Below are 144179 nucleotides of genomic sequence, written 5' to 3' on the forward strand. Positions count from 1 at the left end.
TCTTCGGTCAGTCTTCCCATTTCTTCAGTGAGGATCACAACGCCCATCATACAAGGCTACAAGAATGAAAGAGAGAACTTGTGCAATGGAAAGGACCCTGCCTGGCACATCTTAAGCCCTAAATGAATACTGAATGTGGCAGTAGGACGGACCGCAACTGAATCACTGGTCCCATCTTCATGTATAGTCTTGATATTTTGTTCTTCATGGATGTTTTGCATCAATTTTGATTTTTTAAAAAATATTGCATTGAAATATTATTTATCATGACTACTGAGTTTTTTGGTGAACCATTAAATTTTGTGCCCCAGGCACCCCACTAAGTGTTATCTGAGATGCAGCACTATTGGCTTTGTCTCTTACAATCAAATATCTTAATTTTTCATGCCTCAGGCTTCTCACCTGCAAAATGGGAATAATAATAGCATCTACCCTACAGGCTTGTGCTGAGAGTGAAATGTGTTAATACACGTGCCACATCTTCATCTTCAGCTGCACCTAGTGCTCCTAGGCGCTCAGTAAACATCAGCCATTACTCTTGGCATGCTGCTGCTGTTCGTGTTAGCAGTCATTCTGTCAGCCTGGAGAGAGGCTTTCCCTCCCCCACGGAGGGAGAGAGGGGGATGAGCTGCACCCTGGAAACAGAAATGGGTCAGGTGAGAGAGCCCGTGCTTCTCAGGGCTCCGAAGCCAGGGCAGGGAAGCATGAGAGCTGCTGCAAGGCCCCGGGCTGAGCGTGCAGGGGAGAGGCAGACTTGCCAAGCCCTTGCAGAAAATGCTTGCAGGGCAACTCCTCTCTGGAGACGCCACGCGTTGCCCCAACAGCTTTTCCTTTCGGGGCTTGTTTAACATTTCAAACAAAATAAAATAAATAAATGCAGTGTTTATGGAAACCTAAGACAGAAATGAAGATGACTTAGGAGAAAGTTAAGTGGAAGCCGGCCAGAGGGAGTTTAGAGGATGCCCCTTTCCTCGGCGTTAGCAGTTTTGTGCTTTCATTTGTCAGCTCTTCCTACAGCAGCCCTTCTGCTGATGTGCACAAATGTACGTGTGTACACGTGTGCACACGCAGGCATGCACACACACACGTGTGCACACACACCCATCCCAAGGAAAGGCACACACTTCAGACACCGTCTCCCACATCTTGCTCTCTTCCTGGAAATGTATCCACCTACTTTTTCCTTTATTTTCTTGGCTATTTTTTTTTTTAGACGAAGAATCTCATTAACTCATTCTGGTCAGACATGTATACATCCCTTTAGCTCCTTGCTGTCTGTAAAATTTTTTGTCTTGACGTTCACTCTGGATAGACCAAGCCAGATTGTTTTTATGTAGAGAATCCATTTCCAAGGCAAAGTTCCCAGGAGGTGAGAAGGTGGGCAGAGGAAGCAGGTTCCCACAGGGGAAGACTTTCCTATAATGTTTTGCTTAGATTTGCCTCTCCATATTTGTAGACCACTTTTTTCTTCTATCTTTTTTGGGGGGGGGATCTTTTCCTTTGTCACCCAGTCTCACCTTACTAGACCCCACATGGGAGAGAGGCTTTGCCAGGAGCAGAGACGCTGTGGGGGAGAGTGGCAAGCATGTAAGGATGCCTCATTAGGCCCATCCCGGCAAGCAGAGCTCCTAAAAGCCCAGTGCTCTGCCCCTGAAGCAGGTCAGGGCATTTCCAGGAGTCCTAGTGTTCAGAAGCTTAGGACAGCTCAGTGCTGAAGGGACCCTGCTGCTGGTGACAGCGCAGATCGTGGAAATCATAGGTGGCCTCCGTGTGTTCTCCTGGCCTCCGCAGGGCTGGCTGTCCCCGACAGCCCTTCCAGTCCTGGGAGGAAGCTCTGATCTGTAGGAGCAGAGAGGGCTCACATGGCTTAAGCCAGGGCCTGGCCTAGTGACTGTCAGAACGTGCAGAAGATCCACACGGCAGGTGTGGGGAACAGAGGCCTCATCTCCAGAAAGGTTGAAGTTGATCTCCAGAATGTACCATGCGCATGTGGGTGTCAGAGTCAGCGTTCATTTTGGCTTAGCTGGAGAACAGGTGAGAAGTTACCTCTCTTGAGTCTTAGGAGAGCTGGGAACACTACTTCACAGGATTGTGAGGATTAGATTTATATAAGATATTTTTTCTAGAATGTACTATATGGCCAGGACTGTGCAAAGTGCTTTAACCTGCATTTATCTCTTCCCCTTTCCTTGCCCTGTCCCTCTTTGAACAGCTGCTGCAATGGCTGTGTAAAAGAAGAACATAGTAGACTAAGACCTTAGTGATTTCTAAACTATAATCTATGATGAATACCTGAGTATTTTCACCTACTCCACCAAGTGAAAAAATTATGTTGGTCAATGCACAGAGCGTGTTTTTCCAGGTCTGCAGGAACTTAGATCAACTTCTGTATTCCCAACTTCCATATTCAATCCATCCCTCAAGCCACCGGGCAGAGGATGGGAGATAGTTCTCATTAAACTCAGCCACAAATCTGTCATGGGTCCATCTTTGTGCTGGTTCATTATCTACATCCCCATCCATTAACTGCCCAGATAGGCAGTCTAAGGGGCCTCAAGGGTAGCGGATGGCTTCAACCTTTCCACCCAGCCAGCTCTGACCCACGTTTCTCATGCACACTGGAGAAAGATCTGCTCTGTGCAAGACATGGGAACTTTAGGACATGGTCCTTTGCTTCAACTAGCGCATGGAGATGACTGGCAGCCTTAGGGAAATGCAAATGATGCTTGCAATCCAGGGCCAACTTGGAGAACGTTGTGAGGAGACCTTGGCATTTATTGTAGAGTTTGGGAAGTGAGTAACATGTTGATAAGGGCATGGATAGATACATCTGAGGAAGCACCTGGAGGAGGAAACAGCTGGTTGCACGAACGGTGACTCATGTTTGCCTGAATCTTCAGGTTCCTTCAGCGAGCCTTAGGAGATTAGGTTGGAGAGTGGCTTTGCAGCAGAGTGTCCATTTGCTCTGCCCCTAACCTGCTCTGTGTCCCGGAGGCTGCCTCTGGGCTGCCCCTGGTCTGCCCTGGTGGGCTCCCTTGCCTGCTGGCTCCTGTTCAGGGTTGAAGGAGGAGAAGGAAGGCAGGGTCTATCTTCCCCATGCTGGGCTACAGGTATAGTGGCTGCTTCTTTGCTGAAGGCTCCTGCCAGCTACCCTCTCTTACAGCCCATAGGAGGGTACTCATAGCTGCTCCCTCCTCCTGTGCCTTGGAACCAAGAGTGGTGACAGCCCTTTATGTTGGATATTGTCAGGGCAGAGGACTTCATCATCTCTTAATCCTATACTACCTTGTAATAACCTCCTCTTTAAGCTCCTTGTCCCAGCTTATGTACCTGTTGTTCCTACTGGAACTGTGGTTGATGTAGATGCTTTAGGGCCACACCATGGAGGCTCCTAAATGACAAAGTGACAAGACTGGAGGCAGCATGTAGTGAGTCACTTCTCACAGTGCTACGCCAAGTTCTGGGTACAGGAATAGGGGCTCAGGACAACCTACTGACCAAGCGTTTGGAGAGCTGACACCTCCTGGCATTGACTTTTAAGAACACCCACTGTCTTAATTCTGTCTTAATTAGGAGGTCTTTGAAGCCATCTTCCCAGGGGAAGTAATTTAGGTCAGAGAGACTGCCGTGGAAAGGGTGCGGGCCGGAGAGTACGAGAGCTGACAAAGCAGACAGTGCTCATCCTGAGCAACCGGCTAGCCCAAATATTCCAAGCCCTTGGAATTCTGTCCTCTAAAGTGGCTGGTTTGACTCAGCACCACTGAGTCAAACAGAGCCACAGAGCCACAGAGCATTCCTCATTAGCATTTATGAGCTCATTATAAGCTTCTGAGAAAAACACCAACAAAGGGTGCTAAGTCCCTCTTCAGCTACCTTTTTCATTTTTCTCTTATTTGCTTCCCCCAAAACTCTAACTTATAGAATTCAGACATAGTCAGGCAACCCCCATTTTGCTATTCCAACTCCCTTTGGAATAATTTTGGGAATAAGCAAAGAGTCACAGGAGGAGAAAACTCCAGCCCATGCCACACCTTTTCCAATACAGTCCCCATATTCACAGGTTGGGCTGGAGGACCTCAGGGAAAGGAGCCAAAGTCATGGCATCAGAAGTTATGGGCTCGGATCCCAGCCCTTATGCTCACTAGGTTTGACGTTTTGGGTTCATTCTCAATCTCTCGGAGGTTTGGTTCTTGCATCTACAAAGAAAGAATGAGAAGCATATCTAATTCACCATTTTGCTGCAGTGGGTGGATATAAAAATGGTAGCTGAACCAGAACAGAAAGAAGTGGAGACCAGAGATACCAAGGACTTCCCTGTTGAATCTAATCTTCCTTCACCACATGAGGAAAGCTCCCTGTGGGAGGTATACAGAAAGTGCTCCGAGTCTTTCTAATCAATAGCAGAACACACCATATTTAGCAGGGGTTATAGTAGGCATTTCGTGCTAGAAAGGCCTGGTTATTTTATGCAACTTTGCCAGTGAGTGCAAAACTATGCCTAGCATACAACCTCTCTCTCCCTGCCAGACCACCTCCTGTGCATAGAACTAAAACAGTGGGTGTTTTTACTGCTCACAGGTATGCCAACCTGGACATCGTCCTAGCATTCCACTGCTCCCAATTATTGCCCTTCTTCTCAATAAAACCAATTCAACAAACATGTGTGTACCAACCATGTACCAAATGTGGCTCTCTCATCATTCCCCAATAGCTCCTAAAAGCAGATATTATGACACTCTTTTCACAGAAGAATCTTAATATCATGTCAAGTAACTAGTTCATAGCATCAAGTGACGTGGCCTCAAATCCCCAGTGTGGTCAGTGTCAAGCTTTTCTCACTGGATCACCATTGTTTTCCTAACCAACCATAAGACACAGGTAGCTGCTCCACTCTAATCCATTCAACCCATAATTCACCCCCGTTGGGGAAAAACAAATTAGATGAAACAGACCACACTGTCCTTATGTAAAAAACAGCTCTATTTTTTTAAGCTTGCCCTGGCTAAAAGTTGGACCATGTCTAATAGATAGCTAACCTTTATTCAGTGCTCTCTATGTACCAGGCATTTTGCAGGGATTATCTCATTTAATCCTCACACTAACCCTATGAAGTAGATACTGTTATTCTCTCCATTTTGAAATTGAGGCACAGTAAGATTAAGGAGTTTGCCCAGCTTCTACTGTAAGTAGCATGGCTGACATTGTAATCCAGGCATTTGGCCCAAAGCCATGCTTTAGCCACTCCACTGTGTGCTATGTGGTGGAGCTTATTTCATGGGGACTCGCTTAACTAGTAGAATGTGCTCATGTTAACAGTTCTGTGAACTCCATGGTCCCTTTGTTGGTGAGACAGTGATCTATCAGCTCATCCAAATCATAGCAACAATAGTGCCAGCCCCCACTCATGCCTACTCAGTAGCACGTACCTACGCCAGAAGGTTTTCACCGTCATTACACTCCTGTAAAAACTGTCTTATTAGCCTTACTTTTCAGACGAAGAATTGGATTCTTTGTTCCAAAGCTGTATGGTAGGGACGTGGTGAAACAGGAATTCCAATCTAAATTTGTTTTGCTTTTTTCTGAAACTCCGTAGACTGGAGTAGAATCTCAAATTATATATTTGTCCATGCTTATTCTTTAGTTTCCAAGGTAATGGATTGTTTTAAAACAAAACAAAGAGAATTTGATGGTAAAACAAGCTCAATTCAATTTACTTATAAACAATGGGCACTCTTTCATGCATTGAAGCCATGAGACACTCCAATATTAATTCGACCAACAGTTTTCTTTCTGAGACCTGTCCCTTCCAAATATTATTTGCTATCTGCATGTCTGCCTTAGATACACATGGACCTAGCCTTGTCCTGTGTGTCACTCAAAATTGTGCCTCTGCTCTGAGCCACATGCCAGGAAGCCCTTGGTGAGAGCCTTTGAATAGTGTTGATACGAAGAGATAACCACAGAAGGAAGCCCTTGTAGTCTTAAAGGTGGGGCCTGCAGGCCAGGGTACTTTTGAATAAGTCAGCCATCGCTTCCCAAAGTTATACCTTTTTGTCCCTCAAAACAGTAATTCTAGGCACAGTCCTCAAAGCAGACAATTCTGTGATAGCAGAGGCACTTGTAGACATTTGTTTTCCTCTCTGTTTGTCAAGCACATTTTAAAGCATTGATTGTCCATGGAGGCCTTCCAGGAAATGAGTCTCTGTCCGGGGCTTCTGGGCTCATTCTTCTATTTATCCATCCCCAAGACTCCCCTACCGACCACCAGATGTGGGCAATTGGAGGGCTGAGCTCCAGGGGTCGCACGTTTCAGGGTGGCAAACACATGTTCTTCCAATCCTTTTTTCAGTGTGCCTAAGTATTCCACAGAAATCAAGTAAAATGATTAGATGCCAGAATCTCTTGGTATCAGGTGTTGAATCATTTTACTTAAGAGTCAAACGCTCCTAGTTTCCAAGATCCCAAAGTTCTCAGAGCACAAAGGGCTAAGAAGTGTCTAGATTCTTTGTAGGGCTGGCTCAGTATGGATGTTCAGGTCTCTCTTAGACTTGAGATAGAACTGGAGAGAAATGAATGGACAATTATGAAAGTAGAGAAAATGACAGCCCCTGGGAAGAATTGGTAAGGAAGCCAGAAATGTTATCTCTACCTGCTCACTTGACTGGGAATCAGCCAACCTACCTACCTTACTTCCTTCTGTTTTTAATTCATGACTAGGGTGAAATAAAAAATATTTAGTGACTAAAATAAAATGTGAACCCAGTTCAGATTTCTAAGCTCATAGTTGTCATGGAACATCATGCAGCCTCTTCATCATTCTCTACCCTCTTTCATCTTATCTCCTTTTCTCTCCCTTCTTTGTTATCTTCCTATTTCTCTTTCATCTTGTTTCCCTCCCTTATTCTTTCTCCTCATAAGTAAATAATCCAGACCCTCACTCACACTTAGCAAAGCTGCCACTTGTCCTTCTATGAGCTCCGAGGATGGTGTGAGGTTTAGGTGGTGGGAAAGGGCTGGATGACATCAACCTCTTTCAAAGGAATGTATTCGTGGTGGGCACACTATGGCTCATTGCCTGGCCAGCTCAACGAGCCTGGTTGTATCTGGTCTTTGGAGAACATGGTGGCATATTCACAGGTATCATATTCCCTTTCTTATTTCTCTAATGGGAGACCAGTGCTTGCTCCAAGTTTGATTAAAGTTTGAGCTTTGTAACTTGAGTATCACCCTCTGTCTGACCAGTGGAAAGAAGGCTACGGACTTGCCTGGGAGTCATGGGGACTGGATTTAATGTGAGAACTTGTGTCTTCAGAAACACCGAGGAGACTTCAGAATGCCTGAAACACTGGTCTTGGAAGACCTGAATATACCTCGTCCACTCCAGCGAGTCCTCTACCAATCTCACTGGCGTGGAATCAAGCTTGGGTAGAGGGTTCCCTTGCAACTTTGTCAGAGAGCATTAACCCACTCCTTGAACTTCTGATAATGAACAGATATGTGGGTGGCCAACCCAATTCAACCTGACCTACTGAACCCAACCAGAGTTCTGCTGGTTTAAAGGAAAGGTGTGTGCGGGGGAGAAATTCTCAAGAATTTCAAATGGGTCCTCTGTGTGCTTCTTTGCCTTCCTTTTCTGCCAGTAATTATTACTAAATTGACTTTCAGGTGCAGTCCCTATTTGGCCCAATATTCTATGCCCAGCACTAAACTGGAATGTTGTGGAGCTATTATTGTCCTTAAAAGGTGGAGCCACAGTGATTCTGTCTATAACTTCTAGTTGGTCTTTTCAGTTCTAGCACTTAGGGAGGATTCACTTTCAGAGGCCTCTTCCTTTCTTTCTGCTCCAAAATTTAGTGATCCTAAAATAATGATGAATGTCTGAAATGAACATACTGATCTCTGCTGTGGGAAGAATCTGATTTGCAGCACCTGAAAGTCTTGGTAGTCCTAGCACTGAACTGAGTCTCTTGTGAAGCCATGTCCTGCGTCAGCTGTCACGTTGCAGTTTGAACGTCTGTAGCAAAGTGAGAAAAGTGTCTTTCCCCTTCTCCCCCCTGTGGTGTGTGCCTGTTCCCATCAGATTGTTGGCAGAGTCATCAACTCTTTTCTAAGCAACTTGGATTCACAACAGAATGATCTCCTTTCAATGCCAATCTAAACAAATGCCATCAACTCTCATCCAGGGAGCATTACAAACAGAAGAGTCCCCCTGTGACTCTGATTGGCTTTGTGACGACTTCCTTGGGGCAAGTGTTGGTCTCAGGCTTGCTTCTCCTAGTCATCCAAAATGTGGGTGGCCGCGTCCCACCACCACTGTGGTTGTGAGCTCAGAGGACTCACTCAACTTTCATCATGCAGCAATAATCAAATGCAGTTTTACGGTTCACAAAAGGCCACCACAGTCACCATTTCATTTGATCCTCCTAACAACCCTGTGAGCTCAGAGAGACTGAGGAACTTGTCTAATAACACATACCCAGAAATTGAATGCCTGGCATCTGATACCGACTTCTGTACACATGGACTCCTGATGATATTAGAGTAAATAAAACATAACTATGCAAGTAAATATTTTGCACAAAGTCATCTGTTAAAAATGTGGTCAGGCATTTCGGGTTATCTGATGGTTTGGGTTGTCATGCGCTATGCCTCTTTGTATTTCGAAGATAACTGAAGGCTAAGAGCGTTGTCTGTCTTTATAAGCAGATGCCGAGTAGGGGAAGAACAAGGATTCACAGCTGAGAGGAGTTGCTCATCCTTTTACCACCCTTTACCACCCTTGCTGCTCTACCTTGAGCAGAAATGCTTTATGGATACCTTGTTTATAATTTCAAAGTAATAGCTTACATTGATTACGTGCTTACTATGTGCTGGAAACTGTGCTAATATTTTGTAGCATTCTCATAAAACATGCTTCTGAAGCCGCAGGTGTCTGAACTTGCCGATCCCTCTGCTGGAACAATACGCACCTCTCTTACCTTCGCTTTTCCCACCTCTGTTCAAATGCCATCTCTTTAGCGAGTTCCTTCCTGACCCTCTGTATACAACAGCTCACAGCCTTCTTCCGTCACTGGCCTCCTTACCTGGCTCTGTCTCGTGCATTACCTTTCCCTCCCACCAGGCCGGGAACTCCTTGAGAGCAAGGACACCACTTTCTCTATTGTATTCCCAGCACCTAGGAGAGTGCCTGACACGTGTAGATGCTCAACCAACGATTGCTGTATGAATTATCTCATTTTCCAGATGAGGATTCTGAGGTTCTAAGGGAGTAAATCATTTGCTTCCTGTGACAAAACAAGCAAGAGGCAGGACAGACGCATGAGCCAGGGCAGGCTTAGATCCTGCTTGACTGTTCTCTCTGCCTCATCGAGTGAATCATAGATGTGTGGGCCGTGTGGGCAGCGCCCTTAGCCCTCCCCTGCCCAGGCAGGGCCTCCCGGACCCAGGTGGCAAGACCTGGTCCTCCCTGCCATTCTCCTAGTGGCGCTTTTGGCCTCCCCCAGGGACAGGAATCTCTGCCTCTGCCTAAATCCCCCCTATCCAGTGCATCCAAATCATCTCTTCCTACCACGCTGTTTACGGGCGTGGGGCCGTGCCCACTCGCTTCACAGCCCCTTCGTCATTGTTTAGCCTTTACGCCCTGCAGGGATAATTCTCCATCCCTCTGGATTATAGTTTTGCTTCCCCTTCATGTGACCCCTCCCGTTTTTAAGAGCAGAGAAAGACATGTTCAGTAATACAAGCAATGATAGTTATAATTAAGATGGAAACATTTTGCCAAAAGGAGGATTTAGCTGCGATTTGTTGAATTCCATCCTGAGTGGATTATTCAAGTGCAAATTCATGGCTCTTGCATGAGCTTTCCCGAACAGAGCAGTCCTCGGAGGCCTCTGGCCGCACCGGCTTTGTGCCAGCCTTGCGGGGTCAGGGCTGGGCACCAGGGGCACGTGTTTAGCAAGATCTGGCTGCCGAAAAAGCTTAAAAGGAGCCTTCGGGGGCCATCCAGGAGGATCCCCCCATGTCTCTTCTCTGATCCTGTACCCTCTCACGTGGCTCGTCACTGCTCTGGGTAGGGCGTGGGTCTTAGTCCCCTGTGCCGCCAGGTGCGAACACACTCCTAGCCCAGCTTCAGCTTTAATGCTCTCGATGTGGGTCTCGAGCAACATCCCACGCTCTGCCCGGGACTCACTGCATTTCCCATGTCCCAGCACTGGACGTGCAAACCGGACAGGGTGGCAGCCCTAGCGACTGGGGAAAAGGTGTCCAGGGTCAGGGCGTGGTGAAGCTGAATTTGGGTGTGAGCTTGAGCTGTACTGCCCGGCACCTTTCCTTGCAGCACCAGCCTCAAGCCCCTCCGGAATTTACGTCCCACTTGTTCCGCAGTTGGGCAGGGATGTGGGCAGTGGGGCAGGCAGAGGGGGGAGGTGAGAGGAGCATGTGGGTCTTGAGCCCATCTTCGGCAGCATCTTTTAAGTTCCCCAGCGCTGCACCTCAGGGGCTGACCACCTTCCCTTCCGGTTGCGTTTCCCAGGTCCCCGGATGCACTGGCCTGCAGCGGTATTCAGCCAGGGGGAGGCACTGGGTGGAGATGGGAAGGAGGGCGGGAGAGGGGAAAAGGGACACCGTGCTATTTCTCCTCTGCCTTCCCAGGAGAAAGGGCAGTTTCTCCAGCAGCCGCCTCTCTCCCCGGATTGCAGATCCCACTAGATTGGTGTGCTGTGGCTCCAGCTTCTGTCTGGTGACCGTGGCCCCTGGTTTTTTGATAACTGCCTCTCCTCCTTCCTCCCTCAGCCTGATGCTGCTGTTGCTCCCCTCGGTTTGCCCCCTGTCTCCCGTCTGGCTTCTCGGCTCTTCCATCGCCTGGGTAACTAATTCGCTGTGCTAAAATCTTTCCGTTTTAGACACTCAAGTGTGGTGTTCATTCTTCTTGGTTGGACATTGACTGATGCAGAGGGATTTGTCTTTAGAAAGAAAGCAGGGTGAGCATTTTCTCTGGGTAAGTTCTTGCTTTTCCTTGATCATTAGGAGACATCCATGATAAAACATGAACTCATTAGCATGGGCCACATGGTTGTATAAATGTGTATGCCTTCTTTTTTTTTTTTCATACCAGATTGGGTGAAGCAAAGTACCGAAAGGTCTTTTAAAAGTAAAGGGCTTTTATGAGTCAAGAAATTTAAAAAGCATGAAAGAAAAGAAGTAAAGATGGCAAGATCTCTTGTTTTCATTTCTTCCCTTTGAAAGCAGTCTGTTTCACTGTGATTTGAATATGCTTCAGGCTTTTCCTTTCACCTCCAGCCCTTGGCCTGTAGGGTTTGTTGTGGGGAGAGACCAGCTCTGCAGGCAGCAAACCCAATGTGTAAACATTGTGTGTGAACATTGTGTGCTTGGGGGAACTGGGGGTTACTAAGCTAAGAAGACATGAAATCTCCTCCCCTTATCTGGGCTTTGGAATCTGACCTCCCTGGAAGCTGAAATTCAGTGGAGAGAAAGAACGGAGGAAGAAGTGGGACAAAAAAGAGGGAAGTGGGAGACCAGACTGGGCAGCGTCCCTCTCCTAGCAGGAAATCACCCCTTAATCAGGAAAGCAGTCCAGTTGTAAGACCTGGACGTCTTGCTCATGCTCAGGTGTGAAGTTGGCTTAGGAAGTGAATTTAGCTTGCTGTGTGCTTTTACAAATGTGTTGGCTGCTCTGCAAATTTAGTATGGAGACATTTTAGGTATGCACAAGAGAAAATTATATAAAAATAGTTGACTTAACAGAAAATAAAAGTATAGAATCAAGAATGGAAAAAAAATTCTATGTTCTGTGCTTTAAAAAACAAGACTCGTGTGTGTGTGTGTGTGTGTGTGTGTGTGTGTGTGTGTGCGTATGTGTGTGACACACTAATTTAGCCCAGCTGGGGTGATCTCACAGGGACCCCTTGGGCCAGAGCTGCTGTTCCTCCATGGAGAGCACATTTCCCCTGGACATGTGTACTCAGGTGCAGCTGAAGGGTCTGAGGTCATGGCTGTGGCCCTGGCCAAGATCCTCCCAGGCTGCAGCCTCTGCTTCCTCTAGAGTCCGTTGGTCAACAGCCATCCTTCAGAGGCCAGCGGCAGACCATGAGTGAGTCAAACGTGCACGAGGACAGCAGGAATTATCCTTGGAGACCAATGGGCCCTGCTCATCCAGACATTGTCTTTCTTCTTACAGAAGTGAGGTACCTTTCTGCCCTTTTCCTTCTATTATGGCCTCTGGGAGCCTGGGCAGTAAATCTCTCTGGGACAAGTTGTGAGGAAGACCTTCAGAGAAGCAGAGACAAGACAAACTGTTTCTCAGGCCACCTTCTACCTCCTTCTGCTCTGCCAGCACTCCGGTGGGATTCATCCAGAATGCAGGATGCTGTGCGTCCTACCAAGGTCAAGACCTTTTATGTGGGACCATACAACAAAGGGCAAGGACAGGAAGGGAGAAGGACTATCTTGAGGGGGAAACCTGCAAACTCTTACACCTGAAAGGGACTAGAAAGGTCATATCAACTTGTTCACTGCATGTGCTCAAACAGTGTTCATCTCCTTGGGCTTGGCAGGGCACCACAAGCCCTGCAAGAGCCAGGTTTGGTTTCTTGTTTACTGTTGTATCTGGCTGAGCCCAATGCCTGGGACACAGGAGGGGAGGTCTTTTCAGGATCTCCCCTTCTCAGGACTCCAACAAATTAACAAGCAAGTGTAGAAAAGTTCTTGGTTCATAAAGCCTGGAAAAATGTGTTATCTCTGCCCAGGGAATGGTGGAAAATAGGGGACTATTTACTGAACACTGCACACCTACTCTGCATGGACTCTTGGGATTTTACCAGCAGGGCTTTCCCAGAGGCAGAGAATCATGGCTACTGGGGCCACAGTAACCACGGAAGATGTGAAGTCTGCAGTTCAAAAAGAATCAGAAGGGGACTGAAAGCATGTTTTGCAAACTGAAGTGCCAGGTTAAATTAGCAAAATGGGCTGGATGGGGGCTCTAGCAGAATGACTAGCACATGTCTGAGCAGGAGGAAGGGGCTACCTCGTGGCAGGCAATGTTTGCAGTGTAGGAATATGGACTTATTGTAGCTAGAGCTTATGATATTTTAAGACAAGCCAGCAAATTGATATTTATGTGAAATATCCTAATTTTATAAGTTAGTGACCAATTAAAAAGCTAATACAGTTGACAAAATAAAACATGCCGTGGAAAAGACCCTTCTTGCCAATTTATGGCCTCTGTCTTAATGGAAGTCAGCTGCCCTATAACAGTCCACCCCAAAGAGAACTTCTCTGCCTTTCTCATCTATTATTTTTGATAGAATGTAGAGGGATTTTTGTGAGTTTTGGGGACAGGGAAACTGGTGACACAAGGGTGATGCTGAGATTCCTTTTTACTTCTTGTGTTTACGGTTGTTCATCAGTTCCCCGGGGACCCTCATTTCTTCTGAATCTTTCATAGCATCTGCCACATTGCTGGGCACAGAGAAAGCCCACACTGCAGATATGATGATATAATAAATACGGTTTTTCTCTAAGTCTAGCCGAATGAGGAATTGAAAGATTTGGATGGGTGGCAAATTATCTAAATTGTTTGTAGCCAGACTTTTCTGTCTTCTTTGTCTCCAGTTCTCTGAGGCTTGTGTTAGATATCTATTGCTGTATAACAAATTATCCCAACACTTTTCTCCTTAAGACAACATTTATTATCTCACACTCCTGTGGGTCAGGAATCCAGGCGTCTCTTAGCTAGTCCCTCTGGCAAGGTCTCTGAGAAGGCTGTAAAGGAGATGTCAGCTAGGCTGCAGACTCACCTAACATAACTGCTCCCGGTTCACCCACATGGGTGTTGGCAGGATTCAGATCCTCACTCCCTGTTGGACTTAGGGCCTCAGGTTTTCACTGACAGTTGACCAGACATCTCCTTTAGTTTTTTGCCTTGGACATAGGACAGGTCCTAACATGGCTAGCTTCCATGGGAGCAAACAAGCAAGGGAAAAGGCAAAGAAGTGCAAGAGAGAAGCCACAGTCTTTTTGTAACCTAACCTCAGAAGTGATGTCCCATCACTATTTCCATAGTCTAGTCATTAAAGGAGATGCTCATATTCAGGGAAGTGAAATACAAAAGCCATAGGGACAGAACCACTGGGGATGATGCCTTGAGCCTTCCTTCTGCAGGTTTCTCAGTTTCTTTCTCACCTAGAAGAGCCATGAGACCCTGGGAGATCCTATCACACCCATTCCCAGAAAAATGCCAGAAATTTCAGGTATTTTTTTTTTCATTCAATTCATTTCAATATTTCCCCCTCTCCACACAAAAAATTGATCAGAGAGGTAAATGGATTTTAGAGCTGACGTTCTGGTAGGTTTTTGGTGACACATGAGAAGGATCATGTTCATGAGTAGGAATGGTAGATTCTGAGTCAATCAGGCATGAAAGTTTTTCTCCCGGTGTCCAGAGCAGATGAGGTTGGTCCTGTGGTGACTGAGACATGTGGTGACAGTGGTTTCTCTGTTGTAACTCAGGCATCAGCAAGACCTAGTGAAGCTTTGAACCCCAGATAGGTTCTTTGTTGGATAAACCCCATAGATCTGGATAAGGAATAAAGCCAGAAAGCAGCATCCAGTGGTATGAATTTGGGATTCTGAGGTTATTCCAAAAGAGGGCAGGAGCACCACTGGCTAAGGTGGACCCCAATACCAAGGTCCAGAGAGTTGTTTCAGGCAGAAATGATACCTTAATTACCACAGTTCCAAGGGACAAGCCATCATCAGTAAGTCCAAACAGGCAGAAAGCTGACCTCTGGGAAAATCTGGCAGAGACTGAACGGGAGGTCAGGAGCAGGGCACCGCAGCTGCTGATGAGACTGGGCTCTGAGGAAGCCTCCCTGGAGAGGCCGGAATGCAAGCCTGGATCTTAATCACTGAGGACCGAGACACAACACAGGAGAAAACTGGGGCTTAAGACAGGCTTGGTCGAGAAATGGGCAAGAACTTGATTATTGGGGAGCAAGAGAGCCACAGGCAGACTGGACCAGTAGGAAGGCAGCGAGAGTAGACAAAAAGGTGGCCACTGCCAGGAACCGAGATTGGTCTCTGAGTTGGGCCTGGGGCCGAGACTACTGGTTGAGATCAGGCAGCGTCCCTTGCCAGGCGTAGAGTAACGCAGGAACCCAGAGCCAGCGCAGACACTGAACCCTGGCTACCCTGTGGCCAGTTGCACTCAATACCCTCCGATACCTCATGGGAAAATGAGACGAATGCTGTTCGGAGAGGCAATTAGTTTTCATGATTTCCTCCCCTGTCCGGACATCAGCATGAAATTGGGGGCTTGGCGTCCAAGCCTGTGTTCTCCTTCCCCCTGGGAAGGGCAGGGTGAGACAAAGGACACAAGGGGACAGAGCAGCCCTCCTCGGGGAGGAGGAGCGAGGAAGTGAGTGGGCTGGGCCTGGGGTGGCCCCCTCGGCTTCCCTCCCCCTTGGCCTGCTCCTCTCCCAGCCTGGGGACATTCTCCCCGCTTTCTGCCAAGCCACATTCTCCACAGCACTCGAACATGTAGCTCCGCTTTCAGCTTTTCCAGGAATCTTCCCAGATCCTCGCCTTCCCTCACCCCCCCCCGACCCCCTCTAAGCCACCCCAACTCCTTTCCCACCCCTCCAACATCCTGCTTTCACTCTCTCTACTTCTAACTATGCATGCTAATTTATTTCCTCCCCAATTTTCCCAACCTGCCTTTATTTTCCTACCTGTCCCTCAGTACCAGGGGATGGAATACTCCCCTTGGACAGGGTCATGGTTTTCCTTCATGGGGAAACTCTCGGTGCTTAGAGCTGAACTTGGCCCACAGCGATGTCTCCAACGACACAGCGTAAGGCACTCCCTGGTTGAAGGGGAAAAAAGAAAATGAAGTTGCCTTTCAGGGTCTCTTTGCTGTGCCTGATTTGTGCTAAACGCCAGACACAGGAGCTTCTGCAAATCCACAGCATGCCTACTTCTCCTGCCCCTGCTGACACAGGTGCTTTATCGAACAAAGAAATTCGGAGCAGCTCGAGGGTTGGGGGCAGAGCACGAACATGTTCTGCATTGCTCGGAAACTAGCATGGCACAGGCAGCCCCTAAGTGTGAAAGAAGTCCTTGCTGACCCAAATGGAATTTTCCTGAAGTGAAGGCTTCATGTCTATCTTTAGAACTGGACTTTCCTGATAAAACAATCGGGAAATTTGGCTGAATTTCCCACTATTTAACTGGCTATGCTGGGGTCATGTAGAAACAACCCTTCAGGAGAACATAACAACCTTTGAAATGCCCATCTCTGAAGTCAGATTTGGCCACTTGTCCGTGGGCAGACTGCTGCTGATGTTATGCATGTTGCTCCCTTCTTCCCAGGGGGAGGGAAGATGTGGGGGACAGGCTGACTCTGATTATCTACAACGTTGAGTTACAACACGGGCCCTTTTGAATTGTACTTCTTGCAAATTGATTTTTCCTATAATGAATAGAGAAATTTTCCCACAAAGGCAAGAACACCATCACGTAGGTCCTCAGACCCTTTCCGGAGACCCAGCAAGGGCTGTGGCTGCCGCTCTGACCACGGGGGTGACCCTGGTGGTGGTGGGGGGGGGGTCCCGCTATCTCAGAACCCACAGAGCTCCAGCTCAAGCTCCCCGCCAGCCATGTCTGCTGGACAGATTGCGCTGGGGAAGCCGAGGCTGCCGAGCTAGAGCCAAGAGTCCCTGCAATGCCGTCACTCCTGGCTTCTGTCGCTCCCAAGCACCTATTCTTCCGTGTGAGCGAGACACGAGGCCCTGCTGTTTGGGTTGGCTTTGCCCTGCCCCGTGATTTCAGTTCCTCACCTCCACTTTCCAATGTGTGGGCTCATTTCCGTCCTCTGAGCACTATTGTTTTTCTGACTGGAACAGGCATCCAGAAAACCGTGGTAATAAGGCCTTTGTACCATTATTTACTTTTCTAATTATACGTGTCTCTCCCACCCTCAACGCTTGAAGACATCGGATTGCAATTGAAGTAACTACATGGGTAAAAGCAAGCGCAACAACAACAAACCACTTCACTCCTCTGGGTGGAAACATGCAATTGTACCGAGAGGGATAAGGAAAAAACTGCTCATATTTGGAGAAAGACATCGGAATAAGGGAGTGATCACAGACGGGCTACTTTAGCATCTGACGCGAGGTATGTGAGAGAGAAGCCCAGTGCGTTAGTTGCAAAAGCAAGGCTGCAGGGCCAGAACCAGAAGACGTCTTTAGTATGGAGTCCCAAATGCCCGGACAGATTGGGTTCCTCTCTCCGGACTCCGGATCCTTGAGATGGTGGTAGCTGCTCCTGGCACTTCCCTGCCATCCCAGAGGCAGGCCAGGAAGTTGACTTTGTTAATGCACCTGGGTTCCAGTTCTTCTTAGCGTGAACTCAGGACTAAGGGTTGATATGTATTCCTAGTCACAATGACATGAAGCAGGATGATGTAGACAGAAGCCAAGGGGGGTGATTCAGTGGGAGCTTTACCCATAACAGTGATGGAAACCCCACTGTCGGCTGCTCAGAGCTCCAGGTCTTGCCATGACTGAAATGCTCTGTCACACTCCACATTCCACAATGGACATCTGATGTTCTTGCCTCTCAGCAAGCATCTCCCTACTTTCACCAGAACTGCACCTTTATTTCCCTTTGAGAAACTATGACCCTCCCATTCCCAGGGCTTGTGAGAGCCAGGTGAGGTTACCCAATCCAGATCTTGCCAATGAGCTCATCCCATGCTGCTGGCTATACTAATTGGTTCAGGGATAGGCAAAGTACCCAAATTTGTCCATTAAAAAGTTAGCCCTGAAGCTCAGATGATGAAGGGAAAAGGACTTCTGATAATACCATCTGTGTACTCGGGTCCAACCATGCCTGAACTTTCCAACCACATGACCCAGTGAATTCCTTATTCACTTAAAGCAGTTTGAGTTTTTATCCCTTGTAATTGAAAGAATGGCATGTGTTTATATTAAATGCAAGTCACTGCTATAGTTTATTTGCTCCTCCAGGTAGGTTCTCCTTCTCTCACATAGGACTGAGCAGGTAGTAAAAGCATAACTATCGGATACATAAAAGAGCAAATGAATAAGAAATAGAAGATATGGTAGTTAATGGTTGGACTATAATTTTCTTGGTTCTATTGACTTTATTTTGGCTGTGGTCTAGGACATGAAATCCAGGTCCTTCTGAACCCCAAATAAATTGTGGCTGCTGAAGGAGAGCTCCAGATCTTCAGTGACCCCAGTGAGTTTAAGGGAGGGTGGGTGGTCCCTGCAAGCTCTCTGTGGGAATTCTCTTTGAGTATTGGTTTCAGAATGTTCAGCCAAACAGGCAATTGGATTAGGGAGGGCCAACAGTTTTCCTCTGAATGCTACTGAAGACAACAGATGAAAGCAATCCATGCCAAGACATTTTTAACTATCATCTTTCAGAGGCTAAGTTGACACTATAGCCAGTGACCCCTGAGCTGGGAGGAATGGGTGGCCTTGGCTGAGATTTTTGCATGTGCTACACATTTCAAGATTACAGCATTGTTTTAAATTAACCTGTTGGAATGCACCTAAAGGACATTACCTTGAATTCTGAGAAACAGCAGTGTAAGAGGTTCCCCAACTTAAGGGGCTGATCATGTTCCAAAGGTCATTTCTAAGTCTGAGTGTTTCCACAAGATAATGAATTCCAAGATATTCTAAGGGCTAAGATTGTAAGTGGCTCTTAGCTCACTAAGATAATGCAGTGCGTCTCAGTGAAGCCTTCTCTGGTTACTCTAATCAAGAGTAATTTTATTTCCTTTTATAGGTCATACAAATGTTGTAGGAGTTGCTTTTTAAAACAACTTTAAAATCTTATACTTAAGTATTAATAATTGTACTGTCTTGGAGTGTTTGGCTTATTCTTCTCATTAGATGTTAACAAATTGTAGCAGAGGCCACAAATTGCACATTATTCTCTCTCTCTGCATTGTGTAGTACCTCTCATATATTAGGTGCTTAGTAAATACATGTTCAGTGAATATTCAATATTCTACAAGGCATATTCCTTTTTCCTCTGTGGAAAACATGACTCCTGGGTTCCAACTTCTAGTTGAAAATGAACAACACGTTTTCAATCTAAGTGGGTCATCCTCATCATTCATTCAGTGAATGATTACTGGGTGTCTTCCTAAGTGTTCACGTACCGTTCTGGGATCTGGAGTTCCTAAAGCAATCCAGAGAGATATGGTCCTTGCCTTCAAGGAGGCTGCAGTTTCAAATCACAGGACAGTGGGCGACAGGCCAGTGGAAGGCAAAGTTCTGTATGGTTTCAATTAAACTGATCCCGAGAGGGAAAGGCACTTGCCCAGGGCCTTGCAGTGTGTGCGAGGAACCCTCTCCTGGTGCTCCCAGTTCTTCTCCCATCATGTCGTCATCAATTCTCAGCTAAGCTTCTCCCTCCCCTGAAAGATTCTCCAGCATGCCTCAGAGACTCCACTAGGCCTTAGCCAAGACTAACCTCTTAAAATCTGTTTTCCTTATTTACTTATTTTCCCATTTGTTTGGAGATACTCCTTGTCTTTCTGAACAGAAAGTCATTGTCAATCTTACCCCATGAGAAGCTGACATGGTGAGCATCCTCCAGGGCAATCAGGATGTGGTAGTTGGGATTTCAGCAGCTCTGTGTCCTGAATAGACACAAGCTGTGTCTTTAAAGGAGTGGGTACTAGGACTGCCTCCCTCAGCCAAGCAAGAAGCTGGCCTCTTGTCCTAGACTGGGACCACCATCACAGTCAAGTGGGCCTGGGTTCCGTTTGCATTTACCCCAATGTTCCCCTCATCTCAACAGGCTCAGAGAATAGCCAGTTGTGTCCTCAGTTTACTCATCAACTATTCTGGGTTGAATAATGTTTTTCCTAAATTCACATCCACTTTGAACCTGCGAATGTGAACTTATTTGGAAACAGGGCTGTGGCAGATAGAATCAAGGTAAGATGAGGTCATGCTGGATTAGGTTGGGCTGTAATCCAGTGACTGCTGTCCTCATAAGAAGAGAGCAATTTGGATCCAGAGGCTCACAGAGGTAAGAAAGCCAACATGAACACATGGGCAGAGATTAGAGTTATGCTGCCATGTGCCAAGGAATACCACGAATGGCCGACAACTACCAGAAGCTTTGAAGAACAAAGAAGGATCTTCCCCTAGAGCCCTTGGAGAGAGCATGGCCCTGCCCATACATTGATTCTGGACTTCCAGCCTACAGAATTGTGATAGAATGAATTTGTATTGTTTTAAGCCACCTAGTTTGTGGCAATTTGTTATAGCAGTCCTAGGAAACAGATATAACAGCCAATCACAGATCCCCACAGAAATCCAGCACAGGAGGAATGGACAGTGAAAAGTGGAAAACAGGGCGTTTAGCTTCTTTCTAGCTGATTTTCTTCATCTACTCCCCAATTTCTGCAATGCATGGGACTGAGGGAAGAGAATTAGTAGAGCATTATAGCACTGTTCACCTTTTGAAGAGATCATGGGATTCATTAGGTTCATTAGGACCCTTTAGATATAGCCTGAGTATAATTAATTTTAGCACAGATCATTTGAATTTGGAGCTGTGTGTGCATGGCGATATGTACAGACAAGATCAGATCCATGTTGACTCTGGGGGACCATTCTCAAGAACATGTAACTATCTCAGTCAGGAATGTATTGTCAAAAACGTTGATTTTCTTTTTTTTTTTTAGTGCCTTAGCCTGGGTTCCTGGGAAGCAAGTGTGAAACAAAGACTTGAGTACAGGTAGTGTCTTTGGGAGTGTGATCCCAGGGAACAGGAGAGCAGGACAGGGTGGGTGAAATGTGGATAGATGGGAAGCCATTCAAGGATGTATGTGGTGACCACCATGAGAGGTGACTGGGGCACTCTGAAGAACCTTATGCAATGTGTCTTGAAAGTATGTGCCTAGGCAACAAAATCGGGAAGAATGTATCCATCACTCCCCATTCCTGGATGGTCCAAAATGGCCTTGCATGCATCATCTTTCTCATATTTCCAGTGTGCACATGCTCCAGGGCAGTGCGGCTCTTGCCACGGTCCCACCCCAGTGCCAGGGCAGGACGCGAGAGGAATGGAGAGCAGGGCTAAGGTGGGGCCAGTCCAACTTACCCCACACTCCAGTCAAAGCCTTTTTGTCCCTGACTGGCAGAGTAGTGACTGCAGAAAGAGGTGGGGCCAAGCAAGGATTTTGGAAGGGTACACTTGGGACCACCACAGTGGACATGTGCGATTTATGTTGCCTCCTTTCCACGTTTGTTAAGAATGACATCTTTTAAGGCAAAGCCTGCCTGCCACTGTAACAACTGGAAGTGCCAACAGCCTAAAAGCTAGGCATGCCAGGCAAGCAAGTGAGAACCCACCTAGACGGGAAGCCAGAGAAGTGAAAAGAAAGAAACACCCACATATAATTTTAGTATCAGAAATGCAGCCAGGGCTCAGGTAACAGGGAGAAAGAAAGTCATTCCTTTCCTCTGTCTGCTCAGCTTCATTTCTGTTGTCTCCTGACAGGCCTCTTTGCCAACACATCTTGCGTGAGGGCCTTGCCCCATGTCTCACCAGTCTTCTTGGCTTAGGTCGGGAGCCCAGTGCCTGGGGCAGAGATTCTGACTGGGTCCACCTGTTACTTTGAGTCAGGCCGCAGGCCTCTCTGCAGCTCAGGGATGTTCCGCCTTGGCTCAGGGATCCATTCTGGTCCCTTAGCTGTATTTGGGGTTGGGGTCAGAAGGCATAAATCAGGCACTTAGAGAACAGGGGCTGAGAGTAGAGATTCTCCAGAAGAGAGGGCAGAGAGACAAAATGGAATATTCCAGTGAAGTATTTGCGGCTGGATGTGGTGGTCTGAACTGGGAATCAAGAGACCCAAGTTCAAGGTTGGCATTTGTCACATATAACCTCTCTGATCCCAGGGAAATCAGGGAACTTCCCCAATCTTCAAATCCTTCACATGAAAAAATAAAGGACATTGATTAGCAGATCTCTGAACCCCTTTCCAGCTCTAAGACCTGGGGGACTCAGGCAGAGCCAAACTTGTCCCCACTTGGTGGAGGCAGGGTGTCATGGTGATAGTCTCTTTCAGTGCAGAGGCGTCATTAGAATCCTGGGGCAGGGCCAGAGACTTGTTCTTTCCCCAGGAGAGCTCCCTGATAAAACGCCACCTGCAGCTCCTCCTTCACTCCCCCGTAACTCATAAGACCTCAGGCTTCCCTCCGTCTTCCTCTGTAGAGGCGTAAACAAGATACAAACAGTTCTGCTACTCATAGTAAAGGAAGACTTCAGGATATTCAGCCTAAATTCAGGTTTCCCCAGCTTTTAGGCTCACTCTGAATAAAATATACTTGTCTGCTCTTTTTACACAGTTGCTGCCATTGTTGCCATTAATGAGGGTCAGATTCTAGAAGGTCGGCCTCCCGAAAGGGTTGGAGTTTGGAATCCTGGCATTGACGGGAAAACTGGACACCTGGGAAGGCAAGTCAGTTCTTCCCATGCAGTGGCTTTGGTGGCTGTAGTTTAACAAGGTTCCTTTCTTACCTTTAACTTCCGTTGCACTTTTCTCTTCAACTGAAAATTAGTTAAATTGAAGCAATCATTATCGCTGTCTTAAGCTTCTAGTTTAATATACCTTTCATTTGTTTCAACTTGGAATGAGCCCTTCTCCCATTCTGCTGTTGCTGAGAAAGTCTTGGGGAAAATAAATCAACAAAAAATTTCTCATTAGAAATTTTCTGCTTTTAGAGTCATCACATAGAAGTCATCACGTCACACTGTCTGACCCCAATAAGAAAAGCAAATCTCTTAACTTATAAACGGAGGAGTTGGCCCTTCTCCTGGGAAAAATGTGCCCTTGGCCATGTGAGTCTTAGCATCAATAGAGCAGAAGATCATAACCTTGTTTTGCTTTTGATTCAGGTCATATCTTTGTTTTCTGATCTTTCCTGAGACGGAGGGACCATTAATTATGCTCCTTACAAAAATACTGAGGGCTGGAACCGCAGTTTACTCTGATTTCTAAGCCAGGGTTCATACTCACACATCCAGGTAGGGGTGTCAGTGTGCTCCCCAAGCATCCCTGCACTTTCTGACACTGTTCATTAGGTTTCTTAGGCACTTCTTGACTAGGAATAGAGTCATGCATGAGAATTTCTCTTCTAGACAATTCTAACCTACAGGGTGACAACTTAGTTTACTGCAGCTGTGTGCTGCAGGTGGCACAACTCCCTCTTGTTAATATCCACCTGGCCTGCCATGGTCTGCATGGACAGCAGCCACTTCCTTCCAGTGTCCCTTGCCTGGTCAATTTCTGCCTCCGGGAACTTTCTAGAAAAGGCACAGGGGTCTCTATGAAGGGCACCGCCCACAGAAGGGCTCACACCAGTCCTGACATTTCTACCGTAAGTGTTAAAATCAGGGAAAAGGCTGCCAGGAAGGAGGACTGATGGGCTGTCTGACTCAGCAGAGGGCCGGGGTTTGCCGGCGAAGCGATAGAGGGCAGTCAGCACTATCTCTGTTTCCCCTCCACCCTGCAGTTGTAGGCTGAATAGGCAATATTGTCCCTGCACAGCAGAGTGTAAGACGTGGGAGAATTCTGAAGATCAGATCCACCTTCTCATCGCACTGCCATGGCTCTGAGGTCCAGAGAGGGGAAGCGATATTCCCAGGAAGTGCATGTCGCAGAGGCTGGCTCACAGTTCGGGTCCAGCCCGGGTGTGCAGTTCCACTAGGCTGCGCCGCCCTCTGCTTCTCAGGCTCGCTCCCGAAGGAGAGGAGCTTGAGGCACAAAGCAGCTCTGGGAAGACCCTTTCCAGCTGTTGACTCTTGGATGACAGTGATCAACCCGGGGCTTTTCTCCCAGCGTGCACTGCTTAGACACCTGCAGATCCACAGTGCTAGGACCAGGGTTGGGAGCATTTGCTCAGCTCTCTCTATGGTTCTCCTGTCCCCACCCTGGCCATCCTTCCCCAGGGACAGGTCTGCCCTAGCATGGAGGAAGATGAATCTTGGTGATACAGGCTTTGGAGTCATGTGGGCAGGGCTCTAGGTCAGTTTTGCCTGTTTTACATTCCATTAAACAGATCTCAATTTTCACCCTAATTTCCATTTTCCTTCTCCTCGGTCTCCCACCTGTGCTAGTCCCTATGGAGTTGATGACACCTCATGTCTTTTTGTTTTCTCCCGAGTAACATGGACCTGATCCTCAAGGAAACCCTTAACTAGCCCTCCCTTTTCTAGCCCTTGCCACAGCAATAACAGAGAGATTAACCAGTGTGAGAGGGAACCTTTAAAGAAAACATGACCTAATATCAGAGGTCCTCTTAAATCATGCCTCATCCAAGTCTCTATCGATGAGGAAGCTGAGATCCTGAGATACCATTCAAAATCTGGCGTAATCAGCAGAATTCAGTAAGTCACTTTGAGCACAGCATGAAGTATTTTAGTAAAAGAGGCTATCTGTTTCGGCCACGGGCTGAGATGAGAAGGTACTTGCCGCATGAGAAGGTTGGATTTTAAGTGGCCATAGTCATATTTTGATAAATTTTCTAATATCTCTCTCATTTTCTCTGACATCATACTGTATAGTCATATTTTTTTATACCATAAACATGTTGCAGGGAAAACCAGGTGTAAGTCAATGGATGACAGAAAGAAAAAATAGGTTATAATTCTTAATACTGTTTAGTTTGAAAACTTTACTTATTTATTTGTGGTGGAGGAGTGGTATGGGCCAACCTAAAAGTGGTCAGATGAACCCGTTGCTGCCAGCACATGAGTCAGCTGAGACAGGGATATTAGTTTCTTTGATGTGTCATCATAGCTCTGATCGCACGGTATTACTCCTGGGGCTGGTATTACTATCCCAAAGAAGGTCCTGGCTGCACCTGATGAGCTTAGCCACGGTTTTCCCAGTTGGTGTCTGGGCATCTTCCTCGCTGTGGGTCACTCACCCAGCAGTGATTGGGCCTCCCGTCTGAGATGAATGAATATGCCTGATTTAAAGCATAAAGTCAATTTATTATTGTACTCGAAAAAACATAACTACAAAGCAGGCCAGTATTTCTGTCTTGGCATGACCAGGACTCTCTGCCAGCCTTATTTTAGGCACTGTGGATTAAGCAAAGACATACACGGCATGGCGTCTTGCAGAAAGAGCTAGACATTCTTTGAGAATGAAGAGATTAAAAGCACAAGGGTTGAATGGTAATTATGGTGGCATATTCATTTGAAGAATGTCACAAGAAAATAGAAAATAAAGGAGATGCTGCCGGGAACCACAGGGGGCTAGCTGGCTCATGGAAAAAGTGAGGCTTATGGCTGGGTCTTTAAGAGTAAGTAAAGTGACTAGAGTTGTAGGAGGTTAGGACAGGGAGAGGTAGGGGGACAGGCAGCCGTCTGCCAAGTGAGACCGGGCCAGGCAATGGCCTGATCCTTGCTGAGGGGGCTGACAGTTTTGTCCTGCAGCCCTGCACAGCTGGAGCCTTATCGAGGACTCCAGCGGGGCCACACCAGCCTGCAGGCCTGGGCACCAGCCAGGACGGGGTTAAAACAACAGGCCCTTCCCCAGTGATGACACAAACAGCCATCGTTGGGGCTCCCATCTTTCCAGTCTCTTCCTCAGCTTCCCAGCTCTTTCGGAGCCTCGCTGGGAAATGAGAGGCCTGAGCCCGCATGCTGGCCGGTCGCAGGTGGGTGAGGAACGGTCCTGCCTGGAGAGGACAGTCCTGCCTGACTAGGGTGGGCTGGTCAGTCGGGATGTGGGTGCTTCTCAACAGACTGGAAATGAAAGAAACTCCCAAAAGCCCCTGGTGGGGACGGACGAGGCTAAGGAGTTTGGGTCACTGAGTGTCACTAATCCTTCATCTTTCCCTCCTGGGCCAGGGTGAGCAGCCCAGATAAACATGGTGCCCCACAGAGACGGCCCTGCAGGCAAATGACTCTGAGCGGCTTGACTCAAAGTCACCTGTACAGGCCCGACGGAAATGCAGGATGGCCCAGCCCTTCCCTAATAGGTTTTCCAGAATCAATCTATCATCATTCTGCCCAGAAAATGGGAGAAGGAAAAATAGATCAGGAATGCCGTGACTGTGGCTTGTGCTTCCCTGGGAATGCAGACAGGTGAAGGAGAGAATGACACAGCTGGGGTGGCAGGGACACTGGCAGGCGACACATTTCCGGGTTCAAGAGAGAAGGCTGAGATGCTGGCATGGAGGGAACTGGCACCGACCGGCTCCAGGCAGGGCTTTCTGGACACTGGGCAAGGCCCGTGGCTTTGGGAGCGGCCCCAAGCCGGCCGTGGTGCCAGTGCTTCATTCACCCTGTGAAATGTATTAATTAGTGAGCGGTTTTGGCCCAGAGAGGGTTGCTGTGGCTTCAGATGGATATAGCAGAACAGAGGCGAGTCCATCTACAGGCGCCTCTGAGAAATCTCAGCTCCTGTGGGCCTGGGAAAGGCTTCCGCTAGAGAGAGAGAGTGAGGCTTCAGCAAAGAGGGATGAAGACAACTCAGACAGCCACACCAATTAGCACAAGTCTACCAGCCCAGCATGGCCAAAACACAAGTCTAAGCCTAATAGAATCTATGCTGCAGATAAGTGAGGTTATTGGAAGCCGAACAAAAATCTCTGCAAATGATGCTTCTCTAAGCTTCTACTGTTCTCTGCCCTTACTCCCTTTTTGAAAATGGCTGCAGAAAACTTTTTGGGTTGGTTTAGCCATGGCATGTCAGAGCTGGAAGATGCCTTGAAGACCTCTTGTCTCCCTGTCATGGTCGGAGGGCAAGCTGTGGTCCAGGGAGGGGAGCAGACTTTTCCTAAGCCCATTGGCTGTTCCCGGCAGGGCGGAGGAAGGTGGAACAAGTCTCTTCATCCCCAATTCAGGTTTCTTTTTTCCATTCCATACCTGACGCAATCAATATTTCCAAATCTGCCTGCCCAGCTGGGCTAACCAAAGAGTGGTCTCCAGAATCAGCAGGATAGGATCTCAGGGACTGCTGGTCTGAACATGCACCCCAAACATGCAACCCGCCACGGAGAGGGGAGACGCCTACCAAGCCCCGTGCACCGGGCTTTTCCCGAGTCCTGCTGTCTCCACTTCCCACGTCGCTCTGCCTTAACTTTCTCTTCCTCTAGAAAGAGATAACTTGCCTTGCATTCATGCCTACCTAACTCATTAAAACTCAAATACATAAATCCTGCTGGCAACTCTGGCAGAAGCTTTAGGAGTGGGAAGTAAAGATGGAGAGAAAGGCAGGAGATTAATTATACGGAAGGAAAAAGAGAGGAGAGAAACAAAGAGAAGAATGCAAAGCAATTAATGCTAATTGAATGCTTAATATATGCCAGCCCCAGGCATACTAGTTACTTTGTTTAATCCTCAAAATAATCCTGTTGTCATCCACACTGTTTATAGTTGCAGTTGCACGGTCTAAGAAACACACGGAGCCAGGAAGCTGCAGAGAAGGACTTGTATCCAGGGGCGATGGCTTCAAGGGCCCAGTGCTTTCCCCTCTAGCGAAGAGGAAAAGGATCCCTTGGGGTTAGGAATAAGTGGGGGAGGCTGTGGAAGAGAGGAACAGGGACTTGGGGGTTCCTAGATTCTGATCTGCCTTCTGTGTCATTCCTTTATCCACTGTATGCACATCTCTCAAAGGTCTACTAGGATTCAGGGTTACAGTAGAGATGGAGAGAGGCGGTGTTGGGAAGAGCTCATCAGTGCAAGAGCCCGTGTTACGGAAATCAGAACTTCAAGTCCGGATGAGTGCTGTGAAGACAATGCAACAGGATGACAGGCCACAGGGAGCCTGGGAAAGGGAGTGAATGGGGCCACCTTAGGGAAGGCCATTGGGTGGGACCTCCCCGGAGAAGTGATGTTGATTTGAGACCTGAGTCATTGGACGTGCGATGTTGCACACGGAGGCTTTTCTCGGAAATGGCACAGCCACGCGCCTGACCCTATTGTTGGGCTGATTAACGTGGGTGGGCCGGGTGACGTGGGCAGTGGCTCACCAAGCTGGGGGATGATGACAGATGCTCCCTGCTGTGGGCACTGGCGGGGCGGGGGTGCCTGTAAAGGATCTGAAAACAATAATCAAGTCTCACGGTGGATGCCAGGGATAAAATCCTCCTCCCTGTGAGGTGGACCATTCCCATGACCTACAAGGCAGAGGAGCGGAGAAGGTGCCACCTGCCTCCATGGCCCGGAACTGGTACCCAGGGCTGCTCTGAAACCTTTGAAAGGGCAAATCACATGGTAATCTCTGGCCTCTTTCTGTTCTGGCGCAGAAGATTCACTCAAGGTCAGTGAGCCCAGTGGAGCCCCTGAGTCACCCCAAATCTCCCACGAGCCCCTCAAGGAAGAAGATCCTCGGGGCCGACCTCCCCCTCCAGCGCATCTGCCCGCTGCCTTCACAGAGCAATTGCTGGGAGGAGAGTTTCCCCTTCACAGCAGGAAGTCTCTATTTTCTCTCTTCGGATGTCATGTAACCAAGCCGAGTTAAAGGTCAGTTGCATCAGTTCTCTTAAATGGCAATTAAGCTATTGTCTGAGCAAACCAGAGGCTTCCGGAGCAACCTTGGGACCTGGGAGGGGCTGGGAAAAGAAGAGCAAGCGGGGCCCTCCGGGGAGGGCGGAGCCTCGGAAACGGAGCAAGCGGAACACCCTCAGCTGTGAAGCTGATGCGTCAGCAGACAAAGGGGGTCATTTCACGAAAGCCACAGCACGTGGGAGCGGGAGACATCCTGGCCTTGCCCATCGCCTACAGGCAGGCCACCTCCACCCCAACCCTTCCTCCCCTGTCCTCCTCTTCCTCATTCTCTCTGCGCTTTCATTCGTTCTCTCCCTCTCTCCTTCCATTTCTCTCCCTCTCTCTCCTTCACTTCTTTTCTTCACTCTCTCTCCCTCTCCATCCCTCCCCATTCTCCTGATGATGACATTGTCTCCTACATTATCCTTTTCTGCTGGGGGGGCTGACAAACTTTGTTGAAATGTCAGCTCCACCAGGGTCCTTAGCTCTTGGTCTCAGAAAAGCTCCCTGGGCTTCGGTTTTCCTAACCTGGGAATGAAAAAAATAATACCTAGCTCAAGGTATTGAGCTTGCTGGGAGGAATCAAATAGGTAACATTTATAAAGCTGGAAACACAGCGTGTGGTCTGTAAGTAGATGCTGGACTGGTGAGAGCTTCCTCTCCCAGTGAGGTTCAGGGAAGTCTTAACACAGCGCGTGGCACAGTGAGCGAGCACACAGCCTCGCACTCCCACAAGGGAGCTGGGAGCATGCTCTCCATTCTGCAGATGAGAAAACGGTGGCTCAATGAAATTAAGTACATTGGTTGGACAGGTAATTTTTTTAAAGTCTATTTTTAAAATAAATAAATTCCACCTGCAGTATCATCACCAGGTAAGGGGCTGTTGTGATTTTGATGTGTTAGTCTCTGCTCTGTCCCTCCAATTTCTTCCCCCAAGCACTGTTTTCCAAATGCCCAACATTGTATGGTTTAAATGATAACCTATTCTCACGACTGCTGTATAGTCCTTGAAGAGGCTGAAATCCAACTTTTTATTGGTGCTCAGTTGCTTTGGTTTTTTTTTTTGTTGTTGTTGTTATTGAGACAGAGTCTCACTCCATTGCCCTGGGTAGAATGCAGTGATGTCATTGTAGCTCACTGCAAGTTCCAGCTCCTGAGCTGTAAGTGCTGCTTCTGCCTCAGCCTCCCAGGTAGCTGGGACTACAGGGTGTACTCCGCAACACCAGGCTGGGTTTCGTTGCTTTATGTATTTTTTTTCCTTTTTCTTTTCCTTTTCAGTAGAGATGGGGGTCTCACTCTTGCTCAGGCTGGTCTTGAACTCCTAAGCTCAAGCTATCCTCCCACCTTGGCCTCCCAGAATGCTAGGATTACAGGAGTGAGCCACAGCACCAGGCATGAAGCCTAGCTTTCTCACTCAGTGGAAGAAAACTCAGGATGTGTTTGGATTTCCCATCCCCTCTTTCCTGCCACCCTCCTCTTCTCTGGGCTGGACCAGCTGCCTCCTGCATCTTTCTCAGAGACTCTTCTGCATCCTCTTATGGTTTCTGCCCCAGTTCGTCACGCTTCTCTGATATTTAAGCTCAAAATGCCCTCCCTTGCGTTGGGGACGAGACCTTCTCCAGCACCACGGGTCTAAAATGCAAAGGGCAATCAGAGATAGTGCTTGGTATTTTATTTCTATTTGTTTAATCTTGATTATATTTTGCAATGTTGCACAACAAGTGGAAGCATGAGTCACAATTTATGTAGCTGATTTCATGTCACTGAATTCTACTGTGTTTACAGCCCTGAGTACCTTCTCCCAGACATTGAAGAGATGCACCCTTTGCTGTGACACACACAGCCTCCACCCTGTTTTCTTCTGCCTTTGTAGCCCAAACCACAATGTGTAATTGCGTGTTTATTTTGTGTTTAATGTTTATCTTTTTGCCCAGGCTCTAAGGCTTTATGAGGACAGGGATCACATCTGTTTAGTTCACCCAGCTTTCATTACATTTCCAGCATCCTACGCTCTGCGACTGCTTAGTCTCAATTCTGGCTGCACATTAAGTCATCAAGGGAGTTAACAAACAAACAAACAAACAAACAAAAATTTACAGATGCTCATGCAGACGTTCTAATCCAGTTAGTCCGTGTGGCACCTGGGCAACTGTAACCACAAAAGCCCTGCAAGTCACAATTGATGGAGCAGAGCCACCGATCCCAGCAGGAGACTCGCTGCTCTACGCGTGCTGCCTACCTGTGTCCTCCCGTCCGCTCCGGGTTCTGCGCCTGCACTGCCGGCTGTGCCCGTCCCGTCACGTGCCTGCTCTGGCCGCCGCGTTCCTGGGCCCACCCTAACACATTCCTCCTTTGCCTTAAGCGACTGTTTATGACTTGTTACCTCCAGGACGTGGTTCCTGATGAAAACCGTCCAGACTCTCTGCCTCCTGTGTAATTCACAACCCAGCTCTCCCCCTCGACATTCTTTTAGACTGTTTTCCACAACCCTGTGCTCCTGCTGGCAGTGCCATCGTGTGACTGATCTTGACCTGACCGTAAGCTCCTTGAACTTTGCTGCGGCCCAAGTGCGAAGGTGGCAGGAATCCTCCATTGCACAATTTGCACTATGCAACCCCGAGAGTGGGACAAGAGCGGGTTCTGGTCAAACATAACCGTGGGAGATGGGCAGTGGAGGGGAGGCGGCAGAGCGAGCATTTGGATCCGGGTGTGCTGAGATTGCCAGAATTGCTAGAAAGGTTGAGTGGGGAAAAGAGAGGCCTCTCGTGGCTCTTTCCTGGCTTCCCGGGGAAGAACCACCCTCTGGAAGGTGAGCCCTGCGCCCTGCCCGCCTCCCAGGAAGCCCACCAGTCTGAAGGGTGGAAGCTCTCTGAGGACAAATTCAGCCCAATATGGGGAGAGGTGTTCTCATTGTCAGAGCTGTCCTGGTGGGCCAGGGAGGGTTTTCCAGCATCCATCATTGTCATGTCAATCTCCTGGTTCTTGCCATACTCCTGAACCACCTGTGCTATTATTTGCCTAATATTTTTTATTTACCTAATATTTTTTCTTTAAAACAACTGAGTTTGTTTTACTTATTCTTGTTTTTAAAAAGTACCTGTGAAATTATAGACTAGATATGTAAGTGATTGATGCACACATGTGTATATAGTGACATACCAACATATGTATGTTGTTCTAAGTGCAGAGAACATGACACTCCAGTGTGGATCATGGCCAGCTCTGCTCCCACCATGAGCTTGGGGCAGTATAATGGGGTCAGATGAATCCAGATCCACCCACCTCTAGCTTGGGGAGGTTCCTCAGCCTCTCTGGGCTGGTTTTCTCAACTATAGAGTATACTCGTTTCACCAGCTCTTGAGAGGACGAGAGGCGTCCCGCAGGTGCGGCACGTATCTGTTTTCACCCAGCGCCACTCAGGGATCTAATGCTGCCTAAGCCCTGGCTCTTCCTCTTATTCCACCGCAGTCAGGAGGAGGAGGAGGCTCCCTGTTGGAGACTAAGACCCTCCACATCCCAACGACTTGTCCTATGCAGGGGCCTCGCCCCGGGAAAATAGCTTAAGACGAAAATAGCACCCAGCGCTCCAGCTATAGTTCTGAGAAGAATGCATTCCATGACGTGCTTGCTCCAGGGCATGCTACCTGCAATTGTTCCCGACCCCCTGCCAGGTTGAGGTTGAGTGATCAATCACAAACAGCTTCCGATGCCAATAAGACGCAGATTGGGGCTGATTGGCCCACACCCAAGCCTCATCATCCCCCCACTCTATTTTTCTGTTTCTACTTCCTTGTTTCTGTATATAAAACCTACTAAGAATCCAAGTAAACTGCAGGGAGCGGCGTTTCTGGAGCTGGGCTGGAGGGCACAGGGGTCTCAGTGGAGAACAGACCAGCCTCTGTCTCCCGCCCTCAGCAAGACTTTGCTTCAGCCGTGTACTCGGGAGGCGAAACTGGAGTCTGGGCTGTGCGCCTGCCCCGTCACGATCCTCGCCGCTTTCTGCTGCCTTGGCTGGGCCTCCGCTGCTTCCTTCCTGCAAGCCCTGCCCTCTCCACCTGTGACTTTGCTTGTGTTGAGTGTGTGCGCCTGTCCTGTGTGTGTGTGGTATATGTGTGGTGTGATATGTGTGTGGTACACATGTGTGTATGTGGGGTGGGCGTGTAGTGTATGTGTTTCGGGGTGTGTGAGTGGTGGGTATGTGTGGTGTGTGTGTGTGTGTGCACTGGTGTGTGTGTGTGAGTGTGTGGTGTGTAAACTGGTGTGTACAGTATGTGGTATGTGTGTAGTGTGTTGTGTTGTATGTACATGTGTGTGTGGTGTGTGTGGCATGTGGTGTGATGTGTATGTGGTACATACGTATGGGTGTGTTAGTATGTGTGGTGTTTTTGTGGGGTGGGTGGGTATGTAGTGTCCGTATGTGTGGTGTAGTCTGTGTGCACACTGGTGTGCGTGGGGGTGTGTGTGTGCTGTGTAACCTGTATGTGCAGTACGTGGTGTGTGTGCATGTACGTGTGTGCAGTGTGTGCACTGTGTGTGGTGTGTGAACTGGAGTGTGTATGTGTAGTGTGTGTGGTGTCTAAACTGGTGTGTGCAGTACGTGGTGTGTGTGCAGTGTGCACCGTGTGTGGTGTGTGAACTGGAGTGTGTGTGTAGTGTGTGTGGTGTCTAAACTGGTGTGTGCAGTACGTGGTGTGTGTGCAGTGTGCACCGTGTGTGGTGTGTGAACTGGAGTGTGTGTGTAGTGTGTGTGGTGTCTAAACTGGTGTGTGCAGTACGTGGTGTGTGTGCAGTGTGCACCGTGTGTGGTGTGTGAACTGGAGTGTGTGTGTATAGTGTGTGTGGTGTCTAAACCAGTGTGTGCAGCATGTGGTATGTGTGTGCATGTACGTGTGTGGTGTTTGCAGCGTACACCGTGTGTGCTGGGTGAACTGGAGTGTGTGTGTAGTGTGTGTGGTATCTAAACCAGTGTGTGCAGCATGTGGTATGTGTGTGCATGTACGTGTGTGATGTTTGCAGTGTGCACCGTGTGTGGTGTGTGAACTGGAGTGTGTGTGTGTAGTGTGTGTGGTGTCTAAACCAGTGTGTGCAGCATGTGGTATGTGTGTGCATGTACGTGTATGGTGTTTGCAGCGTACACCGTGTGTGCTGGGTGAACTGGAGTGTGTGTGTAGTGTGTGTGGTATCTAAACCAGTGTGTGCAGCATGTGGTATGTGTGTGCATGTACGTGTGTGGTGTTTGCAGCGTGCACCGTGTGTGCTGGGTGAACTGGAGTGTGTGTGTAGTGTGTGTGGTGTCTAAACTGGTGTGCGCAGTATGTAGTAAGTGTGTGCCTGTACGTGCATGGCGTACGCAGTGTGCGCTGTGTGTGGTGTGTGAATTGGAGCGTGTGTGTTTTGGGAGCGAGGGCGCTAACCACAAGCAGGGGCTGCGGAAACAGCCTGCAGGGAGGATTTATAAAACCGGGCGCTGGGAGACCATCGTGGTGGACGCCTTCTCTTGCAGATGCAGGTGCGGGCCCACGGGCCTAAAGCTAACTAGAGGCGAATTTCCAACCAGAATCTTTTTCTGACTTGTGATGCAATGCCCCTCTTTGGTCATTTCACCGCTGTGATCCGGCCTGGAGAATACAGAGTCTCCTGCTCATCTTCAGCCTGAGGTCATGGATGCACCCAGGAGGAATCAGCGCCCAGTGCGGGGAGGCCAGAGTCCTGACCTGGGGTGGAGATTCTTGGGGCCGGGTCCCCAGGGACGTGGGCTCAGCCACGGCGGGGCTGCGGGCACTGGCAGCCCTGAGGTGGATCCTCCTCCTGTCCGGCTGGCTCCAGGAGTCCCCAGCTTCTTGCTTTCAGCCCCAAGCCCAGGTTCTCTTTCCCAGGCTGCAGTGTCAATGGCAGCCAGCCCCTTTGACTCTTGTCCCCTTGGCCTTCCTCCTTTCCTGAAGGCGCTCAGCTGGGCAGTGTGTCAGGACTTCGCTTTGATCTGTCCTTCCCAGGGAACCAGAATCGCTTAATTCCTTCGAGAGGAGAATGAGAAGGGTGCTGTTATCTAGCAGCAATTAACTCCTGGTAGTTGTTTACCCCCAGTACAAGGCCAGAAGCTACCGCAAGCAGGAAACACACCTTAGGACATCCGCATAGGTGGATGGGAGCAATGCACTCCGGTTTTTACTTGGGGTTAAGGATCACCAGACCACCACGACCAGGGATGCTAGCCAACCTCAGGATTCTTTCCAGACTTTCTCCAAACAAGGCCTCCTGTTATTGTTTCTTTCTCTCTGTGCTCTATGATTTCATAGTATTGTACTCATGTTTTTGAAAAAAGCCCTCCATGTGTTCACTAACTGCATGCACTGTCCCCGTGTAACACACATGGGACTGAGTCCCGGTGTTGCACCCTTCTCTGATTTGGGTCCTGAGTTGCCATCCAGGTTCACTTGGAAGTCAATCACTGGAGAGCGATTAAGTGTGCCTGTTTAAAATACTCACCTTAGCCAGAATGATCAATTGACAAAACTCTTAAACTTCATGAGTTTCTTGAGAAAAGTTAAAGCCAAGAAATGCTTAGTACACAAATGCCAACGAGTTCCCTGATGGCTATAGTTTAAAGACCCTCCTTACAGCCTTGTGACCGTCAAGTTGGGAGATCTGGCCTAGGACTGTGGAAGGACACTCAGAGATGCCCCCTGGGGGGCCATCCCTGTATCTGTCAGCAACCAGAGACTCATTTGCTCATGTATTCATTTAAAAGCGCTTTGGGGAAGAATTACGCATCAGGCTCCGTGCTGAGCCTGGGCACGAAGGCAGGGAGCTCACAGTCTGGAGGACAGGTGGGGAAGGAGAGGCTGCCTGGCCTCCTTCAGCCCAAAACCTCAGTATGGAGATTTCACAAAAAATCTGGATCTCTGGCTGCTTCTAAAAAAGTCCCAAGATCTAGCCCCACTGGGACCACCACTCCACTCACATCCTGAGCAGGGACCCCCTTCCACCTGGGCAGGGCCCCTTTGGCCTGTCTCTGTCCCTACCCTCCTGACAGTGCCAGCTCTGGCCACCTTCTCTCCTGTGGGTGACCTGCATGGCCCCTCTTGGAGCCCCAGGTCCTTGGCCTTCTGGATGAGGCCGATGGAGACATTCTCCCAGAATGAGAGAGCAAGGGGAAATTGTGAAAATCAGAGGCAGATTAGAGATCTAGCCTTGTTGGTGTAAGAGGAATTAGACATTAAGAAGCCATTTCCTGCAGCCAGAATTGTGAAAGCATATGACGTAGGACCAAAGGAAAATTACTGAGGCCTCCTGGCCCGAAGAATCTTCAGGAAGCGGAGGCTGGCTGTCTGACGTCATCACAGTGAAGTCTTGCCCTGAGGCTCCGGTTCCTTTCAGCTGTAGGATTCTTACGCTATGAGAAATCTTGAGCCATGTGGGTGAGTGTTTGCATGGATTTCTTTTAAAACCACATGGCTAAGTCACCCTTGCTCCCTACGTATTCTTCTCCTTTGTGCCCTGCTGAGAAAATGCCAGAAGGATTTTTTTTTTTTTCCTATCAAGGGCAGTCAGTGTTGTGCGGTGCAGGGAAAGGGAGCACTAGGAGACCAAGATGCACCAGGGGACAAGGCTGGGACCAGATGCCCTCGCAGATAGACACTGAGCAGCAACAGAATCAAGCATCTTCATAAAGAAATCTCTGTCTCTCTCTTTCTCAAAGTAGGGTGTGCTTTCATGACAGTATTCTGCATATTTGTTGAAAACAATAGTGCTTCATTAATTGAGGGAAGCAATATGGGCTGTCCTGGCAGCCGAGTCCTTCCAGCTAGGGCCGTACGGTGTGTCACATGGGAGCCGGGCTGGTGTCAGGATGGAAGAGGGAGGGTCAGAGGGACCAGGGTGGCTTTGAGGGGCTGGGGGAGTTTGAGGGCTGGGTAGTGGGGTGAGCTGCATGACCTGTGGAATGAAATAAGGGGTATCAGAATGGAGGATCCATGTCAGCACTGGGTCTTCAATCTCTTTCGGGATAAGTCTGGGGTCTGACTACATAAGACAACAACTGACTACATAAAAACAACAACTAGAAAAAAACAAAGGAAGCGGAGAATAAGAATGTCTGCATGGGTGGGGCAGGACAGGAATAGGGCACAGTTGTCCTAGGCCAACTGCCTCCGTGCTCTTGCATCGCTAAGATGTTTATAATGAGCTTGAGCAGCTACAGCCAGATGCTTTGGTCTATGTATGCTTTTCTTGTGATTCTTTTTTTTTTTTCTTGGCTTAAACAAATGCACTGAGTGAAGTAGAGAAACCAATAAGCAGAGTAAGCACTTGCCAAGGGGACTGGGGACAAAGCTGGGCCACTTAGTACAAAGAGAGCAGTTAGGGGAGCCTAGGAAGTAGTGAGTTAGATTTCAACACATGCCATTTGCTTTCCAGGGTTTAGGACCTTTCTAGGTATTGCTCTGGGGCTGGTGCCTCCTGGGTTGGCAGGTGATGAGACTCCACTATCATAGTAGGTGGGCAGGTGAGGCCCTGGGCACTTTCTGGAGCCTGGGGAAGGTAGTATTCATTTTTAAAGTCCATTTGTTATATAGTCACTGAAAGAGGGCCCATAAATCTATACTGGTGTGCCTGAGCCACTTGGCTACTAATTGGGCAGGGCATATGCAGCGATTTTGTTTGGGGGGAATGTCTTTGCTGAGCCTAACACAAGACAATGAATCTTCAGTCTTGTGAAACGCACTGAAAACCATCCTTGTGATTTTGGGGGTCTTGGTAGGTCATGAGCTGGAATGCCCATAAGACTTGAGGTGCTGCAGCCTCTTTCAGGATTTGAAGGTCAGAACTTGAAAACTGTTCTGGACTCCGGACAGGAACACGTGGGACTCGAGTGCTCAAGGCTAGGAGCATTTGATTTTTGACTTCCTGTAGGCCGAAAGATGGATAAAAGGGGAGGATGAAGCCCTCTCAGTTCACCGAGCTAACATTTCTAGACTTCTCCCGATTTCCAACCCAGCAGCCCTGCATGTGCTGGGATTCATAACAGATGTCTCAGAACGCAGGAATCATCTTGGCAGAACAAGAAAAGAAGAGTCCTGCCTTTTCCAGCATGATGTTAGTAAGCAGATTCAGGAAACGTGGGTCCCTTCAGAGCTGGCGCCATGAGCTGAGTGTCCCCATGCAGGGCACTGGACTGCTTCAAGTCCAACTCCCTCAGTAGCCTGCAGAGGCTGGGACGGATGGTCTCTAAGCAACCTTCTGACCACAGTGTTTTATAATTCTGTGTTCCATGACCCCTGTCTTCCTTGGAGGGCTCTTCAATAGTTATCTTCATTACTATTGCCTTTGTCCGTGTTAATAATAGCGTTTTATTATTAATCCTCATAGCAGTGTGGTTGGAGCACACAATTATGACAAGGACAGCAGCCAGGCGTGTTATAAGCAGTCATTGTTGAAACAGAAATTGTATGGGGGCTGGGGCAGCAGTCACGAAATGCTCCCACTCCCAGTCCCCAGCAAGCCCAGCCTCAGGGCACAGACAGGTGACTTTTTCTCCTGGGTCCTTAGAAGTGTGGAGTGAGCTCAGGCTATAGGAGGAAGGAGGCATGATTTCATCATTTTAGGAAAAAGAGTCATGTGTTCCACTTGTTCTCAAGCTCAAATGACAGCTCTTTTACACTTGCATGCTGATTTGGGAGGACTTTGAAGAGGAAGCACAGAGTAGTGATTAAGTGAAACACAAGTACTACAGCCAGCCTGTAGGATCTATGTCCCAGCTCCTCTGCAAGTGGAGGAACTGTGCATCCTTGGAGAAGTCACTTAACTCTCTGTGCCTCAGTTTTCTCATCTGTAAAATGGGGATACTCCCAGATCCTACTTCATGGGGTTGTTTTAAGGCTGGAATGAGTTAATGCATGTTAGAGCAAGGCCTGGCTCACCGTGAGAACTTAAGGCATATTAACTATTTTGATGATCTTCTTAACATCTTTCTTATACAAAGAATAGAACTGAGGTGCAAAAAGAGAGAGAAAAAATGGCTTGACCCCCAGCACTTGGCCGGGGGTGAGGGGTGGGGGCAAAGTTGGAAACGCTTAGTTTCCTGATTCAGTGCTGGACTTGAGGGGGTGCTACCTCCTTGGGGTTCCCAGGACTTATTCCAAAGGCGCTTTCTAAGTGCATGTCTTCTACTTTCAGTACTAACGACTGTCAGCAGGACAGAGCCTCCCAGTCTTTCCAATACACCAAGCATTCTGGCTCCCCACCCCACTTACCCTGGGACTGCCCTCCTCCTGCTTTTCTCTGTCACATTCAGGGGATGCGTCCAAGGCAGGCTTCCTCTGTGCACACGTCCCAGACCTCTCTGTGGGCACTTCCCAGACCCTTCGAACTACAGCCCTCTCTAAACCCCTGTGGTCCTTATTGTGTGTGCTTTGGAAATTGTCATATTTGACCTTGTAGCGTGAGTCATGTTTGCATGGTAGATGTCACCTAGTCCCTGCTGTCAAGGGCTTTGTGGGGCACAGCCTCACTTTGGGCTCCCCACCCACTGACCTGTGCCCTCCCTTGCTGGCAGCCCCTCTACTGGACTCCCAATGGCTCTGACACCTGTCCTAATTCTCCCTTCCTCTGCTGCAAATCGAGCTGAAGGGTGGTGGAGCCCACTCCCCTGCTGTCTTTCTCACACCGAGCACCGCCACAGCTCACTGCCCTGGGTGTGTGCAGACAGAGACCACACTTCCTGATGACAATCCAGCCAAGCAGCTGGACGCAGTGCCCAGATGGGAACTCAACCCCAGTTAAGGACAAGCGAGGGATCTCTGTGATTACCAGACAGCAAGCACAGTTCTCACGAGCCCTTCTAAGAAAAACCATTTCAGATAGGGTTGGAATTAAAATAATTTCCCTGGAACACAATTATGTGTTGACTCTTCTCGAAGAAGGAGGTTAGGGAGAAAAGAACTGAATTTCCATTTTAATTGCTATTTTTTGATTGCACAAGACAGTTTTCAAACTCTTCTCCTTCTTATAATTATGTTTCTGTCACGGCCTCTCTGACAGCGGTTTGCAGCATATAGTTTGTTTTTTTCACTCACATACATATTGCACACACATTTTAATTATGTGAGAAATTATAGCAGTAAGGAAAGGCAGGTTGTATGAATATATTTATTTTAGTATATCAAAAATACTAATTTTTCAAAAGCAGTGAATTGGTGGGTGGACCTCAGAGCGGAGGCTGGAGGCCCCCGATGGCCAGTTGCACATTCTACTCCCCGACATCCCCGGCTGCTTGGTGCCTTTGGGAAGTCCCTTAATCACTCTAGCACCTTATTCCCTCATCAGTAATGAGGCCGATGACACCTGCCCTTGCGATTTCCCAAGGCAACTATAAAAATAAAATGCAAGAGGCTGTAAAGCATAAAGCACCAGACAGAATGTAAATCACAATTGCAATTTTAAATTGGTTTGCCAAGAATGTCACGATTTCACCTTGCAGGACCGCTCTGCAGAGGAATCTGAGACACTGTTTCTATTTCCCTGCTTCTCTTCAGTCCTTGGACCTGCCTGCCTGCACAGCTTCCATCTGATCTGTGACACAGAAGGACACTGCTGACACAGGTTTGTGACCTGCCACCACTGGGAGAAATTACTTATTTCTCCCCACAGTCTTTGTCATATGTTTGCAAGTATTTCCCTTTGATCTGGGGACTGGAGCCTCACGATGTTGCCTCCTCATTCCTTGCCCTCCTCCACCTTTCAGAAAGGTTTCGCCCATGAACCTGAACTCTGCTACCCTCCCCAGCGTTTTCATTTCTGGGCTAGCTGGTTTCATTTCCTCTGACAAGCCTCTTCTCAATAGGTTCTTGTTATCTCAGCTGCCTGAGATATCTCTGTTACTTCCCTGTCCCAGTCCCGGCTCCACCTGCCTCCTTTCCTCTCCCATGCTGATGACAGCCCACATCTCAGGTCCCAGCCAAGTCTCAGCAGGCCACTCTGAAGCAGGGGTCCTGCCCCTTCATCCCTGGGCCTCAATCCTGAGGATGCTACCAGGAAGGAAAGGGCCGGTCTGTGGTTCCCTCCATCTTCTTTCCAGTTCAGCCTTTCAGTGTGCTGGGAGAGAAACCAGGCCTTTGCCAGCAGAACAAATAAAATAAAACACCAGGCTGTGCCTTTCTCTGTGGAAGATCAGAAGGGGATTTGGGGGGCACCTATCAGTCCCCTCATTCCCCAGCTGAGGAAGCAAAGACAGGAGGTGAGAGGACCTGACTGAGGTCACTGTGACCTTGATCGAGGCTTCTCATGGCGCCAGGCCAGTGCTAGGTACCGGCTACCAAAGGTGATTAAGATATGGCTCCTGTCCTGAGCTGTTCACATTCAGGGGACAAGGAAACATTTATTGTATCAGCATATTGGCTTGACAGGCATTGCTACCTGTTAATTGATCAGGCCCTTCCCATGGTTTCCTTTTAATTAAATCCCCTCCCTTCTAAAAGCAATCCACCCTCTCCCTGGGGCCTAACTCCCAACCAGTCCATGGGCAGATCTCAAGTGCTAGGAGGGGCATCTACAAAACGAGTCGTTCCTGCCTCCAGACTTCTCCTCCCCCTTCCCGGCCTCTCTCTGAGGTTTGTGAGAACCTCTGGGTGGGTGCAGTGTAGCCAGAAAAGACACCCTCTTCCTTGCTCTCTTCGAAGACTGGAGGCCCTTTCACCACGTTTGGTCAGCTCAGGGCTTCTGGAAGTGAAAAGGGGTCTTTTCTTTCACAAAAGACTTGGCTCTTTTTGTAACATGTACCCTGTCATCAAGGATTGCTTGGCATAGCCATGGGTCCCACGAGTTGCAGGGGAAGCCTCTCTTCATTCTGCTTTTCATTGTGTGAGCCCTGGTTCCCCAGGAGGGAGCAGCACAGCTGGGATGCGGAGAGGCCGGAGCACAGATGTATTTGGAGAGGGCGAGGAATTAGTGGGAAAAACCTAATGATCAACGGTTTGACATGTGTCTGTGGAAGAGCATGTATCAGTTATCCATTACTGCATAACAAACCATTCCAACATTAAAACAATGACGTTACTGCTCGATGTTCTGTGGGTCAGGAGTTTGGGCAGGGCTCACAGGGACGGCTTATCCCTGTCCTACATGGTGTCCCTGGGACAGCCCATCAGGGCTAGGGAACCCAAAATGGGTCAATTCCATGTTTGGAGCCTTGGTGCCGGCCGTTGGCTGAGGTGCCTCAGTTCTCCATGTGGCCTCTTTTCCAGCACGACATCCTGGGCTTCTTTACATGTTGGCTGAGTGCAGAAGGGAAAGCACACATGCTTACTATGCCTCCACTTGCGCCATGTGTGATGATGTCTCTTGATCAAAGCAGGCGGCATGTGGCCAAGGCCAGAGTCGGGGTGAGAGGGACTGCACAGGGGTGCGTGATTCACTGGGGCGCGTATGGCAGACTCAGGATACACAGATGATTAGCAAATACTGCCCTTGGGCAGAGCCTGTAGCTGTGTAGATCACGTCCCTCCCATCCCAGCTAGCAAGACTCCTTTAATCTCATCCTGGGACCACACCCCCTTGCACCTCATCTGCTCACATTCCAGATGACTTCTCTCTGCTCTGAGCAGAGCAGCTTGCTTAGTTCTTACCATATGTCAGAAGGCATGAGTAAAGAGGAGCTCTGGCCCTTCAGGGTGAATGTAATAAACTCTTTCTCAAAATAAAATAATTTCTAGATGTTCCATTGGTGGCTGTGGTGTCCATGAGCTAAGGGTGAGGCAGAGGTAGGGGCACCTTCCCTGGATTCAAGGGGCAGGGACCTTGGGGAAAGAATATCGAAGCCCCTTTGCCAAATGGAGTGGGGAGTGGGCCTTGAGTCACCATGGCAGTGTGGCTCAGAGGTGGACCCTAGAGCAGGCTCTCCTGGGACATGTGATCAAACCATGTTTACCAACTTTGGGAAATGATTTACCCTCTCTAAGCCTTCTCATAAGGAAAATGGAAATGGCTCTGCATCAATCGAACAATCAATCAAGATTGTTTTGAAGATCAAAGGGTAACGCAGGCCGAGTGCCCGGCATGTGGCAAAGGCTCACAGGCTCACCTGTTTTCATTGGCGCTGACACATGTTTACCTCTCCCCTCCACCCCTCCCCTTAGAAAAATGAAATTCGAAAATATGTATATTCCTAATCTCTAAATTCATCAGTGCGGAAGAGTAGAAAAAGAGAAAAAAAAGTAAAGAAGGGAGATGAGAGAAAGGGATGAAAGAGACTGAGATAAAGGAGAGAAGATAAAAGGGGGAGAAGGAGGGAAGGGGAGACAGGGACGGAGACCACAGAGAGACAGCAAGGCCGAGGCACACATACTTTAAGCCCAGAGATCATTTTCCAAGGAGGAGTCACATCTCCGGGGTTACCCAAAGCTCACTTGGCTCCTGGCAGACCCGGAGTGTTCGCCAGTGGAGAGGCCGAGGGGTGTGTGTCAGAGAGCAAATGGATTTTGCCACCCAAGGTGTCTGTACCAACTTGGACGAGATCACATGGAAAAAGGAAAGGAGTGGAGTCCGGGGAGGGAAGCATTTCTCAGAGTGAGGCTGCGTGGATGGCAGAGGACTTAACCACGAGACCTGGCCCCCTAGCAAGTCTGCAAATAATCCACACAGCTCCCTTTCTGTGCCCCTCTCCTCCTGAAGGAAACAGAGCAACTCAGCCACACACGCTCTTCCAGACTGAGTCTCTCTTTCGGGTAACACTCCCACTCCATAGCTCTTTGGCTCCTTTCCTCTACCCCGGGCCCCAGGACCGGTTGCTGGTACGGGTTGGGGAGGAAACCTCTTGCCAAAGATGGGTAGGAGCAGCGTGGCCAGAGGATCTCACATCCTTGATCTAAGCTTCACTCTCCATTGTGGAGGTGATTCCAAGACTTGGGTTGCAGACTTCTGTCAGTGCATAAGTAGAAGAATTAGGTAGTAGCAACGTGACTCAAAACTGGGATGTGTGCAGCGTAAAGACCCCCTTTCCTAATTTATGGGCCCAAGAAATTGGGATGATAGAAAGGGCTCTCTTTGGCAGTGGAGGTCGTGAAGAATCTCTCTAGACATCACCAGCTCCAGTCTTCCTATTCCAATTGGTGTCACTGGGCATGATGCAGAATCAACCATCTGAGGATGACTGCCCTCCTTCCCTAAAACTGTTGGGCATAACGCATTTCTTTCTTAGGATCAAGAATAGAAAATTTAGATAACAAATTTGTATTATTAATATTTTTAATTTAGAAATATGTGCATTTTTTGGCATTTTATGTTCTTATGTGTAAGAGAATTTGGTCTATGAGAATTGCCGATCAACCTTGTAACTCCAGTTTTCAGCGAGTAGTTGAATGATTAATTTAGACATGAATTTTGGTTGAAATTTTAGCTTCTATTGTGTTCAAATGATTGTGAAAGCTTAAGAACCACTATTTTTAAGAGGTTAATTTATTAGATTTGTAGAAATCATTTAAGTACTTGAGAAAACTTATCAGATCAAAGTTCTTTTTCCATGAAATTAAATATATTAAATTTATTAAACAAGTTCAGGAAGTTTTCTTTAATAAGTTTGTACTGGGGACCTAACACTAATCAAATTTCCCTCAACAGTGATAGTTAAATGCACTAGGTTCATAATCAGAATTATAAGATTTATGGATTGAAAGAAATAGATTAAAGGAGAACTATATTTTTGAATGTGGAACCTTCATTAATAGAATATTTATTTAAAATTAAAATCTTAAAATGACCTCCGATAGTGTTTTTTGCTCTACCTGGAAAACATAAAAGACAACACATTGAAAATTCTTTTGATCATAATGATTGTTAAAGTATTGGCTTTCTATTGCTGTGTAAACAATTACCTTAAATTTAGGAGTTTAAATGAATACCAATTATTTATTATCTCACAGTTTCATGGGGCAGGAGTCCAGGTACAGATTAGAAGGGTTTTTGGTTTGGTTTTCACAGAGCCACAATCAAGATTTCAGCAAGGGCTGAGCTCTCATCCGAGGTCTCATCCGAGGATCCTCTTCCTAGTTCACATGGCTGTTGGCAGAATGCATTTTCTTGCAGCTGTACAACTCATAGGGGCTTGCTCCTTCAAGACAAGCAGGAGAAAATATTTCTGACTCTTAGACCCTCTTTTATAGAGTTCATCTGATTAGGTCAAGCTCACCCAGGATAATCTCCCTCTGGATTCACTCAGGGTCAATTCATTAAGGGCCCTAATTGCATTTGTAAAGCTCCTCTGACCTTTGTCATATAAGGTAACCTAATCACAGGAGTGACATTCTGTGATGTCACTGGCCTCATACAGGCTCAAGTAGAGGAGACTGCACAGAGTGTGTTCACCAGGGGACTGCCTCAGAACTCTGCCTACCCCAGTGAATAACAGCATCTTCCTTCTTTCTCTAGAGTAGACTCCACAGGTCATCACTCCCACCACTCCTGGTTCTTTCTTGCCCTCACCTCCTCTGCTCATCGCCCATCACCCACACAGTACGTTCGGTGCTGTCTCCCACATCCCTTCTTCTCTGGTGCCACCACTCCACTTTGGCTCAATCAGGGCTTTATCTCTCACTGTCTTGTCATAGCTGTCGCCTACCTGGTTTTTCTGTCTCCAGGCTTATGCCTTCAATTGCTTATTTATCCTGCAGCCAGAGGAATCTTTCTTAAGAGCAAATCTGATCATATTCTTTCTTGAATTAGAACTTGGAGCCCAATACATATCTGACTTCTTCCTTGCATGTTCTTCCCAATCTGGCCCCTGCCTTGTCTCTAACTTTTCCTCTTCCATCCCTCCCGTATGTCCCACTTTTCATACCATTATTTGTTGTTTGTCATGTTCTAATCATCACAAACCCTTGCTATTCCCCAAACTGGTCCGTAATTGCACCTCAGTGCTTGTTTCCATGATTTTCTCTGCTTGGTATTTCTGAAGCACAATGTCATCTGGTATACCACCAAAGAGTCAGCAAAGCCTTCAAGGAATTCTCTCTAAGGACTTCCCTACCTTCCACTGACAGGCTTGACTGTTCCCTTTCTTGTCCCAGTCCCTTATAACCTGTATAGACATTACAATCTTAGGACAAGTTACTGCACATATACAAATCAGTCTTTCCATGTTTTCCATCTTTCTCCTAGATGGAAAAAACAATTCTCCTAGAGGAAGAAACAATTTCTTATTTATTCTGGTAGCCACAGTAACTAGTACAGTGTCGTGGATATAATAGATAATTCATGCTTTTTAATAAAGGAAGGAAACAAAAAAATGAATGAAAGTTTCAATTCTCAGAACATCACTTTTCTTAATGAAGGTGATATCATCTATTATTCAGAGCTAACATAAGGACCATGGCTGTCATAAACGCTAGCTTTTGTTGTTACTTTAGCTCAAGGGAAATCAGGATGGTAGGAAAACTGACTTTGACGTGTGTGCTGAATCTTTTAGAATTCTATGGCATGGTTTAGCACAACAAAGTGGCGGGCCTATAACAGTGTGACAATAGCCTTCTTCATGATAACAGAAAGCAGCTGTGGTGGCCATGAGAATGTGCCTTGCGGATGTCTTGCTACGGGAACCTTACATTACTGGGAGCCCCAGAGGCTGCTCCCCAAAATCCATTGCTGTGTGTGCTCCAAGGCTGTGCCTCCCATGGGCTGTTCCCCATGAATAATTAAGTGCATGAGGGCTACCAAGCCAGATACATTTCCAGGAGTCATGGGGTTGATCTGTCAGCTCACTGTGGCTCCTTCACTCTCAGGTGGCTTCTCTAAACCCTCCTTAGACTGCAGGGTGATCTAGGACACTTGACCTCGACACTCTCTCCTTCTCTTCACTCCGGGTTAGATTTGCTTTACGGGCTGAAGTTTCTTTCAGTCTTTTGCAGCTCCTTACTGATTTCTTCTCACAGAGGCAGTTCTCCTCATGAAACCCCTGCATGTTTAATCCCATCGTGACATCTGATCCTTGAGGACCCAGACCAAGAAAGCAGCATGCTGTGAGGATATTTTTGTTTTCTGTGAGTTAACATATAGCAATGACAGAGCATATTATTCTGGCTTAACCATGGTAAGAAGAAACAAGGAAAGGAGCTTTTGTTCTTACCTGGAGCAGAACCTTTCCAAAGGGAGAGAACTAGAGAATAGTTTGATAGAGCAGTGCAGATCACCCACGAGGTTCTTAGGTAGAGAGCATGCAGGAGGACAGCGTTGGCACTGGCTGCTTCCATCACACAAAGGATTTACTTAGAGGGCTAATTTCTGTGCCAATCTAAGCAAGCCTGTGCTCTCCAACCATCACACACACACACACACGCACACACACACAAACACACTCACCTTGTACCATTCAAGGTCCAAGCAGGAGAGTATAATAAAGGGAGAGCTTAAGAAAGAAGCTATTTACAAAGATATTGGCACAAATGAAGAAAGGTAACAAGGGATGGTGCAGTGTCCTCCAAGCTAGTCCTACCCATGCGTCATGAGGGAGCAAAGGAGGGGGGTGATGACTGGAAAGCAGAGGAAAAGCAGTCTTACAAGAGTTGTGGTCTTTAACGGAGAAACGTGGCCGTCCACAGCATTAAATACTCCAGCATCACTCTTCCTTCCCCTTGCCACCTCCTGTTGGTGCTCCCCATTGTTTAAATTCAACCAGAAGTCAGCAAGGATGAGGTGGTTGATGCAGTCCTACGTTTGAGACTGTCTACAGCAGGGTAACAAAGGACGAGCAGGGCATATGGAGGGCAAACGGCAGCTGTATCTGGCACACACCTGCTGTAGACACGTACAATGTCAGAGAGCATGCTCGGGGGCACAAGGAGAGGCAAAGCACAGGAATTTGTCCTAGGTTGCTGTTATCTCCACTTTACTTTTTCAAATGTTTAACCGCAATTGTTTGGTCACCTCTGTCCAAAGACATTAACAAGAAACTCTTGCAGTGAGGTGAAAATGCACGGATTCGGCTCCACTCGCTGGGCTGCCCCTCTACTCTTTGGGTTGACCCCTCTTCTCTGGTTGGCCCCATTTTTGCATTGACCTCCACTCTCTCTGGGTTGACCCTCTCTTTGCATTGACCTTACCGTCTGGACTGACGCTCCCCTCCCCCAGCCAGTGACAGCTGGTTGGCACCAGACTCACTTCCAGTCCCAGAGCAGAGCTAGCTGCTCTTACCCTTGGCTGAGAAAGGGCACGGCTCTGCGTGTTTGAAAGGAGAGGCCCTGATTAACACCTCTCCCTAGAACATTTCTACAGCCAGACATCCAGTTTCTCCAGCACCGCTCGGCTGTTCACTGGGGAAGGCGTAGGAGGGGAAAGTCGCCCAGCCTGATAGACATCTCAGCCTTTTCACCCACATGGGATGGCAGCAAAGCTAAAAATAAATAGGCTTTCAAGGTGAGCTGGGAGGACACGACTTGCTGAGGCATGAGCCCACATCAGGGTTGACGTCAGCCTTGATGACACTGCAGGTGGAACCTCCAGCTCCACTCAGGCCTGGGCACAGTGGAGCCGGAGAGACCAGGTATTCTCAGGTTAGTAACCATAGGAGAGCCAGTCCTCTCACGCAGAGGCTGCTCTCAGTAGATCCAGTGGAGTTGGCCCTAGGAGGTGGGCATCCTAGGAAAACATTCACCATTTTATGGAAGCGTTGCAGGCCTTACAGTGTTTTCCTGCATGAATTATCTCCTCTTGTCCATCTCCCTCAACTCTGATGTAGACAGCATCTCCCTTTGATAAAAGTCATGTCATTTCCCCTGTATGCCTGCTCTTTGCTTAGGGCTGTGTTCTTAAACTCTGTAGCACGTTAAAATCATCCAGGAAGCTATAAAAACTCCAAGGATTAGGTCATACTCCAGGCTAAATCAGAATCTCTGGGAGTGGGGCCCCAACTTCAGTGTTTATAAAGTTCCCCAGGTGATTCTAACGTGTCCCCATGGGTTGAGGCACTGGTTCAGGACCTCCAACTTTTAAGTCTCCCAGGTCTTCTCTTCCTACCCCAGACCCCCCACAGCTAAGTCCCCATTTTCTAATATTCTCTCTGAGCAATGTGCCCCCCTGCCTGATTAATCTCCCCATCCCACTCGGAGTCCAGAGTCCAGGTCTCTGTGCTCCTTTTCTTTCTTCAGGATTTCATTGACATTGACAGGCTCTCTGACATTGTACGTGTCTACTTCGGGTGTGCGAGATACAGCTGTCATTTGCCTTCCATATGCACCGCTCACTCTTTTCTACCCTGCTGTAGACAGTCTCAAACGTAGGACTGCATCAACCCTCTCATCCTTGCTGACTTCTGATTCAATTTAAGCCAAAGGGACCTCAGAGTACATGAGCCGAAGTCTTGATTGTACAGATAGAAACTTGGAGGGGTAGGAGCGAAGATCAGGTTGTTAGGTATGGGGACAGGGGCCTGGGCCACTTCCTGCTCTCACTGGTTTGCAGAGCCTGAAAATGCCCCCAGTGGTCACTGGCCCACTCTGGCAACTATCAGAGCAGTTCACTTTCTAGAAAGGCGAGCTGTGCTCAGACGGTGGAGATCCTTGCAATCTGTCCTAAGGATTCATTGAGCAGTTAGATGGTGGGTCGTGGGGAGCCACTGAAGATTTCCCAGCAGCAGAGTGCCACGTCTGGAGCTGCGCTTTGGGACGTCTCCTCTGACGGCGGTGGTGAGGGTGGGGAAAAGAAGAGCCGATGGCACCAACAAGTCAGGATGGAAGCTGAGGAAGAAGGGGAGATGTGCGGTTCTGAGGGAAGCGAGAAGCAGGGAAAGACAGACGCGAGGAGCGCTGGGGAGCGCCTCTGACCTCTCCTCCAAGGCACCAACTGCCTCGTGACCAAGAGTGGACTTTTCAAGGCCTGGCATCTCAAAGGACAAAACTGGTCCCAACACTGCCTCGACCTCAACAGCAGCGTGGCGCACAGGCAAGGGGAGGGAAGGTGATGCACTTGGGCACAGGTGTGGGCCTTCGGCTCTCCTGGTGCTTCATCCTGAAGGAGGTCCGTGTACAGTGAAGCTGTTGGATGTCGGCCCACAGGCAGATGGAGCAGGAGCCAATGAGCCATCGGACTCTGGAGTTTTCTAGAAACTCCCAGCTTAACCTTGATGCCCCAAGTGTGGATCTGGATAAGTCTAAAGGGCGGTGGGCAGGAGTTAGGCAAACCACTCAGGCTGCTTCGTAGGCATGCCCTTCCTCAGACTGGCGTGGCACCTGACCCCTTCCGCTCCATGGTGAGGGGAGGGGATAGAGAAGGGAAGGAAATAGAGGAGAGGAAAATATATATTTTTAACCTTTCAAATTCATGGTTTTTCAGCTATTGGTAAAACTGAGACCAAAGTACCTTCTAAACTGGCTCATTGTCAGTTTTATCAGGAGACAAAACTAACTTTACAAGGATATAAAAAACAAGTGATTTCATGGTACAAAATCTGACTTCAGCCTGTGAAATGTTTAGGACTCTGCCACTGAAGCTCACGGCTGCTGGACTGGGGGCACTTACAGACATGCCATGCATCGCAGTGGCTCAGGCTTCTTGGGTTTAAAATCTGACCTGGCATTTTTCTAGCCCTGTGTCCTTAACATCTCTGTGCCTAAGTTTTCTCACCTGTAAAATGGAAATAAAAATGATACTCACATCATAGGGTTGTTGTGACAGATGAAATGCATTGAAACATAAAAATACCTAGAAGCATACATGATGCACAGTAAGCATTTGATAAATATTAGCTGTCACTATTATCTGTAAATTTAGGGGTAGTTCCTTCATTGTCCCTGAGGTAGTATGTCATAGTAAAACTTCACTGAGAGTCTGGAAACCTTTGCTGTCGTCTCTGATCTGCCAATGATTAGTTTGCTAAACTAATCAAGTTATGTTTAACTTCTGCAAGCCTCAGTGTCTTCAGCTATAAAATGGGGGTAATCTGAGTCTACTTTGCCATGTGAACATGAAGATCATGAGTGAAAATGGATGGGGACACTTTGTTAACCAGAGAATCCTACACAGATGCAGGGAGGCCATTCCTGTTGACTTGCCACTGGGGCCTTGGTGGGGCTGTCTTGTCACCTCAAGCCATCCCTCTGCTATCAGCTTCATTCAGAGCTGCCAGACCAGGGGAGACCCACCCGGACTGTGTTTGACCCCAATGTTACCCTGGACAGCAGCACCCTGAGGCTGACTCTTCAAAACTCCCATCTCCTATTTATCCGTCCCTCCTCCTGTTGCCCATCTTGGTCTTTTATTGAGGCTTTTTGCTCTGTTTTTTTTTTTTTTTTTTTTTTTTTTTTTGAATAGCTGACATTTAACCAGAGCAATAATTAGAATCCAACTTAAAGTCGTGTATTCCACACATTGGAATTTTAAGTCTCAAAAGAATACAATTTTTATGGTGGAATTTGTTCCAGGGAGGAAGAGGAACTGCTGATGTGGTGATTTAGTCACCTGGAGCTGGCCAGAAACTTGGACTCATGTCCCGTCCTCCTGCCATGTCACTGACTTGTCCCTGTGATGCGAGTCAGGAACTGCTGGCATGGGGCTTCCTGGAAAACAAGGGGGCCAAATTAGACTCCCTCCAAGTTCTGTTCCAGGTTGTCTACATGTGCCATGTTTCTAAAACTCCAGGCAACTATTACAAAGTACAAATATGTGGTGTCAATTACAAGGAAGAACATTCAGACAGAGTTGACCAAAGATGCAGTGAGAAATTGTCAGTTCCCTATATGTAGAAGTTTTCAAAAAGAAGCCGAATGGCTTTGTGCAGGCATAATCCTGCAAAAAGAAAGGGTGGTTAGATTTTAAGATACCTGCCAACTTGGAGCTTAAGGTACTCTGTGAATTTTGGAAAATAAGAGGGACCTGAAAAACATAATGAGACACCTTTGGGGATGGAGCACCTGCCTCCTCAGACCTTGCTCCACTGGGACCGCACAGTGTGTCTCTTTGAGAAGCCAGCCTTGGCAAGGAGACCCCCAGGGGGTGAGGCTGATTTCACTGCCCTGAATGACCCTTGTGGGAATGGGGGTGGAACACTGGGCTTGGCTTGAGTCAAAGTGGAGGCTCCAGTGCGAAGAGGAGGCGTTCTTCCCCTTCATAACCTGGGACAGGGAGCCCGGGGAAATGGCATGGGCTGATCAGGGGAATGAAAGAACCACTCTTTGATGTTATTTTCCTGGTTTGTGGACTTCTGAGAGGAAGGCTTTTTACTCATTAGCCTGTCTAGACATAGGAACTCACCATCTGGGCTGGCCTCTTCCTCTTCTAATTTTCCTTGCTTTGTCACTCTTGCTGAGGGCGGGGACGAGGTTGACAGCTGACAGTAGCCGCTATGCCAGGACAGCATCAAGGCTGTTCTGTAGGTCCCTCATTTGTGGCTGAGATGGATCCAGCACCCCAATTTTGCAGATTTCTGGCTCTAAGAGGAAGGAGCAGTCAAGCTGAGTGAAAGTTGGGAAATTTGTGAAGATGTGTCATTTTGCTTTGAGGACTCTCAGACACATGCCCCATTTAACCACTAAAATGAGTAATCTGTGCTATAAGGAGGACTGTCTGAATGTGCTGCGGGACAGCACTGTGGGTGGCCCAGGGCAGGTGTCACCTGTGAAGAGAACTGACTGGCAGAAGGGCCTTGGCCATCAGATTTCCCGAGTCCTTCTGGCCAATGGATCGCCCATTACATGAACTCATCCAGTGCTGATGCAACGAGCAAGCCCTCCTTACTGCTTATTTACAGGTTTCTGCACATCCTGGAGCCATCAGGGCCCTAGAGAGGTAGAAGAAGCAAACCAGAACCAGTAATTCTGGCCACTTTGTGGCTGTGCAGAGTCATCACCTCCAAGAGAAGACAGTGCAATGTATAAAAGCCGGGCGCCCCATCTCACAAGGCCAGTGATTCAGAGGGGAAGATCTGAGCTCGTTAACAGAGCCGTGTACGACATGAATCGTTACTGACCCTTCTCCGTCCACACCAATTTGGATCAGGAGAAGCACTAAAGCTGCCAAGGAGCAGCAGCAAAGCACAGTTTGGGCTTTCTGGACACGTCAGCTGCCAAGAGCCAAATTGGGGAAAGAGTAATAAGTATTCATTTAATACCCACATAGATGATAGGCATTTTGGGGCTAAAAAAATCACTGAACCTACCCTCAACTCTAATTTGGGAATGGAAGAAAAGATTGTCTTGCCCTGCACTTAGTAGACATTCAGTAATTACTGAATTGAAGAATATAACCAAATGGTGATTCAGTTAAGGGAAGGTCTACATGGAGAGAAGGGGATCTTAAATCCCTCCCAAACTCGGAATTGGTTGGCAAGTCAGGATATTACGTGCTAGCCTGGAGACAGCTTTCTGGAACAGTTCAAATGCTACACGGCTAAGCACAAGGGAGAGAACAGCCTCTTTGAATCCCAAATTGTTTCTCTCCTTAAGAGAGTAAATTTAGCTAGCAGCATGGAGCTCCAAATGGGGAGTTCACTCCTTCATTCATTCATCACAATTATAAGGCATATACCATATACTAGGTGCTAGGTGTCACACGGAAGATAGGACAATAAATAAGATGAACACACTTTCTTGTCCTCAAGAAGTCATTAGTCCAGCAAGGCAGCCAGATCTTAAAAATGGATGTTTCAAATGTGATGAAAGTAATAATAGGGGAAATGTGAGGTGCTATAGGGTAAATTTTTAATGTAATGCATTTTTTATTAGCCAGAAATAGATTCAGAGATTAAATATTTTCATATGCATATTGACTATGACTTTGCAAATTAACTTTAAACAAACATACATGACTGACAAATAAATGAGTGTTGTCTTCAACAAAGACTCACCCTGCAAGCCCATGTTCACATTTCGATGAGGCCTTTCTCATCACTGGTGTGTATTCCTTCTCATTTGTGTGAAAAGTTGAGCATGTTCTCCTAACTAGCCTTTTGCTGTCTGACCCATTGTCTTTACTCTGTTATATGAGCTTGGCAAGTTATTAACATGTGACCTCTCTGAGCCTTGGTTTCTTGAACAGCAGAATGTTCTCTGTGATTTTATTTTTCTTCAACTGTGGTCAATCTGGTACCCTATTTTGGGGCCCCCTGCATGTGAATCTGCAGGCTGCTGTCCGGGAAGGGACATCTCAGTGGACAGTAGATGCCGTCGACCCCTTCCAGGTTGGAGGTCATGCCTCCCTCCTGGGCACCTGCACCTGTGTTAGCTAATAGAGGGAGTGGCTCTTTTTATCATTAGCTTTGCAGATAATTACAGGTGTACACTTTGTCATGCTTGGGGTTTGGCCAGTATTCTGCAAGCGATGCTTAGAGTGATTTCTCCCTATCAGTCCTGGGATCCTTTCCAGACATACAAAACAGATGAGGCAACTGCCATATGTGATGATCTTGGCCACAGAAGGCCTCAGAGACTCCAAGCTGGAGGCAGGAGGAGCCTCAGAGCTCATCTGCTTCCATCTCCTCAAGTGCAGATAAGGAAACTGAGATTAAGAGACATGTTTGAGTTCATGCAGCTCATCAGCTGCTGGCAGTATCAGACTTGAGTTCTCCTTAATCAATGTCGTTGGTGGTTTTTTTTTTTTCCATCATTATTCCTCAGGCCCTCAGGTTAGATGGGTGAAATTATTCCCAAATGTTGCGTGCATTCAATGCAGCAGCCTAAAGCATAGATATTTATTGTGTACTTCTGAGATAGATGGTCTCCTAGTTAATTTCTTGGCTCAACTATACCACAAAGATCCCAGACTCATTGATTTAAATTCTCCAACTTGCCACCTTGAATTTGCAGGATATATGTTGCATAATAGAACATCATGTCCTCAAAGGGCAGAAATGACAGAAACAGGTGCAGAGCAGGAAATTTTCCTTCTTCTACCTCTCTTTTCTTTCATCAGGGAAGAAAAGTTTTCCCAAAGGTCCTCAATAGACTACCCTACTGGCCAGAACTGGGTTCCATGGATATCTCAACTTTGAAGGAAGCTGGGAAACTGTGACCTGTGTATTTTAGTTTCTATCATATGATGTAGGCAAGGGAGAAGGTGATATTAAATAGCTAAAACTTGGCCAGACAACCTGGTCTGCCACAGTGCTGCGTTCTCCCTGGGTTAGTCTATGGGTAAACTAGCATCTGGGTCAGGCATCAGCAACGGCCACTGCTTCATCAGCCATCTGGATGCTTCATCCATTCTCCTTGGACTTTGCTCCATCAGGAATCACTGAGTTAAAATACCTGCTTACATTCTCACCTCACCCACCAGACTGTGAGCTCCTTGCGGAAAGGGCTATGATTTATTTAATACCCAGAGCCTGACTCATAGAAGACATTTTTTAAAAAGGTGAGAGGGAATCACTAATTTATTGACAAATATTTAATAGTTGGATGAATTGATTAATTAATTAATGTAACATGCAATTTACAAAGATACAATATTACCAAAAAAAAAACCAACTTGGTTTTTAGGAGTGCCAAATCTGGAAAAAGTAAGATAAGGACATATTAAAAATAATAGGGAAATACGCTTGGTTTCTGAGAACCATGTATTTCCATCCTCTATAATGTCTTCAGAGAGGCATGAATAATAAATGGAATCCATCTTTATCAATTTTAGTGCTGGAACATTGCTGCTCAAGTCTGACACTGCTCTGAGACAGAATCACGTGGGTCTCTGTGTTTATTAGGGTTACACAGATTCTGAAACAAAGGCTCAAAGAGGTTCAGAGACTAACCTCCAATCAACAATCTAGTTAGTAGAACCTGACTATGCCTAAATCCCTATTCTATGTTTTATCCTTCCACTTCTTCCTACAAAATGAAAGTGTATATATTTGTTCTTGTTCTTGTTGTTTGCTTGTCTGTATTTCTGCGTCTTTTGGTTTTGTTGGGGGGGCGAGGGAGGTAGATGAGCTTTTGTGCTCTGCCCAATTCATGGAGACTTGTCAAGTTTTCAGTTTGCATCTACCAAGCATGCTTTGCAGGATCAGGAGTTATTTTAATTTCTTTATTTTTTTTCCCCTTATTTTTGGCACCTTACTCAAGACCTGTGAGTCCCTCTGGGCTGTGTGTCTCAGAAGTGATAATTAAATTTCTCAGGTGCAAGTCACTGGGAAGCTGAGTTTGTGGTGTGCTGGCTTGTATCTCCTCTCTGGGTGCTCCCACCCTTGCCGAGACCAAGTCACATCTGAAGCCTTCACATCAAATGCAAGAAAACAAGGATCCACAGGGCAAAGCACTAATCAAAGCTTTAGGATTAGGACTCTCGCTAGTTAATCTCCTGCCTAGTTTGCCCCGAGGTTCTGAGTGAGGTTAGCCTGTTTGCTCACACCTCGTTAATCCAGGTTGATCTAAGGAAGAGCTGTAGAAATGTCCTCACCTGTGCTTGTGTTTCAGGTAAATCAAATCTGTATCTCCCTGTCTGTCTCAGAGAGTGAACAACTGGATCTGGCTATAGTCAGGCACAAGCTGTGGTGCTAAGACTTAGAAACTTGGGCTTCTATTTGACAAAAAGCAAAGACCGGGAGCTGGGACCCCAAATAGGTAATTCTTTGTGGGAGGTATCTGGGTGTCACAGTAGCTGGTTGAGATCTTGGGGGGCTTACTATGGGCAAGGGCATAGGAGAGACTGTTGCCTGCATAACTCTTTCTGCAGTGTCTACAGTGGTTTTTGTTTGTTTGTTTTTTAATTTGGGTGATGGAGAGGGGGTTAGTGGGAAAGTTATAAAAGAAACAGGAGTTTCCAAAGAGAGAGAGAGAGAGAGAAAGAAGAAAAGTGCTGCTTAGGAGGGGAGGCCAGTCAGAGCATTCTAGGAAGACCTGTTGGTCCAGCTGAGATGTGGGGAGGGCCTGGGGTGTGGCAGTGGTGGGGAGAAGCAACAAGATGAGACAGAAGGAAGGAAACACGCGGGTTTGAGCCTCCTCCACAGACGTAGAAAATTTAGACCAGGTACACTGATGTCACTTTTTATGATTTTTTGTCATTGTGTGGGTGTTCACACAGGGGTGTGCACACTGTCCATTCTCCCAGGTCCACATAATCTGGACTGTAATATGATTGATGGTCTGACAACAGTGACAACAGCTACAAGAAAGGAGAAGGAACCCCAGAAGCTCACGGGAAGGAGATTGAAAATCATCAAAAAGAAAAACAATTATCTTTAGATTCACAAACTGTCCAAGCTAAATGTAGCCATGATCCATTCCTAGGGATGAAGTATCAGACATTATTATGTTTTGTTTTCTTTCTAACTGAAAGACTAGAATATAAAATGGAAAGGAGTGTGAGACCTTGGCATATGCAGAAAGCTGTAAATAGATCTTTACAGATAAGCTGAAAATCCAGGGAGAGATGTGGCTTGGGTGGAGAGAGGCCAAGCCGGTCATGATGAGGATGGTGCATTTTACCTGGTAAGTCACAGGGACCCATTGATGACTTCAGAGTAGGAGGGGTGCATGATCAGATTTGCATTCTAGAAAAATCACTCTGGTTGCAGTTTGGCAAGTGCAATAGGGGATAATAAGTGGGGGTGGACAAAGGGAGACTCAACTCTACCATAACATTGAACACTGAACTGTCCTAGAGTTCTAGGATTGGGAATTGGGTCTTTCCTGGGCTGAAATTTAACCTTAGTCTGCCTTAGATGGGTCCTTAAGGTATAGGAGCAATGCTTCATCTAAGTTCTCTGTGCACCCATATTAAGCATGAAATCCAGGCAGGAATAATGATTAAAAAAACAAGGGCTTCCAGGAAATCATGTCTGGGCTTTTGTGGAAGAGCTCTGGATTCTAGAAGAAACTGGAAAAGAGGGAAGCAATCTGTCACTGGGAAAATCTCAACACTCCTGGCTCCACCTTCTTGGATGCAAGATTTTATCTTGTGATAAAGGCCAAGTGACTTGGATAATGAGGATTTCCCCTCATGTGCAGAGCTTCCCAGGTTTTAGAATTTATTTTCACAAGTGTATTTTAGTCTATCCTTATAACTTCCTTGTGAACTTGGTCAGCTAGATAAACTCTCAAAGCCTCAGTTTCCCTGTTTGTTCAAAAGTAGGATTAATATGTAGTCTGCTCAAGGTCAGATGGCTGAGCAGCTCAGAGCCAGAAGCCACTGTTGGGCTCTCAGCATCACCTCTGCTGTAGGCCAGGCGTGGCCCTGCGTGGCTGCTGTGGGCTTGGTTGCACATGAGTCTGCACATGACACAAAGGAAGCAGGGTGACTGGTAGGGGTTGAATTTGTTCTCCCCTCAAAATATTTACAAGCCCTGATCCCCCGTACCTGCAAATGTGACATTATATACAAATAGGGTCTTTTCAAATAAAATCAAGTGACGATGAAGTCGTTAGGGTAAGCCCTAATCCAATGACTGGTGTCCTTTTAGGAAGTCAGAAACCATATACAGTCACCTTCAATATCCATGGTGGATTTGTTCCAGGACCCCTGTGAATACCAGAATCCACAGATGCTTAAGTACCTTATATAAAATGGCATAGTTTTTGTATATAACCCTTCCACACCCTCCCATATACTTTAAATCATCTCTAGATTATTAACAATACCTAATGCAATGTAAATGCTATGTAAATAGTTGTTATGCTGTATTGTTTAGCAAATAATGATAAGAGAAAAAGTCTGTACATGTTCAGTACAGATGCAACCATTCTTTATTTATTTTCAAATATTTTTATCAGAGGTTGGTTGAGTCAGTGGATCCAGGACCTGGGGACATACAAGGCCGATTGTATCTGATAATGAATTCATACTAAAATATATAAGAAACTTATACAACTCAATAACACACATACAAAAATAAATAACCCAATTAAAATACAGGCAAAGAACTTAGGCAATTTTCCAAAGAAGACATACAGATGGCCAACAGGTATGTGAAAAGATGCTCAATGTCACTAATCAACAGGAAATGCAAATCAAAAACACAATGAGATATCACCTCACACCTGTTAGGATGTTTTTTATAAGAAAGACAAAAGATAACAAGTATTGGTGAGGATGTGGAGAAAACAGAATCCTTATAAACTGCTGATGGGAATGTAAATTGGTAAACCCATTATTGAAAACAGTATGAAGTTTTTTCAAAAAATTAAAAATAGAACTACCATATGATCCAGAAATTTCTTTTCTGGGCATATAATAAATGAAGGAACATTGGACTTAAGTGGGACTCTAGAACAAAAGGGCCTAACAGACTTTTATAGAACATTTTACCCCCAAACTACTGAATATATATTCTTATCAGCATGGAACATTTTTCAAGACTAATCATACCTTAGGCCACAAAATCTGGCTCAAGAAATTTAAAAAAATAGAAATCATACCATATATCTTCTCAGAGTACAGTGGAATAACACAAGAAATCAACTCCAAGAGAAACACTCAATTCTACACAAAGTCATGGAAATTAAACAAGCTGCTGCTGAACAATTATGGATCAATAGTGAAATTAAAATGGAAATAAAAAGATTCCTCGAACTGAATGACAAAGGGGACGCAAGCTATCAAGATCTATGGCATACAGCAAAAGCAGTCCTGAGGGGAAAATTCATAGCCTTAAATGCCTACATCAAAAAGACAGAAAGATGAACAAATGAACAATCTAATGATGTACAAATGAACAATCTAATGACACATCTCAAGGAACTAGAAAAGGAAGAGCAAACCAAACCCAAAGCTAGGAAAAGAAAAGAAATAACTAAGGTCAGAGAAGAGCTAAACAAAATTTTTAAAAAAGAGAAAATTATACAGATCAATGAAACAAAAAATTATATCTTTGAAAAGATAAATAAAATCGATATACTTCTTGCTCAATTAAGCAGGAATAGAAAAGAAAGGACTCAAATATCCAATGGAAATGAAATCAATATTTTAAAGAGATAGCTGCGCTCCCAAATTCATTGTAGCTTTATTCATGATAGCCAAAATATGAAAACAACCTGTGTCTGTTGACAAACAAATAAAGAAATTATGGTATATATAAAAATGTGTAAATATATACCACATTTATATATATATATACACACATACTAAAATTTCTTTATTCATATTTATATATGAATATTATTCAGCTTTAAAAAAGAAGGAAATCCTACCATTCATGACAATGGAGGGACATTATGCCAAGTGAAATAAGCTAGAGACAGAAAGAAAAATGCTGCATGATCTCACTTGCATGTGGAATATAAGAAAGTTGAATTTATGGAAGCAGAGAGTGGCTACCAGGTTTGGGAGAGTTGGGGAAATGGGGAGAAATTGATGAAAGGGTACAAAACTTCATTATGCAAGATAAGTAAGTTTTGGAGATCTAATGTATAGCATGCTGGCTAGGGTAGATTATACTGTATTGTATACTCGAAATTTGCTATGAGAGTAGGTCCTTCATTCCCTCCACACGCATACACAAAAGGCCCCTGTGTGAAGAGATGAATATGTTAATTAGCATGTCTGTAGTATTTGGTGTACACCTTAAATAGGTACAATTCTGATTTTAAAAAGAAAAGCAGAGACACACAGGGAGAATGCCATGTGATGACAGCAGCAGAGATTGGAGTGACACAGCCACAGGCCAAGGGACCCCCAGGCTTCCCAGCCAGCACAAAAGCTAAGAAGAGGCAAGAAAGGAGTCTCAGAGGAAGCAGGGCCCTGCTGACACCTTGGTTTCAGACTTCAAGCCTCCAGAACTGTGAGAGAATAAACATTCACTGTTTTAAGCCACCCAGTGAATAAACATTCACTGTTACTTTGTCACAGCAGCCACAGGAAACTAACACAGTCCCGCGTACATCACTGCTGTGTCCTCCAGCAATCAGATCATGAAGGCAGGACCTATGGCAATCAGATCATGAAGGCAGGACCTATGATGAAACTGCTCTGCCCAGCAAAGCATGGGTCGGAGGGGCAGTGGGTCCCGGGGAGAAGAGTTAGCATGCCAAACCCTGTCTGCTGAGCTGGGCAAAATGAGAAAAGCTGATTTTATTCCATGCACCTCCTTTCAGGTTGGGTGTGGAGTCTTTCAACACTGATATGCTAAGAGGTTCTAATGAGCGGGAGGCGTGCGTGTGGGAAGTTCAATGACTAAACCATTAGGAATGTGTCCACACTCCTCTAAAGATTGGGGGAGGACACAATATATGAGTGCTTTACTTTCTGTAGACATCGTTCTAGTCAGAAGAATACTAATTTATTGATTTCTAGCTGTATGTTATAAAAAGAATTTAAGTTAGAGTCTAAATTGTCAGACATCAGATGCTCTACTAATATGCTAATGACAAAAGAATGCTTTTTGTCTACAAGGATATAGACGTTGTGAGCAAAGTGAGATAGTGTGTTAGGGCCACTATGTGAAGATCTGGAAGCAAGGGGGAGTCCTGCCCTCTGATAGGAAAGGAAAGGGGGGCTCTGGCTGCTCAGAAAATACACGGTTTGGAAAGCTACAGATTCTATTCTGTCCTTCGAAGTCCCCTCCTCAATGAGAGATTTGTAGAGGTCCTCCCTGGAGACCTGGAGATGGGGTGGGGGGGTCTTGCTGAGCACCCGTAAGGTCTGGAAAGGATGCCATAACTCAGGGTGAGGCTATTTGGGGATAGGTCCTCACTTCAGACCATGCCTGTGCCTCTCCAGATAGCCCTTCAGCTAGATCACGGGGTGCTTGACTTCGTGTTGATGGATTTAGTGGAGAATAGAAATGTTATCTGTTCTCATTCCTCTCACAGAAGTGATGTGATCTAGGGTTTCTCTAACTTGCTGGGGTGAAGCGAGGAAAGGGAAGAGGGAGGTCAAGAAAAGGACAAGAGGAGGGTTGTTGAAGGAGAGAAGCACAGAAGGAAGAGAGAAGGAGTACGCCCAGTCACGTGCTCTCTACCCAGGGGGAACGTGCATCTATGAGCATATGTGTGTGACACACGCACGCACATAGTCTAATGCAAACCTAACAGGGAGAGGATTCTCAATGTCAGCGCAGACATTCATCTGCAGTTGACCTTCCAGTGCCCCAAATTACACAAGACCTTAGGGACAAGGGGGGCTTTGCTCCCTTAGGAAAAAAGCCATTATCTCATTCTGTGTCAAGACCCTGGAGGCTCTTTGACGTCAGAACTGCTTGCCCCCCTCCCGCTGGCCTTTGGCAGATGCCTGCTCCCAGCCCCTTCACAGAGACATTTTCACTGCTCTTACCTCCCGCAGCCTACCCCTCTCCCAGACCCAGGAAATCCCAGTGCTAGGAGTGACATGGTGCCACTGTGGGGACCTGAAGACAGCTGTGTCCCTCCAGGCTCAGAAGCCTATGGTGGTTGAGAAAGTGTGGGTTGTGACAAAGACGTCGGGACAAAGAGAGGGTCCAGGGCACCCCACGCCACACGGGGGAGGACAAAGACCCTCATCCCAGGTTTCTTTCTCACCCTCCATTCACTGCTGGGTCGGTGTCGCGGGGCCCATTTTCTCCACGAGGGAGGGAGGGAGTCTGTGTCCCAGATTATAGGAATGTTGCGGGCAATGAGATCCTATTTAAAAAGTGTGCTGGGAGCTCCAAATGAAAGAATTTGAAAATGTGAAGGAAATGGAAAGTTCATACACAGAGACTCACTGCTTTCCCCCATAACAAAATGAACTCCTGTAAAACTTCTCTCTTTTTTTAATCACTGACACCCATATTCCCCCCTTATGCAGGCTCCTAAACCATCCTGTTTCCTCCCTTAACCCTGCCTGCTCACCCTTGTATTAATCGCAGAAATGCCTTTCTCCCACTTGTGCTTTTACTTAGCAGCTATAAGCCTCAGTTTCCAAACTTGAAAATAAGAATAATAATAGACCTATTTCATAGGGTTAAATGTTTAATCATGTTTAACCACATGATTAAATATGATAATGAAACTAAGACACTTAGCACAATGGGTAACACATAGAAAAGAAGAGCTTGGAATACCAGTGAAGTTAGATATGAGCTGTATCATTGTTTTTATTGTTATTGCTATTGCCTCCAAGCTGTTAGCACCCCAGGTCAGGATCCTTGCAATATCCTCCTACCGCTGTCTCTACCTGGTCTCTCTTCTCTCCTGTAAGTGAGTCCTGTATACTCCGACATATTAGTATTTCTCAAATACAACTTTTGCCTTATTATCCCTTTGCTCAAGAGCTTTCAATGATTCCAAGTTGCCTGTTATATTGAGTTACTATTCCTCAGACTAGTATTCCAAGCTCTTCTTTTCTAACACTGTAATCCAACATGGAACTTCACCTTCAGCATGGTTAGTATGTCTCTCTTATCTTTTCCTCTACCCAACCTTTCCCACTACCAAGATACATCTGCCTCTTCCTTTTTTCCATCTGGAATTCATGTGACTCAGCCCACCTGCAGTCCCCAAATCTCAACCCTTTTTGCCTTCCAGGCACAATCAGTAGGGATATTACAGTACCGACAGAATAGGACACTACCCTGACCAGGACAATGGGATTTTACCAATGTAACAGGTGGGACCCTGAGAAGGAGAGTGTGTGTCCCTGTGCTTTATTCTTGGATACTGACTGGTTCCTCCTGATTCTATTTGACATTGTCTCTCTTATCATATCTGCTTTAGGGGAATTCCAGACCTTGCGTTTAAGTGAGTTCAACATGAGAACAATCCACTGGATCTCAAATGGGAGATGTGAAATGGAAAATTTTTTTTTTCCTATGAAGATTTTCTGGTTTGATCAGGGTGGTGGAGGAACAAATATAGAAGAGGACTACAAATCCATGAGAAATGTCCTCAACTTTTAGGAAATATCTCAGTAGGTTCTGCAATGTGGGGTCCTTTATGTGGAGGGGAAATGTTGAAGCTCAGAAAAAGCATTACAGTCTTCTTTCCTTGTCATGTGTGACTTTGGTTACACATGTATAAAGACCCTAGGGATAAAGAAAGTGGATTCTGTTTATTAACTCCATGATGAAGACATGCTTATTGAATAGTGACCACACTATAATTACCACTGATAGTTTGAATGTCTCCCTTTTCTCCCTTATCTGTTTATCCACCTGAAAACACTGGAATAAATAATCTCTAGAGTGGCACCTTGATTACACATACATAAAATGAACAGGCATTTTCTATGTGTAGGGAAGTGAGTGAGACGGGACTTGTGCGTACAAGGAATGATGGATCTCTAGCAAAGCAATAGACATGTGTCATAAACCATCACCTGGGGATATAGACACAAGAAGTCATTTCCTGTCCTTATCACTGTCTCTGCAGAGCTTGAAACACATAATAGCTTTGCAACTACCTGAGATGATATGGGCTTCAGCAGTAGAGGCAGGAGAATGAATGCAATGGCCCCTCTAGGTCGCTTTTGGCATCAGTATTTAATAACTTTGTGACTGCAGAGGACTGATCTGTCTGTGGCAGAACATATTTACAGCCTTCTTCCTCTTTCCTCCCCCTCTCTCCATCCCCACCCAATTTTTATCCCCAAGGGATAGAGGCTTTGATAGAGGATAACAACCCAAGATGATGCAATGCATTTGTTTTGGCCTCCACTTGAGTCTGTGTCTGTTATTAGAGGGTGATGCTAAGTCTGGTCTTCCCACTGGCTGAGTCCCAGGATGAGGACCCATCCCACCAGCACCATGACTCATCTCTGAGTTACAGGTCCTCTTGAAATCTTGGGCTGTGGTTGAGTACCCCGCCATGAGGGCCCCGGTGGTTCTCCAGGGTGCCCACCCAGGGGCTCTGCCTCCGCTCTCCTTCATGTCTGCGTGTGACACATCCAAATCCCTTTGTGTCTCTCCATCTTCCTGCCACTGTGCAAGTTTGTGTATATTTCTAGTCATGGAAAAAAACCAATTATACGATAGCGTTTCAATTAAATGTAATAAATACTTTTTGCAAACACTGTGCTTAAGGATAGGGTGAAGTTTGTGGCCAAATATGGAAATTATCCTTTTAAAAATTTTATAGCAAATTGTCTACTTTATTTTAGAGAAAATAGAAAATATAGAGAAGAAACCAAAAAGAAAAAAACCCAGCAAAATCAAAACAAGACTATAATTCCATTCCAGAGGTACATATTACTAATAAATAAAGTAATCTATTTATAAAGTAATCTATTTATAAATTTATTTATAAAAGTAATTTATTTATAAAGTAATTTATTTATTTATAAATAAAGTAATTTATTATTACTACTAATAAAGTAATAAATGCTTTTTGCAAACACTGTGCATAAGGATAGAGTGAAGTTTGTGGCCAAATATGGAAATGATTCTTTTAAAAATTTTATAGCAAACTGTCTATTTTATTTTAGAGAAAATAGAAAATATAGAGAAGAAACCAAAAAGAAAAAAACCCAGCAAAACCAAAACAAGACTATAATTCCTTCCAGAGGTACATATTACTAATATTTTGAATATATTTTTAGATGTATTCTAATAACACACACAATTTAAAATAACATAAAAATATGATCAAACAGTATTTGCTAACTTGCTTTTAATTATTTTTTTCCCTCCTTAACATCTGAAATGAGAAAACTTCTATAGTTCTAAACTTATATATACTTGTACCTTATTCTAGAACTGCACTATTCAATACAGTAGCCAATAGCCATACGTGGCTATTTAAATTACCTAAAACTAAATAAAATTTTAAAATTTACTTCTTCAGGCTAAATTTTAGACTTCAGACTAGATAGTAGGCATGTGACTAGTGTCTACAGTACAGATACAGAATATTTTCATCATCACAGAAAGTGTTAGGGACAATGCTGTTCTAGAAAGATACATTTTCGCAAGACCATCTTGAAGATAAAGACCTCAGTAGCACTTGAATGCCATATTTATATTTAATGTATTGATACAATCACTGATGGAGAAGAAGCTGCCTGATCTAACTTTTAAATATCCACAACATTCACTTATTTTTTTTAACAAATGTTCACAAAACCTGATGGCATTAGAACACCAAGATAAAAATGTGTATTGCCTGCCCTCAAGGCCCCTAAGCCTAGATGCATTTTAAAATTTTTTTAATTGACACATTGTCATTAAACATATTTATGGGGTACAATTTGTGCTTGGTACTAGGTGCTTTTGAAGCAATATTGACTCATTTATTACTTGGAAGTCACCTTTCTTTACCATGTGTCAACAGGTGACCCTTGTCGCTCTGTTCCTGTGCTCTCATTGCCTTTTAACAGATGGCTGCAAACTCCAGAGACTACAGGTGCATGTAGACCAAGAACGGAATGAAGCCAGCTGCATGCAATCCAGAACGGGGGCTGTGCTGAGCTGGGGGCTCACAGAGAGAGACCAGAGTGCTGCCTGCTCCGGGGGAGGAAAAGTTCTGCTCTGCCTTATCTTCTGATTTCTCAAAAGAAGGCAGAACTCCAGAATTTGTTGTAAATGCTTTCAATTACTAACTGCTAAAAGCAAACTTGGGTTAATTTTTTTTAAAAGGAGGATAACCCTAGCAACAGGTTCTGCTCAGTCCATGGGCCACCAGTTGGCCATGTCCAGTGTGACTCACCACGTCCTTCCAACTCATGCTTAGCAAGATCCAGACCTGTAGGTTTTTGCCTCGCCAGTGTCTCCAACCTAATCCTTTATGCACATATATTTTTGCATCTAAAGCTTCAATTCCTTTCTCCTTTCTTATATCACTCCACTCTTGCCAACCCAGTCACCCCAGTCTTTGAGAACAATGATGACTTGGTTTGTCTTAACAGGTGAAGATTTCAGGGTAGGTTTTCCTCTACCTTTTCCACTACCCCTTTGGTGTTCTTTTGGGTTTTGTTTTCTCATATTCAATGGCCAAGATCACATACCTAGGATGGAAAAAAAAAAAAAAAACTCAAATGAATCTACTCACATAATGGATCATATATCCATATATGATAATGGATCATATATCTCTGATGACATCTAAACTCTCAGTGTTTTAAGTTAATAAAAATCAGTTTAAGTTTAATTTTCATAGCTTGATAATGATTAATCTTGCTGATGGGAAAATCCGGGCTCTTGATTTTTCTCAAGGTTTTTAGGAAAGGTTTGGGAAAATGGGCTTGGCTGTGGGGAAGGTTCTCAGGTACTCATTTTAAACAGGTTCCTGCCTCCAAACTCCTATTCTCACCTCTTCAGCACAAAAAATTCCCTGTGCAAGGGCTCTATAGGGTAGTTTTATCATTACCATTATGATTATTAAAGGCTAATATTTATTGAATACATCTCTGTAGCAGATATTATACTAAGCATTTTATACACATTATTTTCATTTATTCCTCACAAAAATGATGGATTGTGTACGCCAATATTAGTCCCATTTATAACAGCCATACCCCTTGTCTTAGTCCATTTGGGCTTCTAGGACAAAATACTACAGACTGGGTGGTTTATAAACGACAGACATGAGTCTCTCCCTGTTCTGGAGGCTGCAATCCCAAGGTCAGGGTGCCAGCATGGTGGGGTTCTGGTGAGAGCTCTCTTCCTGGCTGGCAGACAGCCTCATTCCAGCTGTGTCCTCATGTGACAGTGCAAAGCAGGAGGGGTGGGAGAGCCCTCCAGGTCTTTTTTATAGAGGAGCCAGTCCCACTCATAAGGGCCCCCTCGACAGCATGTAATTACTTCCTGAATTCCCTGCCTCTTAATACCATCACCTTCGGGGGAGGAGGTAAGATTTCAACATATGAATTCTGAGGGGACACAGTCATTCCATCCATAACACCCTGTTCTCCATTTTGATGCTTACAGTAACATAGGAAAACTAAATTCAAGTTCAAGAGACCTTGGAAGTTTACACCATCCAGTCTCCAGCCTCCGAGCAGGATGGAATCCTACTCATTACTGAACTGTGAGGGGGGAGGAGGTGGGGGACCCTGTTTAAAAATCATTAAAATGATTCTTCATAAAGAAACCCCAGCCTCTTTCAGTTACTCATTTTGGGGTCTAATAATCATCATAATCAGAGATTATTTTATTTGATGTGCAGCCCACAAAGCATGGGAATTTGTTTGGAATTTTATCTGGAATTTCATCTGGAATTTTATTTTTTTTCCAACTGAGATTTTAAAATAGGTTATTTACTTATCCTGGGGCCTTCCTTTTGTAGTACATGTACTTTTCTTGAACTCCCCGGAGTACTGTCCGAAATGGGAAGTCATGTGTGTGTGTGTGTGTGTGTGTGTGTGTGTGTGTGTGTGTGTGTGTGTGTTTGTATATGTGTATGTGGTGTTCTGAGATGAAACAAAAGCAAAATAAAGAATCTGCCTATGGTGTCCCTAAGCCAGTATTGTTATTCGAGGTGGTGTGGTCATGATCTTGCTAATGGTTTACAATTGTCATTTCTTGTCCATCAACCATGGACCTACATAGTTGGGGTAAGGAATGCCAGGGGCCCTGTTCCTGTGGATGGGGGGAAGCCTTGGTGTGTCCAGCCTGGAAGCTTCCTGCCTCACACAGCTCTTTACTAAATCGCCTGCCACCCCATCCTTGTTTTTGTGACTGGCCACTTACTTAATAGTTGCTGGGCATGAACAGCAGGCATAAAACAGAAAGTACTATGCAAGTATTGATTAGTAATTAATTTCTCATTTTATCCATAAAAACTATTTAGGTCAGAAACTATTTTTTCCCCACTTATCTAAGGTTACACACCAAAGAAATGAAAGAAGTGTGTGTGTGTGTGTGTGTGTGTGTAGTGTGAGCACCTGGGTGTATCTATGCAAGTGGGGGTTAGATATGAGGCCTCTGACTTTTTCTCTCCTCCGTCCACTCGCCTGATGGCCATCTGTCTCTACGAGTCATGCAACTGACTTTTGGGTAGTGATGTCAAAGACCCCTGAAAGTAGCTATTCCAGAACATTGTTTATGGAGAACTAATGAGTCTACAAACTTGCAACTGTCTCACTGGTTCCTCCAGTAAAGACCAAAAGATAGTGGGTCCCAAACAGCAGTAGTTCAAAGGGAGATCCAAGAATCCTGAAGCAAAGAGAAGATAGTTCGAGAAAGAGAAGAGAGAGGGAGTTAGTAGGGATGGAGGCCAGGCCAGACATACCATTCCAGTAGCCAGGAAGCCTGAAAAAAGAATTCATACTTTCAGGCCCGAGGTCTGGACCAGATGTCAGGGAGCTCAGCTGGTGAAGTTGGTCTTGCCTAAGAAGAACAGCAGAGCAGAACATGAAGGGGAGTGTGGACTTAGCCCTCTCCCAGTAGCTAGCATGGACGGCTACACCAGAGTGATACTGAGTTAGGTTAGGTCAAGCTTAAGAGAGAGCCTTAACTTCTAAAGGGTCGATGCAGGGGCAGCCCTATTCCCTGTGTGGATAGAGTTGTTTGCTTGTGTGGGGTTGCATGAGGTTGCGGAGTTATTTTTATTACACTCTTTCTTCTCCTAACACTGGGTCTCTTAATTTTTTCCCTTCAAGTGTACTTTGAAAAATCTCATTCCCTAACTGCTAATCTAAACAGATTAATCTCAGCCTGAGATCTAAGGGTTTAAAAGAAAAATCTCTTTCCTTTGCTTTTAGTTTCTTTGTTGAGATTCTTTAGTATGAGAACATGACAGAGAGACATCACCAAGTCCCAGCTGCTGGGCCACCATTAACATTCACCCAGGAGCACAAGGGCTCTCTGTCACCAGGCCTTCTTCACCCAGAACTAAAAAGATGTCATGGGACTCCTCAGCCCCTTCTCTAGGTATCCCTATGTAACCTATCGGAAAGGGAAAGATTATTTTATTTATTTTTATTTAACAAGCACTCCTATAACATTTGTTATGAGCCTGGAATGGTTTTGAAGTACTTTCCAAGTATTATCTCATTTAATTCTTTCAGCAACTCAACCAAGTCAGGAGTATCACTATTCCCATTTTACAGATGAGGAAACGGAGGCAAGGAGAGGCAACATGACTTGCCCTGGTTGTGCAGCTCATCAGTGGTGAATTTGGTGTCCTAGGAAGAACAGCATAGGGATTCCAACCCAGACTTTGGAGTCCCCACTCTTAACTGTCACTTTAAGCTGAAGCTCAGTCTTGCTGATAATCACCTCCTGGTCTTGTCCTTTCATTACTCAGGTACTAAATTTTCTTACTTGTATGGGAGAATTACATAATGAGAGCCTCTTAATTTATTCAAGTGAAGCCTCTGGTGTTTTGCTCCCTCTTGGTTTTATTTGCCTTCTATTGTGAACATGTCAACCATGCATTTAGCTCACACATTTATGCCTGGAGTCACAGGGCTGCAGGGAGCAGAGGGCCCTGTGCTCTATTTGACAGAGTTTCAGGACAAATATGACCAAACCTGGAACCCTCTTGTGGGCCAAAGCCACACAAGGAAAGAAGAGAACAGCTTAGTAGTCAAGGGTTCTCAGTCAAGCCACATAGTTTAGATTCTTAGAATCTGGTATCATCTGTGCCACCCTTGATGAGTCACTTCCAGGCAGTCCCTGCCTTCTTATGGGCTGGAGCTTGGTCTTAACCATGAGGAATTTTGGTATGGATGGGTGTCACCAGCTCCTTATACAGTCACAAAGCCACCTCTGTTGGGTTCAGAGCCGGGAGCACCCCCACAGCCTGCCCTCTCGCCTCCTCCGTGGCTTCCCTGACACCCAAAGGAGGAGGGGAGGGGAGGTCGGGAGAAGGAAGGAGAGGGGAGAAAGAAGACAGAGGGGAAGAAAAGGAGAGGAGGGAGAGGAAGGAAGGGAAAAAGGAAGGAAAGAAGGAAGTAAGGAAGGCAGGCAGTCTTCTCCATTAAGCTTCAAATCAGCCAACCTCTGGACTGTTCTCTCTGATTCCCTCCAACAAGTGTCGCACATATTGTACTCCAAAACCCACTCTCAACCTCATAGTTCTGCTCCTTAAGACCTTCTGTGACCTCCAATTGTCCCAAGTTCAAGTCCAAATTCCTAAGTATGGGAGATAAAGTTCTTAATAACCTGGTCTCCACTTTTCTTCCTATTTTGCCTCTCAACCCTTTCCATAGTCCCATTTTCTCCCTCCCCTCCTGTCTTCTCTCTTTCTGTCCCTCCCTCCCTGCCCTCTCTTCCCTCCCTTCTTCTGCCCCTTACCTCTGCCCTCAGTCATATTAGCCTGTTTATCATTCCCTAAAATAAACACCTTCCCTCTTGCCTCCTGATCTTTGTTCACAATTTTCCCTTTGCTTGGAATCCCGTCCCCCATTCCCTCAATCTGCTGACTACCTCCTTAACCTTTCAGCCCCAGTCTAGCTTTCCTCTGACCCTCCCGCAGCGCCCTGACCACCCTGCACTGCAACATTAGACTTCCTGCAGCTCCATGTTCTCTCCCACAGGACCATAATGTTCATGCAGGAAGGGATGGTGTCCTTGTCATGTTATCTCTGCAAAGCAGAGTCCCTGGGACATGGGAGATGATGGCAAATATTTGCTGATGGGCTACATCAAGAGTGCATGACAGTGTAGATTGTGGCCATTGCTAGCAAGAGTCTTAGTCTAATCTCCCAATATGTATCATATTGGAATTCTGAGCCAGAAAGAGGTCAAGTCATTTGAAGTCGTTTGTACAGAACTTGCAGGCACTCAGATCACAGCTGGGACTAGGACCCAGACCATCAGGCTGTGAGCTTCTCCCAGACAAGGAGCACATCTCATTAATCCCGTGACTCCAGCATCCAGCCTCATGTCTGGAAAGGAGTAGGTGCCTAATGAATGAATGCATGAGTACACTGGCACCTAGCTCTTTCCACTGCCAAGGACAATGTGGAAAAGCAACTCTGTTGTATAACATTTGGTTTGATTACTCTAGACAACTAAACTGCATAATTAGAGCCCTATAATTCAGATCAGGGTGTGTGTCCCCTGCTGTCAAAATTTACCAGTTAGGCTGACAATTCACAAATCACTTCGACTTTGTGCAGTATCGATGTAAACTGCATTTACTTCCTGAATTGATGGGTTGCAATAGCTGGATTGCATACAGAGGTGGCCCAGATATACTGTTACCACTATGCCCACAGAAAGAGGCTGCTGCTATTTTTAAACTTCCCCTGGAAAGTAGATGATATGATTCCCCTTGCTTATTCATTCTGATGTCACTCAAACCTCCAGGGAGGAAAGTTCCTCTTTACATCCTGCTAAATTGCTTCTACCTGGTATTTGGAATGTTTCTCCTGCAGGTCAGATCACAGCGGATAGGAAGGCTTCTGATGTCGCCACCACCCCCATGTCTGCCCCGTGTTCTTGGCTCCGTAGACAGCCCAGATAAGAGAGAACGAATGTCTGTGTGATGTCAACCCAGACTCCAGCTGGTAAGGCTGGCCTGGTTAGCACCGGCACTGAGGCAGCACATGCTGGGGTTGCAGAGGAACTGCATGATGGCCGAGTACAAACTTTAAAAAATGACTCCAAAGTCGTCGGGCAGCCTGGGTTTTCAATTTCAGCTTTCTGCTCAAGTAACTTGCTCTAAGATCTTACCTATTACCTTCTGTGAACCTTTTGTTCCCTATCTGTAAAATAGGCCTGACGATACTGTAACTACCTTAGATATTTGTTTATATCATTCATGTGACATGCTTTATATAGAGCCTAGCACATGGTGCACCGCTAATGTGCACACACACCCACACACGCGCAGGCCTCCAGGGCTGCGAGAAGAGGCTCTAATGTGTAAATCAGCATCTGTGCTGTGTCTTTTATTTGTTGACTCACGTTTTAAAACACTGTTTTCTCTGTTCCTATCCTCTTAATCCCTGTATTGATTCTCAGCCCTTTGAACCCTTTCTGAACATGACCACCCAGTGTCTCCCCGTTCCCCCAGGGCCTCCCAAAGCAAGCTGTTTACTGACACAGCTTGTATTGAGCAGACTATCCCAACCATGCACCCCAAATTTGGTGAAAATCAGTCCAGTTGTTTCCTTTTGATATGGTGCATGTGTGTGTGAAAGAGAGACACATTTTTCGGGATGGAGGATAGAAAGAAAAAAGAAGGCAGAGGATAATCCACCTGCCTCGTGCTGGTTTTTATGCAGAGAGCACGGATGCAGCTCAGAGATCTAAGGATCAGGGCAGGGAGGCCCGGGCAACAGACAAAGCCATTCCCAAGTTATCCCGGTGAGCATTTTAGCAAGAGTATCAGGTGAGGAAAACCTTACCTGGAAGTTGACTGGAACATTTCTTGGCACTCTGGCAAGCTTTGAGCATCCCATTAGCAAAAACTGAGTAGATGAGGGCCCAGAGGGAAGAAAGCCAACTTCTAGAGCACACAGAAGGGACAGGAGTGTGAGTGTGACACAGAGGACCCACGGCAGCAGGGTCTGGAAGCAGAGAAGCCCCTCCTGGCTATGCCAGTGACTTCTCTTGGCCACCCTTGTCAAGGGCTTTCACCAGATCCTGAGTAAGGAGGGGCAGGAGATTGGCTCCCAGGTCTCCAGTGACTGGACATCACATCATTGCATACCCTTTGTGCTTACGTAATTGCCAGTCATTTCCATTCCATGCTTGTGATGCATACTTCGTATTTTTTGTCAACTTTAATAAGGTTTGAGTAGGATAACCTCGCCAGCTGTGTTCAATCTGAGAATCCATTTGGATCATGATTTTCTACCCAGAATGAGAGAAATCAAGGTAAGAGCATATTTTACTTTAAGTTAAATACTCTTAACTTAAAGGCTCTTAGGATGATTTAAAAAGTAATTCTTCACCAGACAAATATGTCTAAATTTGAATTGCGAGGAACAGCCAAGAGTGAAGGTGTACTCTACCATTCTGCATTATTATTTCATAGTAAATATAACTTTGTCACAAAAATCTGTAGTTGAATTTTTCTGTTCATTAAAAATATATATTAAAATGTCTTATTAAAATATTTCTGAAATTATTTTGCTATAGATACTATGTTTAATAATAATTTTAGATTTGAAGAAAAATTATAAAGTAATGTGGAGGGGTATTTCCATATGCCCCTCACCTAGTTCTCCCCATTCTTAATGTCTTACTTAACCATGTTGTGGTCATCACGACTAAGAAACTAGCATTACTATTAACTGAACTCTACACTTTATTCACATTTTACTATTTGTTCTCCTACCACACATGTCCTTCCTTTGTTCCAGGAGACCACATTACATTTAGTTTTCATGTCTCCTTAGTCTCCTGTGCACTATGACAATTTCTCAGTCTTTCCTTATTTTTCATGACCCTGACAGTTTTGGACAATACCGGTCAAGTATGTTGTAGAATGTCCCTCAATTCGAGCTTGTCTGATATATTTCTCATGGTTGGACCAGGGTGATGGGTTTGAGGGCCGAAAATCACAGAGCTGGAGTGCCTTTCATCACATCATACCAGACACATATACTGGCAACATGACTTATCACTGGTGATGTTAACCTCAATCACTTGATTAATTTAGTGTCTGCCGGGGTTCTCTTCTGTGAAGTTACCATTTTTCTTCTTTCCAGACTCTGTTCTTCAGAGGCCAGACACTAACTGCAGCCCACACTTAAGGTCAGGAGGAGGGAGCAGTAAGCTTCTCCCAGAGGAGGGAATAGCTAAATAAATTATTTGGAATTCTATAAAGAATATTTGTCTCTTTCCTTCCACTTATTTAGTTATATAATGATTTATCTGTATCAGTATAGACTCGTGGATATTTATTTTATACTTTGGGTTATAAAACAATACTCTGTTGTTTATTTTGTTGGTCAAATTGTTTCACCTTTGGACATTGGGAGCTCTTTCTGTGGGTCCCGTCTCCCCTTGGTTTATCCCCATCATTGTGTTTTTAGCACTTCCTTGCTTTCTGGCACAATAAGATGTTCTAGGCAACAGCTATTATATTAAACGTTGCAGCATTGAAGTTTGTTTGAACAAAAGTATAAATTATCTGTGCATCACAACAAATTTCAAATATATTTCTACTCTACTGACTTCTTCATTTAGTAATAACATTGTTGTTATTCTCCATATATAATTTCTCCATAATATAATTTACATTCATATAATCACTATAAAATTAATTTTATCTCCAATATTGTACTTTTCAACTGAATTTGCAGCAGCATTTACAATTGTGTCAGATGTTACACTTTAGACAGAATGAACTCTAAAAAAACTTTAGTTTGATTCCATGAATTGGGTGCAAATAAATAAATAAATAGGACAATGGTTGGATTAATTTACAACTGACTTTCTGGAAGCATTTATAACATTTACGTAAAATTGGCCTCTTTAATTATTTGCAAGTTCTCCCTCTGCTAATACAGCCAACACATAAGAGCTTACCTTCTTTTTTCATACATTGACAAGAAAAACCAGAATCAAAAGTGAGCAAAAGGAATTTAGAAGAGTCATTAAATATAGATGAAAAGTCATACTGCACCAAATGATATATATATATACATTATAGCTGTATTATCATAGTTGTATAGTTAAATTATCATCTTAGGGCACATTCTTCCTAAAAATAGCCACTAACTTTTGTGAGAGATGCCCGTGATTTTCCAGCAGATCCGTGCTATCCGTTTTTCGTGGGAGTGGTGCTGTCACTCCGGCCGCCATGATGGATGGCTAATGTTGACAGACACTTTGTGCAAGTTGCGTGTTCACTGTTGACTTCCTTGAGAAATGGAAATTCAGTACCTAATTTTTCATTAAACTTACACTCTTATTTTTAACTTTATTGCTACCAAACCAAAGAGTTTCTCATAAAAATAAAAAAATTATAAAACAATAAAATTAAAAACTTAGAGGTATAAATTATATGATAAATAAATAGAACATACTACTGTAGTAAGAGTGTTTGGCCTACTCTTTTTATGCTTTCCAGAAGGACTGCTCAGGTTCCACTTCTTCTGAATGTCTCATAGCCTAAAAATTCCCACATTGCTTATTGACCTCCACCAACAGTTTGCTTGGCAGCTTCCTATGGTACATGACACAGATCACAGACGACTGATCGGTATCCCAGGCAACCAGAATGGACACTGCCAGTGAGTCTGTCTCCCACTATTACCTGAGACCTGAGGAAGGTACCTGCTCCAGCCTGCTCACATCCAAGCATGTTATTTTAGCAGAGGGCACCCTGCATATTCCCATTGAAAGCGAGATATTTGTGTTCCACGGGGAAAGTCAGGAGACGAACAAACGTAGTCAAGTATTAAAAAGTGCCTCGAGCACTAACTACTCCATGACCATGAAGCAAGCAGATATACACAAGAAGACTCAACCCCTCTGGCTTAATATAGTGTCATAATTAAGGACGGTACTTTGTTAAAGAATGAGAGTGCTAAGCAAGATAAGCCACCAAGACGGCAAGCGTAAGCTGGAATGGTCCCAGGTAGCCAGGGACATATGATCATCTTATTTTAAAAGTCTCCTGTGTGTCAGTCTCTGTGGCTTCCAAGGTTTGGGTGAGACTCAAGCATTGCTCTCCTTTGGAACGCTGGGAACCCCCGTGTTAGGCTCACACTCTGCCACGTGCTCTACTAGACTCTCTCTCAACTGTCCTGCACCTGGTACCTTGTGCAGGTGCCCCCACCCTGCTGGACTCTTGCAAGGAGACACCCAGGGGATTGTGCAGAAAAATGCCACCCACCCCTCAATGACCATAATTTTGTCCCGAACGATGTCAAGTGGGCTGGACAACACTCAGATCTTGAAGGTTTTTCACTTCTTTGTGACCCCTTTCCTTTAGGGCAGGTTCTGCCATAGGTCCTAAGCTGCTATACCTTTGTCCCTTTCTCCTGGGCCTCAGTTAACCTTTTAGGACAGAGGATGACTCCCAAGGAAAATATTCCCAGAGCCCAAGTCTTACCAAGGAGAAAGACAAAGAGGGAAATGAGATGGTTTGAGAAAGTCCTTTCTCCTTTCCCCAAAGGATGAAGCTCCCCCTCCCGGGTGGGCGGACAGAGCACGATACCACAGTAGCCTCCTTGTGTGGGTGGACAGGCCTGACGCTGGCGTTCTGTCCTTTGCCTTGAACACACATCAGAGCCAGGCCCCAGCTGCCCCAGGGGGCAACATGTGTGGGGAGCAGGCAACATACATAACCAGCGATACGTATTTATGAGTTATGCTGCACCTCTCCAGTGGCAGCCACTGGGCTACTTCTTGAAGATAAAAAAATAACTAAACATGCACCCCCTGACCTCATGGAGTTCATGGTCTAAATCAGAATCATTCTCACTACAAGAGAAAACAGAAAATGAAGCTTGTTCAGTCCAATCACAACAGTGTTCATGTTTTGGGGAGGAGTCCGTGGCTTTGAATCTGAACAAGAGCCTAACAAACCCACCAGCTGCATGTTCACCACGCTCACATTTTGGTCCAAACCCAAATACAGCCCCAGGAGTAGCTGCCCACTGCGAAGAGCAGTAATGCTGAACAAGGCTGTCTGGGTTTACAGCTGGCGCTTGGTGGTTGAGAGAAATCATGGATTTGGGCTCCTGTGGTCTTTGTCCTGCGGAGCACATATGATAAGTCATGACAATCAGCTGAATCTTTGTGACAAGAATAAACAGCAGTAAAAGGTATATATTTGTGTTCGCATAATTCCCCTCATTTTGATTGTTAGGCATCATCTGGTCTGGGCCTCAGGATGGCTTGCTAGTGGGCTCAGATCATGTTACATTAAGGGTTTGCTTTGAGAATTCAGGATTGTTTCTTCATCCCACTAGGAAAATTAGATCCTTCTCATAGGAAAAATGGGAGTAGAAAAATCTATTCTGCAAATGTGACTGACCATGTCCTATGGGAAAGGTGTTGTTCTCAGTGTGTCAATGTGGACTGTGGCCTGGCTGTGGTCCCTTCCTTGGGTGCTCTTCTATCCCTGGGTCTGGGTAGGACTCTGGGAAAGGTGTGGGACCCTTAAGCCAAGAGGCCAGCTTTGGTCACAGCAAGAGTGGAGCTGTGTGTGCAAATGTGCAATCCTAGAATATCAGCAGTGGACAGGAACACAGGGGTCACCTGAGTTCTCACTTTGCCAATGCAGAGATTAGCTTGGTGGCAGAGAAGACTCCAGAATATGGGCTTTTTGCTTCTTAGCCCTGGCATTCCTTTCACTCAGCCACAGACCATAGGGTGGTGTCCTGCTTTGTTCTCATTCGGACCCAGATCACTGTTGACCTTCAAAGCATTAAAGGAAAACAATATACCTAAAGGGGAGGAGAATTTGAAATTCTGAGAATGAAGAAGGGCTTGAGAATTTTGATGGATAATTTAATAAGGCTCTTGCCTATATAATCATTTCCTGGTGACAAACGAATTTATGCTGGTGATTAGTTCCTGGAGACCAGCCATGAGCTACCCTATCCTAAATCACCCATCAACTTCCTAATCACTTTCCATGAAGGAAGTTGGGGATGGACTTGAATTATTCTTTTTAATTTCCTGCAGGGACCAGTAAAAAAATTTTCTAGAAAAAGTAGAGCAAGTCAAATACTCAAAAGATCCCCCACGAAGGCTGCCTTCTCTGCATCCCTTGATTAATTTGGGATTTCTATATAGGAGTTTCATCACTGTCACCCTTCCTTTCATAAAAATAAGCCCCGCATTTAATTTCTCTATATACTGAGAATGGTGTGAGTCCATGTTTTCAGGGGAGTGGATGAGTTTACAGACCAATAAAGTTAGATGTTGCCAGATAGTGAGTACTCAAAATTCTCTGTTCCCTTTCCTGGAGGATAGCAGAGACTCTATTTCTCTTCATTTTGCTATAAAACAAAGGATAAAGAAAGGTTAGCAGATGAATCTGTGACTCCTTAAAGTTCATTTCACACCTGGATACTCTGTAAAGTTGGTGTTCATGAAATGTGTCAACACACACCAATCAGAGGCACAGAACTCATTCTACATTCTACCTCTCTGGAACACCTTTCCTAATCCTCCTTGCAGGGGCTTTCCTCACTCTGATCAGCAGTTCCCAAAGGAGGCAAGATAAAGTCCTTTTGCTGACCCCATGTTGCAAAACATGGACTTGGGGAAGATTTCCCTGGGCTCAACCCAAGGGTAGAAGATCAGGCAGTGCCCATGGTTTTGGGGTCCACATGCAGGTGAGAGGCCACAGGTGAGCTGGCCCATTGTAGGCAGTTTACGGGGGCACAAGGACGGTGCTGTATAATCTCTGTGGTGTCTGGCACTCTCTCTCCATGGTGTAGTATGGTCTTTCTGTGACAGCCAAGAAAAGCTATGCTCCTCATGGCCAAGCATGGTCCCAGATGAAAGAATCTCACTGGCTGCAAATCTGGCTTCACTATTCTCTAATGTGAGTTTCTACCTGAATCTGCAGGTTCAAGTGTGAAAGAAATATTGCATTTGTATTTTACATAAATTAAGTTAACTTCAATTCATATCCTGTGGTGTCAGGATATTCAACCTTATTCTTCCCTCCCGATCTCTACTTTAGGACTGGGCTGTTTTGAAAGTCTCCCATAGAGCCAATTTCTTAAAGAAATTGGTGGGCTGGCCACTCTCTCATGGCAGAAGTGCCTTCAGCCCCTCCTCTATGCTCCTGGGACCCCCAGAATTCACTCCTGAGCCATCCCCCTGCCTAGAGAATCCCACTGCTGGCAAGATAATCCCTTTCCCTCTCTCCACATTTCTCCTTATTCCCTCCTTCCTTTGTCCTCAAACCTTGGTCTCTTTAATAAGTCTAGCTTCTGGAAACAATAGCATGGAAATGCTGCCAAATAATTCTCCTAAAATAGCCACACATAATACTTACTATATACCTGAATGTTTGGAGAATAAACAAGATATCATGGGAGAAAAAAAAAAAAAAAAAAAACTAGAACTGTCCCAAGCCAAAATGATCAGGAACTGCCACTTGGTGTGATCTTTTCCATCCCTCTTCCTTCAGTTCCCTCCTCCTCTCTGTCTGTCTGTTTTCCTGAGTCCTCTCTGGCCATGGGAGCCTCCACTTGATGTGTTCTGGGTTTCAGGAGCACAGTCTGTGGTGCAGGGCTTTCCTGGATCCCACGAGGGCTCCTGCTTTGGTCAGACAGAATCTGCATGGAGCCCAGATCTTTGTCTCCTGCGGTGTTCGTTTCTTTGTTTGTTCCATTGTGAACACCTCCAGATGGCCTGTTCTCTCTGGGACACAACTGTCCTGCCTGCCTCCTTCGCTGACATCCTTGGTCTGACTGCTGAGGCATTTGCATGGAGACCTAAGTCAGACCCTACCAGGGAGGGAAGGACTGTGGGGGGCAGGGCAGTGAGCTCCCCGCTAAGGGAATCCCCATCCACCCGGGTCTTAATGGAGGTTCCTCCTATCCCTAACTGGACTCTGAACTGGATTGGGAAGCCTCTAAATCCAGTCTCTGAATACGTAATAGTCATTCAGGGACTGCCTAGGGTCAAACAAGTCACGTAACTCCTTTGAGACTATTTCTTCATCTGTAAAGAAGGGATATGAATCATGCCCACCTTGGAGATTTACTGAGGGGATTAGGTGAGCTATCCCACCTGAAGCATGTAGACTGGTGCCTGGCATATGATGAGCTCTCAGTAAGTATCAGCTGTATCTACCCTTGCCTTCTCCTTCCGAGTTTGCCGGGCAGAGACTGGCCCATCAGCAGGACAGATTTTATGGTGTGATTTCAGGGTTCATAAAACACAGAATGGCCTGAATGTCTTGCTGAGCGTGGGCATTCCAGAAGATCTTTCCTCCCGGCCCATGCCTGGTGTCCTCTTAGTCTCATTCACCTGCAGGCTTCTTGGTGCTTCTCCAGGGAGGAGGTACTGCCCTCAGCCCCTTTTCTGAGAGAAGATTTCCACAGGGAGCAGGGAAAGAGGGGTTTCCTAGGGCTGCCATAACAAATCACCACAGATTTAAACTGGGTGGTTAAAAACAACAGAAGTGTATTGTCTCACAGTTCTGAAGGCTAGAAATTCAAAATCAAAGTGTTGGCAGGGCCATGTTCTCTCTGAACACTCTAGGGGAGGACCTTCCTTGCCTCTTTCCAGTATCTGACTGTTGTTGGCAATCCTTGGTGTCCCTTGGCTGAAAGGTGTTAGTTATTATTTTTCTTCTATGCCCATCCCTTTGTGGACACCAGTGAAAATTGGGATCTTGAAAGTTTGTTTAGATTGGAATAATGTTGTGTGTTATCCCAATGCCAATTGTGCATTTGCCCAATAGAAAGGGGGCAAAAAATGTGGGGCGTCTTTCCTATAGAACCGATGGTGGAGTTGGAAGGCAGTGGCTGCAACACTGAACTCCTGCTTGGGGAATAGCTGCCTCGTTACCAGGCATGATGGGTTCTCCCAACTTACTTTTTGGTCTGCCCCATTCCTTTGCTCACTGCCCAGCATCACCTGACCACAGTGATTTGACCTATGACTTCCTCTCTTTGTATTTGCACGATTTTTCTCCCTTTCCTTTTCCAGGTGAGTATTCATCTTATCCTAATGTCTCATTGTAGTCACCCTGGGCTGGGCCATGGCAGGCTCTCATTAATCTACCAGGGTGTGGATGTTCACAGAGTGCAGTATTGGCCAGGTGTTCAAAATCTGTTGAGAAAAGTAACTGTTATAGCATCATCCAGCTGGCAAAGGGAGAATGGCTTCCAATCCCTGCAGAGCTTTCCATTCATGAGTTCTGACAGACAGCTCCCCACAAAAGGATGCAGGAAGGCTGGTCAATAAATGGCTGTCAGCCCTAGGGCTTGAGAGTGGTGTGGGAGACAATGCATTGATTCCAGCAAAGTCACTGTTTCTCCCCAGCCCAGGCTTCTGTTTCCTATCCCTTTATCCCCTGGACAGTAAGCAGGACATTTGGAGCTCCAATCCACCAGATTCCTCTGCCTCTCTTTCCTCTGCTTTTTTCCCCTTAACTTTGTTCTTCTTTTCATAATGTCTATTTTTGCAACAGTAAGAATTTGCAAGATGGCTTCACTCACATACATAAGTGGTGTATAAGTGTGCCATCTCTTTCCTCATTCACGCTGCCTGTTGGGGATGCTTTCCCTTTTGACAGCCTCTTAAAATTGGGTGGCTTGTCCTTAGCCTTAACCTTGTGGTACTGGCTGAATATGGTCCTCAAATAACCCCTTCTGAATGTTTTTGGCCTAACCAGTTAGATTAGGTAAGGCGCTATCATCCCTCATCCCCATGGCCAATCTTCCACTGGGATGGGGAAGCCTCTGGCATGAGTTTTCCAGTTCCCAAGGAGGGGTTTCCTCCCTCTCCACCATCTGCTTGGCAGGGCTGAGAAGGCCCTGTGGGCTGCTACGTGGCCCAGGAAGCGTCTGTGCTGCAAATTGGATTCGGACAGAAGGGAGTTTCTCCCCCTTCATGTTGACCAGCTCTCATAGCATATCTCTTCCATAGTGGTGGCTGTTGCCACTGCTGTCACTACCAGAAACCCTCCTGGTATCCCCACAGCGTACAAGGATGCTGCACATCAGCCTGTGGCATCTTCACTGGGCTGGCTCAAAATGATGAGCAAGCTACCACGTGATGACATTTTCTTCTTTGTGCTACCCTGTTTCCACACTGCTGTTTCCTCTATTCTTTGCCATGAACTGTTTAAGCTTAATTAAGGTCTCATTTTATTCTTCTCATTTTTACTCTGACAAGCTCTGTTGTACCTGGGTTGAGTATGCAGCCCATCACTGGCAAGAACAGATGGGGCTGCATATATTTTACTGTCAACTGCCCTCTGGGGAACCATCTAAAACATGTCTTTGTCCTCCCCCTGGGAGATCAGGAGTTAGGATGCAGTGCACACCAAAAGATGGTGCGAGATGCCACCCAGGATGTAGGCAGTTGACAGGGACCATGGGTGGGGGCACCAAGGCACAGGGAGGAGAAACTGGTAGAATTTATGAAACCTGTGAGGCCTCTAAGTCAGGGGTCCTCAAACTATGGCCCACATATGCGGTCCACGGGGGTTTTTTTGCCACCACTGTCTGTCCTGCTTAGCAGCCGACTCCTCTCAGTCCCGCAGTGTGCATGTGTGGAATCTGCGCAGCACTCTCCAATGGCCCTCCAACTTTCTGAGGGACAGTGAATTAGCCCCCTGTTTAAAAAGTTTCAAGACCCCTGCCTAAGTTCTCTGTGATAATTCTTACAGCTCTTTAACACCTCAGTCCTTGAGCAAGGTCATTCTAATCTTGTAGGTTCCTGGCCCCTTGGTGTTCCTGACAGTTTGAACTCATCTGGAGCGGGCATCCATAGCCACACGCTGACTGACTCTGGGAAGCCATGTGACAACCCTACCCGTGGTGCTTCCTCGTTTTCTTTTAGTACCATTTGGGCATGCGGAGGTTGGGAAGCCAGGTACGTCTGCCACAACGCCACACCCCTCCCCACACCTGGCCTGCCTCTTACGCTATCCAGGTGGGGTCAATATACTGCCTGGACCTGTTCTTCAGTAGAAAACCTGCCCTCACCAGAGTCCAAATGTGTGCGCCTGCGCATATCTGGGCAGGCAGGCACGCAACCCGCCATGCTCGTCTGTGGACGGGATCAACCCGCGGGGCTTGCCCTCCATTTTGAATGAACGGAATTACAATTCCATGTCTTTATTTCAGCTTCTCTGGCTGGAAATCAACTGTGCTTGAAACCAATCTGTGGATTTCCTGTGCCTGTGGAGAGAGAAGAGAAGCCACCCACCCTGGGTGGTATCTTGCACCGTCTTTTGGGGTGCACCGTATCATAACCCCTAGTTTCAAACATCCTCAGCCCAACACTATGAAAATTCCCAATTGACCTAACCCTCCCACTGCAGGTTGCTTGCCTTCCTCTGATTACCTAAAGCATTGTGTTGATATCTATTTTTTCAATTGTCTTATATTCAATTTTGAGATCTACCAGAGAAAATTAGGGAATAATGGCGCTTGGTGCAGCCTGGATGTGAAAAAATTTGAAATCCGAAAGCTATAATGTGGGGAGGGGGTTGTAGGCAGAATTTGGATTCTAGAGTGGACAAAGCAATTTGGTTGTGGTCCACAGTGCCCTCCCTCATTCGCTTTAGCAGGAACACATTTTGCCTTAATTTGTCAGACACTAGGCCAGGACCTACCTCCTAAGCCAGTGAAGTGTCACAAAGCTCATGCTTCCAAGTGACGTTAAAAAATTCTATTCTGTATTATAACTTGGATATATTGTTAAATAATGGCTTTCTCCAAATATTCATTTTTCTAATGTCCAATATTCAAAAAGTTGCTGTTCATTTTTGGGGGACTGTAGATCTTTCTGTCAAGCAGTTTCTCACAGGAGGCTAAACTGCTGCAGTGGGGATGGGAATGTCTTCTCTCTTCACCACATGTCGGTGAAAACGCCCCGAGACAAAGGTGGCAAGGGAGGTCTCCTCCTGACCCAGGCTGGTGTTATTTGAGACAGAATAAGGCAGGGCTTAACAAATGTACCGTGGGCCCTTGTTACTGTGCTCAGATCCAAGTCCCGGGGAGGGCAGCTGTGGGGAGCCATGGAGTTTATTTTTGAAGGAAGTGGACATTCCTGCAGAATGACTTATCATTTGGGCTTTTCTTGTGCTATTGGTTCCTTGGGAGAAGACTTCCTGTGGCCCATATCGTGAGACTTGGGTTCCTCAAGGGAAGCTAGGGATTTGGAAGTCTGGCCAGACCATAATCATTTGGCAAGTTATTTCATGAGCTGGAGTTCATTTCTGCCATAACCTCACCCCATATTGCTCACTATATATACATATATACACATGTATAATATGTGTATGTAAATTCTACATTGAAACACAAGTGGGCTCTTCTGGCTAAGATTTTCTTAACACAAAAGTTTCAAGCATGTGTCAGAAAACAAACCAAAGCTTATTCCCGGCAAGCTGTCCATGTGCACAGCAGGACTCCAAACAGCGAAAAGCTGTGAGACAATATCTATTGCAGTACCTTTCTTTTGTTCAAAAGCATCTCTATCCTCATGAATGGAGAAATACTTCTCCATATTTCTCACGCAGTAAATACCCAGTAGTGGGATTGCTGGGTCAAATGGTAGTTCTACTTTTAGTTCTTTGAGGTATCTTCATACTACTTTCCATAGAGCTTGTACTAGTTTACAGTCCCACTAACAGTAAGTATTCCTATCCCTCCACATCCAGGCCAGCAGTTGTTTTGAGACTTTTTGATGAAAGCCATTCTCACTGGAGTTAAGTGATATCTCATTATGGTTTTGATTTACATTTTCCTGATGATTAGAGACGTTGAGCAAGTTTTCAACAAACAATGTTTGTTGGCATTAGTCTATCTTCTTTTGAAAAGTTTCTGTTCATGTCATTTGTCCATTTTTTAATGAAGTTGTTTGATTTTTTCATGTTGATTTGCTTGAGTTCTTTATAGATTCTGGTTATCAGTAATCAGAATTATAGTTATCTGTAACTGATAACCAGTTATCAATATAGCATGCAAATATTTTCTCCCATTCTAAAGGGCCCTTTCTTCTCAACCCAGCCACAAACTCTCTGGAGGCCGGGAGTAAAATCCACAACACCTAGCATCACCCCAGGCCCTTGACAGATAAGCAATAAATCCACCTTAAATAGGTTGGCTATTTTCTTGTTCAGAGGACAGCCCAACAGGCTCATGGAAGTTAATGTCAATTTGGATGAACTTAGAGAAATCTAGCCTTTGTCTAGGTATGGCTTTCTGAGATAGACTGTCAGAGGGTCACTCCTGAGCACCACCAAACCCGGGTGTCCAGACCGCTGCCAGTCACTCTGACAGCCACAGGAGTGGGGAGTTGTAGCCAGTGGCCCCTGCCAGCTTAGAATGTAGGGAAAAAAAAACCCAGCATGAAACAGCAGACAGGGTGTGGGGATTGGGCACGTTTTTAACAGAAGAGGAAGCATTAAAAATTGGCATAGACATTTGGAGGGACATTTGGCACTACTGATGAAAGTTTAAAATGTGGATAGCCTCCCATGCCCTCTTTCATGTTTCATTGTCTTTCTTGAGATAAACACATGTGAATACTCAGGAGGTGCGTATCAGCAAGTTTGCAAAAGCCAAAAGTAGAAACAACCTAAATGCCACCCATAGGGTCAATGCTAAATAAATAATGGAACATCAATAGGATAGAGTGCAATGCAGCTTTTTCTTTTTAATGAGGCAGAGTTTAACAAAGACATGGAGAAATTCTGAAGACAAATTAAGTGAAAAAAAAACCTTAGAGAGCAATATATGCAATATGGTATACTTTATTTAAAAATACAAAACCAGCCCCCTCCCATATTGTCTGTATACATTTCCATAAATATAATGCACAGAAATATTTCTAGAAGATTCACATAAGACAATAACAGCAGTTACATCGGGGGAGAGTTATGGAGGGAGATGGACCATGGAGAACTTCAGCTTTTTCTGTAGGGTCTTCATTCCTTAGAAAGAAAGTATCTTGACCTATTGCCCCTGTTAATTAGAAGCAAATCAAGTTACAAGAAGAAATCACCTTAGATAACACGTGAGACTGGAAAGCCGGGGCTGATGAAGGGATTTATGCCTGTAGTTTCTGAATCTTAGTCACTCCTCTTGGTGGAGTCCACAGCCCCAGTGCAGAGACTGGGAGGGTGAGTTACTCAAAAGTGGTGGGTGTATTATAATTTGTAACCGTTTCTCTGGGCATAGAAACTTGAGTCAGTTTTTTTTCTAGATTCAGGCTCAACATCTGGAGCAGAAGTGGGATATTAGCAAGAGAGGAGACGTGTTGGAATAGAGGAGGCCCCATCACCCAGCCAGTTCAAACACACATCAGCAGCAGAGGCCAAGTTCACAACTCCAGGCCAGGGGCTCTTAAGTGCGAGTGTGCGCAGAATCCCTTGGAGGTTTGGTTTAACCTGGAAAACCTGCCCCCACTTCCAGAGCTGGTTCTGGCTCACAAAGACTGGAGTGTGCGGCCTGGGAGTCTGCATTTCTAAAAGTGCCCGGGACGTTGTGAAGTGGATGGTGGGTCTCTCGCTCGCAGAGGGCACAGGGGAGCAGAGAGAGGGCAGCCACCTGTCCTCTCTGCTGCCCACCACCCTTTGCATTCACTGCAGGACCAATCCCATTCTGTGTTCCCTTCCTGCCAGCTGCTCCCTTTCCCACCCCCGTCTCCCCATTTCTAAGTGTCCAAACAGCCCTAAGAACGGGATACAGAATCCTTGGTAGGGACTGAAGGTAAGGAGAGGCTGTTGTGGAGTGGGGAAAAGAGCCAGGGCCAAAAGGGGGAAGAAAATGCATGTTAGTTGGATCACAGGGTTGAAATGAAAAATTTTAGATAAAAGGTGGCTGCATTGGCCTCAGGCACTTACAAGACAGAGTTTGAAGTTCCAAAATTATAAAGCCAGAATCAAAGCTGTTGGCTGAAACTCGTGGAGTTAAATTGAAAGAAAAAGAGTTACCCATTCCAAGGTTCTAGGCAGAAATGTGTGTGGGCAGATTAAATGTCCCAGGCCCTGTCTTCAAGGAGAGCTGGCCTGGTCACGAGGAGCAAGATGTGGGGACAGTGATAGTGGACAACATTTATTGGGTACTTAGTGTACACCAGGCAGTGTTCTAGCCCTGATTCATTTAATTCTCACAATATCCTTGGAGGTGAATATGGTTTTTTCATCGTTATTTTATAGATACATAAAGTAAGGAACGGAGAATTAGGTAACTTTCCCAAAATCACACAGCTGAGGCAGGATTCAAACCCAGGCAGTCTGGCTTCAGAGCTTATGACTTAAATAATAAGCTATTGTGCCATAATTCCATGTCAAATTTAGTGAGAGAGTCATTAAAAGGAACAGAAAAAAGCAGAGAAGTGAAAAAGATCAAATGTGGTGAAAGAAAGAGCTATAGAACAGACAGTATCTCAAGTGGGTTTTGAAGAATGAATAGGAGTTTTATGGGAGGAAACAAGAAGGAGGTGCATGGCATATCCTGGCAATGGCAAGTGAGTAAATGCCCAGAGACTGTGTGTTGGAGGAATCACAGGAGATCTGTACAAGGGGTGGGAGCGAGCACACAGCATATGAGAGAGAACTGGAGGGGAGAGCTGAGAAGGGGTGGGGGTGGGGGCAGGAATGGCGGGGTAGGGGGTCAAGGGTCTGTGGTCTGAATAAGAGTTTGGAATTTGGGCTTTGACAATGTGCACCTGGAAAAGATTTTAATCGGGGGAGTGAATGATCAAAATTGCCATTAAAACATGTTAATATTTGCTTAATAAAGTGGAGAAATTATTAGCTCAGGACAAGACTATTTGGTAATGGGTATTCTGAGTCTATATCTATGCAGGTCAGGTCAAGCAGAACTCTGGTGAATTAGGGGAACCAAATAACAGGCCTTTCTAATTTTCCAGTTCTTCCTGAATTATACGGTTTTATGCCTTACATGTTCCCTTCATGTAGACACAGCCTGTGGGCTGACCTGCAGAAATTCCAAAAGTATATGAACTCACTCATCACAGAGGACTCATGTGAAAGCTTGCTGCTGTCGTTTTTAGTGACACTTAATGCCTCTATGGGAGCAGGTGGCAAACACTTCACATTTCGCATCAGGGAGTGATCAATTCATAGTCATGCCTGGGGTCTTTGTATTCTGAGCTCCTGCACTCAATTCACTGCAACAGAGCCCGATCTGGGAAATGGGAATGTTGTCAGTGAAGGAAGGAGACAGACCATCCTAGGGGGAGGAGAAGTGATCCTCTCCCTGTGGCATGCCTGCTGTGCACAGTGGGCACTGAGCTTCAAAGCTGTAGAGCAGTCACCTCTTGCATTTGTCTAATCACGGTTTTATGATTTGCAAAGAGCATTCGCGTGCATGATCTCATCTGAGTTGGGTGGAAGCTGCCATTCGCACCTCTGTCATTGGGACCAAAATACCTTGTGACTTCACTGAGCAGCTGGCAGAGGGGTGTGAGGAGCTCAGTTGCACAAGTGGCAGGAGGAGTGGGGAGGGGACCCTGGAACTATCTCTGTGCTCTGGGGGGAGGGGCAGCTATTGCCGGTGAGTGGGAAAGAAGATGAGCCAAGCATGAAAAACTGTCAAAAGGAAAACTCCAGGGGCCTCTTACACCACTGGTTTGGTGCATCTCCTCAAGCCATATCCAGTTGAGATGGAAAGTGGGGAGTGCTCTGAATCTTAGGCTCTCTTGGAGAAACAGTTGACTCCGCTTCTATAAGGGATCTCTATTCTTAACAAACTCACAGTGTTTTGTTCCGTTTTGTTTTTCAGCCATATCTGATTCTCCCTGCTGTCATCTTTCTAGTTTTATCTCCTCTTCAAGATAATACTGTTTGGGAAACAAAAGCTGAATTATTAGGTTCTCCCAAATACCTTTTCTAGGTAAACTCATATCTGATTCCTCATGACATATGTGGTCCAACTAGGAACAGGAGATGAAAGTTAAAGTCAAAAACAGAGACTAGAACTTGGTTTCCTAGAAGGTAGGGGAGGTCCATACTCAATGTTAGCATGTTTTTGCACTACCCAATACCTTTTTGCTTAATGAATTCATGCTATATGGAAGATAAATAAGTGAAGAGAGAGATAAAAAAGTGAGTCAGGGATTAGAGAATACAGATATGATATATTTAAGCTGATAATGCCTTTTTTTTTCTATAAGTTCCCACTCTCTAAATGGATTACCTCATTCATCACCCCTCATCTGGATTCTCCAAATGCAGTCCATACAATGGGGGAAGACAACAAACCCAGCAGAACACAGTCCTGCCTCTGAACACCTGAGCCAGGGCTAAGAACCTGCACATATGCACACATTCCTTGGCATTTAGAAGTGAAGTGTCAATATCCGGTCTGCCCACCTGCCTTCACAGCGTGGAGGATGGTTGCTGTCAAGAGGGGCTCCCACATCTCTCAGGGCAGAGGAGTCAGGAGACCAATTTGTCCTCATTGACTCAAGGGTGGAATCAGATTCTTCTCAAGGCAAGATAGGACAGGATTAAGACAGGATGGAAGGAACATGGGTCATGCTCTTGAGGAAGTGACACCGTATATAAAGGTGGCACTGCAAGATTGTCGTGACTTTTCCATGTCTAAATTCTGGTTGCGACTTCAAAATCTAAAGCAATGCGACTTCAAAACCTAAAGCAAATTTCTTTGGATTTTTTTACTGGTAGAATATCTTCATCTCTTTTGGGTGAGATTTTATTTATTTATTTATTTATTTATTTATTTATTTTTGAGGGAAAAAAACATCATTAGGAACCAAAGTTGGTGAATAATATTAATGAGTGAGCTGTGAGTGATACTTTTGAGAAAAAGGAAGTGTGTGTGTGTGTGTGTGTATGTTCATGTGCATGTATATCCATTCATTCATACTCTAGTGAAAGATTTAGAAAGATTCCAAGAGTGAGTTGAGACATGGCACTGATGGAAAAATATGTATTAAGCTTCCCATGTGAGAATGAAGTGTGACATTTATTTGGAGAAATGGATCAATGATTTTGCACACTTGCTGGGGAATTCACACTTACGTGTTCACACATGGATAACTAGCAACTTTTAGAAGCTGGCAGCCATACTCTCTTGATTGTGACCTAGTCACTCTTCTTTCCCTGATACCACCACATCTGCGGTGTGAGCCAGCACTCAGTCTTCCCCTACTGTGAGTTCTAAATATATATACGTGAAAGCCCTAAGGGAAGTGTGATGAAGGATTCACAAGAAGAACGAGAAGTACAACCAGAATTTCTTCAATAGCTTCTTCTCTTTGCCTTCTTCACTTCCCATTTCCTTTTCTCTGAGGAGTGCCAGACGAGGTTAGAGTATTATTATATTAGATAATAATTCCTGACTTTCAGTTCTTGCTTTATGACTGTCTTGGATATAGAACTATGTTTGCTCAGGGAAAATGGGTCACAGATTGCTAAACTAGCTCCTCACCATGCAGTGGTTAAGAGCTGTTTGTTTTTCAAATACCTTAATTGTATGGTCTACCAGAAAAGAGCAGCACTGAAAATTATACCTCTGGACTAAATGCAACCAGATGGACAAAAACAACAAGGCGTTTGAAAAAGATAAATGCCCCACAATCCCCCTGTGGTTGGTTTTATCGCCAGTTAATTTTATAATGGCTTCTTCTGGAGCAGGGGGATATTCCCTTGAGGCAGGAGTAGGTCCTTAGCAGAAACCAGGCTGCTTCCAGAGGGAGGGTCCTCCTTGCTGCCTCTTTGGGTAGAACTGGAGTAAATGTGCTGGTTTGGGGCTGGGGTAATGGGTGGAGCTGCTGGGAGAGTGGAATTCTCAGCTCAGGAGCAGCCACACATGCCTCTTTGTTTCTGCTTCTTGGCTTTCATTTCGCAGAGCCTTTTGCTAGACACAAAGCAGGGGTTTTTAGTCTGGTGTGGGTGAGTAGAGTTGAGCTGGTGGGAAGCATGGAGTTAGGTGATCTGGTTGGTCATCGGCAGGTTAAAGTTTTAAAAGCCGGCATTGCTATGGAAAGAATATTCCATGCTGGGCAAGGGCCACGGGGACTTATCAGTGGACTCAGGATAAGGCTGACCTCTGGATCCGTGTTCTGCTTCCCAGGACCATAGTGCCCAAGCAAAGCCATCCCTGTGGGTTTGCATCAAAATCTAAGCAAGCAGGCTTCTGCGCTGTCTTCAGCCACAAGTAGTTATTACATACCATGTCACGCAGAGTGTAATAAACATATTGGATTCAGGGCTGGGCAGTGAAGAAGGAGGGGTGGGGAGAATGTCCAGAAAGAAATGTAGATCAAAGACCGGGTTGACCCTCTTCTCATGAAACAACTGTGATTTTCTGGGATTGGTTGAAGGAGCTCATCCTCTTGGAAAAGAGTTCTCCCCCTCCCACCACATCCCCAACTCTGCCACTGTTGCCACCAAGAGGAAGTCTTTGAAAATGGAGAGCAAGGAATGTATGGCGCTCTAAGTATCTATGTTAAAGAAAAGAAAATAGACAGGTTGAAGCAGTGAGGCCTGAGCTCTACTGAGGCATAAGTAGATTGGCAGAGCTAAAATGGTCATGCAGTTAACATTTCTTTCTCTTTCCTTCTAGAACAGTCTCAACCATAGCCATTGGGTCTCTATGCTCATGTAATTTAATAGTCATAAAGTGTCCAGTAATTACTTCATATAAACTCCTCCTCATTCCCTTCAGAAGGTCTTTTCCTTCCTCTGAAATCTCCTTGGTGCCCTTGCTCATGTGACCTCTTCCACCAGAAAATGTATCAAACTGTACACCTTAAATATGCTTACCTTAGTGTATGTCAATTATATCTCAATAAGGCTTTCAAAAAAATCTACCTAGTTTGATCTTATGTTGAGTCAGTCTTCTATTGGAATTTTAAAAAGTATATAAAATTTACGTACATTGAGATGAAAAGCTCTTCACTGTAAAATTTGATATTTTGATAAATGTATACATCCACAAAGCTACCATTCTGATCAATACAGATCATTTCAACCACCTTAAAAAATTTTCCTCATGTCCCTTCCAATGAAATTCCATACCCTATAAGAAAACACTTCTGATTTCTATCATCATGTCCATTTTGCCTGTTGCTTAAACTTCGTAAGAATAAGTACTGTTAAGCCTGTCCTTTTTCATTCAACTTGCTAGTTTTGAAATTTATCATGATATTGTAGTTAATTCTTTTTATTGCTGCATAGTATGCCATTGTATAAATAACCTATGATTTATTTATTCATTCCTCTGTTTGTGAACATTGGAACTTCTTCTACTTTTTAGATGATATGAACAAAGCTGGCCGAACATCCTTGTACAAGTCTTTTTGTGGATGTATGTTTTTTTTTTCACTTGGATAAATATGTCAGAGTGGTATTGGGAAAGTATATGTCAAATATTTTTGAGATAGACCCCCTTAGTGTTTTGGGAAAAAAATTCATATACTAAAGAACAAAACCCTCTTTTTCTTATATTTCACTTCTGACACTAAATGTGTGGATTTTTCCCCCACATCAACTAATTTTTCAACACCAGCAGGATACCCTAAAATGCACTGATGACACTACCTGGAATTAGTGCGAACCCCACATGCTAAGGGCTCAGTCCCACAAGACTGCTCCCCACTTTAGATGCCAGTTGCAAGCAGTGGGTCTCCAGGTTACTCATATTTCTGTCCTACTTTGTTACAAATTGGGGGTTCCCATAGCCCTATCCTTAAGTTTGATAATTTTCTATGACAGCTCACAGGACTCGGGGAAGCATTTATGTTTACTGGCTTACTATAAAGGATATGGTAAAGGATACAGATGAACAGCCAGGTGAAGATGTGCATGGGGCGAGGTCTGGAAAGTTCACAAGTTCGGGTGCTTCTGTCCCCTGGAGTTGGAGTACACCACCCTCCCGATGCATGCATGTACTCCCCAAACTGGAGGCCCCCCAACTCTGTACCTTAGAGATTCCTACAGAAGTTTCACCACTTAGGTATGATTGGTTATTAACTCCATATCCAGCCCCTCTTCTCTTCCCAGAGGATGGAGGGTGGGGCAGAAAGTTCTGAGCTTTCTAATCATGGCTTGGTCTTTCTGGTGGCCAGCCCCAACCTGGAGCTATGCAGGAGCCCATCAAGAGTTGCCTCATTGGAACACAAAACACTTCTTGGAATCCCCCCAAATTCCAAGGGATGTAGGATCTCCATATGAGAAACCCAGGTCAAAGAACTAATTATTAGGGAAAAAAGTGCTCCTAGTGACCAGATCACTCAGGAGATTTCTGTGCCAGGAACTAGGGGCAGAGACCAACATACATATAATTCTTATTTCACATATACAATAAAATTGACCCTTTTAAAGTGAACCATTCCTTAGATTTTAATACATTCATAAATCTGTCCAATGATCATTCTAATTCCAGAATATTTTCATCACCCGCAAAGAGAAGCCCCATACCCATTATTGGCCAGTCACTCCTCATTCCCCTCTACTCTTAGTCCCTGGCAACTGCTAATCTATCTTCTGTCTTGATGTATTTTCTTTACTGGACATTTTATATAAATAGGATCATACGCTGTGTGGCCATTGTGTCTATATTCTTCTACTTACTATTAATATAAGATTCATCCACGTTGCAGCATGTATCAGTACTTCATTGCTTTTTATTGCCAAATAATATGTCATACTACAGATACACTACATTTTGTTTCCCCCTTCTTTGCTTTACATTTGGATTGTTTCCACTTTGGGGCTATTATGAAGAATGCTGCTATGAATATGCATGTGCAAGTTTTCGTGTGCACATATGCTTTCAATTCTCTTGGGTATGTAAGTAGAAGTAGAACTGCTGGGTAATATAGTAACTTCACATTTAACTTTTTGAGGAACTTCCAAACTGGTTTCCAAAGCAGCTGTACCATTTCACATTCTAATCAGCCATGTTAGAGGGCTCCAATTCCTCCCAGCACTTGCTCTTGTCCATCATCTTGGTAATAGCCAACCTAGCAGGTGTGAAGTGGTATCTCATTGTAGTTTTGATTTGCATTTCCTTAATGACTAATGATGAACATCTTTTCATGTGCTTATTGTCCATTTATATATCTTCTTTGGAGAAATGTGTATTCAAATTCTTTGCCCATTTTCAATTGGGTTATTTGTCTTTTAAATGTTTGAGTTGTTTTAAGAGTTCTTTATATATTCAGGATACTATACTACTTTATATATTCAGGCTGCCTTATCAGATATATATGATTTGCAAATATTTTTTATCAATCTTGTCATTGTACTTGTACTTTTTTTTTTGTACTTGTACTTTTTGATAGTATTCATTGAAGCACAAATGTTTTAAATTTTGATAAAGTCCTATGTATTTTTTTTTGTTTTATTGCTTGTACTTTCAGTGTCATAGATATGAAACCACTGCCTAATTTAAGGTTGTGAATATATACTCCTGTATTTCATTAAATATATTTTTGGTTGTTTTCGCTCTTACACTTAAGTTAACCCATTTTGAATAAATTTTTGACTATATTGTGAGGAAGAGGTTCAACTTCATTCTTTTGCATGTAGATATCTAGTCGTCCCAGCATTATTTGTTGAAAAGACTATTCTTTCCTCCACCAAATTGTCTTGGCACCCTTATCAAGCATCAATTGACCATAATATATGACTTAATTTCTAGAGTTCTCAATTTTATTTCACAATCAATATAATTTGGCCAGTCAGACACATTCTTGATTACTGCATCTCTGTACTAATTTTTGAAATTGGGAAGTATGAGTCCTCCAAGTTTGTTCTTTTTCAAGTTTGTTCTGGCTATTCTGGTCACTTGTATTTCCATGTGAATTTTAGCATCAACTTGTCAATTTCTGCAAAAAGGCAATTGGAATTTTTAATAGGGATTGCATCAATTCTATAGATTAATTTTGGGAATGCTGCCATCTTACCAATATTGGATTCCATTTCATGGGCACAGATATCTTTGCAATTATTTAGGTCTTCTTTAATTTCTTTCAGTAGTTTTCTAATTTTTTTTCCTGTAAAAACTTACACTTGTTCTGTTAAATTTATTCCTAAGAATTTCATTTTTTGATGCTATCATTAATTGAATTATTACTTAATTTTATCTTTACATTGTTTATTGCTAGGGTATAGGAATATAATTGATATTTGCATTTTAATCTTATATCCTTTCTGAATTCATTAATTATCTTTAACTGTTTTTGTGTGTATGTGTACATGTATGAATTCCTTAGGATTTTCCAGATACAAGATCATGTCATCTGCAAGCACACATAGTTGTATTTCTTCCTTTCCAATATGAATCTTTTGTTTTTTTCCTGCCTAATTTCCCCGGTTAAAACCGATAGGTAAGTACAGAGGTAGCATAAGTGGACATCTTTGTTGTGTTCCTGATCCAAGGAGGAAAGTTTTCAGTCTTTCACTGAGCATGATGTTAGCTTTGAGTTCTGGTAGATACTCTTGATTAGGTTAACTTTCCTTCTGTTCTTAGTTCAAATGTCTTTATCATGAAAGAGTGTTGGGTTTTGTCAAATGATTGTTTTGCATCTATTATTAACAAGACGATGAGTTTTTTGCCTTTTATTCTATTACCATTATGTTTTACATTGATTAATTTTCATGTGTTGAGTTAAGCTTGAGTGTGTAGGATAAATACGATTTGATTATGATGTAAAATCCTTTTTATATGTTTTTGGAGTCAGTTTTTTAGTATTTTTTTGAGGATTTTTGATCTGTATTCATAAGGAATATTGGCCTGTGTGCCTGTCTGGTTTTAGTATCAAGGTTACACTGATCTTATATAATATTTGGGAAATGTTCTATCCTCTTTTTTGTTTGTTTTAGAAGAATTTGTGAAAATCAGTGTTAACTGTTTAAACATTTGGCAGAATGCAGCAGTGAAGCAATTTAGTCCTGGGGTTTTCTTTGTGGGAAGGTTTATGATTTCTAATTCAATCTCTTTATTTGTTATAATGCTATTCAGGTTTTATATTTCTTCCTTAGTCAGTTTTAGTAGTTTGTGTGTTTTTAATATGTTCATTTCATCTGGGTTATCTATTAATAATTTGTTGCCAATAAAAGTATTCCTTTATAATTGTTTTTATTTCTGCAAGGTGTGTGGTAATGTCACCTTTTTCATTCCTGATTTTAGGAATTTGAGTCTTCTCTTTTTTTAAACTTATTTTTTATTAGTCTAGCTATGGATTTGTCAATTTTATTAATCTTTTTAAAAACCAACTTCTGGTTTTGTTGTTTTGCTATGTTGTTTTCCTTCTCTATTTTATTTGTTTCCACTCAGATATTCATTATTTTCTTTTCTGGGTGATATAGGTTTAGTTTCTTCCTCTTTTTCTATTTTCATACATTGAAAGATTACATTATTGATTTAGGACCTTTTTATGTAGATGTGTACAGCTATAAATTTTCCTCTGAACATTGCTTTCCCTGCATCCCATAAGTTCTGATATATTGTCTTGCAATTTCATTCACCTCAAAATATTACCTAATTTTATTTGTAATTTCTTGTTTGACCCATTCATTATATGGGTTATATTGTTAAATTTCCATATATTTATGAATTTTCCAGATTTCTTTCTGTTATTTATTTCTAATTTCACTCCATTGTTGTTGGATAACGTATCTGGAATGATTTTGATCCTCTTAAATTTAATATTTAAATTGAAATATTGTTATGGCTTTAACATAAGATATATCTTGATAAATGTTCCATGTGCACTTGAGAAGAGTGTGCTTTCTGCTGTTGTTGGATGGAATGTTCTATAGCTATCTCTTAGTTCTCATTGGTTTATAGTTTTGTTTAAGTCTTCAATTTCCTTTTGATCTTCTATCCATTTTTCTATCCATTAATGAAAGCTGGGCATTGAAATCTCCAATTGTTGAATTATTTATTTCTCCCTTAAATTCTAAAAGTTTTTGCTTTCTGCATTTCAGGACACTGTTTTTAGGTTCATACATATTTATAATTGTTATGTCTTCTTGATGGATTAACTCTTATTATTATAAAATATCTTTCTTTGTCTCCAGGAACAATTTTACTTTTAAGTCTATTTTGTGGGTATTAGCATCACTACTCAAGTTCTCTTTTAGGCAGTGTCTGCATATTATATCTTTTTCCTTTCTCTTACAAATTTATGTATTTAAATCTAAAGTCTGTCTCTGTTGATCTTTGTATTTTATTTGGAATGTTTAATCTATTTACATTTAGTATAATTACTGATCAAGTAGAATTTGTGCCAGTATTTTGTTACTTGTTTTCTGTGTCTTATGTCTTTATCACCCTCTATTCCTCCATTAATGTTTTTTTTGTGTGTCTTAAACATGTATTTTATAGTGTACCAATTTAATTTTCTCCTCATCTTTTCTTTTATTATATATTTTTTGAGCTTTTTGTTTGTAGTTGTTTTGGGAATTATAATGTTTAATTTATTAATTAATGTTACTAATTTGTAGCAATATAGTTCAGATCAATACCATCTTAATATTAATGGTGTACAAAGCCTTGTTCTGGCCATCTCCCTTTGTGCTGTTATTGCTATACAAATTATATCTTTATTCATTGTATGCCAATCAACACAGGCTTGTAACAGTTGGTTTATACAGCTTAAATCAGATAGGAGAACAAGAGCTGCACATACAAACATACATTTTTATTGTCTTTTATATTCATCTGTGCATAATAGTTACCTTTTCCTGTGCTCTTCATTTCTTCATGTGGATTCAAGTTATTAACTAGTCACCTTCCATCTCAGCCTGAAGGACTCACTTTGATATATCTGGTAAGCAGATCTGCTAGGAGTGAGTTCTTTCAGTTTTTGTTTATGTTGGGGCTCTTAATTTCTCTTTCATTTTTGAAAGATAGCTTTTCTAGACATAAAATTCTTGGTTAAAAGGTTTTTTTTTTTTACTTTCAGTACTTTGACTTTGTCATCCTATTGCTTTCTGGCCTTTATGGTTTCTGATGAGAAACCAGCTGTTAATTATGCTGAGGATCACCTGTGTACAATGAGTCACTTCTCTCTTTCTGTTTTTAATATTCTTTTATGTCTTTGGCTTTTGATAGCTTAATTGTATGTTTAAGTATGGATCTCTTTTGGTTTATCTGACTTGGAGTTTATTAAGCTTCTTGGATGTTTAATGTTTTTCATCACATTCAGACATTTGGGGCATTATTTCTTCAAATATTCTTTCTGCTCCATTTCCTTCTCCTTTTCTTTTTCTTTCTTCTCTCCTTCAAGTATTGGTTAGTAATTTTCTTTTCTTATAAGGTCTTTAACACTTTTGATAATTTGATATTAAAGTTACACTGCTCTCATAAAATAAATTGAAGGGGATTTCCTCTCTATTTTCTGAAATAGTTTACATATGATTGATATTATTTCTTTGTTAGATGTTTAATAGAATCATCAGTAAAACCACTGGGCTTGGAGTATTCTTTGGGGGAAGGTTGTCTTTTGTTTTTAATTGTGAATTCAATTTCTTTAATAGACAAAGATCTATTAAAATTTTCTATTTCTTCTTCCATCAATTTTAGCAAGCTGTGTTTTTAAAGGAATTTGTATATTTATTTTAAGTTGTAGAATTAAATTATTGGCATGAATTTGTTCATAATATTCTTATTATCCTTTTAATACCTAAAACATCTGTAGAATGTCTTTTCTTTCATTCCTGATTTTAGTAATTTGTGTTTTCTCTTTTTTATTTATCAATTTTGCCAAATGTGTACCAATTTTATTAATATCTTCAAAGACCAAACTTTTTGCTTTTTCAAATTTGCTATTGTTTATTTATCATTTATTTCATTTATTTTTGCTCTACTACTGAATAGAGAAGTCCAGGTGATTCATTATGTATAACACCCTTCATGAAATTCCTGAATAACTATTGTTCTATCCTGTGCAATCACACCTGAGTTTGGCATATTGAATTTTTCTGAATTATTTATATATATATTTTTTTCTTTGTTTCAGGACATGAGACAGCAATGTGGTGTAGCAAAAAGTTCTCTGATCATGGATTCAACATTCTAAAACTGTTTTATAACCTCTTTATTTTCAATTTTATTTTATGTAAAATGTTGATATTAATAATAATTACATATAATTTATGTGAAGTGTCTATATAACATAGTAGATGCTCTGTGATGGTTAACCTCAGACACCATAAAAGTTCCTCATTGTCTATGTAGACCATTGACCAGTAGCTATTATTTAACATATAGCCTGATTATACACACTTCAGGTATGTCTCATCTGGGATATAAATAATTCCAAAAGGCGAAAGCTTCCAAATGTATTTATAAATATTCACTAGTGCTTATTTTTCTCTAAATGTCATCTGAAGGATGCTAAAGACAACCAGACTGAGAGTTTAATAAACATCAGCCTACAGTTTAAAATTAAATTTTGTCTTCCTTTTGTTTACTTTGTTGTAAGAATCTCTTGCATCAGGAAAATCTGCTTGCTGCAAGCTGGATATATTAGTGAGCTTTTCACCCCCAACTTTGTGCCACAAAACGATAACTACTTATTTAACTCAACTCTGGTTTAGCACTTAAGGTTAATTTCAGACAGGTGTTCCTTGATTTCAGTCTTGGTTTTCAGCCAGCTGTTGGGCAGCTAAGTAAGTCTGATCCTGGAGTTTGGTGACTTGATTGGAAACATGAGTGAGACTGTGCTACTTGTTTCTCACCTTTTAGCAGAATGACTCAGGCTTGTTCATGTGGTAGCTCCAGATTCTAGTAACAGTAAGAGGACAAGTTTCAATATGGAAGTGATTTCCAAGTCTCTGCTTGTATCACATTTGCTTCTGCCTCATTGGTGAAAGTGGGTCACTTGGACAACTCTGATTTAAAAGGAGTAGAGAACAGATGCCACCATTCAATAGGAGTGAGCTACAAAGCATTATGGACATCTTTGTCATATACCACATTAGCTCTGGGATCTGGGTGCAGTAGAAGGGAAATGAGGCTGAGAAGGAGGCGTTTCTCATCAACATCTCCAGGAAGCTAGCAAAGGCATGTCCTGCATCAGAAGGATGGTTGGGACAACTCCTGTGTCACCATCCAGCTAGTGCTTTAATCTGTGAAGAGCTTTCTTGGCAAATCAACAAATACATTCTGTTTAGAGACTGCTAGAAAAATATTTGATTCTCCAGATAGCAGAAATATAAACTTTTCTTTGTTATCTTTACCCTGTTCCTTTCCTCTTTCCTCTGACCACCCTTCTTCCTACCCCATTTGATGTGCTTTACAAAAGCCTGCCACTGACTGTCCTGGCTTTCATCCCTGTGAATGATTAGGAAGAGTGCCAAATGCCTACTGATTTATCTGAAATGGGGTGTAAGGCTCATAAGCCCAAAAATAAGATCAAAGAGAACTAACAGTCCAGGCTAAATTATAAAATCCAGTTTCAGAGCCTTTCAAGTTGAGCCCACAGCATATGTGCAAGCGCACATACTTGAATGCACAGCACACCTCCGCCCATGAGCACCTCTAAATACCGTAAATGAAACACACAGAGATTGATTTCAGCAAATATACTGTATAGGATGGGAGGAGAGGCAGGAGGGAAGGAAAGGGAGAAGATATTTTCTCTAATACCACAGCATCTCACAGAGACACTATACTAGTTCTCTTGTTAGATTGTGTGCTTACTTTCCCAATATTTATTTTCAATATTATCTCACCAGAATAAGTTGTATCAGTTGGCTATTGCTGTGTAACAAACCACACAAAACCCAGTGGCTTAAAGCAAACAAACAAAAATTACCGTGTATCATGAGTCTACAGGTTGTAGGGGCAGTTCTGTTTATCTGATCCATCCTCAGCTAAGCTTGCCTGGGCTCACTCATGGATTTGCCATCACCTGGAGAACAGAATTAGCCTAGGATGGCCTTGGCTGGAGAAACTTGGCCTTCCTCTGTGTGTCTCTCACATTCCTACGGCAGGTTAGTCCAGGGATATCCCCATGTTTATGGCAGAGGTACAAGAGTAACAAGAAAACAAACAGCAACTCACAAGTGTTTTTTAACACTCTGTTGGTGCCTAGTTTGCTAACCTCTGTCTGCCAAAGCAAGCCACAGAGCTGAGCTCAGAGGGAAAGGGTCAGTCAGAGCATCTTACTCCAAACGATTATATCATGGTAAAAACTGGAGACATCAATCCAATTAATTTGCCATCCTAGTTGTGCCACTACCCATCTAATTATATTTTCCCATCATTGACTTATTGAATCCATAATCTAAATCTTATCCTTCATGGTATAATTCACCCCAGCCTTATGGCAGGGCTACCGCAGAGGTGATGAAAACGTTTACCCAGAGACCAGAAGATAGGCTTCTAGCACTCCTTCACCTCCAGGTTCTTGCATTCTGATTTAGGTTCCAAGAGAAGAGAGTCGTGAGCTGAATGGGAAACTGGTCTCGTAGGGAATCAGTTCCTGGTGCTCAGTATACACTTTTAGAACTAGCAACGTCGTACTCCCACAGCCCCGCATAACCTCCCTCCTCGTCCTTCTCCTAGGCCCTCCTCTTCTGTTTTTCTCGGGCTTCTCTGCTCAGTTCTCCAACTAAATTACCACTCCTTTCCCCTCCCTAAACTTTTCCTAGTGGAATATCATCCCTGAGAAATATCTATCCTACCTTGACTCTCAAGGGTCTGAGCTCTTTCATTTTTCCAGAAACTCCCAGGAAAAGCCCACTTCCAGAAAGTCTTTCCCCTAGGATGATATGAAAAATAAAAGGTAAAAGATGTTCCCTGTTCTTCCCTATCTAAATTACTACTTTTTGATGCTTTATCCAGCCAAAACCTAAGCCACTGACTTAGACTGAGTGTAAATAATTTTGCCAGTTTGCACATATATAACTTGAGCTATACCACTGTCTGTCCTTTGTGTACTGAGATTTGGGGGCCCTGAGGCTTTTAGGATCCTTTGACCTCAAGAGAAAACTATTCTCTTGGACAATGTAGATGAATCCATGCTGGGTGGCTTTGGGAGCTGCCATACGCCATGAGATAATTTCTGGTTCTCCTGTAAACTCTAATTATGATTTCCCACGCATAGTTGCTGCTGCTAGCTGTCCGGCACTTTTCTGGTCTCTACTGCATGTCACCTGTTGTCTCAGAGGACAATCAGACTTACCAGATCAGGAACGGATGATCACCAAGGCCGATTTGCCCCAGGCAAAATGTTAGGCAGCAGGAGGCCTTCCAGGGACGTAGCAGGCTCAGTGTTTTCTTTTCATCATGTGTTTTATCTAGTATTTCAATGAGGATTTATGTGGTGTGGATACGGGATGGGAATAGGGCAGTCTCTAAGAGGGGTGATGATGGACGGAAGGAAGTATCAAGATCCGTGGGCTTCCGCGGGCTCCACCGTATGGAAGATAATGGCCATCTGTTCTCCAAGTCCACTGAGAAATGAGTAAGGGAACACTGGTTAATAATGGGGCAAAGGAGATTCAGGGCACACAATGAATTTCACAGCTGACAAGCCCCCTGGACACTGGGACCATTGACCAAGTGCTCTGTGAGTGCAGTGACATGCCCTTCTCGAGGCCGTCCGACACATCTGTGGGGCAGAATATGAATGTGCTGCTGCCGGGGCGGGAAGAATGGACAAACTGATGGCTGGGTTTCCGCATTCCAGCCTGGCCATATTTATTTTAAATCCCATTTCTGCCCTGAGGAGGCCGTCTAGAAGATTTCCCACCAAGATTTTGAAGCTGTCTTTCTCTTTTTACTTAATCCTCCTGAAAAAGGAGAATAGCAAAGGAAAAAATAAAAAGTGTGATTTTTTTTTTTTTACAGAAAACGGCACGTGGCTCACACTTCAGTTATCTGCATGAACACCATGGATTTAATGGCATGAACATTTACATTGGTAAGGAACAGCTATCACGGTTCTTTCTCCTCACAAAATGTGTGTGGCATGGGGACTTCGGATTTTTCCCTTGACACGTTTTAATGTTAACCTAAGAAAATGAGTTTAAAGAGATTTAATTCAGAATCCTAGACTAGAATGACTTGAAAGCATCTTGAAAACCATCTGGTGGGTAAGGAAATGGAGTCACAGAGAGGCAGAACAAAGTGAGGGTCACAAGAGTGGTCCAAGGTCGGTGGAAAGGCATGAAAAACCAAAGAAGAAAGGGCAGTGGAGAAGTCCTGGACTCCTGGGAGGAGAGCTAAAATACTGCCTTTAAAGGAATAAAACGATGAAATGATTCCAGTGCCTGGCAGTGACTTGCAAAAACTGGGAACGTAGTTTTCCAAGAAAATATGCAAGGGGGATAGGGAAGGAGTGATGGAAGCAATTGAATCATATGCACTTAAAATCGGCAGGCGCCATCTCGCTGGTCGATGCATGCCCAAGCATCTGTGTTCTTTTCGGAACTGGTCACATTCATAAACTTGTAGATATTTAAACAGTTCAGTTACATTAGAAGCACATTTAACTGCCATGCTGAGTGAAAAAGTAGCTGTCGTATTTACTAAGAGACAACATACTGGTCTCCAATGTAGAAACTTTCCAGAGGATTTTCTATGCTAATTTTACTTCTCCCTCCCTCCCTCGCTCCCTCCCTCCCTTCCTTCCTTCCTTTCTCTTTGTAACAGCAAAAATTTTAAACTCAACTTCTTAAATCCTGTATAAGATGTGATCCTACTCTAACAGCAATTTCTCCGACTGAACTGATTGCTAAATAGCCAACATCAAGATAAAGAATCTCTGTTTGCCAAGGATGTTCAAAGGGCTACATGACAAAATTAGAAAGTGCTGACTGGCTTTCTGAGTTGTATTAGACAGTAACGAGCCCATCGCCTAATGAGGAAGGCCAGCCCCTCCCTGGAGGGCGGCCGCAGCACGGACAGCCCGTGTTCAGGCGCGCACATACGTCCTCATGCGTGTCTCCAGCACAGCGTGGCTGGGGAGTTCAGAGATCTGACTTCTGGGCCACACCTAACCCTCCACCTCCTGAACGATTCAGAAAAACAATCTACTCAAGCAAGTGCTTCTCTTTGCCTAATTACTAACAAAAATCTCAAAGCATTTTGAAAAAAGTCCTAGCTGATGATTGGACACCTTCTATCACTGGCCTCTGTCGGGTCCATTCAACTTCTGTTTCCTAGGAATCCGGATGTTTTCAAGGTCGGAGGGCCAAGCAAAACCAGAGGCGGTGCAGGCTACTGGTCAGGCACAGGCTCTGGAATCAGACCTTTTTTTGATCACTTACTAGCTGTGCTACCATAAGCGAATTTTTATACCTGTTAAGCTTGTTTCCTCAATGTAACCTGGATGGCTAATTCGTCTTCAGAGATGCGGTGTATGTTTTAATTAACCACTTCGGTACTTTTGAGTGTTGACTGTAGTCGACAGACACAGATGAACGCACACAACCGAGTGTTGACTTTAGTCTATAATTTTGAATTGACTTTTCTAATTTTTCATTTATCAAAATAAAATTGTGAACATTTAAATATAACGTAATAAAAACATATATGTATATGTTACCTATTCTGATTCACATTACAAATAAAGCTGCCTGTAAAGTAAAACAAGCTTTCAGTGCTTTCAAGCTTTCCTGGTCACACAAGAACAAAACGGATTCGTCGTCAATGCGCAGCACAAACTATCCTACAGACTATGAGCGCCGGCTGTGGGCAAGGCTTCCCGGGCAGTGAGCGCCGTACCAAAGTGGTTAAGATCTTCTTTAGAAAGTGCTTCAGATAAAGCCTGGCACATCGTAAATGTTCAGAAAATGGTTGTTATTTATAGTGATGCTCAATTGATTTTCAAATAGAGGAGGTATATTATTTCATATGCTCCCCTTCTGTGCACTTGATAGAGAAATCTTTTAAAACATGATTCGGCTCTTATCAGAATCTTCAGCCTTTGGCTGAGACCTCTCCAATGATTCCATCTCACTCAGAGTAAAAATCAAAATCTGTACCAAGGTCCTTTGCCCTATCTCACTCCCCTGACTACACCTCCCAGCACCTCACCTGGAGTCCCTGCACACTGCCGCCTTGACCTCATTGCCCCGGGTCCTTCTCCTCTGCCTGCAACAGTTCCCCAGGTGTCTCCATGCCCAGTCTCCACAGTCCTCTCGGAAAGCAATTGAGAAGTTTCATTATCAGTGAGATCATTAATCAGCCCATATGAAATAATAAGACCTCCATATTCTAGCATGCTTTGCCCCTTCATCTTTCTCCAAATCACTCATTACCATCTAGCATATCTTAACTACTTTGTCTCTAGTAACTCCTCAACTTGAAAGTAACTCTATCATTCACTGCAATATTTCAGTGCCTTGAACAGGCCTAATATGTTCTAGGCACTGCATATATAATTTCTGAAAGAAGCAATGGATCATTTTTTTAGTAGGAGTGTGGTCAATCTTTTCCTCAAGGCTTTGATAGGCTCATGTACGACTTACTCTGAGTTGACAATCCCCTCCTCCCACTGCTGCCCCACACTTGTAGTCACTCAAAGTACTAGAAACCCAAGAGAAAGAAGGTGTGGTCTAGCAGCAGGTTGGGGAGAGGAAGGCTGTCTTACAGCTGTCAGCTAGACTCCCTGCCACCTGGGACTTTACCCTCATTCACCAGTTTACCATACCAGACTCTTCACTGGTCTCCATGTGCCACGTGTCCTTGCTGCATTCAACCCTGTGTGCAGCTTTCAGATTGTTTTCATCTCGTTCCTCAGAGACATGAGCTCTTTCCTGGCTTCAGTCCAGATCTCATGCTGTGTTCGTGAACCTCCTAGATCTTGCCCCTCTCTCCCATTCGGAGCCGGCTTTGGCGTGGCACAGACTCAGCCCGGATGCAGGCCCGGGCCCGGTGCTGTGTGCATCCCTACTTCCCTGATTTTGTTCCTTCTATTCTTCCAGAATGCTCTCTCCATCGCTTCTGCCAATTTAAATCCACTGCAGGTCTCAACGATCAACCCAAATCACACATCACGTAAGGAGGGTCTCTCCACCCATGAATACGCGCTGTACCAATGTTTTCTTGCTCTTCAAACTTCTCTACCTGAAGTTGCCTCCACAGTTCAGCCTGTAGCTAGTCTCTAATTGTGTCACATAATAACAGTAATAACTGCAGCTACAAGTACCATTTATTCAACTATTATATTCTAGACGTGTATGTTTCTATTTTACCATGCATATTAATCCTGCAGGGTAGGAATCTTTATCTCTATCTTGTAGTACATAATAGAGCCAAGAGTATGTTGTCTTTTTCCCCCTCATATACTTGGTAAACTCTCTGGAGATTTAGCATAGTATGTGCATTCAGTAGGCACTCAATGAATACTGGCTGGTTGATTGAACAGCACAGAGGATGAAGCTTGATTCAAACGTTCCCCAATGACGCTCAGCCATGCAGGAACAATGAGGAAGGGCATACAGACTCGCCCAGGCCCCTCCTCCCCTCTCCTCTGCACAGTGGAGCTAATGAGTACAGAACAGTGGGGTCAGGGCGGTTTCAGACCTCAAAGAGGGGGCGTGTTCTCCAGGCCCTGCACGTGCCCTTGCCTCCCCATCCCAGCGGCCAGGCAGCTGCAGCGCTGCCACCTCAGGTGGAGCATTTTCCAGGCAGCCCCGGCTTGCTGAAGGTGCCAGAATCATACTCCGGACTCCAGGATGGGAGACCTAAGACACACATCTGACCAAAAGGAAAGCAGGACGGAACACGCCAGAGCATGGCAGAGCTTCCCCGCCCTAGCAGGCTTTAACCCCATGTCCTGAGTCTGGGCACCTGGTAGCTCCCTTTCCCCCAGCTACCAGGTGCCAGGCGCCCTGCAAGACACTTCACACACACACCACCGCCTTTCAAAATCCTCACCCAAACCCTGCTGAGCCCACTGGCTCATCTGAGAAATAGGAATATTAGGTAGCCTCGCACTCCAAGTCACCCGGAATGGAAGGAAGATTCTAATACAGGCCTGTGTGTAAGACCAGGCTTTCCACCACGCCACGCTGTCTGCCTGTGCCGGGGGCCAAGACAGTGGGCTTCTCCATTCCCGCTCAGCACACCCCTCATCCTGGGAGTCCTCAGTGCTCCCTCTATAAAATGCACATGCAAACCGTACCCCCCGCACCTCTAGTCCCTTTCTACTTCAGAGATTACTTTGGGAACTATGTGTGCAACAATTTGCAAATGCATTTGAGAACAAGACAGGAGAAAACTTAATGCTAATTTTATGTTTATGTAGCTACACATTTACATCTTATTCCCTCAACTACCCTAAAATTCTGGAGACACGTTTATGCTTTCCATAACCACACCCCGCCCCCTACATGTCCCACTCAGCTAGAGGAATGCAGGAAGTGCTCAGAAAATGGGAGGTGTCACATGCTCACAATCTGGCAGTACAGTTGGGGTCTCTTAGACCAACCCTTTGTCCATGGACAGCAGATCTCAGAGGGGCACAGAGCAGAGGGCTGGTGTCAGGGTCGTTGGCTGCTGTTTAATGGCACAGGATTCTGTACAATCACATTCGTCTGTACAGAGTTTTCCAGACAACAAAAGCTGCAGTGTACAGGGATGTGGCTAATATCAGGTGTGGGCTAGTTTCTTGCTCTGGGCCAGTTGAAGCTTTCATTTTATAAATTTTTATATTCTTTTCTGATATGCTTACAATATTTTATAAAATAGTACCAGTTAAGATGTCCAAGGAAATATTGGTAAGGCAGCCTAGTAAAACCAGACACCCTGACCTTTTTAGTTTTAAGTTTCAAGGTACCTTGGCCTGAAAGGGAACTTGAAAGTCAAGATTCATCAGGATCTGCCATGGTGATACTCACATGCGGAACACTTCTAGTAGAAGGCATCTCTACATTACTTTGTGGTTTGCTCTCTTCCAGAACCCTGCGTGCCAGGCAGGGCATGGATTACCTCTACTTGACAGATAAATATTCAAAGGCCCAGACCATGAAGTAGCCACAGTGGAGCCTCTGTCCCAATTTCCATCCTGGATTGTCAGGTGGGGAAGGCACAGGGCAGGTGGGGTACAGGGTGGAGGGCAGTCAGGGAGGGTGGGTGGGATGGTCCTGCGGTGTGAGAGCTGCTGGCCAGGCAGGACTCCTCCTCCTCTCTCCCCAGTGCCCTGGGACCTCTTTGTCGCAGTCGGCTTGCTTGCTTTGAGCTCAGCACAGAAGGCCACCACCTGCTTCCAAGTTGGCCGCTTGCTGGTGGGAACCGGGTGCCAGAGTTTTCTGCTGGGGACTGCTCTTTCCTAGCATTCTCCTGGGGTATCAGATTTTCTCAGCTTGTTCTTAAACTCTCGGTACTCACTGACCCTTTCTCAGGTCATGGCAAGTGAGTTCACCGAGGTCTCCGATGTCAGCTTGCCTGTGCATCTCTCTGGGTGGGGGGAAGCTTCTCCTCTGTAGAGTGTCCACCTCAACCCTGGAAAAGACACTCAATCCAGACCCTCCAGTATCCTTCCTAACACCCTCTTGCTGCCCCCGTGCTTAAATACTGGATCTCATCAAAATTCACCATGCCATGAGACCCCGGTTCTGTTACCGAATGGGTTTGTAGGTTGATTAAGCCCATACCCACACCCCCCTCTGTTTTATAGCCAAAGTATCAGAGACTCGAGGAGAGTGAGGAATTCCAGTCGGTGGTAGATCTAGCAGCGAAGCCTCATCTCTAGGCTCACCTCCTTCCAGTTCCCAGCATATGCCTTTTGCTCCCACACTCCTAGTGAAGACAGCTGGTGTGGTCTGGGGCTCATATTCCAATGCCTTTGTGCATTTCCCCCTCCGCCTTGCAATGTCCTTCCCCTGTCTTCCTCTAAGAAAATGCCTGCTTAAAAATTAGTTTGGCATCACAGCTTTTCTGAAGCCTCCATCTACTGAGGGAATCAGATAAGCTTCTCTAGCTTTTTAGTATGCAGTTTTTCATTGCGCATATAACATTTTATGACATTGCAGTTTGGGAAGCCTTGCCTTGTTTTTCTCACCTTGAAGGCAGAATTTGCATCCTATTTTCTCTTCTTTTATGTCCCCCTACTGTGTCTAGGTCAAAGTTGTGCTAATGTTAGGACCTCTACACGTGATGCTATCCGACCAGCTGGCTGGGGAGGCAGAGGGACGGCACTTCCCAGTATTCAGGGGACTATCCATCGAAGGAAGTGAAGTGGCTCATAACCAAAGCCTTCACCACTGTCCTATTAAGAATATCCTATTATTATAACTACTAACCTCAGAAGTCAACACAAAACAACTAGAAGTGACATAAAAACATATTATTGAAGTGTGGCTTCTATCAATTAAGAAATTTAATAATGCCTATTTGTTACAGTATAAATATACCTATGTTGTATAATATTAATAACAATAACTGATATTTACTGGCCTCATTCTAAGCAACTCATGGGTGTTATTTCATTGAATTTTTGCAACTGCCTTGCAAGGTGAATATTATTGTCATTATATTATAGACAAAGAAACTGAGGCTCAGAAAATGTAAGCAACTTATAAAAGAGAAATATCTGAACTACAAAGAGCCAACTGTTAGTGGTAGCTAAGATTTCAAGGCTCTGCGTGAGCGGATCAGGTTAACAGGTCTCCTTACCATCTGCCGTCCAAATAAGGCTGATTCTGTTTTTGATACAATGTTCTTCTATGTGCAGTGTACTTATAGCATTTTGTTTAATTATGTATTATCTCAAATGGAGATGGAATTTATTGATTATAAAAGTAGCACATGTTCATTGTAAAATATTCCAACAATGTGGAACAGCATCAAGAAGACTGCTTTATAATGACCTCAACACTTTGAGATAATCACTGTTAATATCGTGGGTGTCCGTTCAGATGTTTTTCTGTGCATTTACACACATTTTCCTTTCGTGGAGTAAGGTATATGTGTTTTATAACCTTCCCTCTTTTTTCTTAATATACTGTAGCCATATTTCCACTCTTAAGGCATATAATAATATAATTTTTAATGAGTGGTATTATTCCAATAAATGGATATATCATATATGTTGTTTCCAATGTGTTGCTATTACAAACAATGCTATGATGAAAAAGTATGAAAATTCATCTTTTCCACTTTGGCCAGGATATGAGGTAACCATGAAAGCCTCTGTTTTCAATTTGTACTTCTTTGATCATTAGCAAGGATGAATATCTGGTTGTAAGTTCACAAACCTAATGTAATATTTCTTTCATGAATTACTTCTTTCTACTCCTTTGTTTATTTTTTTATTTGTATGTCTCCCATTTTGTTTTTGGTTTCTAGAAACAATTTAAATAAGAGAGCCAGCTGTGCTCTGCATGGATGTTGTAAAACACAGGTAGAAGTGACCTCAGAGATCCTCTTATTCAAGCCTCCCATTTTACAGGTCATTAAACTATTAGAGGAAAGGAGTTGACTCATCAAGATGTCATGGATATATCCCTCATTATGATTTATTGACCACTTATATATCTATTAGGTTATTAAGTATGAAATGTCTGATTTCCTTAAGTACTAAGTTTGACAGTTGTTATCTCTGACATTTTACTTTGACACTTCTTGTTTTATTTTTATTGTGAAGGTACATCCTCATTATTTCAAACACATGGTTTGGCTTGTGATTATCTTTCAAAAATTTTATAGAGCAATTTTTGTGAAACCATGGATAAGTCAAAAATTCATGTTATTTTCAAATACGAGTTCCCTCCTGGAACCAATGCAGCACAGACAGCTCGAAATATCAACAGAGTTTGGGAAGGATGTGGCTAATGAAAGCATAATATGTAGACGGTTTGAGAAGTTCCATTCTGGTAATTCTAATCTTGAAAATGAGCCACATGGGAGACCTGAGACCAAGGTGTATAATAATGAGCTGAAAGCTGTAGTTGAAGTGAATCCATCTCAACCTATGCGTGAATTAGCAGCAAGGTTTGACGTGACTATTCCAACAATATTGGACTGTTTGAAACAAATTGCAAGGTAAAGAAGCTGGATAGATGGGTACCGCATGAATTAAATGAGCGTGAGAAGAGACTTGAAGATTAAATGAGCATGAAAAGAATCTTGAAGCTTGCCTTTCTTTGCTGTCACACCTTAAGGAGAACCATTTCTATACCACATTGTTATGAGTGGTGAAAAATGGATTCTTTTTCACAATTGCAAACATTAGGCACTATATTTTATGAGCGTGAGAATTAAATGAGTGTGAGAAGAGACATTGTCTTGAAGCTTGCCTTTCTTTGCTGTCACACCTTAAGGAGAACCTTTTCTACACCACATTGTTATGACTGGTGAAAAATGGATTCTTTTTCACAATTGCAAACATTAGGCACTATGATTGGATGTGCAACATTTGGGGGATGGACATGCTTGAAGCTCTTACTCGAGGGGGGAGGGGGGCATGGGCAATATAAGTAACCTTAACACTTGTGCCCCCATAATATGCTAAAAAAATTAAGTGCCAAAATATAGTCCAAAACTGAACACTCATCAACAAAAGCTAATGGTGTCTGTTTGGTGGTCCAGCACTGGTATTATTCACTACAACTTCATGAAGCCTGGACAGTCGATCACAGAGGATGTCTACTGCAACCCATTAGATGAAATGATGAGGATGCTTGCAACGAAGCAGCCGGAATTGGTCAATAGAGATAGGTCAGTCCTCTTGCAAGGCACTGCTGGACTACAAGTCGCAAAAACAATACTGCTCAAGCTACAGAAGCTGGACTTGGAAACTCTCTGTCATCCACCATATTCACCAGACCTTGCACCAACTGACTACCACTTCTTCCAGGCTTCAGACCACTGCTTGCAAGGAAAAATATCCAATTCTCAACAAGCTGTGGAAAATGCCTTTTGCAATTTATTCATTACTCACTCTCCAGGCTTCTTCCCTGCTGGACAAGCTACCATTACGATGGCAACACTGTGATGATAGTTTAGGCTCATACTTTGATTAATTGTACTGCTTCTTGTTTGAGATATAATAAACTTTTGAGAGTGGACATTTCATATTTAATGACCTAATAGTATACCACCCCGCCTCTTCTCATAAAGCAAAATATACTTCTAATTAACCAGGAATTGATATCATAGAAGAACTTCCTGAGAAAAATAATGAAAAATAGCACTTTATTTATTTTTGTCTTCTTTGCCTTTTGCCACTTTCTCTCTAAGGATTCTCCTTACTAGAGAATAGAAGAAGGAAGAACTTGGAAGGAGATAGTTTTACAAGCATTGGTGTAGGTGTTCTTCTGTTCGGAGAAAGGGAACTAGATGTAGCAACCCTCAGTGGTCTTCTCAAGCCTGATGAAAATTTCTTGGATTTCATAATTTTTTTAATATTTCCTAACAAAACATTAACATTCGTTCTATGTTTGTGTGGATGATTTCTTAGCTGCTCTTTTCTGTGGTGGCTGAGGGCTACTCTAAGAAGTTGCTAATAGCTCAATGTGCCTCCACTGGGAGGCTATTTGAGGGCTGCTATCTTGATCCAGTGCACACTGGCATCTGGTTTTCATGCCTTTCCAAAATGGAATTGCATTACCTTTCCCCTTTGTTACAGGGAGGGGAATGGCAAAACTCAAAATTAGGAATCAAGATGAACAGAACATGCACTTGCCTCTTAGATTTTGTGGATAGATTTCCTACGCCTCATTTTTTCTGGGTGGAAAATATTATTAGTACAAGGGTTGTGCAGGGGAGCTGGTTTGAAGAAGCACCAATAAAGGTCAATTGGAAGGAAAAAAAATAATAGAGTGTGGGAGTAAGAAAACCATCAAAGTATATCAGTTGCTAATAGATGACTCCAGACTTCCTCTCTTAAGAAAGACTGGGACATGTGGAAATCTGCTTGTCCATTTGTGCCCTGCAGAAAGGCAGGAGGGTGGACCCAGATGCCCTAGAGTGGGAAGAAGTCAGCGGAGAAGAGAAGCAGGTGTTTCCTGCTGCCTGTGGCTCAGAGGAAATCTCAGAGCCTGGGAGGGGGTTTCCACAGCAGCGTGAATGAGAAGAAGCCACACTTTTCCATTAGCCTAGTACAGAGGTCGGTCCCATCAGCCACCACCTCCCGGGTCTCTCTCTCTCCACACTCCTCTCTCCAACAGTCTCCCTAGCCTCAAAGATCTGAAAATCTAGTAAAAGTTTATATCAATGTAGCTAGCATATAGAAAACTTCTTTTGGTCTCTCTTTACCCTCCTTTTTCAGGTTATCTGCTTTTTTGTTTACTTGTCCATATCAATCAATCTTTCTTTTCTTTTTTTAAATTTTTTAATTTTAAAAATTTTGATAACATTGTAAATTTTTTTATTTCAAAATGGGAAGGAGGTATAAATGTTTTGGTCACATAGATACACTGTGGGATGCTTAGGTCTGGGCTTTTAGTGTGCCCACCACCAGAGCAGGTCCATTATTCCTCTTTCTCTCTTTGTACTTAATGGAAGGTTGGTATCAATGCCTAATATGTACCTTTCTTCACCTAAAACAAAAATGCAAAGCAAACGGCAAAGTAGAGAAGTGAAATATAACCTTGAACTTGCACAATATGACACTGAACGGCACTAGGTCATTTAGCTCTGCTCCTCTACAGATCTAGCTAAATATTATGTAAATGTTTTTAAACTATTACATTTTATTAAAAATATATAAATTGAGGCCAAAGGGAAAAAAAAGAACTAGCTAAAAAGCCAAGACATTCATGGAAGCAAATTTTAATGTTACATTAATATGTTAGCTACGTCTTTTTTAAATGTCTATCTCTGTGCTCACATTGATGCTTTCTCTCTCTCTCTCTCTCTCTTTCTCTCTCTCTTTCTCTCTCTGTAGCTGCCACCCTCTCTGTCTTTTTCTCTGTCTCTAACAGTGAATTATTTAATAGAAGAATAGGAAAATGGGTGAGTGTGTGTGTGTGTGTGTGTGTGTTAGTGTGTGTGTGCTCACATGAGCGTCCTGTGTTCAAATATTAGAAAACAACCAAAAGATTTAAAAAATATACATTTGGATACTTTAGATTAAGGCAGAGTAGAAGAAGGAAGAAGAAAGAAAAAGGAAACAGAAGGATGAAGCAAGTGAGGAAAGGAGAAAATGCAAGACGGGGAGAAGAACGAGTGAGCAGGGCAGAGGATGCGCTGGGGCGCTCGGCTACAAAGAGAAAGCGCCATATATCATCCAGATGTTTTGTCTGCAGCAGACCAAACATCAGGCTGTTGGGAAACCTTTGGGAGACACAATGCTCCTTTCACTGCACAGACAACTGTTGACAGTCCTACGGCCTCTTTCCCTGTGTGTATGTGTCTATGCCTTTCAAGCCTTTTTGTGGTCAAATTATAAAGGCCTGTTTAGTGGGTGGGGTGACGTCACACCAACCACAAAAGCTTATATTTCCTGCTACTAAATACACAGCCCTGCTGACGAGGTGGTCATTACAGAGCGAGCTTGTTCTGCTGAGGTCACCCGAGTGGGGATGAAGGCACCGGGGGTGGGGACCCAGTTGAGAGAGCAGAGCCATTATTCCCAACGTGCGTGCCTGCCTGCCTGCCGATCTCATCTTGTTAGGGCCAAAAGATGAAAATAGAAGTCCCTTTGTGCCTCCTCCAGACCTTTGTCTCTCAGGGTGCCGGGCGTGTTGGGAGGCAACGCAGTGGAGAGAAAGGAATGGACGAAATTCAGCTCTTTGATCCCAATTTCCCCATTCATACGGGCTGCGTGATTTTACTTCTCCAGGCCTAACCCTGAGAATCTCTGTTTTACTAAAGAGGAAGGAAGCTCATCTAGGGATCCTGTGAGATTTTGCATTTTAAATACATCGGTTCTCCTTTGGGGGTGCTATTCAAATTTTAACACCATTTCTTTAGTGTTCCCACTTTCCTTGGGATGACCAGGAGCTGCAGTTCTCTCTTCCAAGAGGAGAGAGTAAATTCCTTTCCATTTTACTTGTTTGTTTTTTGCAGAGGTCACTACAAAATTTAAAAATAAATAAATAAAGGAAAATAAATGAACTTAAGTGGTGAGATTTGTCAAATTGAACAAAAGAAGCTATGTCAGGTGCTGGAGAGCCACAGCGGGATAGAGGCTGCAGGAAGATCTCATGGAAGAAGCAGCGTCCGGGGGGGCGGGGCATAGGGTGTGGGCGGCAGAGGTGGGTCAAGGGTGGTGATCACAAATGTGGTTGTGCTCTTGTCACAGCCACGTCCATGAACCCCTAGGTACAACCTGGCAATAAAGGAGAATGGTCCGAGGGTTTGTGGCATAAGTCTTTGGCACTCCAAACCTCAGATGAAACAAAACTTACATAAATGAGCATTTTGAATATTTCATTCAATCAGGTTAATCCCGACATTGAGAGAAAACCACTTCTCAGACAAGATCATACAGAATTTTCCTATTCTCCTATTCATTCGAACCTTTGGCAAAGTAGGACTCGAATTCCCTACATTTTTCTTTCTTTTATTTTTCCCCCCTTTAGTGAAGGACTATTGCAAAGTAAGTTCTCACACCCAAAAAGGACTTGGGAACAAGTCCATACAATTTAGCAAAGGGAAACTTTTGCTATTATCCATATAATTTAAGTGATCTGGACAACCAGTCTAGATGGTCTAGCTACTGACAAGTTACTGGGAGGGTAAGGTTGTCCAGTCGGTTCTCTGTATAAACCAAAGAATTGAAAAGCTGTCAAGTTCCTTTGGGCCATGTGTGCCCACCGGGCTCTTCCTGGGTGCACACTTTCTGCTAGGGCCACTGGTTAATTTAAGGGCCTCTGGTGGGCCCAAAGCCATGTGCAGTTCATCTGATCTGGGGCTACAGCAGGTTGGTGTGGCTCAGTTATTCCCCACAAGTTGCCATCCCCTGGCTTAGGCATCAAGTGCTAGCTCCATTAATCATCCTTTTCCTGGAGCATATGTGACGAGCTCCTGGCTAGGAGTAGAACTATCATTTTCATTTCCTAATTTTAAAAAGTATGTATTTGGTAACCAAGGGAAGGCAGGTCAGAAAAGCAGCTTCGAAGTCCTGCCATAGGGAATAAAATGCAGAGAAGATGTTACTTTTTCCTCTTTCTCTTGAACTTACCACCTCCCCTGTAGTGCTGGGGACTGTCCCGGAAGATGAGGTCTGTGCTGGGAGCAGAAGGGGGAAGCTCGGGACTCGCAAAGGGGATGAGCACTATCAGTTTGGGATGGGATTAGCCATGATAAATGGAAACTGGGGGAGTCAAGATAGAAGTTAAAGTATTCTATTAAGCTAATGAAAATCTCAAGAAAGAGAATATGGAGAAGTTTATGGCCAAAACTCAGAAAAATATATAATTGTGAGAAAATTGTCACTTAAAAGGGAGAAGAAGCCAAGCAGGTTGATCAAAGCCAAGTCAAGTAGCCAAGACATCTTTAACAGACTCAACATACCTGACACTATAAATAAAATAAAAACTGAGGCAATGTTATTAATAGATCAATTCCAGGAAAATACAAGTCCTGGGGAGAAAGGTTGGAATGGAACCAAATGGAAAGCAAAGGGTGAGAGATATTGTTCCATGAGGGAGGAACAGAGTCGCAGAGCCATGCCTGGGTCAAATGTTACAAGGACAGTGGAAGTACTAGGATTAGAATCTGGAAGCTTCTGACACAGTACAAAGGAGGATATAGCAAAACATTGCATTATACCCCATAAATAATTAGGGGGGATGGACACGCTTGAAGCTCTGACTCCAGTGGGGCAAAGGCAATATACATAACCTAAATATTTGCACCCCTGTAATATGCTGAAATATAAAAAATAAAATAAATAAATAAACACATGAAAAAATGAAAAAGAATCATATATACCATTTTTAAGAAGAAACTTTAGAAATATGGAGGCCATGAATGCAGAACTTAAAATGTGGGTAAATTAATTAAAAACTAGGAAGAGGAGAGCATCTCCCCTAATGATTTCAACTGGCTCTGGAAAAAACCACCCAGATATTCATTGTCTTTAAAGAATTAAATGTTGTCTCAGAAAAATGACCTTCTCCTATCTTTCCTGCTGCAGTTAAAACTACTGGTGTGACCAATCAAATAATTCATTTCTAGGACACTTAATCTGAACTAGTTTATCTATCTATCTATCTATCTATCTATCTATCTATCTATCCATCCATCCATCTATCTATCTATCTTGAGGGAAAAGTATGTCTCATGCACACAGGTATGATACCAAAGGGGTCATTTTCTATATAATATTAAACATATTGTATAGAAAAATATGAAAAGTGAAAAATTCAGGCCTTTAGTTTATAGTTTGCCTTCCATGATCCCAAGAAACCTTCCTAATTTTCCCTTTGTGGATCCACATTTGTCTCAATTAACTGATTGGCTGTTTTAGAATTTTATAGATACTTATTTATTGATCCAAATAATTGGTTTGTTGATTTTACTCAGACTAACCTATATCTTGACTCAATTTTTATCTTCTTCAAATAGTGTGGTGATTGCATAGACTCAGTCTATATTTGTGAGAGATTTTTAATTGTGTTTTCATCAGCCTGAGACTAGTCTTCCTTAACCCGAGTGAAGTAAAGGGCACGTTAGGAGCAGAGAGAACAAATGCCTTGGGTGGTGCCCAGTGTAAATCTCATAGTCTGCAGAGAATCTTGTGGTCAACATGAGCCTCATCAGATGTCAGGCTTTCCAGAAGTACATGTGGAAGGCTCCTACCTAACTCCTGCTGTTTGCCCTGACTATCACCATGTTGTTTTTAGAATTCACAGCCTAAAGAACCACTTTACTCTTTCTTAGATCTTCCAGGATGGGCATTACTTCTTTTCATTTTTTTCTAATTGCATATGGTTTCTACTGTATTTTGCATAATCCAAGCTAACATCTGAACATGTGTTTCATAGCCAATAACTTTGTACCTCATCCATGATTACATACTATGTCTCAGACACAGATTTAGGGGACTCAACTGATGTGGCCAACTACTATTATCAGAGTCATTGTAACGCCAATACTGACCCTTGCTTTGTACATTGGGTGTTAAGTAGAGCTAGGTCCATGTAGTAGTCTAGTGCCCTCTTGTGGCTTTCAAACTAAGAGTTGAGCTCATTCGTAGACTTAGAGCTATTGGTGGTCACAAGTTTGAGAAGGCAACTGTATGAGTTATGAGTGAAGTTAAGTCACATGTTCTGCCTTCTTTCCCTCAGTAACACCACTGTCCTCCTGCAAAGCAGCAAGTGATGGTAGAACTATTCTACCCTGAGTTAAGAATAATCCTTTGAAATATGGAGATCAGGGTGTTGGCGTTTAATAGAGACCCTCAGAACTTAGTACACCGTGGATACGTAGTGTGTGACTGATTAATATTGATTGAAATACCCTCGCCAACTTAGTGATACCTTCCAGTTTGTCCATTCACTATGATACTTATGGATTCATTCAACCATTTCTCCCATGACATGGTTTCAAATAATTTGGTGTGCTTAATCTGAAAGCAAGAGAATTATGAGGGATATAACAAATGATCTCAAAAATTTGAAGATTTGTCATGCGAACAAATCAAGTATCCCACATGGTCCCAGGGGGACACAAATGAGAGTATTATATATGTTGGTTTAATGTAAGGAAGAACTTTATAATGATTGCAATTGTGTGACACTGGAACATGTCTGGGAATAAGCCTGAAATAGTTAGGCAGCAATGGACTAATTTTTGATAAGGAAATTTTAGAAAGGCATATTTTTGATAAAAATCTTAGATTTTTAGATACTATAGAGTCTACATATATATCCAAGAAAGAACATAGCTTCATTTGGCAGTCAATTAAATAATTCCCATAGTTAAGAAGTCTTCCCTAATGTTTGATATAGGAAGACTTCCCAATATACTGCAAGCAAGTTCATACCTGCCATCACCATTGCTAGGAAATTAAAATGTGTGTGTATGCAAACCCATTTTCCTAACTTACCTGGTTCTGCCTTTCCAGATAATAATAGGATCTTTGGCATTTTCTTCCAAATCTGACATTATTTCATTTAACTACTTTTCATTTTCAGCAAACCATTTACATTTTTGCTTAATTGTGTATAATGGAAAATTATACATTGATGAAAAATATGCATATTTACTTAATCTGGTTATGTGACATATGACATATTAATACATATTTATCAAATCAGTTATTCATAGCACAACAAAAAGAGAAGAATCAAAACTTAATTTGAGAAGACTATTAATGAAAAATAAGAGCTTAGTTTTTGTCACCCCAAGTTGCAGGGACAATAAAAGTCACTGTCTCTCTTTAGTTCACATCAACTCAAAGTGGAGAGCAGAGATGACTTATGTTCTTTCCATAATAATTTCTTACTCTTTTAAAGAGATAAAATGATTTTAGAGGTATAGCTTGATTTGGATTTTTGTTGCTGCTATTGTGTTGGTCATTTTTTTCATATTTTGTCAGTGCAATCTTCTATGCTTTTTTGTCTGTACCATAAACCTTAGGGGGGAAATTACTAATCCACTATGTCTTGCAAGGGGCCAAGGTAAAAGGAGAAGCCACTGGGTCTCAACCTTTGGATCTGTGATTTGAAGGCAGGTTAGAGGACTGCCTCCTTTGCTTCTGTTTCCCCCAGAGGCCTCATTGCACTTACTACATTGAGATTGGGGTGGGGAGTAGATGGTGGGTTTTCCAGGGAAAAAGCTGATCCCTTCCTGTAAGACCAAAACTTCAAAGGTCTTGAGGTTCCAGGAAAGTTCAGGCCCAGCACCCAAGTTGGCTTGCAACTTCCCATTCTTCTTCCTCACAGTGGTCCTCCTCCCTTCATCCTGGCAGAAGGACCAATGGTCCACATCACAGCCTTGCTGACAGCCCTGGGCTACAACAGAAGAATTCTCACCCCTTCCCATCTCGGTGGGAGAGACACGCTGGATTGTCACCAGCCTGTGAAATAAACCACCCACCTGGTCCATGGAACCATTTCAAGGCCAGAAAAGCCAGCCTTGCTCAGCTGTGCCATATGGGAAAGAAGAAACAGTGTTTGTCTCCATATGGATTTGTCACACATTAATAAGAGGCATTTGCTCTCTGTCTCAGCCAAATGCCTTGATTCCTAAAACACATGAGAAGACGTGCTTGGCTTAACTTGCCAGGGAATTGGATATGTGCTTCATAAAAGGAATCAAAACTAAAACCGTGCTGGGCTATTCTGTCCCTACCTCATTGGAGAGACATCCCTGCAAATGGATAGCTAATCTCTTTAATGAGCAAAATACCCGAGGGCTCTTCTGGGGAAGAAGTCCATCCAGTGTTTTACTGCTTCTTGCTGCACAGCTATGGAGAGCAAAATTTTAGAGCAGAAAAGGATCATAGCCACCAGGAACTGCCCGCTCCTCCCCACCTCATTTTCCATGTGAAAATGGAGGCCTTGAGTGGAAAGGTGACTTCTTCGAGACCACTCAGCTGTGTCCTGGCTTATAGGACTCATATCCAGGTCTTTTCATTCTTAATCCTGTTTAAGATTTTTGGTTTTGCCCATCCTTTCCTTTTCCTGGTATTAATACTTCCCTTATAGTACATTTATTTGCTGCTGTTTCCATTCTAGACCTCTCACCCACAAATTCAGGGGATAAAAGATTACAGTTTCCTTACTATCTTTCCCACAGTAATAAAACTTATACTGATATCTCCATTATTTTATTAGCATCTGCCACCTTTATTTATCACTATGAAGCTAGAATATTGGACATGAGACAAATCTCAGTATTCATGGTAGAGACCTGTGTCCTGGCCTCAGGTTCTTCATCAAATGATACACAGAAGCTACATCTTTTGACCACCAATAAAAAGAAAAAATTTTCAAGTTGGGCGATCCACTCATGGCTCCTCTCTTTGTGTTCTATGTGTATAGAAAATAATTATGTCCTTTGCCCACTTTTTGATAGGGTTGTTTGATTTTTTTCTTGCTGATTTTTGTGAGTTCTAAATAGATTCTATTTATCAGCCCTTTATCGGATGTGTAGCTTGAGAAAATTTTCTCCCATTCTGTAGGTTGTCTGTTTGCTCTCGTAACAGTTTCTTTGGCTGTGAAGAAGCTTTTTAACTTGATCAGGTCCCATTTATTTATTTTTGTTGCTGCTGTGATTGCCTTTGGGGTCTTCTTCATAAATTCTTTGCTTTTCAAAAGAAGACAGAATAATGGCCAACAAACATATGAAAAAATGCTCAACATCTCTAATCATCAGGGAAATGCAAATCAAAACCACAATGAGATGTCACTTATCTCCAGTGAGAATGGCCTTTATCAAAAAGTCCCAAAACAATATATGTTGGTGTGGATGCGGATAGATGGGAACACGCCTACACTGCTCGTGGGACTGCAAACTAGTGCAACCTTTGTGGAAAGCAATATGGAGATACCTTAAAGAGATACGACTAGATCTACCATTTGATCCAGCAATCCCATTACTGAGCATCTACCCAAAAGAACAAAAGACACTCTATGAAAAAGACATCTGCACTCGAATGTTTATAGCAGCACAATTCACAATTGCAAAGATGTGGAACCAACCCAAGTGCCCATCAATACATGAGTGGATTAATAAAATGCGGTATATGCATACCATGGAGTACTATTCAGCTATAAGAAACAATGGTGATCTAGCACCTCTTGTATTTTCCTGGATAGAACTGGAACCCATTCTACTAAGTGAAGTGTCCCAAGAATGGAAAAACAAGCACCACATGTACTCACCAGCAAATTGATTTCACTGATCAACACCTAAGTGCACATATAGGAATAACATTTATTAGGCGTTGGGCAGATGGGAAACGAGAGAAGAGGATGAGTTCATAATGAGTGCGATATGCACCATCTGGGGTATGGACAAGCTTGACTGACTCCAGGGGGAAAGGCAACACATGTAACCTAAACATTTGCACCCCTATAATATGCTGAAATAAAAAAAATAGATATATTTAAAAAAATAAAAAAATAAAAATAGGATGGGAAAAAAAGGATTATATTACTCCAAAGTCATGCTAGAAGCACCAAATGAGTTGGAAGGATAGATACACAGCCTTCTTAGCTACTGTCTTCTCAAGGAAATGAAAAAACCTTCCAAGTTCCCTATCAGATGGAGTCCCTCAAGACTAGCTCACACACGCACCTTTGGGATCAGAGTCTGCTGTATTTGGACATGCTTCTGCAACAGTGTTTATACACAGGAGACAGCTTAAGGCTATCATTACCAAAACCCTTGATTTGAATCTTTTCTGCAGTATGTGAAACCCTGAGCCCAGATTTATTCATAAAATAAGGATTACAGGAGCTACTTCTTAAAATGGTTGCGATTAAAGGACATATGACGTGTAAAACAATTAGTACAGAATCACTGCTCAAAATATGTTATCTATTCTTTTTTTCTTCTTTCAAGAGTAATCTAAGCTTAGTGGATGCTTCATTAGGACACTTTTCTTTATGAGGAGGAACCCAAATAAATTATTTTAGGAGGCCTGAAATTCAATGTATTGTCCCAGAAAGTTCATTATCTTTGGAATTATTTCTACTTCTAGGAAGTTTCTACAGTAACTCCTATAAAGAGGTTAGTAGAAGGGGAGGTAGGCTATGAAGGCAGAGAGAGGACAGCCATGGTAGTGAAAGTAAATACTCCCCACGGTTGTGAGGGCTACCTGTTGGCAGACAGGCGTGTGTGTGGCATGCACATTCATGAGCACAGGTAACTGTACACATGTGTATTTCTCATCTGCCTCTCTCAAACTTGCTCTCAAAAGAACATTTTTTTTTCTCTTTAATTGAAACATATTTGGCTTCCACTAAGTCAGTACTAGTGGCCATTTCTAGCCTCTAAAGAGAGTTTGATGGGTGAGGTAATTAAATATAAATGTAAAGTCTTAGATGCTCAGCCAATTAAAAACTCATAAAAGCAAAGAATGCAGAACAGAACATGAAACCAAAGTTCAACCCTTGGGAAATAGGACCAAACGTCATCCTCTCTGCCTCTTCTTCAGAGGTGCTTAAGTTCGTGATCTCCTAGAAGCCCACTACTTAGGTTCCTCCTCGCTCCTCTTTCCACCAAGTATGAGTGGTCCCTCAGAGAGAAAAATGGATTCTTGGATCAAGCTTTGAAGGTACAAAATCTCTAGTTATGTAAAATCAATGTCTCCTGAAGGAGGCAGCACTTTCTACTACATGTCCTCATGATGGGAGAGGCAGAGTCAAAGTAGAGAATAAGTGAGAAAGAGGGAAATGAAGTCCAGCCTTTGAGGTGGCACCTGTAGTTTGTTTATCTTTATTTGGTGTCTTCGTTAGGGGCTCCCAAATTGCTGAGGACATAATCGATGCTGTAGGAACTCACCTATTGATACAGTTGAAAGATGAAGGTAAATAGCTAAAGTGTACCAAGGGGCTGGTGTCTATCCATGATACCTTTAATAGTAGGACATACCTGTGCTGGTAATTGAGTCCTCACCCAAGTGATGCTATAATTTATGAAATAATGACAGCCTCTTATTGAAGTTTGGTCTTGAGAGTGGAAGACTGATAAAATTTCAGTGCCTGTTTTTTCAAGTTACTGTTGCTTCTCTCACTTCTAAAAATGAAGCTTGGGGAGGTTAAATAAGTAACTTGCCCAAGCTCACTTGCCTAGTTTAGAGCTGCACAGTGCATCCAAGGCTGTCTACCCCTGCTGTTTACAAAGAAGATGAGTTGGCAATCAACGTAAAAACAGAGCAATAGATTGAATCAAGACTATATGTAGTCTAGCAGTAGAGTGTAACAGAAAGAGGGTTTGTCTAGAATCCAAATTTGAAACATGTTTTGCACCCCACTACCACCAAATGCAGGAGATAGACTTGGAGAAACACTATCTAAGGTAATATTTCTCAAATGTTAAGGAATCATCTGTAGATTCTGATTTAGTAGGTCTGGGGTGGGGCCTGAAATTCCATCAAGCTCTCAAGTCATGATGTAGCTACTAGTCTATGCTGTAAACTTTGAGTAGCAAGGGCCTAAGATATAGTTAAGAAAGCATAAAAGAGACATCCCATAATCACTGGAGAGCAAACCATTCCTGGGCTGTTGGCAACAACCCTAACCCATACAACTTGTTGTGTGGCTACATGGCTCCATGGCTTCATGGGAAGGGTGTCATATTGTCTCTCTCAGCTATTGCTTCTTTTGCCTAAGCTCCAAGGCCTTGTGCCTAGGATCTAGAGAGAAAGAATCAGCCAGTAGAAGCTGAAGGAGAGCACTTTGTACTTCAGGGAACTCAGCCCTGCTAATGATCATCTGAGCCTTCAGTGAGTCATAATCTATTTGCTGGTGGAGGGTCATGCTTTGAAGTTGATGGCTGCTGACTGACCAGGTTGGTGGTGGCTGAAGGGTGGGCTAGCTGTGGCAATTTCTTAAAATAACACAAAAGTGAAGTTTGCTGCACCCATTGACACTTCCTTTCATGGAAGGTTTCTCTGTAGTGTGTGATGCTGTTCGATAGCATTCTATTCACAGCAGAACTTCTTTTAAAATTAAAGTCAATCCTCTGAAGCCTTGCTTCTACTTTATCAACCAAGTTTATGTAACATTCTAAATCCTTTGTTGTTATTTCAATAATATTCTTAGCATTTTTACCAGAAATAGAGTCCATTTCAAGAAATTAATTTCTTTCTCATCCGTAAGAAGCAACTCCTCATCTGTTCAAGTTTTATCATGAAATTGCACAATTCATACCCATCTCCAAGATCCACTTCTAATTCTAGTTCTCTTGCTATTTCTACCATATCTACAGTGACTTCCTCTGCTGAAGTTTTGAACCCCTCAAAGTCATCCATGAAGGTTGGAATCAACTTCTTACAAACTCCTGTAAATGTTGCTATTTTACTTCTTCCCATGAATGAAGAATTTCTTAATAGCATTTAGAATGGTAAATCCTTTTCAGAAAGTTTTAAGTTTATTTTGTCCAAATCTAGCAGCAGAATCACTATCTATGGAAGCTATAGGCTCACAAAGAGTATTTCTTTGTAATAAGACTTGAAAGTCAAAATTACTCCTAGATCCATGGGCTGCAGAATGTATAAGCAGTTATGAAAACAACATTAATCTTCTTGTACATCTTCTTCAGAGCTCTTGGGTGACTAGGTGCATTGTCAATGAATAGTAATATTTTGAAAGGAATCTTTTTTTTTTTTTTTGAGTAGTAGGTCTCAACAGTGGGCTTAAAATATTTGGTGAATTATGCTATAAACACGGGTGCTGTCATTGAGGCTTTATAGAACACAGACAGAGAAGATTTAGCATAATTCCTAAGGAAACTATGATCTTGAGAATGATAAATGAGTGTTGGTTTCAATCTCAAGTCACCAGCTGCATTAGCCCCTAACAGTAGACTCAGCCTGTCCTTTGAAACCCTGAGGGCAGGTATTGACTTTTTATCTCTAGCTATGGAAGTCCTAGATGACATCTTCTTCCAATATAAGTCTTCTTTTGTCTACACTGAAAATTTATTGTTTAGTATAGCCACCTTCATTGGTGATCTCAGCCAATCTTCTAGACTTGCTGAAGCTTCTACAACAGCACTTAATGTTTTGCCTTGCACTTTTATGTTATGGAGATGGCTTCTTTCCTTAAACCTCACGAATCAACCTCTACTAGCTTCAAACTTTTCTTCTGCAGCTTACTTACCTCTCTCAGCCTTCATAGAATTGAAGAGAGTTAGGTCCTTGCTCTGGAGCGGACTTTGGTATAAGGGAATATTGTGGCTAGTTTGATCTTTTATCCAGACCACTGAAGCTTTCTCCCTATCAGAAATAAGGCTGTTATGAATAGATTAATGCCCATTATAAAAGGGTTTGCGGCTACGAGTTTGACCTCTGTCTCTCCCCCACTTTCTTTCTCTCTCCTCTCTTCCACTTTCCACCATAATGTGATACAGGAAGAAGGCCCCTACCAGATGTTGGACTCCCCAGCCTCCAGAACTATAAGAAATAAACCTCTGTTCTTTGTAAATCACCCAGTCTCAAGTATTCTGTTTTAGCAGCACAAAACAGACTAAGTAAGACAAGGGGTTTCTGGTTTTCCTGCTTCTCTTTCACTATCTTGTATATTTTCACTTGTTTTAAACATACTATTTAAACTATCTGTTTTTAATTACTGACCTATGTTCCAGTTTAAATGTACTTTAATATTTTTAATTTTTTAAAGGTAGATGAATTATGACAGCAGAATGACTAAGAGTGCTCTGCTGCACATATGAGTTATCAAGAAAATCACCAAGTTAAGAAAAGGAAATATACATAGGCACATGTCTACAAACAACACATTGAATCAAGTACAATGCTGGCCAAAAGCTGAAAAGATTTTTGAAAGCCAGTGGTATTTTGTTTTGTTTTGTTTTTCAATCAATAGTAAAGTAGAACAAATTCTAGTTTGTATTCTATAATGAAAAGCTCACAATGTGTTTGGACATGTTACAAACACTCACATATAATTAGCTGAATGGGTATACCAGTTAGCTATTGGTACATAACAAATCACCCCCAAGCCTAGTGGCTTAAAGCAACCACCATTTATTTAGCTCTTGATTCTGTGGGTTGGCAACTTGAGTCGGGCTCAGCTGGTTGGCACTGCTGGCCTACTTCTGGTCTCTCATGATGTTGCAGTCCAGTGGAGGCCCAACTGGGATGCAGAAGATTTTCTCCTTCTCCATGTATTCCTAGGTCCTTTCCTCTCCTTCTGTCTTCTTCACGTGAATTTTCTACACAGTCTCTCTGCATGGTTTCCCAGCAGGATAGCTAGACTTCTGACATGATGGCTCAGGGTTTTCAAAAGTATAAAAATAGAAGCTGCTGGGACTTCTCAGTGGCTGGACTCAGAAGTCCTGCATGGTCACTTCTGCTGCATTCCACTGAGTAAAGCCAGTGACCGGCCAGCTCAAGTTCAGTGTGGGAGAGGGCTGCAGAAGGGCCTGAACACCAACAGGAAAGGTTCACTGGAACCATTTTTGGTGACTAGGGATCACATTCCCTACATGGGGCTGAAATTTGTCTTGTTTTCTCTTGATTCTGCTCTATGTTCTGTGACACAGAATAAATCCGCATCTTAAATGAGAGGCTTTAAGATGATTTGAAACAGCTTTTATCCTTCCCCTTTACTCCCAATTCTCCAGGAGAAATGTTCCCAGTTTTCTCAAACATATTTTATGTGACAGTTATAAATTTTCTAACCATTGCATTCATTCTCACATGGATCTGCCCCAGCTTATCAATGTCCAGCTTTTAGGGTGACACCTGGCACTGATCAGAACAGTACAGATGAGAGGCCAGTGTGTAGCAGGCAGAATAGTGGTCCCCAAAAGATGCCCATGCCCTAATCTCTAGAAGCTGCAAACATGTGGCCTTATATGGCAAATGACCTTTGCAGATGGAATTAAGGTTTCAGACCTCCAGAGGACTTCACTATCCCAGATTATTTAGGCAAGTACACAATCTAATCACATGAGTCCTTAAAAGCAGAAAACCTTTCCTGGTGGCAAAGAGAGAGAGATGTGATGATGAAAGATGGTCAGATGTCATGTGGGAAGGACTTCACCTGCCATCGGTGGCTTTGAAATTGGAGGAAGAGGGCCCTGAGCCAAGGAATGTGGTGGCTTCTAGAAGCCAGGGATGGCCCTCAGCTTACAGCCAGAAAGAAAATGGGGACTTTAGTCCCAAAGGACTTGAGTCCTTTAAACCCAAGGAATGTAATTCCACCATTGGGAAGAACTAGCAGGAAATGGATTCTCCCATAGAGCCTCCAGAAAACAATTGCAGGCTACCAACACCCATATTTCAATCCAGTGAGATCTGTACTGGATTTCCAACCTTCGGAACTGTAAAAAATAATTGTGTGTTGTTTTAAACCACCAGGTTTGTGGTACTTTGTTATGGCAGCAACAGAAAACTAATACAGTACCTTATGGTCACTTTTGAACAGGAAGATAAAGCATCCTATATTTTTGGAGAGAAATATAACCTGGCCATATCTTAGCTTTGTTGGCAATGATTCCATTGATTCTTATGGAGCTCACATTCAACAAAAACATAAAGTCCTTTTTTCACATAAGCAGCTGTGATTGGGGATAGTTTTTCTCTTTAATAATCAAATGCAAAATGGTACGGTTAGCCTGGTTCAATTTCATCATACTAGATTCAGTCTCATTCCAGCCTGTCAAGATATCTGGAGTCTGGTTTCTGTCATCCAAATATTTCAGCCATCCCCTCCCGGTTCTGGGTCATTTCAACATTTGGCCAGACCCATCAGTGAACATGCCCTGTAGGTTCCTCCTGCCACCCTGGGGTGATGCTGTTGTCTCCATCTCTAGTGCTCATGCATTGACTCTCACTGCTTATTGAAAGCCCATGTGTGTTTCAAAGTGCTGCTCAAATTCCGTATCTTGCATGGGACCTTGCCTAATAACACTAACCAGAAGTGATTTGTCCCTCCTTCTGCTCCATACGAGTTTCTCATTTATGCCCTTGAAATGGTACAAATTGACTTTTATGGCAACTATCTGTTTATATATCTTTTCTCTTAAATTGTAGGCCTTTTGCAGGCAAAGGTTGTCTTTTTAAATTTTCATATCCCCTGAAGCCACTGGCATCATGCCTAGTACATAACAGGTGCTTGATGGAAAACAATAATCCATTTAGCAAGTCCTAATTGAGCCAAGATGTAGTACTCTAAAACATTCATTTTTGCTCGAAATGGACTGAGAAAAGTATATATGCAAGCAAGCACACAATCGCAAACAAGCAATTTGAGACACAAAGAAGCAGAGGTTCTTTTGTGGGGAAAATTATGACTCAGAGCAGTATGTGTATACTGTGTATACTTACTTCATTGCTTGTGAGAATGCAATGCCATGTCTTTGAAATTATGAGAATACTAGATCTTGGACTCTCTGAGGACAGAAATTGGATCTTTAACTCAAGAACTAGCATGATGCCTAGGACAGAGAATGCATTTAATCAATTTGACAACTAATCAACTGTGATTAGTTGATGTTTCTTTACACGGCACCAACTCAGCCCATTTCTCTCATGGTCATTCAGTTTCACTCGTTTCAATGCCATGACAGTGTCAGCACTGAGTTTTAAGCAGAGATAGACAATGAATCAGTTAGGATCACATCGGCTGCCAACTACAGAAACCCTCAACTCAAAGTGACTTAAATTACAGGGGTGTTTATAGATCATGCAAAAAGAAATCCAGATGGAGGCAGACTTCAGGTTGGCTCTTCAGCCACTAAATAATATCCTGAGGACTTCTTTGCTTTTATCATAAGGGGCTTTTTACTTTTCTGATCTGCCATCTTCTGCTGAGCTCCCCTCGTGGTCCTTGGAAGGCTTCCTTATTTCAGCCCTGGCACCTTCAAGCTGAACAAGAGGCTGCATCATGAAATAAATGAAGGGATCTTTTTCCCAAACCTCCCAGAAGACTCCCTTCCATATATCAGTATCTAGCCAGAAGTGAGGGCAGATGCCTACTCAAACCCAACCTCTGGCAAGGCAGTGGGATCACCATGCTTGTGATGGGAAACATATGGCCTTGTGGAGAAGGGTATCATTCCTGATCCACCGCGGGTTCTTTTAGAAAGGCGGAAAGGAGTGAAATGCTGAAAAGGCAACCAACAAAATCTACAGTCACTGATGCCAGGAACTAAACCAAACTATATATATCCTCCTTTCCCCTCCTTTCAGTTTTTCTTGGTGTCTCCTCTGAAGTCAGCCATGCTTTTCTCAAACTATGTTGGAAATTTAAAAATTACTCACTGCTTTCATATCAATATTGTTTACTTTCATCCTAAAATGGAAAAATACACAAGTGCATGCGCACACGCGATTGTTGTTTGCCAATCTCATTCTTGCCATAGTTTTTGAAAATAAAGAATCTCTGTCCCTTGCCAACCTCTTGAGTTTCCATCCTGCGTCAGAATTTATTCCTTTGCCTTCCAAGTAGAGAATGATGGCTTATGGCTCAGATGAAGCCCTTGAAATTGGGATCGCTTAATGGAAACAGACATTTACCCTTCCAGATAAAGACAAAATGTTTATCCCACAACTGAAATTTAACTTCATTTTGTAATTTTCAAAAGAGTCTGCAAAATGGAATGTGAGCTAAAGGAAATGCCCTGGAAGCATTTTTTTTTTCTAGTAAGGAAAGAATCACAAAGATTCCTTTACTATTTTTTAAATTTCTCAAAAGTGGATCTTTTAATTTAATGATTAAATCAATAATGACCAGTCTTTGCTCTCCTTAACTCATAACTCTAGTAGGCATTTGCAAGCATACTCTATACTTTTCAAATAACTTTTATATTATTTATATTTGATTCTCAAAATGACCATATAAGGTAGGTGGACCCAGCCTTGTTATCCTTGTAAATGGGGAAACTGAGTTTCAGAGATGTTAACTGACTTACTCTGAGTCGTACAACATGTTAGTGGCAAAGCATGGCCTGATAGTGAGATATCATAATTTTTAAATTGTATTATAATATGTGCTCATTTTATTTATTTTTTCCATTAGTTGAGTAAACAGACCACATATCAGGACTTCCAAGTAGTGGGAATTAGAAAGGTCTCATAATGGCTTATGAAAGTTATAGAAACTACCTTTCTTAGTATTGAGTATTGAAAACAGTCATCTGACAAAAAGAGGGTAATTTCATCCCTGTTTAGATGGAAAAGATAACCTCTACAGTCAGTTAACCCATTTGCACATTGAATCTTTGAATTAGCTGAATGCATATTATGGAACATGTCTGTGTTGGACAGTTTTCTGAAACATGCTGTAATGCCATAGTCATTAGATCTTTGTATGGTGCACATTAAGTGGGTGTTTTCTTTCTTTTCTCCATCTAACCATTTGCTGGCTGTGTGTGCAATCCCGAAGCCACTTCCACACTGCAGAGGTTCGGCCTGCAGACCTTTGGAAGGGGCCTCCATTCCCCTTTGCCTGTGCGCCTCATCTCCGAGAGTCCATGTTCTTTTCCCTGAAGTTAGAGTTTCCACGTTAAGTCACCTGATTTGCAATGGTGTCTTTCTGAGGTAATTAGCTCCCCACTCTGGAAAAGCACAGCTGCATATTTCATCCAATTGATCCAATGGCAACATGTGGCTCACCACTTCACTGACAGGCAGAAGCTTCCTCCTGCACCTATAAGCAAATACAGATCCACTTTCTTTCCCAGAAACTATCCTGAATACAGCCTCTTGTTCTGCAAGATCTGGAATGGGCTGGCAGCACCAGATCAGATGTTAGTCTTGGTTTCTGATCTGTCCCTTCTCCTTCTTTTTTTCCCTCCACATTTGCTTAGAAAACATGTCACACCATGGGTAGGGTCTGCTATTTACAGCTATTCCTTTAGGGTTTTTACCCTTATTACTATTAATATTTTTAGTCTCTGATAGCAGTTGGCTCTGGTGCCTTTTGCTCATTGGGGGAAATGTACGGAGAGCCAGGAAGATGGGCCCCAACTCATGGGGGTGTCAGAGGAGGAACTCAGGATGTGCAGGACACTGAATTACACCTGCCATGCTCTGCTCTGAAGATGGTCCAGGGCCAAGAGCTCAAGGTGTCTGACCCGATTTTGTGCAGGGCAGCTCGCTGAAAAAGAAATTAAAGGCTATAGTTAATAATCCAGATTAGGAAGCACTTGGAACTGAGCTAAAAGCAAAAATGATGAGAAGATGCCAAACTCTGATGAAAGCTTGAACACATGTGGCATGGGGGCATCAGAGTTTGTATAAAGCACAGTGCGGAAAACTAATATTGACTGTTAAAATGTCACCATCTCATTTAGCTACCAAATACTCTAAAATGGTGCGATAGTGATTATAACCCCCATCTTCCTCATCAAAACATATCGTTTGGTCCTCTGTTCGTCCACACTGTCCCTTGCCTTTATTCAAATAGTAACAACACAGTCTGCTACCAAATCTCCTCTTGAGCAGGCTGGAGTCAACTAGCAGACACACGCATCATTTAACAACAGAGATACGGTTCTGAGAAATGCATCATTAGGTGATTTTGTCACTGTGTGAACATCATGGCGTGTGCCTACACAAACTTAGATGGCATAGCCTACTAGACACCTAGGCCATATGGGCTAGCCTATTGCTCCTAGACTATGCATCTGTACAGCACGTACTGTACTGAATACTGTAGGCAATTGTAACACAACGGTAAGTATTTGTGTGTCTAAACATAGACAAAGTACAGTAAAAATACCATATAAAAGATTTAAAAAATGGTACATCTGTATAGCACGAATGGAGCTTGCAGGACTGGAAGTTGCTCTGGCTGAGTCAGTGAGTGAGTAGTGAGTGAATGTGAAGGCCTAGGACATTTCTGTCCACTACTGTAGACTTTATAAACACTGTGCTTAGCTACACTAAATTTATAAAAAATATTTTTCTTTCTTCAATAATAAATTAGCCTTAGCTTACTATAACTGTTTCACTTTATAAACTTTTAATTTTTTTAACTTTATGACTCTTTTGTAATAATACTTAGTTTAAAACACAAGCACATTGAACAGCAGAATAAAAATATTTTTTCTTTATATCCTTATTCTATAAGCTTTTTTCTAATATTTAAAAAAATTTAATCTTTTTTTATGTTTTAAACTTTTTTTGTTAAAAACTAAGAAACAAACACTGCACAGTCACCTAGGCCTCCAGAGGGTCAGGATCGCCAATATCACTGACCTCCACTTGTACATCTTGTCCTACTGGAAGGTCATCAGGGGCAATAGCACACATGGAGCCACGAAGCTGTCATCTCCTATGATAGCAATGTCTTCTTCTGGAATGCATCCTGAGGGACCTGCCTGAGGCTATTTGACAGTTAATTTTTTTTTTTTAATAAATAGGAAGAGTACACTCTAACATAATAACAAAAAGTAATGTGTAGTGAATACATAAACCAGTAACATAGTTGTTTATTATCATTATCAAGCATGGTTTACTATACATAATTGTAGGTGCTGTACTTTCATACGACTGGCAATGCAGTGGGGTTGTTTACACTAGCGTCACCACAAACATGTGAGTAATGCATTGTACTATGACATTACAACTGCTAAAATGTCATTAGGTGATGGGAAGTTTTCAGCTCCATTATAATTTTATGGGACCATCATCATGTATGCAGTCAGTTGTTGACCAAAACGTCATTATACGGTGCAGAACTGTACAAGGGCATTTTCTATGTTTTGCTGACCATTTGGACTGGCATAGATTCCCCTAACTTGGGGATTTTTCTCGTTAGTAGTTGCTGGTTAACCATTCATGACTGAATTCGATTGTGTAAAATGCCACGTTGGACTCTCCAAGAATCTGCCATTTGTCATGCCTTTCCTTCTTGGGCCACACATTCACACATTCATCCCCAGAGCACTCTGGAATGCTCTGGGCTTTGTCTTAAAGGGATCTGAATTGACTTCCTTAGAAAGAAATGTGGGGAAAAATAAAAGTTAGTTAAACCCCGCTAATAGATCCAGGATGGGGTAGTTTCTGTAGCATGCATTTCTGATCTTTGCGTGTTCCACCAAGTACAGATGAGGGGAAGTATGGAAGACAGTCTTGGCTTAGGAAAAGGAGGAGAGAAGGAAGACAGAAAGATGAGGGACAGCTGAGTGTCCTCAGGGAAGTATGTCTGCAACAGATGCCACTACTTCCCAGGAACCCTCTGGCGAACAATTCAAAAGTAGACTCCATTGGATTCTGAGTCATAACCAGGGCGATCATCGAATTTATCATCTAAATAGGACACTTTTTATAGAAAAATGGACACTATTAACAATTATGCTGGACAGCAGGCATAAACTGGGACTGTCCCTGGTCAGCCACACAAATAACTGAACGGACGAGCCTTACCTGAGAACCCACCCTGATCTCTGTGTCAGGTAGCCCAGCTCTTTCATCTCTGTGTGCATCCTTAGCACTCACCAAAGGCTCGTGAAGCCAAGACAGGAAAGTCCCTCACGTCCCAATACGGGGAATTGACACAGTGGGGGCTTCAACCTCTACTGCCAAAAGTTCAAAGCTTTAATCTGAGATTTCCACAGTTAACATAGTCTAATTTGTGGTAAAGGCAGAATTTGTCGTGATCCTGGCACACAATCCTAAGTACATAGGTAAGGAGAACTAATGTGTGCTTTGGGAGGGGAGATGGCAAGGTCACCCATGATCACCATTACCTTTGATGATCGGGTCTTTCTTACAGGTGTCTTCTAACCCAGCTGTTATTAATAAGTGGGGCTGAGCAAGAAGCAGGAAGAGCTGATTCATGGGTTGCATTTGGTTTGGTTACTCCTACACCCAGCAGGCCCCAGTCCTACCCTGTTTTACTGAAGGATGTGTTCAGCTTCCTTCCCCATGGGAATGCCTGCAGCAGGGAGCAGCTCAGTTATGGCTTATATCTCATGACTTTTCCCTAATCTGCTTCATCCTAATCTGTTCTCAGGATATTAAAACATAATAATCAGGGAGCATCCAGAGGCCAAGAATATCAAATGCTGCTTCCTCCAACCTCCCTAATCTCTGCTTTTCTGCTAGAACTGGCTCAGAAACAGCAGGACTCAATATCCCCCTTGCAACCAGGGCCAGAGATGAGCTGAACAGGCTAGGACAGGATTTTGGAAGCAGAAGACAGGCTGATCTTCGAAAACAGAATGTACTTAGAGCAGTTCTTGGAAAGTCAAAGGAGGTTAGAACTGCAGTCAGCATCATTTCCCCCTGGTGTCGTTAATGACCTTTTTCACTGACGATTCATGGGTTGGATATGAACATCTGTCCCACAGTGGGAAAAAGAATAAATATCTGAGTTAAATTAGAACCAGAAGCAAATGATCATGCACTGTTTCTTCACTGGTTTATGTCACATTTGTTCATGAATCAATTAATTAATCCAAGTGTCAATTTTTTAGTTCCCACCATATGATCCTGCTCTCTCTGAGCTTACAGTCTGGTGGGGTATGAGTGGGAGATGTGGAAAATTAAATGAACAAATGTGTAAAGTGAGATGCCTGCTTTGATAGGAGTATATGATGTCATGAGAGTACCTAGCATGGATGCCCAACCAAGTGGTCAAGTGGCCAATGGAAGTTTCTCAGAGAAAGGGACACACATAAACTGACACCCACAGGATTCATAGAAATCAATCAGTCCAAGAGAAAGTGAATTTGGGAAGAGAAAGTGCTCAAGGCCTGGGGGCAAGAGAGCATGGCTCATTCGAGGAGCCATGAGATGTTAATTAAGGCTATATCCTGAGGAACAAGATAACAGGAGAATGGTAAGACATGGGGACAGGTAAGCTTCTATTGTCTCTTTGCTTTTACTATAATCATAGTCAGTGACATCTGCAATCATCAATGCTTCCTTGTAGAAATGGGGAAGTCCAGGACCAAAGGAGGAAATTGACTTCTTCAAAGTCATACTTTTTCAAATTGGGAGAATACACAAACATAAATTTAATTACCTGCTTGAAGTCTGGTTTTCTTATCATGGGCTGGTATGTTATTTAATAGTTGAAACCATAAAAGCATGTGACTTAGTATTCTTGGCTAGAGATCTGTTCAACATGGGGAGGGGCATGAGTTTATTGGAAATTAGACTGAAAGATGTAATGTCTTATATCTGCAACACATGATTGTTTTCACAGGATTTTGACTTAACAAGTAATTTCCAAGCATTTATCTTCTATTAATAAGTAAAAACATCTTTTGCTGTTTTCATAATTGGTTAAAACCTTGTTATATGCTAGCACCTCTGGCCAAGATATTCCATGCACAAAACAGAGAAAAGTGTGTGTGTGTGTGTGTGTGTGTGTGTGTGTATGTGTGTGTGTGTATGTGTGTGTGTGTATGTGTGTGAGAGAGAGGGATGGAAAAAGACAGAGAGAGAGAGAAAGAGAGAGATTGAGAAGAAAGAATATATTATTGTCAGAAGAGAAGGGGAAGATGTAGACAGCCAAAAAAATTTAAATTGTCTGTTACATGTACCTTACAGGACGGCAAGAAATTAATGAGAGTGGGGGGAGGGCTTAACTGATCCAAGATGCAAAGGCAAGCATAGGGTAGTCATAGGAAAAGGATAGCAGCTTAGTTTGGCTGGAACAAAAAGAACATATAAGAAAGCAGTGGAAAATCAGTCTAGAAGAGTTGTTCAGATGTAGATTGTACTAAATTTTGAATGTCAAAATCTTGGGTGCAAGTAGGGGAGCTATGGAGGATACTGAATGATGGAAAGGAGGATTCAAATCAGTGCTCTAGGCAGCAACAGGGCGATGGTGTAGCCTGGGCTGTGCTGCCCACACTCCTCCTTCACCACCTTTTCAAGACTGAGACACCAACGTCCCTAGCTGCTGAGAGTGTTGGTCCCTGAGACACCCAGCTGACCTCTAGAAATTTTTCACCTGAGGTCACACCCCTTTCCAGTGTCTGTACCCTTGCCCCCATGTGCAGCACATCCACAGGAGCCCCTCCCCCCGGCCCAGCCCCGATCACTAGTCCAAAGCTCTATGTGGCATTGGCTGAGGCCTTTGATGTGACCACACCACAGCTCAACTCCTCCTTCGTTGCCATCCCTCATCCTTCACTCTCTCTCAGGTGTCGATCCTGATCATGCTCTGCAATTAACTCCCTCCTATCCACCTTGCTCTGCTTCCTGGGGAGCCAGATCTGCAGCAGAGGGCTGAGCAGGCAGAGAGAGACTGCAGGCCAGGATTCCGATTGATAAGCATTAACTGATGACAGATGACAACTTTACTCTGGAGCTGCCATTAAGCATCCCAGGAGAGGGAAAGGATGAGGGATAACTGGGAAACATCTTGTCACTTTCATCTCTGAACCCTCGAGGACCGAGCCTTTCTCCATCTCTCTCCATCTTCTTGCCAACAACCTTACAAATTATTAATACGTTTTTTTCCTAGAGACTTGGAGGTGTAGTTTTTAAAACTGGCAGCATATGAGAATAACCCCAGGACTGTTTTAAAAAATGTAGCTTTGTGACTCTACCTCCCCAGCGATTGGGGTTCAGTAGTTCTTTGTAGGAGAGCCTCAGAAAAACATGAAATGTGTACCATTGCTTTAGTTTCCAGAATGCACAGTTTCAAGTGCATTTTCCCATTTGATTCCTACACGTAGACATGCTACAAAGATGTAGATGTTAGTGTTATTATTACCCCAGGAGGAAACTGGAGCTGAGAGAAGTTTAGCAACTTGCCTTGGGAAATCCAGCTAAATAAGAGGCAAGTCAAGGTCAAAGACATTGCCTGCTCTTAATGTCCTTCCCATTACATGCACGGCTCTTCCCCTCTCATGGGCCGGGTTCTCAAGTCCTGTGGGGGCTGACTCCTTTCTCCCTGCCTTTGTGAAGCTGTCTCCCAGCTCTCTTCTCTGTAATACAATCCTTAAGAAATCTCAGGGCCATTTTAAAGGTCCCGTAAGGCACTTTCAAAGTGGTCCTACCCCAGTGACCCTCTCAGCGAGGCCCTCAGAGTGCTCTCAGGTGACTCTGAGCCCCGGGAAACTGCTGGTTCACTCATACCCTCTGCCGGGCCTCAGCCCCAGATCATGCTCTGTTCCTTAGTTTAAGTTTTCCTTTTATTCTCTTTTAGTGCCTTTCTAATTTATTTTCCTAACTAGGCTGGAAGCTCTGAGTGGAAAGATATAAGTCTCCAACACAATTTTACATATTTAACCATTTTTTCTGGCCCCTTCTATGAACCAAGTACAGTCATCCCTCAGCATCCACTCGGGATTTGGTTCCAGGCCCCTCAGACAGCAAAATCCACGATGCTCAAGCCCCTGATATAAAATGACGAAGTATTTGCATATAACCCACATATATCCCCCTGAATGATTCAAATCACCTCTAGATTATTTATAATACCTAATATAATACAAATGCTACGTAAATAGTTGTCGTGCTGTATTTATTTGCGTCATGTTTTATAGTTGTATTGTTTTTTTTTAATTGGTTCTTGTTTTCCCCAATATTTTTGAGCCCCGGTTGGCTGACTCCATGGATGCAGACCTCGCCCCTACCGAGGGCCAGCTGTGCGGCACTAGCAACCCCTGGATGAATGGGACCGAGCCCTTCTGCAACTAGTCACCCATTTCATAAACATTAGTGTGTGAGCAAGGTATTACAGCCATACAGAGGAAGGAGTGGGGTGAAGGAAGAGAGTTTCTCAGAAGAGGAGCTTTGGAGCAAGGCGTGGACAGTAAGTTGGTAAAGTGATAGTGAGCATGCAATTCATACCTAAACATGTATTTGGACTTAGGGGCAGAATTCATTGATTGAACACATGCTTATTGTGCATTATTATTATTATATAATTTGTTATTTCGCCTCTCTCTTTCTTACTCTCTACATTCAATCTCATCTCTTTTTCCCTTTAAGTGTCTTTCAAATCCACCCACTTCTCTTCCTGTCCATCACCACCGCGTCTCATCAAGACTTCGCCAACAGCTCCCCAAGTGTCTTTCCTTCCAGGACCCGCTGCTGCTGCCCCCCAATCCATTTTCTCCTTTACGGTTGGAGACCCACCTTTGACATGAAAATCGGAATGATATCTCCCATTCTGCCTTCAGAGACTCTTCAGATAAAAGGCAGAATTTTAACATGGGCCTACAAGGTCTTAAATATTTTGGCCCCTTCTCATTTTCCAGTCTCACCTTCTGTTTCATGTCATCTCTCTGTTCCCCTCACCTTAGCTTTCTTCCAGGCTCCCTCCTGCCACACGGCCTTTGCACATGCTGAGCCATCTGCGGAGGATGCTCTTCCCTGCACCTCCCCTCCTCCTTCTCCTTAGCTCATACTCCTCCTTCTGCACTCGGCAGAATCATCATTTTCTCAGGGAAGCTTCTTACCAGACCTACAACTGCTGTTACTTGCTCGTACGATGGATCCCTCTCCCGCTGCTTTGCAGCATTTGTCGCATTGCAATTTAACATTTATTTAATTTTTTAAGTCAACATCAATCTCCTCTTTCTCCACTCCCCACCCTCCCCAAATATTAAGTTCTTTAAGGCCAGGAGTTGTGTCTGTTTTAGCACAACAGTGGATTCCCGGAGGCCAGCAAAATGCCTGGTAGAGAAAGGCTCTCAAACACTCATTAAATGAACGACTGAGTGAAAGAATGGGCTGATGTGAATACATGTTTGACACTGTATTACAACAGGGAGCAAACCAGACCCAGTTTCTACCTCTGCGGAGATCCTAGTGTAGGTTTTGTTAAGCAAAGAGATCGAAAAGTCGGGCTTTGGCTGTTTGCAATTTGGGCCGCCTCTCTGTGACTCTTCCCTGACGCCCGTTCATACTTCTTGTGCTGTACTTTCCAGAATCCGAGGTAGCTGAAGTTACAACTGAGCTTAGGGTTGTTTTGTTTTGTTTTCTAATGTTTCCACCAATGCTCTGTCGCCAGGATTCAGAATGAATGTGTTCCTTTATATTCAGAAAAATTCTGTAGCGCACGCCTTGCTTGCTGGTCGCTCCTAATCCATTTTCCCTTCTTGCTAGAGCTCCTCAGTTTTCATGTGAGGGGCCGCCCCTCCTACACGCTGTCCTCACGAGGGGCTCCCCATCCAGGGTGGGCATGTGGCCCAGTTAGGCCAATGGACCTCTCTCTCTCAGGATTTAGTTGATTTTCCCTAGTTGGGGCATCCTGGGGAAACTGTAAATGAATCCCTGGAACTCCCGAAGGGCCTCTCCTATATGAACCATTCCATGAGTTCCTTGAATCATTCATCTTTTCCAGCCACTGTGAATATATTTCTTCAATCCGGGCTCCACTGCAGCAAAAGTAGGCAAACTACAGCCCGCAGGCCAAATTCAGTCACCACCTATTTTCATGTATAAAGTTTTATAGAAGCACAGCCACACGCATTCATTTACTTAATGTCTATTGCTGATTTGCACTACAAAGGCAGAGTTGAGTAGTTGCAACAGAGACCATATGGTCCACAAAGCCAAAGAGATTTACAGACAAAGTTTGCCAACTCCTGCACTAGAGAGTGAATCCCCGGTGCCCGAAGACATTCATTGTATGTAATTAATTAACTTCTCTTCTATGCTTCTAGAATGGTACTAGACATGCACCACCCTTGGGAGAATTGAGAAAATAGTTAACTGAAATCATTTCCTGTAGGGCCTAAGTTTGGCATGCAACCTTGGTTGAGAAAAACCTGCATTCACCTGAGAAATCCTGAATGTTCCACCAATGTTTTCTGATCTAACGTTCTGGAAATCCCTGATTCTCTATGCCAGCTCCTTGTTATATTTATGTAGGGAATATTGTTGGAAGTGGACTAAAGAATGGGCTCTAGGACCCAGATATTCTAAATCTCTCTGAGCCTCAGAAAAGTACTTTATTGTCTGTATCTCATCTTCATCTTCTACACAAGGAGACTGAGCTAAGACTTCTAAATTTTTTTCTAACATTCTGTAACACACCTAAACAAAGATAAAGTCAACAAGATACATACAAATAAATAAATAAATAAAAAGCAGTAAAAGAAAATCACAAAGTGTACCTTAGAAGAAAAGGGGCATCTAGCATTATGTATGGTGAGGAATAGCATGAACTAGTGTGTAAAGCAGTGTACCAAGGCAGGTGTGTATGTGTGTGTGTGTGTGTGTACACATATGTCTTAAAAAGAAGTAAACATATGCATTAATTTGAATACTGTCTATCTGAAGCCAAGAGGAGAAACCAGATGGCCTGCAATGTCCCATGTAAGTCCCAAACTTAAGACCATGGTAAATAGCCTTTTGGTGGGAAATTTAGGGACAGTCCCTAAGCAAAGTTTGTTTTACTTTTTTACTTTTTACTCTCAGACTTGCTCCGAAAGCTCAGTTGAAATTACACCCTAGAAAGTGCCTACTTAAATTCCTTTAACATGCAATCCCTGCTCAGTACACGCAAGTTTGGGCCTGTCCACTCCCCTCAAATAGGCCATCCATCTGAATTGTTTGCAACGGCCCCAGGCTACAAGCAGTTTAAAGCGCCACTATCAGATTGCTTCTCAATCTTCTCCTCTAGACTAAATAGTCCTGATTTTTGTCAGCAGCTTTTTCATACTCTGGGCTGCCTTATTAACTATTTTTGCCCTGAGTACATTTTCATCCTATTCTGTGCTGTATGGGCTTTGCTCCTTCTCGGGGCTCAGAGACCAGATCTGGGACTTGCTGGCTCCGGGCTCCCTTTTTTTTCCCCCTTTAAAAGTGTTTTGATGATTATGTGTTAAGAGCTAATGACAACTGTCCACCCAGAATGCTCAAGCATAAACTTGCATAAAGTAAAGGGAATTGATGAAATAAACCTCAAAATCTAGTGCATCCATCCTATAATTAAGGCCCTCTAATATATGGACAAAACAGGTCAGTGGGGACTGCTTCTAGTCTCCACAAATTAAAGGGCTCCAAGGTAAAAATTCTTTTCTTTCAGGGAGTTATTTTGCAAGTAGTACATTAAATAAATATTTATTGAGCAACTATGCTGTGCCAGGCATTGTGTTAACTACTGGAATAAAAAAAATAAGCACCAGAGACAGGGTCTCTGCCTTCCCAGTGCTTGTAGGCTAGCGGGAGGGCATTGGAAAGAACATGTTACAGGGAATTAAAATACACAGGCAATTATGGTGACATGAGTATGTGCTGTAGCAAGAAAAATGGGGAGGCCCCTAACTCAGAATTGTGGAGGGGGCTAAGAGGTGCCAGCAGGGTTGGAAGGAGAGATGTGATACTCTGGGCAGGAAGAACAGACAGCGAAAGAGCCCCATGTTCAGGTGCCTGATATTATTTCTAGCTGGCTGCCTCACAGAGCAGAGGTGGCAATGAGAGAGAAGCCCACGGCATGCGAACTGAAGCAGGTGGAGACGTGAAACCAGTTAAGAAGTTGGAAGCTACCTTAACCACAGGTGATTTTGCCCCTCAGGGGACATTTGGCGATGTTGGAGACATTTTCAGTTGTCACAAATCAGAGTTGCTACTGGCATGTAATGGAAAAGGCCAGGGGTGCTGCTCAACATGCCACAATACACAAGGCAGCCCCCCGCTGTCTGGCCCAGCCGAGGATAACTCCTCGGGGGAGAAGCCCTGCTCTAGCACGGTGGGATTTGCCAAAGGAAGAGAGCAGCAAGATCAGGTTTATCTATAACTTCCATGCTGGACACAGAGAGCCGGGGGGTCTAGTGTATTAGAGAGAGCCTAAGCCAGGAGAAAGGATTGGCTGCAGTCACGCAGGTGAGAGATGAGATGCACACCTCAAAACCTCCCAGCCAGTGGCCTTGCCACAGAAACACTTCTTGGTTTAGGATGTGGAAATTAAAGGGAGGGACAGAAAGCTGAAAAGAAAATGAAATAAAAGAACTATTGGCATCTGCACATTGTGTATGGGTCACCAATCTGTTGTACTCAAGCGGGAGACATATAAAGTAAAAGACTTTGGATTAAAGTGTTAGCCCACTTTAACAAAAAACAGCAGGGTCCAGATATTTTGAACGGCCCCTGCAACACACACACAGAGGACATGATCCCGTGTATTTTTGGAGCATGTTTTGCATTCTTTGTGACAGGTGGGGTCCTATAAATGAAGCAAGGGACAGCTGTTTAGCATGATAATGCGTTCTATATTGTCAGGCCAATTTGGAAAAACTGGTCCATATATATATATGGAAAGTGTCTTTATGTTGGATTTTAGTACAGGGCAAGACACAGCCATTCCCACCCACCTCCTCCCTCATCACTCCCCAGTGCCCTGAATGAAGCATCTAAAAATAGCTACTATTTGTTGAGTACTAGCCATATGCCAGGCTCTGTGCTAAGCACTTTAAATATGTTCTCTCACATAATCGTCACAATCCTATAAAGTAGGTATTTTTCTTCCAATTTTACATTTAAGAAAACTGAGGCTTAGGGAGGTCAATTGTAATTTGTGGAACGTTACAAGGCTAGAAGATGCAGAGACTAGATTTCAATGCAGGAATGAAAGCCCCTCTGAGACTCTTGAACTTGACTCCAAGAGCCTGGCCATCTGGAGGGGCCTTTTCTCCGAACATCCTGGCCCGTGGGGGTGAGGCTGAGGACTCATGGAACTCTGGCCATTTTCATGTTGTTGGAGGAATATTCAGGCCCAGCAGGGCCCAGCTGTCCGGGCCATGGCCGCTTCATGTCTGCACCCCTGCCTCCCCACCCACCCCACCACTAAGCACTCTATGGCAATTCTGGTAAAGTGGGCAACTTGGCATCTGTCTCCAGAAAAACTGTAGAAGAGAGATGACAGCTGATCTCCCGACAGCAAGTTGGTAAAGCCCATCTCATGTCCATGGGTTGTTTTGAAAAGCTCTTAAGTCCTAGATTCAACTAAGACAGGCAAGATTTGGGGTTATGTCCAGAACAGACCAGAACAGATCACACAGAGTCTCCATTTGTTTGTTCCCCTGTAATAACCACGGGATGTTTTCTAGTTACCCAACAGATAAGAACTTCTTATCACTCTTGGCATTTTCACATGTTTACTATTTTTTATTTGGAAATGTGTCCTTTTCCTGCTGTTGGCCACCCATTCTGAGAGCGCAGCCAAGTGTCAAAGAGACTTTCAAGGAAATGTGCACGATCCCCGGGGACTCCGTGTCTTCCCAAGATATTTTCAAAGGGCAGCAAATAGCTGACCCTTCAGAAAACACACACTGTACAAAATAGGATGTTTTCCCCTCTGAACCAAAAACTCTTTCCCCCAATCCTGTGGCCTAAGCCCTGGATGGAATCACATGGTACAATGTCATCTGTCCTCCCAGAACCAGCCGGGCAGCCACCGCTGCGTTGAGATGCGGTTGCTACGAGGGAGGCGTACCTACCCCTCCATCCAGGCAGCCGTCTTCCAGAGCTCTAGACATGGGCCCCACGGTGCCTGGACACACACGTATGCATCCTATCAAAGTCGTAGAGAGATCTGTTTTCCAACTACAGACCACGATCAAACTCAAAACTCATCGCTAGAAATATCCTGCACCAGGACATGAAGGTGACTATCAACAAAATCCGTGTTGCCTCTGATTCCATCTCTTGGACCAAAGAGGTCGTGTCTGTTCCATCTCTGGTACACTGTCCTAGAAAGAGTGGTCTCTGATTTTGCTCCTCCAAAGAACATTCTATTAGTTTCCTATAGCTGCTATAACAAATTGCCGGGAACAAGGTGGCTAAAAACAATAGAAATTTATTCTCTCACAATCGTGGAAGCCAGAAGTCCAAAATCAGT

The 144179-nt window shown here is 43.9% G+C and overlaps 2 long non-coding RNA genes across 5 annotated transcripts; one reads left to right on the forward strand and one right to left on the reverse strand.

The window, feature by feature from the left end:
- Window positions 1–44333: 44333 nt before the first annotated feature.
- Window positions 44334–72906, reverse strand: LOC105882629 (uncharacterized). Of its 2 annotated transcripts, none has more exons than XR_012920623.1 (4): window positions 72661–72906; window positions 51805–51982; window positions 51013–51110; window positions 44334–44677 (listed from the first exon to the last, which is right to left on the reverse strand). It is a non-coding gene; the product is annotated as an uncharacterized LOC105882629 (long non-coding RNA). The 2 variants fall into 2 exon arrangements; XR_012920622.1 differs by having other exon boundaries at window positions 47119–51110; window positions 72661–72799.
- Window positions 72907–72991: 85 nt separating this feature from the next.
- LOC105882605 (uncharacterized) lies at window positions 72992–114840 on the forward strand. Of its 3 annotated transcripts, XR_001159325.2 has the most exons (6): window positions 73017–73132; window positions 75416–75498; window positions 82627–82786; window positions 102730–102802; window positions 107787–107905; window positions 108949–113217. It is a non-coding gene; the product is annotated as an uncharacterized LOC105882605 (long non-coding RNA). The 3 variants fall into 3 exon arrangements; XR_012920621.1 differs by lacking the exons at window positions 75416–75498; window positions 108949–113217 and adding an exon at window positions 113901–114840 and having other exon boundaries at window positions 72992–73132; XR_012920620.1 differs by lacking the exon at window positions 75416–75498 and having other exon boundaries at window positions 72993–73132; window positions 108949–113216.
- Window positions 114841–144179: the final 29339 nt, after the last annotated feature.

Source organism: Microcebus murinus, chromosome 8, assembly GCF_040939455.1.
Source record: "Microcebus murinus isolate Inina chromosome 8, M.murinus_Inina_mat1.0, whole genome shotgun sequence".
NCBI lineage: Eukaryota > Metazoa > Chordata > Mammalia > Primates > Cheirogaleidae > Microcebus > Microcebus murinus.